The 144179-nt window shown below is 41.3% G+C and overlaps 5 protein-coding genes across 5 annotated transcripts; 3 read left to right on the forward strand and 2 right to left on the reverse strand.

Moving 5' to 3' along the window:
- Window positions 1-5055: 5055 nt before the first annotated feature.
- Window positions 5056-16293, forward strand: LOC306773566 (uncharacterized protein; the record flags this gene model as incomplete). Its single annotated transcript, XM_079263421.1, is given in 9 exon segments — window positions 5056-5211; window positions 5631-5964; window positions 6047-7071; window positions 12563-12616; window positions 12740-13070; window positions 13185-13791; window positions 13793-13853; window positions 14075-14741; window positions 14744-16293. Coding segments are annotated over 8 exon segments (4560 nt in total). The 5' UTR covers window positions 5056-5211; window positions 5631-5699.
- An 18783-nt stretch (window positions 16294-35076) lies between these two features.
- LOC306773089 (uncharacterized protein) lies at window positions 35077-36758 on the forward strand. Its single transcript, XM_079262814.1, has 2 exons — window positions 35077-35209; window positions 35377-36758. The coding sequence occupies exons 1-2, from the start codon at window positions 35098-35100 to the stop codon at window positions 36585-36587; spliced, it is 1323 nt and encodes a 440-aa protein (XP_079118940.1). The 5' UTR covers window positions 35077-35097; the 3' UTR covers window positions 36588-36758.
- Window positions 36759-38921: 2163 nt separating this feature from the next.
- On the reverse strand, window positions 38922-53450 carry LOC306773567 (F-box only protein 15-like; the record flags this gene model as incomplete). Its single annotated transcript, XM_079263422.1, has 9 exons — window positions 38922-39254; window positions 40395-40519; window positions 41489-41634; window positions 43104-43186; window positions 45285-45408; window positions 45785-45982; window positions 48194-48424; window positions 51256-51360; window positions 53293-53450. The coding sequence occupies 9 exons, from the start codon at window positions 53448-53450 to the stop codon at window positions 38922-38924; spliced, it is 1503 nt and encodes a 500-aa protein (XP_079119548.1).
- A 13564-nt stretch (window positions 53451-67014) lies between these two features.
- On the forward strand, window positions 67015-101630 carry dyrk2 (dual-specificity tyrosine-(Y)-phosphorylation regulated kinase 2; the record flags this gene model as incomplete). The annotated part of the gene is given in 8 exon segments (XM_079263048.1): window positions 67015-67045; window positions 67048-67110; window positions 83185-83288; window positions 88554-88896; window positions 88980-89143; window positions 90583-90972; window positions 91054-91144; window positions 93024-101630. Coding segments are annotated over 8 exon segments (1833 nt in total). The 3' UTR covers window positions 93671-101630.
- Window positions 101631-132658: 31028 nt separating this feature from the next.
- Window positions 132659-137007, reverse strand: LOC306773568 (interferon gamma 1-like; the record flags this gene model as incomplete). Its single annotated transcript, XM_079263423.1, has 4 exons — window positions 132659-132799; window positions 133753-134022; window positions 136208-136282; window positions 136972-137007. 4 exons carry the CDS (start codon window positions 137005-137007, stop codon window positions 132659-132661), a joined length of 522 nt encoding a protein of 173 aa, XP_079119549.1.
- Between the last annotated feature and the right edge of the window lie 7172 nt (window positions 137008-144179).

A 144179-nucleotide genomic window follows, 5' to 3' on the forward strand; every position in this document is an offset into this window, starting at 1 on the left:
TGCTGATTTTAGATGCAACTTGAAAGCTTAAAGGTTTATTTCCAAACAGATAAACAACACTGAAACTGGAGGCTAATCAGCGTTACAAGGAACCAATCAGCTTGCAGGAAACACATTCACACATGAAGCTAATCAAGCCAATCAGGACTAATTATCCAGTAACAATTCTCCTTCTTCTCATCAAGATTTAAAAAAAAAAAAAAAAAAATAGATACACATTATTTAATTTAATTAATTATAAGCTTTATAATTGATTCATCCTTAGCTATCACATTTTATCCCCCCCAAAAAAAAAAAATTTTTGTCATTTAGATGGACTTTAGTCCATGACAATCAGCAGCCTAAGCCTTCCAGACTCTGTCTCCACAGCTCATTGTGAGAGGTGGAATCCCTCCAGCGAGTCCTGGCTCTTCCTGGGGTCTCCTACCAGACAACACTTCCCCAGGCAGACGTCCAGGAGGCATCCAAACCAGATGCGTGATCCACCTCATCCTGCTCTACTCTGAGGCCTACCTGGATGACCAGGCTTCTATGGAGAGCGTGGTCACCCTGTGGAGGAAACTCATTTCAGCCGTCTCTATTTGTGATCTTGTTCTTCCAGTCACCGCCTGCAGCTCGTTACAATATGGTGACGCTAGGAATGTAGAATGACCAATAATAGAGAGCTTTGTCTATTGGCTCAGCCCCTTTTTCACCATGACAGACCGATGAAGAGTTTGCATCACTGCAGACTCCGCACCGATCCGCTTAACCCTAACCCACCCTCCCTTCCCTCCTGAACAAGACCCCGAAATACCTGAAGTCCTTCACCTGGAGCAGGGCCTCATTCCCAACCGGAAAGGACACTCCACCCTTTTCTGGTCATTTTTTTTTTCTTAATGCTGTTTTTGTTTATGTGATTCCTGATTTTTTTTATCCAGCTTATCTGTATTTTTACAGGCTATCCACAAAACAGGTGCTATTCTGTTTCCTTACAGAAGTAGCAGCCAGCTGTCTGGTTTCCTGTTTAGATTGATGATGTTGTTGCCTTCTGTCTGGTGTATCCTTCTATCTCTTTACCCTCTTCTGTCCACTCACCGCAATTTATACACATTTAAAAGTAAGAGGATAATACTTAATTATTAAGAGGGGAATTATATCCATTAAGATCCTGTTGGCAAAGAAGACAGCGTCTGAGTGGTCTGGCATCCGGACACAACAATATGTACACTGGAAAGTGAGGAAATAAACACCAATACTCCGCCTAAAGACACCCAGTCTCTCTACAAAGCTAAATTTATTTATAATATTTATAATATTTATTAGCAAATGGTGCAGTATTTTCTTCATTGTCTTCAGTTAAATGCAGTCAATTAAACTTTACACTGTCTCCATCTAGTGGCAGCTGTGTAGAACTACAGGTTGTAAACGCCCCAACAGCTCCCTCCCTTTTTTATTGTCCTTCTTACAAACCAGTAGAACGGATGTCAAACCTAGTCCTGAAGCCAGATGTGACAACTTGAGCTGTGAAAAATATTATATATTACCGGTAAGTCAAAACATTTACACAATCTTGTCTCCATGCTTTCACTAGAATCATCACAGATCCTCAAAAACTAAAATCCAGCTGTTAATAATTACCTGTAAAGCCATTATAATGCTGTGTGGCCAGCCGGTGGTACTGAAACGGAAATCAGGAAGTTATTCATCTAGTAGGTACGTTTGCTCTCAGAAAAAACACTTAATTGTCGGTCTGGTGTGAAATAACAGAAGACAGTAAATGTAAACTACAATGTCTTTACTAAAACAAAAAGCAACATGTTCGATCATCTTCCTTTGTTCAGAAAAGAAGCTTCTTTATGGTTAGTATGCACGCTGTAAAGTGTGTGACATATTGATGCTAGATGGATCTACGAGGCTCAGTGACGCAGGTGGGGACAGCAGGATGCGCACAAGGTCGGTAGTTCAAATCCTACGGCCCCAGCCAGTCTGTTATTGTGTCCCTGTGTGGGACAATTCACCCTCCTTGCCTCCGGTGTTGCATCACTGGTGTATGAATGTTTCAGGCTGCTGGGGTGAACTGGCTGTTGCATTTCCAGAGCTGCTGTGGGCACTCGTGTAGCTTTCCATCACCAGAGATGGATGACGAGGGAACAAATGATTGATTTGATTTAAAGACTTGAAAGGTGTAATTTTAATTTAAACCAATATTATTATGAACTCACCGGCTTTCTGCAGATGTTGCAGCAGATGTTAGTGCAGCAGATGTTTCAGCAGGTTATGCAACAGGTGTTACAGCCGATGTTACTGCAGATGTTGTAGCAGGTGTTGCAGCAGATGTTACAACAGTTGCAGCTGATGTTACATTTGGTGTTGCAGCAGATTCTGTAGCAGATGTTGTAGCAATTGTTTCAGCAGGTGTTGCAGAAGATGTTGCAGTTGTTGTTTCAGCAGGTGTTGCAGAAGATATTGCAGATGTTGCAGCAGATGTTACAGCAGGTCTTGCAGCAGGTCTTGCAGAAGATGTTGCAGCAGGTGTTGCAGAAGATGTTGCAGCAGGTTTTGCAGAAGATGATGCAGCAGGTGTTGCGGAAGACGTTGCAGCAGGTGTTGCAGAAGATGTTGCAGCAGGTGTTGCAGAAGATGATGCAGCAGGTGTTGCGGAAGATGTTACAGCAAGTGTTGCAGAAGATGATGCAGCAGGTGTTGCAGAAGATTATGCAGCAGGTGTTGCGGAAGATGTTGCAGCAGGTGTTGCAGAAGATGTTGCAGCAGGTGTTGCAGAAGATGATGCAGCAGGTGTTGCGGAAGATGTTACAGCAAGTGTTGCAGAAGATGATGCAGCAGGTGTTGCGGAAGATGTTACAGCAAGTGTTGCAGAAGATGTTGCACCAGTTGTTTCAGCAGGTGTTGCAGAAGATGTTACAGCAGGTGTTGCGGAAGATGTTGCAGCAGGTGTTGCAGAAGATGTTGCAGCAGGTGTTGCAGAAGATGATGCAGCAGGTGTTGCGGAAGATGTTACAGCAAGTGTTGCAGAAGATGATGCAGCAGGTGTTGCAGAAGATGTTGCAGCAGGTGTTGCAGAAGATGATGCAGCAGGTGTTGCGGAAGATGTTACAGCAAGTGTTGCAGAAGATGATGCAGCAGGTGTTGCGGAAGATGTTACAGCAAGTGTTGCAGAAGATGTTGCACCAGTTGTTTCAGCAGGTGTTGCAGCAGGTGTTGCAGAAGATGTTGCAGCAGGTGTTGCGGAAGATGTTACAGCAAGTGTTGCAGGAGATGTTGCACCAGTTGTTTCAGCAGGTGTTGCAGCAGGTGTTGCAGAAGATGTTGCAGCAGGTGTTGCGGAAGATGTTACAGCAAGTGTTGCAGAAGATGTTGCACCAGTTGTTTCAGCAGGTGTTGCAGCAGGTGTTGCAGAAGGTTTTGCAGAAGATGTTGCAGCAGGTGTTGCAGAAAATGTTACAGCAGATGTTGCAGCAGGTGTTACATTAGGTGTTGCAAGCAGATGTTGCCGCAGATATTGCAGCAGATGCTTCAGCAGATGTTGCTGCAGATGTCTTTGGCAGCCAGTGATTTAATGAATACATAATTGAAACCTACAATATTTATCAAAAAGAATTGCATGAATGATTATGGGAATTTACTCTGGTTTTACTTATTTTTACCAAAAGAATGTTCTAAAGCCATTTATTTCTCATGTACAACATGTTTCAAATGTGCAAATTACACACTGTCACATGTGAAACAGATGTGTGTGTAAGAGTGGACAAAAAAAGCTTTTTTCAAAGTTCAAAATCCATCATTTGTATCTGGTTTTACAGGAATGAAAAGAAATTGTAAATATTTGCCAGCAGATCGTTGTTTTTGTTTTAGAAGAGAAATTTAAGAGCTCACATTATTCATGTTCTGAAGTTTCCACAGTTGCATTAGTAACTATACACCACAGCAGTTTAGTCTCTTAAAGCTAAAAAGTATTATTCTAATGTGGATTTAAGAACTAAACTCTTGAAACAAACCCTGAAACATCCAAACATAAGTGTGATTCATGCTTCACATGAACAATAAAACCTATAAAAGTTTATTTAAATGTATGAAGCTTCTGTCAAATTAAGAGTCTGAGACTTATTCATGGTTGGCCAACCCAACCTGTATACCTCACCATGCTTGAAGCTTGTTCTTTCCTTCCAAACCTTCCAAACCTTTCCTATCAGCACCTGCAAGCTGAAATATTTTAGTTTTTAACCTCCCACTGTATTTAGAGACCATCTCTTCAAGATCAGAAGCAGGAAGACATGTTCCAGGAAAACTGTTCTTAACTCTTTGTTGCAGCTTTTCTTTTCAATGCAACCGTTTTATCACAACGATCCAACATGCCAGAACAAGCCTCACATTCACGCTGGAGCAGAACTTTTCCAGGCAGTTTGATTGATCCGTAAAGTTTTATTTAGGCCGTTACTGGGTTAAATACGGTTTATGAAAACAGGCTGTGATGTCTGGATTGTTCTGGTTCCTCTGTGGGACAGAAAGCAGGTAATTTAACAGAGTACAAAAGTTCATGTTATATCATGGCAAAGTCGGTGCAACAGCGCCATCTCCTGACGTGGTGCACACAGCCCAGGAATGCACAGAAGAGAAACCATTTTGCTGTGGTAAGACATGCTCTCCTACAGTCCGAGACTAATATTGATTTTTCTGGAGCGTTTCATGTGTTTGTTTAATATTCTGCTGCGTACGGTTTTGTTGTGTTTTATGCCTGCTGGGTTGAGCTTTTACAGCTGTTTTTAGTCTATAACATGTTGTGTGGGGACTTTTCTTAGTTAAGCTAAGCTAGCTTAAATGTGACTTGTCTCAGATGCATATTGTCCGAGACCGGTGGCATCTCATGCTGCTTTGTGTTGCAGGAGCAATAAACCCCCCCTAACAACCCAGCTGGTGGCCATCTGTTACTTATGGAGCCGCTGTAGTGGAGAGCTGCATTCATCATAGACCAGGGGTTCCCAAGTCCGGTCCTGGAGATCTACCATCCTGCTGTTTTTAGGTGCAACCCTTCTCCGACACACCTGAATCAGATAAGTGTCTGGTTAGCAGGCCTCTGCAGAGCTGGATGACATGCAGAAGAGGAATTCAGCTGTGATGGACAGGGGTCGCATCTAAAGGTTGCAGGATGGGAGATCTCCAGGACTGGACTTGGACACCCCCATCATAAACTGACTCGTCACATGAGCATCTGTAAGTTGTTTGCAGTTGGACATAAATTCAGACAGAGCAGAGGGATTACAGTGGTCTAGTTCAGATCTGTCAAGGATAATATTCTGCAGTAACGACGGGTTTCCAGAGAGCAGGAGGCGACTGCTTGCTGCATGTCACTCACCGGATCTCTCAGACTCTCTTTCCTGACTACATAAAGTCAAATAAATGCAACTAGAGCGCATTTAAAAAAGAAAAGCCCTACATTTTCTTGGACAAGGTGTTGACACGGTTAAGTCCAAGTCCAGACCTGAACCTGTTTGAAACGCTCTGGTGGGACCTTCAGAGCTCAGTGAACTGAGGTTGTTTCAGACATGACTTCATCTCACATCTCCACTAGACAGGGTCTGAATGTCTCACATGCTTTTGTGAATCCCCTAATTGTCTTTTTTTCCTTAAAGGTTCGCCTCTGCAGCTGCACGGTGTGAAGACCAGCTTGGTTTGGATCTTTTGGTCACCAGTGATCCACGATGACAGCTCTTAAAGAGGATCTGTGGAAAACCTTGGAGGACTTGAGAGAGGACGAGTTCAAGCGTTTCAAGTGGTTTCTGAAAGACAGTTTCTCCGGAATCTCTGTGGCCCGGCTGGAAGGCGCAGACAGACAAGACACGGTGGACGTGATGGTGCAAACGTACGGCGGTGCTGAAGCTCTGCAGAAGTCCACCAGGATTCTGGAGAAGATCGGCAGGAACGACCTGGTCCAGTATTTGTCAGACGTTGGTTCTAGATGGAGAGGTGAGTCAACAGCATGCGAAACGAAGCGTTTACCAGAATAAACATATTCAAACACTTCTCTTCCCGCTCTGCTTTGCTGTAGACCTGAAGAACCTGGAAAGTGACGAACAGAAGGCGAAAGCCGAGCAGATGAAGGCGGAAATCCGGCTGATGATTCAGGAGCGGCAGATGAAGATCAGTGAAATCAGACGTTCAGCAGAGATCAGCAGGAAGTCTGCAGACCGACAGGCTTCACACAGCTTGCAGGTCTTTGAAGATCTGACAAAGCTGCTCCAGAAAAGTCTGGAAAACCTCCTGGGAGAGATTAAGGAGAAGCAGAAGACGACGCAGAGGCAGGCTGAGGGAATGATCCGAGAGCTGGAGCAGGAAATCTCCCAGCTGAAGCGACAGGCGGCGACAGAAAACCTCGTCCTCGCAGGAGATGAGCTCCACGACATCTCCACCGCGAAGAACCTTCCTTTACCTTCGTACGGAACAAGTGTGATGACCACGGTGGATGAATTAAAGCCAAAGCTCAACAGGGAGCTGGAAAGGTTCCTGGCAAAGGCCACGCTGAACAGGATCCAGCAGTTTGCAGTGGATGTGACTCTGGATCCTCAAACGGCTCATCCCAGCCTCATCGTGTCCGACGACGGGAAACAAGTTTACTGTGGGAAGACCAAGCTAAGTCTTCCAGACAACCCCGAAAGATTCAGCTCTGCAGCCAACGTCCTGGGGAAGCAGAGCTTCTCGGCAGGAAGGTTTTACTTTGAGGTTCATGTGGAAGGGAAGACGGCGTGGGATTTAGGTGTTGTGAAAGAATCGATCAGCAGGAAAGGATCGATCGCAGCGAGTCCTGAAGGAGGTCACTGGACCGTCGGTCTGAGAGGGGGAGATAAGTACAGAGCACATAGGCTTCATCTCAGCGTGACAAGTCCACTACGAAAAGTTGCCGTCTTTGTGGATTACGAGAAGAAGTCAGTCGCGTTTTATAACGTTGATTCAGCAGATCTCATTCACCGTTTCACTGACTGTCCATTTACAGAAAAACTCTACCCGTTCTTCAGTCCCAGTCTTCATCACGATGGTCGGAACTTCAGTCCCCTTATCATCTGTCCCGTCAATTATACCGATTAGATCGGATTAGAAACATTCTAAATAATTACGTGTCTGACTTTAATTACAGCTGACGGTTGGTTTGGGTGTAGAATCAGTTTGTGCCACTAGGTGGTGCTACTTGCTGGATTATATATACAGTTGTGCTCATATGTCTTCATGCCCTTTCATTAAAGAAAAGCTGAATTTACAACAGTCACTTAAATAACTGGAGACTTACAAAAGGAATAATAACTCAAAATTTACAAAAAATATACTTTAGTAATATAAGACACTGTTTTTTCATTTAATTGAGTTGAAGAAAGAAAAACAAACAAACAAATGTGTCCTGGACAAATGAGAGACGTTTCTGTTGAACCGTGGGACAAAATACCTGTCAACAGGTGCAGAAGTCTGACTGAGAGGAACAGAAAACACCTGACTGGAGCGGAAACATTAAAGGATTCTTCAACTAAATATTACTTTATGACTGATGGAATATGTAATAAATTATCTTATTTGTTTGCTTTTTAAATAAAATATTTCTATTGAACCAGAATTAGAAAATAATGTAAAGATTTTCATAAAAGTTTTATTTATTATAACTTCAGTCAATTTCAGCTTATTTTACAGGCAGCTGTTTTTTTCCTTCTTTAATGAATAAATATGAGCACAACTGTACATTCAAGCGTTGCTTCCTCTACTTTCTCCTGTTTTTTTTATTATTTTATTTTATTTATTATTAAACTAAAAGGTGACAAATTCATGTGTCCTATTATCAATTTCTAAATAAAAAAAGCTGCTCAGACCAGTTCAGCAGATGACCCAGATCATTTTAATGAACTGTGGTCCAGAAACAACTGTTCACATCTGGCCTCTTCTTTGCTTGGTGGAGCTTTAACCTGTATTTCTGAACTTCAGGGGGAACATATAGTGGTTTCTGGAAGTCTTCATGGAGTCCATGCAGTGGTTTCCAGTAGAGAATCATGTCTGCTTTCATTCATAAGATCAACAGCATCCATCTTTGTCCCCCAGCATACAGAGATTCCTTCTGATTCCCTGACTCTGAAGATATCATACACTGTAGATCGTGGGATCCACAAAGTTTTCCCTTGTTATGTTTGGCAAATTTTATTTAATTTTTGTTTCTTTTTTTTCTTTTCCATTTTCAAACAGTCCCAGCTGAGGTTTTCGTTGTTCCCTCCCTCAACATAAACACTCCTTGATTTCCTTTTCATAGCTAGATCTGGTCCAGGTTTTTAATTCTGTCCCTTTGTCTGTATGATAAATGACATTTTAACTACTTTTTCATGTGTCTCTTCATTTCACCATTTTATTTTTTTTATTTGCTTGTGTTGTTTTGCTGTTACTGTACAGCACTTTGGTCAGCTGTTTGTGGTTTTTTAAAGGCTTTCGAAACAAAAATGGTTTAGTATGGTATTTTACCTTAAGTTAGTTTAATCTTAAAGTATAAGAACTTGATCAGATTTATAGGAGGAACTAAACAAACAAAGCAGTATCTCCTGCCACCCACCTCCTCACCTACACCCATTCCTACGACCACATCACCCCAGTCATCCCAAACCTTCACTGGCTTCCTATTCCATACCATCCTCATCTCAGTAAAGATTGTTCATAATGTCTTCTCAAAAGGAAAGTTCCTCAAATTAAACTTCCTGACTATGTATTTAGTTGCATGAAAACAAAGGAAATCATTTGGATTTTGATGTGCCAGACCACGAATGTATGTATGTGTATATATATATATATATATATATATATATATATATATATATATATATATATATATATATATATATATATATATATATTGATTGATAGATATATATATATATGTATATATATATATATATATATATATATATATTGATAGATATATATATATATATGTATATATATATATATATATATATATATATATATATATATATTGATAGATATATATATATGTATATACATATATATACATATATATATATATATATATATGTATATACATATATATACATATATATATATATATATATATATATATATGTATATACATATATATACATATATATATATATATATATATATATATATATATATATATAAAAATACATATATTCATTCATTCATTAAATTTGTCCTTAATCTTGCACTATATGATAAAAGGTCAGCTGATGTAAATGACTGACAGAAGCAGTAGAAACTTTGTCAACGTCAGAGGACTTCCATTGTAGCGTTAACTTTTTACAGTGTTTTTAGTTCATGTGCAGACGGAGCAAACATGATGGCTTACTGCATCTGACGGAGTCCAAAGTTCAGATGGTGACAAAGGTCTTCAGCTGGCTGAGGTGAGAAGTTTCCCTTCAGTTAAACCCTTACAGAAACTTTCCCACCACTAACAGTGCATATTAGTCAACATATACCAGACCAGCGGTGAAAATGTATCACTGCCTTCTTCACATTTCCTGATTCACAGCGAGGGAGCAACGCGACTTTCTCTGATCAGACCTGATGATGTGTTGCACACTTCAGTGTGTAAAGCAGGAAGTCAGGGGGACAGAAATGAAACAAAGATGGACAACGAGGAGTTTGTTCTCACCACTTCCAGCAGAAAAGAGAAAAATGTGTTGACATGAAGCAACGTTGGAAGGACTTTTCTGGGTGAGTTGCTTCAGTTTTCTTTGTTTGATGCTTTTCCAGCTGAGATGGTGTTGAAAGAAGCTGCTGACACGTCAGTTTGCAGCATTAAACTTGCTTGATGTCAGAAACCGATTCTGGATACCATCTTTTATTTGAACCCCGTTCCTTTTAGGGACATTTTATTTTAATTTAATATGTGTTATATTCTTATCAGTGATATTAATTCCCATCTTGCGCATCTTCACCTATTTTCAGTCTTAACTGTTTTTATGTATTTCCTCATTTTTGCGCATTTTCCAGTTTCCTCAGAGGTTGTGTTGGTCTTTTGACTGGCGTCCCAGTCGGCGACTGGTGCAGATGCCTCCTGTGATACCGGGCTCCTCTGTGCTCAGACATTAATCTAAGTGTACGTGATGGAAAATGGTAGAAAGGGGAAATTAATGGAGATTATTTTTAATGCTTCTTAAAATCTGTAAAGCTCTTTGTGCTTCATAAATTAAGTTTGATTTAATTTGACAAAACAATTTATCAGCAAACGTAATGAATTTAGAAAGAAAACATTGAGCAACTTTCACTGCAAACTCGTCCACATGTTAACACAAGCAGATGCTTTATTCTGCAAACAGATTTTTGGGAATTGAAAATGAATTGGGAAATAATCTGACTGTGCTGTGTAGGTCTGCACAAAATAACCAGCATTTCTGGCTTGTAGCATCAAGTTGTGTTCCTCCCATCTGACACATTAAAGAGAACAATATAACCTCCACCCTGATAGCCAACGGTGAAACAGAGTTTTAGAAAGAGAAATCCACCATAGCAAGTGGAAAAACCTTTACAAAATGCTCCAATCCTCCTAAAATCTCATCACACGTGGAAGATTTTACAGTAATTAAATGAATAAATAAATTTTGGATTGTGCCCTGCGACGGACTGGCGAGCTGTCCAGGGTGTACCTGGATGGGATACACTCCAGCTTCCCTGCAACCCTGAACTGGATTAAGCAGTTCGGATGATGAATGAATGAATGAATTTTGGATTGTTTATAATGCCTTCTAAAAGGATAGTTCATCAAATTCAACATCTTGATAATGTATTTGGCTGCATACACAACCAGTGGAGACAAGGCCAATATCTTGCATGTTTTAGATGTTTCCCTGCTTCAACACACCTGCTTTAAATGAAACTCTGCCAGACGGCCTGCGCGCTAAGCCGACACTGTCACACTGTGTTGGATATCTGACCTTTTATGTGATCTACGGAGGTTTCCGGCATTTCTATCCCATCCAGGATGATTTACAATCCAGCCACAACATTTAGTGTGTATTTAGATACTCTAAAATCTACAATGATCCATGATCACACCATTATTTATCACATTTTGATAGTTTATTTAGTCAATAATTTGCTCTAAAATCACCTTAAAAAGGCAAAACTGGGGCAAACAACATCATCATCATCAACTGTTTAACCCTTTAAAGCCCGACCCAAGAAATGATTGGCAGTTTTTGCCTGAAATCTTTATTTGGCTCTTTAACCAAATGTAAAATAAGATAAACATATGCACATTATTTTTGGGGTATTGTTTTATACCGCGTGACGAAGGCTGGGCGATATGACCGAAACCTCATATCGCTCATTTTATATCTCCATAGCAACAAACATAACCATATAAAAGTGTTTGTGTAATGTTGTGTCAGTCATCAGTTATGTGTCAGATGTTGCTCGGCAACAGCAGCAGTGATCTCCTTCCATCTGGGGGAACTATGGCCGTATGACGTTTCACGGGTAAATACCTGCTGCTGTTTCTGGAGTTCATTCTGAGCTTTCGCCTCCACTTGACGCTGCTTTTGCTTGTTGACTCTATTCTTTATTGTGTATTCTTCATCCTGATTCCAGGTGATAAAATGAGTTAGTTGTGTCGGAGTCCGTTGCTGGGACTGTGAGCTAGTCTGTTGTCGGTTCCACGTCGGTCTTTTTATATCCAAACATCATCCATGCCACAGGAATTTCCCTCTTTTTTAAGGAACAACCTCATCTGTTTGGGTTGGCTGCTCATCTTTTAGTGAATTATCCTGCTCTGAAATGCTTCTGCTACCGTCTTCCTCCATGTTTTATATTTGCAGCGTGCAAGCCCTAAAGCGCATCTTGATGTAAAATACTGCAGTAAAGCACCTTATCGAGCCTCATATGAAACGATGGACATCTTCTATCGTCCAAACGATATAGCGTCATATCGCCCAGCCCTGTGTGTGACATGTCAAAATAATATAGGAGTGCCAAAATGTATCCACTAGGGGGCTGAGAGTTGTGTTCTGCCCCCTGTTGGACACATTAATGTACAATCATTTTGACGTATCACACAGTAATAAAAGGTAAACATCTGATATTTTAGGGTTTCTTTTACATTTTGTAAAAGGGCCAACTAAAGAATGGAGATTAAAAAACAGACTTTTCTCCTTATTTTTTCTTGGTTTGGGCTTTAAAGGATTAAGAAGAACTCAAAGGAAAGAAATTAAATTCAGTAAAATGTCTCTGTGTGGACTTGAATGACGCGACAGACAAGCACAGACACTACAGAAAGTACATAACTTTACATAACTTTGAATCAGTTGATTTTTTAGTTTTGTTTTGACCATTTTTTGCATTTTAGATCAATACTGAAGATGTAAAAATTTCAAGTTATATAGTGATTTAAAAAAATAATATTCAGGAGAACCAGGTTTGGATGGAGTAATTCTCCCCCTTATCTGGATCCCCACAACCTCAGGGACTGGACATGAAGAGTAACTCTAGACCTGGCACTCCTATAGACCATAGGACTTGTTTCTTTCTGCCAACATTTCTAAATAACTTTCTTTTGTTTTGATGACAGCTTTCCAACCGACGTGATGCAGTGAAAGAAGATCCAGCTTCTATTAAATCTCAGGTGCGTCTCTGAAGGTCATTCCATCCACTAGCTGTACTGGCAATTCAAAATGATTCCTATGGACATCCCAGGTGGAATATTGTCACTTTCTATTTCTTTTAACTTCCAGGAGTTTCCTTGAAGTTGAAAATGGGTCCTCAAAATGCCAAGTTTTCCAGGATGCAGCGAGACAACATGACGAAGCTTTCTCTGGAGCTCTGGGACATTCTGCAGGATCTAACACAAGACGAGTTTAACAAATTCAAGTGGTTGTTGAAGCAGAATGACATGCTGGAAGGCCAGACCGGAATCCCAGTGGCTCAGCTGGAGAAGGCTGAGAGGGAGCAAACCGTTGATCTGATGGTGGGCAAATATAAGGGTCCTGGAGCTCAACAGATAACCATCAATATTTTAGGAAAGATGGGCATAAACGATCTAGTGGAGAGTCTGCAGAAGTCCTGCAAAGAACCAAAAGGTAAGACGGCGTCTCATCTAACTCATGTTGTGGTTTAATAACTGAAGTTCAGCTGCTCCAACCTTCACTGGTGATAAAGTGCTAAATCTGTGTGCATCCTCCGTTTTGCTTTAGACCTCCAAGCCTATCATTTTGGTCACGACGTGGATGAATTTCAAAGAAAGAAGGCTGAGCTGAAGAAAGTCCAACAGTTTGCAGTGGAAGTGACTCTGGATCCTGAAACAGCTCATCCCAACCACGTCCTGTCTGACGACAGGAAACAAGTTTATCACAGTGATGTGAAGAGGAAACTCCCATACAGCCCCAAAAGGTTCAAGAGATATCCGGACGTGTTGGGAAAACAGAGCTTCTCCTCAGGAAAATTTTACTTTGAGGTTCAGGTGAAAGGGAAGACGGCCTGGGACTTAGGTGTCCTCAAAGAGTCAATTGACAGACGGGGAGAGATAACGCTCAGTCCTGATGATGGATTCTGGACTATTTGCTTAGACAATGCAGATGAATATATGGCCAATGATAACCCAGTGTTTCATCTGTCTCTGAAGTCACGTCCTCAGAGGGTGGGGGTGTTTGTAGATTATGAGGAAGGTCTGGTCTCATTCTACGATGTTGGTTCTGCAGAACTTCTCTACTCCTTTACAGACTGCTGCTTCAATGAGAAGCTTTACCCATACTTCAGTCCCTGTGACAATGAGGAGGGCATCAACTCTGCCCCGCTGATTATCTCCTGTCCCAACCAAACACCGATGGGTGACTCTGCAACACCAAACAATGAGGACCATTACGGTAAGAAAGCGGAGCTTGAGAGAGTGCAGCAGTTTGCTGTTGAGGTGACCCTGGATCCTGATACAGCTCATCCGAACCTCATCTTGACTGACGATGGAAAACAAGTGTATCACGGCGATGTAAGGCAGAAACCACCAGACAACCCAAACAGATTCAATAACTGTGTTAATGTTTTAGGAAAGCAGAGATTCTCCTCAGGAAAGTTTTACTTTGAGGTTCAGGTTAAAGGGAAGACGGCCTGGACCGTAGGAGTGGCCAGAGAGTCCATCAACAGGAAGGGAAAGATCTCGCTGTGTCGCGAGGATGGCTTCTTTACGATCTGGTTAAGAAACACAGATGAATACAAGGCTATCGATGACCCTTCAACACTTCTGCATCTTAAGTCGCATCCTCAGAAAGTGGGAGTGTTTGTGGATTACGATGAGGGTCTAGTCTCCTTTTATGACGTAGATACTGCTGATCTAATCTACTCCTTTACTGGTTGCTGCTTCTCTGAGAACCTGGTCCCGTACCTCAGTCCCTGCAACAATGAGGGAGGTAAAAACTCAAACCCCCTGATCATTAAAACAAATGAGCATGAAAAAAAGAAAAACGAGATGCAGAGAGTCCAGCAGTTTGCAGTGGATGTTATTCTAGATCCTGATACAGCTCATCCTGACCTGGTCTTGTCCAAAGATGGAAAACAAGTGTATGACAGCGATGTGACCAAAGATGTCCCAGACAGCTCCAAGAGATTTAACAGATGCGTTGATGTATTAGGAAAGCAGAGTTTCTCTTCTGGAAAGTTTTACTTTGAGGTCCAGGTGAAAGGGAAGATGGCCTGGACCGTTGGAGTAGCCAGAGAGTCCATCAACAGGAAGGGAAAGATCATTCTCCTGAAAACGGCCACTAGACCTTATGGTTAAGAAACAAAGAGTACGAAGCCATCGATAAACCATCTGTGTACCTCTCCCTTAAATCTCGTCTTCAGAAGGTGGGGGTGTTTGTCGACTATGATGAGGGTGTAGTCTCGTTTTATAATGTAGACACTGCAGATCTTCTCTACTCCTTCACTGGCTGCTGCTTCAGAGAGAAACTCTACCCATTCTTTAGTCCTTGCAGTAACGACAATGGGAAAAACTCTGCCCCTCTGATCATTTCTTCACTCAACACCTCAATGAATCCTCAAAATCAAGAGGACGACAGAATGAAAAAGGCCAAACTGAAGAGCATCCAGCAGTTTTCTGAGGAGGTGACTCTGGATCCTGACACTGCTCATCCTGCCCTCATCCTGTCTGATGATGGAAAACAAGTCTACTGTACAAACACGAGGAAGAAGCTTCCATACTCCCGTCAGCGATTTGACCAGTGTGTTAATGTCTTGGGAAAGCAGAGTTTCTCTTCAGGAAGATTCTACTATGAGGTTCAGGTGGAAGGGAAGACTGAGTGGGATCTTGGAGTGGTCAGCGAGTCCATCAACAGGAAGGGAGATATCCAGATGAGCCCAGAGAACGGGCTGTGGGCTATATGTTTGAGAAAAATGAACGAGTACACCGCAAATGATGTTCCATTAGTTCCTCTCTGCCTTAAGTCCCGTCTTCACAAGGTGGGAGTGTTTGTGGATTATGATGAAGGGCTGGTCTCCTTTTATGACGTGGATTCTGCAGATCATCTCTACTCTTTCACTGATTGTTTCTTCACTGAAAAACTCCTTCCATACTTCAGTCCCTGTCCTGATAAAGATGGCAGAAACTCTGCTCCTCTTGTAATTTCCACTGTAAATCTGCAGAACAACCCAGTGGTGCCTGACAGAAGCAACCAGCAGGAGGTTTCTGAGAAAACCGAGGTCGAACTGACCAACATCCAGCAGTTTGCAGTGGAGGTGACTCTTGATCCTGATACAGTGCACCCAGATCTCATCCTGTCCGATGATGGGAAACAAGTTCATCATGGTGATGAGAGGAAAAAGATTCCCTTCAGTCCCAAAAGGTTTAATACCTGTGTTAATGTTTTAGGAACGCAGAGCTTCTGCTCTGAGAAATTTTACTACGAGGTTCAGGTGGAGGGGAAGACTGACTGGGATCTGGGAGTGGTCAGTGAGTCCATCAACAGGAAGGGACAAACCACTATGAGTCCAGAGTACGGTCTCTGGGCTATATGTTTAAGAAACGGAAACAAGTACACAGCTAATGATGTCCCTTTGGTGGTCCTCACACTGAAGTCTTGTCTCCAGAAAGTAGGGGTGTTTGTGGATTACGATGCCGGTCTGGTTTCCTTTTACAACGCTGAATCTGCAGAGCTTCTTTATTGCTTTGATGGCTGCTTCTTTACTGAAAAACTCCTCCCATATTTCAGTCCCTGTCCAAATAAAAATGGCAGCAACTCTGCCCCTCTGATCATTACTCAAGTGCATTACAAAACAGACAAGACACAAGTTCAGTCAACAGAAAAAACACAATGAAAGCATGTGAGGGGCAGGAATATGCCGTGATTTATGCATGTCACTCGCACATGCTCGTAACTACCCAAGGCAGTCGGGTTTCTCCGCGTTGTATTTTCACACGAAGCACTTTGGTCACTTTGTTAAATCCCAGTGAAAAGTCTATCATAGAAACAGATTTGAAGAATTATTAGAGATTATCAAAGGTCATTCCAACCTGCCCAAGAAGCAGGGGGACAGATCCAGCATCAACCGTCTTCAAGTGGATTTCAAAGATCCTTCTTTAGTGTTTCATACAACGAATGAGGACAGTCACCACAAAGTGTCACATTCCTACGAATATACAGCTGTTTCAGTGGGAATGAGCAGGAAACCTGAGGCTTCCAGGCTTTGGATGTAGCTGTCAGGCCTCAGCGGGGACGTCAGAGACCTGCAGCTCTATTGGCTTTTTCTGATATGAACAGGTTGAAATTTGTTCCAATTCCTTTGATCTGGATTGAGGAAAATATTTATCTGCCGTGTTTGGTTCATGGAATTCTGGTACAAAACAGCAGAAGGCAACTTGTACAGAAAGAAAATCGTCCCATTTAAGCTCATATTAAGATGCCGACTGGCCAACTGGCCTAACGGCCATTTTCCTGCTGGTCTGATGCGTTTCAGGAACCAACAGTGTATTGTCTCTCTGGTTCAACCATGGTTGACATGGTTCACATTGTTGTTTTGAGTTTTATAAACCAGTTCCATAGGAAGCTGATAGAAACTTCTTCCCCATGTATGAGACTTCTCTCCTCTTCGACTGGAACAAACACACAACTCATTTTCCTGATAAAGACAACTCTGGAGATTTCCACTTTCTTGGGTTATTTGGAGCAAGTGCGAGTAACGACTGCATAAATTACCAAGATCATCTATTGGATCATTGCTTCCTTTTATCTTGATGTTTCTTCATTTACAACTGAATTAATGAAATAAGTGAAAGAAATGTTTATTTCTAATGTGGGGGATGACGCGTGTTATTTTGATTTTAGCCATTCTGGAACTCTAACTTCTTATAGAGAGTTTTGGTTTTTCTCTTTTTTTCTCAGTAACATTAAGGGCACATTCACACTGGTACAGTTTGTTTCACGATAAATTAAACCTCATTTAATTCAATCCTGGTTCTTCTTCCTGCTCTTTCCCTTCCTGATCAGTGGCTGCTTCAGGCCATATGGCCCCCTCGTGAGCATCTGATTGACTTTGTCGATGTCGTTCAGTCCACTTCCGTAATATTCAGTGTAAAAATAAACCAATAATAAAGGAAGGCACAACATTTTTCTGCATTCCCCGTCCAACTCAACAGGGACTCTCCAGATCTGGTCTGGTGGAGACACTGCTGGTGTTAATTCGCTCTAAATGTATTCAATGAATGTACTTTTCCGATTGTTTTCTGGGACTGGCAAGTCATAGAAATGTTGTATAGCTGAATAATGTGAAATTTTACCTGATGTTTGCCATAAAACTGAATTGATGTCAACATTTATAAACACATGTTAAAGACTAAGAACAAATAAACCTTTAGGTATCTCAAACTGATGTCTTTTAATCAAATATGCTGCTAATCAGTTTTTGGGTTTAAGGCACAGCATTTCAGAGGATGTATGATGATGTTTGTGCCAACTAGATATCCTCTGTATTCTCAGGGTCAAAACTAAACAAATCAAGCACCACAACCAAAGCAACAAGCCCCCTGCACATCTGAGGTATGCAGATGCACAGTCTTGACTGATTTTTGACTTCACAAAAACATAGTTTATAGCCACTTTCCCATCATTTTAACATTTGTTTCATCTGCTTTTCTTATTATTGCTGCTAAAAATACACTCCTTGATCACCTGTTTGCTCATTTCATGTTTTTAATGCATTCTTAAACGGGAAAAGTGTTTTATTGTGCCTTTTTACCTTTGTAAAACACTTTAAATTGCCTTGTAAATTAACTGTGCCATGCAAATATGTCAGCCTCATTTTGGCTGGGGTAAAGATGGCAGCACAGAACAATGGGGCACATGTTTGCATGCTTCATTAAATTACCTTTGTTTTAGAATTTTTACAATATTATTTGTTATTTACTATTAGCAACCAGCAGACCAAGGTCATGTGATCTCAGGGACCTGCTAAGGGCACAGATATAAACCGGTGCATGATAATTTAGACCGCTATATGTTCTCTGTAATACAGGTACATCTCAGAAAATTTGAATATTATGAAAAATATTTTTTGTCACTCATTTCAGAATGTAAAATCTATATATTTTATAGATTCATTACACATAGAGTGAAACATTTCAAATATTCATCCATCCATTCTCTGCCACTTATTCGGTGTTGGGTCGCGGGGGCAGCAGCCTAAACAGGTAAGCCCAGACTTACCTCTCCCCAGCCACATTTGCCAACTCTGTGGGGGGGATCCCAAGGCGTTCCCAGGCCAGCCAGAAGATATAATTCCTCCAGCGTGTCCTGGGTCTTCCCCGGGTTCTTCTCCCACAGGGACGTCCCCGGAACTCATTTCAGTCTCCTGTATGCAAGATCTGACGTCACGACCCACAGCTCATGACCATAGGTGAGGGTAGGAGCACAGATCGACTGGTAAATTGAGAGTTTTGCCTTTTGGCTCAGCTCATTCTTCACCACAATACTATGGCCATAATTACTGCAGACGCCGCACCGATCTGCCATTTTGATCTCTCGCTCCATCCTTCCCCACTCATGAACTAGACCCCGAAATTTTTAAACTCCTCCATTTAAGGCAGGATCTCACTCCTGGCCCGGAGAGGGCAATCCACCCTATCCCAGCTGAGGACCATGGTCTCAGATGTGGAGGTGCTGATTCCCATCCAAGTCGCTTCATACTTGGCAGCGAATTGCTCAAGTGAGAGCTGGAGATCATGGCCAGATGAAGACAACAGGACCACGTCATCCACAAAAAGCAGGGACCCAATCCTGAGGCCACCAAGCCAGATCCCCTCAACACCTGGGCTGCACGTAGAATTTCGGTCCAGATAAATTATGAACAAAATCGGCCATAAAGCAGCCTTGGCGGAGCCTAACCCTCACCGAAAACGAATCTGACTTATTGCTGGCAATGTCTTCTCCAAGTCTACAAAGCACATGTAGACTGGTTGGGCAAACTCCCATGCCCCCTCCAGGACCCCAGAGAGTATATAGCTGGTCCACTGTTCCAGACCCTCCTCTCCAGAACCCCTGAATAGACCTGAGGAGTGTGATCCCCCTGTAGTTGGAGCACACCCTCTGGTCCCCCTTCTTGAAAAGGGGGACCACCGCCCTTGCCTGCCAGTCCACAGGCAATGTCTCCAATGTCCACGTGATGCTGCAGAGACGTGTCAGCCAGGACAGCCCTACAGCATCCAGAGCCTTAATAAACTCTGGGTAGATCTCATTCACCCCTGGGGCCTTGCTACCAAGGAGCCTTTTTACCAACTCAGCAACCTCAGCCCCAGATATAGGAGAGTCCACCACCGAGTCCCCCAGTTCTGCATGCTCATCGGAAGTCGTATTGGTAGGATTGAGGAGGTCTTCGAAGTATTCCCTCCACAGACGCACAACATCCTGACTTGAGGTCAGCAGCTCCCGATCTCCACAGTACACAGAGTTCTGCTTCCTTGGGTCTCCTGGGTCACCGGATGGTGGACCAGAATTGCCTCGAAGCCGTCCGGAAGTCATTCTCCATGGCCTTCCCAAACCCCCCCCCATGCCTTGGCAACAACTTGTCTGAAATAAAGAAATATCTATCCATCTATCTACATATGAACATTCTTACGCTTGAACATGGTGTTCGTTATGGACAATCCATGAAGTCCAACAACAAAACACCATTTGGCTTCGTGCAGGTCTCACTGTCCCACATGAGCCCACATGAGCATTGAAGTCCCCCAGCAGAACAAGGGATTCCCCAGAGGGAGCACCCTCCAAAACTCCCTCCAAGGACTCCAGAAAGGGTGGATACTCTGAACTGCTGTTTGGTGCATAAGCACAGACAACAGTCAGAACCTGTCCCCCCACCCGTAGGCGGAGGGAAGCTACCCTCTCATCCACCGGGGTAAACCCCAACGTACAGGCACCAGGCCGGAGGCCAATGAGAATGCCCCACCCACTCGGCGCCTCCCACCATGAGCAACTCCAGAGGGGAAGAAGGTTCAGCCCCTCTCAAGGGAACTGGTTCCAGAGCCCAAGCCATGCATTGAGGTGAGTCTGACTATATCTAGCTGGAACTGCTCAACCTAACACACAAGCTCAGGCTCCATCTCCACCAGAGAAGTGACGTTCCACGTCCCTTGAGCCAGTTTCTGCAGCCGAGGATGGGACCACCAGGGTCCCTGCCTCTTGCCATTGCCCAGCTCACATTGCACCAGACCCTCACAGCTCCTCCCGCAGATGGTGAGCCCACAGGAGGGGGGTTCCATGTAACCCTTTCGGGCTAAGACTGACCGGGCCCCACGGGGGAAGGCCCGGCCACCAGACGCTCGCTCTCATCCCAGGCCTGGCTCCAGGGGAGACCTCGGTGACCCGCGTCCAGGCAAGGAAACATTTCTGCCAATGGATGTCATTATCATGGGGGTCGCTGAGCCGCACTTAGTCTGGTCCCTCCCCGAGACAGCTGTTTGCCATGGGTGACCCTCCCAATATTGTCAAGAGGAAGATGAGAGACACCAGACCTGCTTTTATGGTTTTCATTGTCTTTAAGCCCCAATCATCAAAATTTCAAGAAATAAATGTTCGAAATGTTTCACTCTATGTGTAATGAATCTCTATATTATATGGGTTTCACATTCTGAAATGAGTGACCAGAAATACTGAACTTTTCATAATATTCTAATTTTCTGAGACGTACCTGTAAATAGGGAGCCAGTGCAACCGAATTCGAATTGGGGCTAACCTGAGAATTCTTGGATGATTATATTTTTAGCCTTGCAGAAGCGATCTGGAAAGCCTGAAGATGTTACAGATTTTTTTAATTAAACGTCTGAAAATAGAATTACAATAGTCAAGTCATCATAAAATGAAGGCATGAATGATCATCCCCAAATCAGATCATGACACGACTGTACTTTGCTTGGAAATGCTTTTCTTTTCTTTTTAAATGATAAAAACAATATTGAATCAGTGATTCAACATGAGCAGCAGAAGATTGTACAGGGTCAAGATCTACCAAAGTTCCTAATCGAGGAAAGTCAGTCAAGACTACATTTTAATTAGAAATCTGTCACAGGCACAAACAAGGACTTTAGTTTTTGCAATGTTCAGTAAAAGAAAGTTGTCATTATGTCCGACACCTATTGGCATCCAAACACCCAAACAAGATCTGTGTCTTAAAAAAATCCTTTTTAAAGAAAATATCATCAGCTGACAACGATAAATATCTATAAAATAGCCTAAAATATGCTGCAGAGGCACCCGATGCAAAATGAACTACGGCCCCAGAACAGACTCTTGTGGAACACCACAGGCAGATGATGGGGGACTTAAATGTGGCAGCTGCCACAGAAAATGGTCTACCACATCGACTTGAGGAAAACCATTTCAAAGCATATGCTGATATCCCAACCCAGTGTTTCAGCTTGCCAAGGTCAAGTCCAGCAACAACACCAAACAATGGCTTGAATCACTGCATGTTTTCCGGTCCTTGAAGCTAACAGGTTGCAGGTACAGACTCGCCATCCAGGAAGTGATGAGATCCTAATCTTGCTCTTGGAGCCCACCACTGGTTTTGGAAAAAGGAGAGAGGGTTCCAGTGAGTATTCTTTTATAACACTTTTATAAAGAAGGCACAGTTCTTTGAGAGAGCAGGTGGAAGAATTATTTTGTTTTTGACATCATATTTTTTACTTAGTTCGACTGATGGTTTGATTTAATGGCTTCTGGTATATAAAGTCTGGAACAGAACTTTATTTCACTGATTAGGATTCAAGCTAGTTCCTCTATAGTTACTAGAAAAGACTTGATTTTGTCCCATTCAACCAAACACTGGAAGAAGATTACTCCTGACTTCATGTGCCCCCCACCCCCCACTAGTCTTCAACATATTGCATATTTGGTATGACATTGGCTGCATTATTAACAAGTTCTATCATGAAGCCGAACATGCCAATTACAGCGCTGTGACCACCATGTTGAAAAATCAAGAGCTGATCTCGTTTTTGTGAATATAAACTGAACCTGAGAGCTTTTATTCACATGAACTCGCATAACAAGACCTGTGAGAAGCCTCGTATTTAACCCTGCGAGAGGGAAGTGAGCACAGTTCTTACAAACCACAGCGACTTCCTCCGTCACGTTGAAGGGCTTTTTCACTGTGAGCTGGCGTGAATCTTTGAGTATTTGTACGGGGGTGCTGTTAAAAAGGAAGCAAGGTGTCCGCAGCATGGCCTTCTGTGAAGTTCATTCAAGTTACTTTTATAGAAGTGCTGAGTTGGTTCTAAATGGTATTTTAAACATGACATACTTTTTGGAAGAAATTTCTGGATTCCCTGTGATGAACTGGTGATCTGTCCAGAGTCTCCCTGCCACATACCTTCACATAGCTGTGACTCCAGTTTCCCTGCAACCCTGAACTATAGAAAGTTAATTCATGAAAGATGGTGTAAACACTCTCAGTTGTGTAAAACAACGCAGAGCAATAAATTGTGCTACTAAAGCTTATGTACTGCAAGCAAAATTCACACTCACACAAGTGCACATAAACACAAGCTAGGTAATCACAAAAGCTCATTATTATAGATCAGTATCAGTAAAATAAAGGTACGTGTCCCGCTTGGAGTACCTGGAGAACCTGCAGAGGAGATGTGGGAAACTAAAATGAGTTTCTATTTGTTGCGGCTTCCTAAAGAATATCCTTTAGCCGCGGAGAGTTTAAGGCTGGGTCCTGTAGATTGTACATTTGTGACGCGCGAGAAGGCTATTGAAACATAACGCTGAGATCCAAAGATGCGTTTTGTGCATTTATTGAACAGTGCGCACAGAGGATAACAACGGGCAGGATGGATTGGCGGATTATTGCAGAATTAAACAAAAATGTAAATGAATGAGTAGTACAAGGCGGTCAACAAAAAATACGGCTCCCAGCCCTGACTCTCTCTCTCCCTCGTGCTGCAGGTGAGTGAGCACCTTAACACTTCCGTGCCATACACACGCCCACACTCACGTGAATCAGTGCCTGCAACACACACACTCTCTAGCGCACCCTATACACCATATGCTTTTGGCACTCTGTCTCCTACACACCAGCCCCAAATTATTAGGTTCCACATAATAATTCACATTTCATTATACATAATAGGAGACAATCAATTTCATCATAAATTTCAAATACATACAATTCATGCAAACCTTTAAAGTTCATAGATAGTCCACACAGGAAGGTCTGTCTTCTGGTCATCCTTATGACCAACTAGTCCATAGTCCAAAAAAAAAAATTAGTCTCGATGTTCAAAAAAAATCCAAGTTCGAAACAGAGTCATTGTGGAGGTCAGCAACGTCCTTATGCTGCCTCCTCTGCCTCGAGCAACAGACAGACTTTAGATATAGGTCTGTCTAAGCAACTGGTTTTAGTCTTAATCCCCACTTGACGAACAAATCCTTTACGATCCGGAAAAGTTTGCAGCACACGTCCCATAATCCAGGAATTGCGAGGCGCTGTACTGTCCATGAGTAGAACCAGATCTCCTGCGACAAGGTTTCTCTGGACTCCAGCCCATCTCTGTCGTTCTTGTAGCAGAGGCAGGTACTCCTTTGTCCAGCGTTTCCAGAAAAGATCAGATATATACTGAACTTGTCTCCATCTTTTCTGTGCATACAGGTCTGCAGTTTGAAACTCTCCAGGTGACAATGAAGGCTGACTTTTAAGCAGTAACAGGTGGTTTGGTGTAAGTGCTTCCAGGTCGTTGGGATCTGTGGAGGCTTTGGTGATGGGCCTGCTGTTGATAATGGCCTCAACTTCACAAAGAACTGTGTGGAGTCCCTCCTCATCCAGGCGTTGCACTTTTAGAGTGGAATTCAGGACTTTCCTCACAGATCGGATTAGCCTCTCCCACACTCCTCCATGATGTGACCCAGCAGGGGGGTTAAATGTCCACTTTATGCCCTTTTGAAGCAACACATCATGCACCTGTGCCTGGTTCCACTGCTCAATTGCTGTTTTCAGCTCACGTTCTGCTCCCACAAAATTTGTCCCGTTATCAGATCGGAGCTCACGGACCTGTCCTCTTCTGGCTATAAAACGCCTCAGAGCATTTATAAAGGAGTCAGTATCCAAAGAGGGAGCCACTTCAATGTGTATGGCTCTCAAAGCAAGACAGGTAAATATGACACCGTATCTTTTCACTGTACTCCTCCTGCTTCTCACTTCGAAGGGTCCAAAATAGTCAACACCTACACAAGTGAATGGAGGTTCATCTGGCTTGAGTCTTTCTGTGGGCAAGTCTGCCATCTGCTGGTAAACTGGGGTAGCGTTATGCCTCCTGCAGATGGTGCATTTAGACAGGACTCTCCTGATGGCAGTGCTTACTCCAGTCATCCAGTATTTCTCCCTGAGCTTGGACAACATATGGTTGCGTCCATTATGTCCAACCTCTTGATGAATTTTTCTCAGCAACAGGGTAGAAATGTGGAGATCCTTTGACAAAATCATCGGATGTTTGGACTCCAAAGGCAGTGCTGCTTTACTGAGCCGACCTCCCACTCGCAAGACTCCATCCTCCAGCCTTGGACACAACTTGTACAGGTGACTGCTTTTCTTTACACTCTGGCTCTTTTCCAGACACAAAAACTCCTCTGAAAACTTTCTTCCCTGACAAAACTGAATTATGGCAAGTTCAGCCTTATCAATGTCCTCCACTGTAAGACCCCTCAGGACAGCTGTGGTTTTAAACATGCACATTTCCTGCTCCATTCTTCTCTTTTGCTCCATACTCGCTTCATTCTGGTTGGCTGTTAATTGTTTCCTTTTCCTGCTACAGGACAACAACAATTCCTTATATTTCATCCACCATGCCACAGCTTTCTTCAGTCTGATCCAGGAAGAATAATGATGGATCAGATGTGTAGTGGGATCCTCTCCAATCTGCACAGCATTTATAACAGCACTTTTCTTCACCTCTGGATCATCCTGGGAGAGAAGGCCCACAGGTTCAGGACTCACAGGCCATTCTGCCTCCGTCTGGCAAAGAAACAGAGGACCTGTTAACCATAGCCTGTTCTTTAGAAATGCCTCCACTTTGACTCCTCTGGATGCCGCATCAGCTGGATTAGAAGCTGTATCCACATATCTCCACTGAGAAGGGTGAGATGATTTTAGTATCTCTGAAACACGATTGGCAACAAACACTTTAAATCTAGTGGTTTGATTTCGGATGTATTTCAGCACAGAAGCACTATCAGTCCAAAACACTGATTCTTGGAGACTCATGTGCAGCTCTTTTTTCCACATGACGTCCATGCGACTGGCCATTGTTGCAGCAATCAGTTCCATTCTTGGGATTGTAATGTTTTTCAGTGGGGCGACACGAGCCTTTCCCATAATGAAAGCACTGTGCATTTGGAGGTTCTCATTCTGTAGGAGCAGATAGGTGACTGTGCCATAGCCATCCTCACAAGCATCACTGAAGTGGTGTAATTGAGCAGTAACAACATTGCCAAACTCCAGAGGTTTAAGACATCTTTGTAGTTCAAAGTTGTCCAGTAGGTGGAGCCCTTGCATCCACTTTAGCCATTCTTTGGAAACAGCCTCTGGTATGGGGACATCCCAACCAACTCCTCTTCTGCACAAATCTCTCAAAATATGCTTTGCAGTCAGGACAAGAGGACTGAGCATTCCTAGAGGATCATAAATAGAGCTGACAATTGAAAGGATACCTCTGCGGGTGAGTGGTCTGTCTTTCAAAGTGATTTTGAATTTAAAAGCATCAGACTTGATACACCACTCTACTCCCAGCACTCTCTCGATGGGCACAAAATCCTTCTCGAGGTACAACTGCCTTATACCCTTAGCTCTGTGGGGCTCTGGAATGGCCTCAAGCACTTCTGACCTGTTACTGAGCCACTTCGTTAAACAGAATCCTCCTTTAGCGCACAGAGACATGAGTTCATGTTGCAGGGCCAGTGCTTCCTCCTCTGTAGCAACTGACACCAAACAGTCATCCACATAGAAGCAGTGCTGCAGTTTATTCACTGTCTCTTCCTGGAACTCATGTCCAAAATCCTCTGCACACTTCCTAAGAGCGAAATTGGCGCAGCTTGGAGAGGATGTGGCTCCAAAGAGATGCACCTGCATCCTGTATTCACATGGGGCTTGGCTCAGGTCTCCTTGTGGCCACCAGAGGAATCGCAGCAGGTCAGCATCTTCAGGGGGCACGCGCACTTGATGAAACATAGATTCTATGTCCGCCATAATGACTACAGGTTCCCTCCTGAACCTGGTCACAACTCCAATTAGCGAGCTGGTTAAATCGGGGCCTTGCAACAGCTGCTCATTCAGCGATTGTCCTTTGTAACTGGCACCACAATCAAACACAACACGGAGTTTTCCTTTTGTCGGGTGGCGGACACCATGGTGCGGTATGTACCAAACCCGGCCATCATTCCGGTCCAGTTCTACCTCAGGAACCTTTTCAGCATAGCCTTTAACAAGGAGGTTATTAATAAAGGTGTTATACTCCATGTGAAACTCTGGATCCTTTTGGAGCCTCCTCTTCAGGTGGTATAAGCGCTGTTCCACCACTTTCCTGTTGTTTGGCATGCTGATGTCAGGATTTCTCAAAGGCAGGGCGACCTGGTAGTGACCATTTATGTGCTTGACTGACTTTGTGGCCATATCCATAAATCTCAAGTCTTCTCTGGACAGACCCACTTGTTCCTCCACAGTAGATTCTGGAAAGTCCATCTTATATTGCTGTTGCCACAGTTCATCCAAATTTACAATGGACACACGGTTCACAGTTACTGGCTGCTCACAGTAATTGGCCTCTCCACCGTTTCCTGTCAGTGGTCCGTTTACCGTCCAGCCCAGCACCGTCCTTATTGCATAGGGTCCATTGTTCTCACTGCGGATGACTTCCAGCGGTTCCATGGCTCGTGGGACATTTGTCCCTATCAGCAACTCAATTCCAGCCTCAATCTGTGGTAGGGTGAGATGTCTTAGATATGACCATCTTGTCAGGTCCTTATTTGTGGGTATGTTTGCTCTGTGTACTGGCATTGCTAGCTGAGTATAAGCCTTTGGCAGGTTGATGAAGGTATCATCTTCGAGTGCTGCCACCTCAAGCTCTGGCACAATATAAGTGCTGACCAACTTTTCCTGGCCCATTGTTCTGAGAAGGATATTTGCTCTTTTCCCCGACACATTGAGCCTCTTCATCAGACCTTCTGTGCAGAACACTGCCGTGCTTCCCTGGTCCAAGAAAGCATAGGTGAAGATGATTTTACTGCCTTTCTTTGCTTTAACTTGGACCGGTACAATAGGGAGCTTGCAGTCCATCTCACCAGCCCCTGTAAGGCCACTGGAAACCAACGTGCCATGCACTGGCACCTGGACACTTCTCTCAGCCTGTTCTGCATTTGCACTGTCCTTATGGAGCACAGTCGGGTGTCTTTGGCCACACTTTGAGCAGGAAATCTTCCTTTGGCAATTTTTGCTGATGTGTCCTATACACAGACAGCGAAAACAAGCACCATTTTCCTTCAGAAAATCAATTTTTTCCTTGTGGGCCATTTTTTTCAACCGCGCACACACATCCAATGTGTGTCCTCCAGTGCAGCAGGGGCAGTTCTTCTGAGCTGGTGGCTGTGAGGGTTTTGGTTTGTCCTTAGACTGGGGCGTCTTCTCCACAGTGGTAGCAAAGCTGGTTCCTTTGATGTTGGAGCGTGGGTGAGGTTTGGACTTATTTGGTCTGATGGATGGAACAGTGTCCTGAATGTTTCCAAACACAGGGTCAGTCAAAATTTTCACCTGTTTTTCCACAAAGTTAGCAATGTCCATAAATCTTGCTCTTCTGTTGTGCTTTTCCTGCAGGTCACATGCATGGTACCTCCAGCGGTCTCGGAGTTTGTAGGGCAGTTTTTTGATGATGTCCAACATATTTGAGGGGGTGTCCAAATCATTCAAATACTGCACATCCTCCATGGCGTTGCAGCATCCACGCAGGAAGAGGCTGTACTCCTGGAGGGCCTTGACATCCTCTGTTTTAATAACTGGCCATGACAGAGCTCTCTCCATGTATGCTGCTGCCACCTTCTGCTCATTGCCATAGTGCTCTCTCAATAGAGCCTTTGCCTTCACATACCCTCTCTCTGAATCAATGTGCTGACAGCTCCTTACCAGCTCTTTGGCGTGCCCTTCGGTGTATTGCTCAAGGAAATAGAGTCTGTCAGAGTTGTTATGTGTATTTCGCTCAACTCCATTTTCAAAGGCTTTAATGAAGGAGTGATATTTGAGTGGGTTACCATCAAAGGTGGGAATGTGCCTTTTGGGAGTGCTGAGAGGCATTGTTGTTGCATTAGAAGTGTTGTGATTTCATTTTGTTTTCTCATTATGTCCAACACACTGTCACTTTGTAAACCTTTGGTGTTATTAGAAAGGTTTTCATGGGTCAAGTTGGGCATAGTGTCTTCAGGAGTTGTTAGAAAACGTTGCAACATGTAAGGAGGACCTGGAGGCTGTTTCAAGTCAGGTAAATTGGTGACTTTAGGTTTCACAGTAGGCTGCGTGGTTTCAGCTGCATTAGGCATTGATTTAATAGGCTGTGATGGCACGAATTCAGTTGCATTGACATTAAGTTGAGGTTTTAAATGTGTCTTTTCATAATAAGAATTCATCCCATCAGAAGACTTTGATTTACTACCAACACTGCTTTGTGATTTTAAAGAATTTAATTTTGCCTTTTCCTCAGCAATTTCATTTTCCAGTAAAAATTGTTCTCTCCTCTTGCGTAGCTTTAACTCCTCTTCCTCCCATTCAAATTGTTCTCTCCTCTTGCGTAGCTTTAATTCCTCTTCTTCCAATGCATGCTTTTCCATTAATGCCTTTTGTTTTGCTGCTAAACGTGCTATATTTGCTTCAGTTTTTGAGCGAGCAGATGAGCGTGAAGCTGAGGATCCTGAATGATGTGAGCGTGATCTCTTGGTTGTATTTGAGATGCTGTCACAGGGCTCAACTTCATCCTGAGGGTCTTGTGCAGTGGGGACAGGTAAATCATTGTTTTTCTCAACAGGAGTTTGTTCCACATCATAATTTTCATTAACTGGTTGGACAGGAATTTGGTTTTCAAGTGATGGTTTATTTGAGATTTCATGCTCATTTTCATTCATCCATTTTTCAACTTGGTCCTTGAATGCATCACAATAATTCATAACGCTAGAAAACCACTCGTTTTGTTTTACATGTTCATCATCAGGAAGTAGTGGCAATAATTCATTGTGCAGGTCAGTGGCTTTGTTACACAATATGTTCACTTCGTCCATCTGCGAGAGGATTTCAGGTGCATTTTCCTTTGATTTCAAGAGCGCTTTTATTTGCGGAATAAGCGCTTTAATTTTACTGACCGCACTTTTGCGCTCGTGCTGAAGCCGCTCAATCTTGTTTTCCAGAGCTTTAGCAGTCAGTTTTATTTCTCTTTTATCAGTTTCCATTTTGAACATTCAAGAACAACATTTATTTGACTCAGTTCCTTTAGATTTTATTTTGTGTGGAGCAACACAATCACAGTTCATCAAAGGCGCATTCAAAATCCATTCGTTGACATTGCGTTTTAAAATTCATCCAAAACTTGCATTTAAAATTCATCCATAGACATTGCATTTGAATTCATTGACGTGCAGATTCAATCCAAACAATTCAACAAGCAATAGGCCTTCAGACAACACCAGTGGCCGCGTATTTATGCCACAAAGTCCCGACATCACAATCAAATAAAGCACGGAGCAAGTGCGCCACCATCGATGCGCTAATACAACCAGCGTAAAGCATCCATTCAATATTTCATCCGTATTAAACACAATATAGTGCAATCAGAGCGGATTCCTTAATCCACAGACAAACAGGTTCAGGCCTACCTGTTTCCAGGTGAATGGGTAGCGTGGTGTAGTATGTGGCACTTAGCTGCAGCTCCGGCTAGGCTTTGCGTAATGACTTGGCGCTTTGGCGCTTGTACACGGCCTGGTGATTTTCATTCAGTGCCTTTTTTTGTTGACAAAATGTTGCGGCTTCCTAAAGAATATCCTTTAGCCGCGGAGAGTTTAAGGCTGGGTCCTGTAGATTGTACGTTTGTGACGCGCGAGAAGGCTATTGAAACATAACGCTGAGATCCAAAGATGCGTTTTGTGCATTTATTGAACAGTGCGCACAGAGGATAACAACGGGCAGGATGGATTGGCGGATTATTGCAGAATTAAACAGAAAAATGTAAATGAATGAGTAGTACAAGGCGGTCAACAAAAAATACGGCTCCCAGCCCTGACTCTCTCTCTCCCTCGTGCTGCAGGTGAGTGAGCACCTTAACACTTCCGTGCCATACACACGCCCACACTCACGTGAATCAGTGCCTGCAACACACACACTCTCTAGCGCACCCTATACACCATATGCTTTTGGCATTCTGTCTCCTACACTATTTTTTCTATCTTCCAGACTGTGAAAGTAAAAAAAAACACATCAAAAGTAAAATATTGACCAAAAGAGACGTTAAAGGAACTAAACCAAAACGCAGGAAACACAGATGATGAAAACCTCTCCTGCAGCATCCAGATATTCCTGTTTATAAGTGGATCAGTTTAGCTCCAGTTGTTAACGTTGACGCGTTGCTGTGTCTAGGTGCTTCAAGAGTGTTTGGTGGTTTTTCAATAGTTACTCTTATTTAAATATACAACTTCCTGTACATGAGAAGTGAGAGCTGAAGGCAAGACCGTAAACAAATGGATTTAATCTTCAGGGTTGCCTTTAAGCCGGGATTTTCAACTGAAGACAAAAACATTTTTCTTTCACTATAAACAAGAACCGTTTGGACTGGGATGGGTGAGTTCTCCAAAACCTATCATTGCTTCAGTGCTAAATAAGCAACTTGTGTAGCTTCCATCGTTCTATCCATCCCAAATATTCTCAGTTTAAATACCTTCCTAAATAAGTTTTTCCAGAAACAGAAAGCTGAACCAGATATCTGCAGAAAAACAGCCTTTTATGTGTTTAGAAAAACTTGAAAAATGACTGGAGCCATTAAACAGTAACGCTGGAAGAGAGAAGAATCTGATGTTAGGAATGCTGTAAATAGTGAAGTCTTGCTGCCAAGTTGATCGATTAACCCTGAAATACTGACCCTCAGACATTACAATATCAGTTCACCTCTTCCAATAAGCTGAAAATTACCCTAAAGAGCAAAAATTCATTGCATAACCAAAGGAAACTGAGTTACTCCATAACTAAAGACAGTAAATGCTTGATTATTTCTTTTGAAAGAGATATCTGCACAAATGTATGAAATAATCTAACAGTAGAGGCACCACCTCCAGGCCAAATGAAGGATTTTCAGCCTTTTTATTATTATTTTTAAATGTTATAATACCTATCTATGCTTTAGGTACGGTGGCCTAGAGGTGCAAAATAATATTACATGTGTTTTCATGTACTGGGTAATTAATGATTCCTGTAATCATGCAGCAACACTCAAAGCATCCTGCCTGTGACCCACCAGAATGCACGGGCTGCAACTGAGAAGTGAGCCGCCACTGGGTACAGCAAACGATGCCCCTCTCTCCACCACATCCAGCATGGTGTGCACATCTCCCAACACTCTAGCAGCCATCAGCACCCCCATTTCCCCAGAGCCCCCACAGGGCAGGACAAGCCAGGACCAGTTGTCCTCATGGCCAGGGCATGCACTGGCAGCCACAAGGCAGACCCAGCCACAGACCCCTCACAGCCCCCGACAGGAAAGCACCATCAGACACCATCCACCAACATCCAACCACCAGAGTAACAAGGTCCCAATCCTTCACAGGGAGACGTAATCAGATGTAATCAGAGATTCCTAAACTGCTGCATGTACAGATTATTTTTGCTTTTCCACTTCACAAAGACGCTTTTCTTTGCAATACATGACAGTGTTAACTATTAGCGTTAATTATATTCAAGTCACCTGGTATGCACAGCGTGGGACTTGCAGGAATAGCACATTTAAGTCATGTTGACTTGTCTTCACATGTTGAATCCAGAAACTCTGCACAGGTCTGCAACTCCACGTGGCATGGAAGTCCTGTAGCAAATATGTGATTGTGATAGACCCAGGTCTGTTGTCCTGTATAATAAGTTCTATGCAGAGTTATGAACTGCATTAGTTGCATATTTGAATTCTTAGTCATTTTAAAAGGTGTTCAATCAAATGAATGGTCACAAATATGGTTAAAGTTACTGGATAAGACAGCTTCCCATGCTGAAGTTGTAAGCAAGATCCAAAACAGTTTTGTATTATGTGTTCTTCTTGCTCATCTTTTTGTTTTGCAGGATGTTAGGGTTGTTCCAGAGGGGTGTCAGCTACATCTGTCATGTGACTGAATTTATTCACAGTTGGTCTCTGCTGTATGAAGACCCATTACAGCTGAACTGCTGTTTTCTCTTCATTGGACAGAAAAACCTCAGCTTGACTCGTAATTTCATGACGGTTTTTACTGCCATTGAGGATAATGATGACTCAACGTGATGCTACTCACAATATAAGATGTAACGAGTAATTACTTTAATGTGTAATGTGTTTTAAGTAAAGACTTCAAAATCAAAACATTTTCAATGTTTTCTTTTCTCTATTTCCTAAATATGTTGTATCAGATCAATAAAAATATGTTCATGGAGGCAAAATGTTAAAAAAAAAAAAAAAAAAGTTTATTTATTTTTAAAACCTTATTTATTTTTCTCCTGAGAGTCAAGGTCACACCAGTCAGTTCAACTGAGTTACTGACAGGGGAGAAACTCCTCTTTTCCTTCAGAAAATAACATCTGGACACCACAAACGGAAAGAAGGAAGGTAAAATAAGAGAAATTAAGTGAGGAAAAGCAGCTTCTTACTTCTTTCTTCTAGCAGAAACTGAGCTGATAGCAGCAGCAGCAGCTGTCCCAGAGTCAGGATGAACAAAGATTCACTAATTCATTACCCACAGTTATTCAAAAAGTCTCTATGAGTTTTAGAAAAGGGAAAGCAAAAGCCCCCCTACACTGTTACATAACCATTCATCAGCAGGTGACGTCATAAGCCGTGACGTATGAGGAAGAGGAGGAGCCCAGCTGTTCCTCCGCTACACAGGAAGCTGAACGGACACAGCGGGACCGTTAACCTCTTCCTCTCATCCTAAGTATTGTAAATCAGCTTGCCAGGTTTAAACGTCTGTTTTTCATGCTGTCTGTATAAACCAGGCTGGTTTGGACTGACCTGGGTGAGTTCTGCTAAACTTATCATTGCTAAAGTGCTAAACAAGCAACACGTGCAGCTTCCATCGCTCTGTCTGTCCTGCATATTCTCAGTGTAAATACTCTCCTTTGTTTCTTCTAGAAACACCCAAAACTGAACCAGATATCTCCAGGAAATCAGTGTTTTATGTGTTTAAAAAACTTAAAAAAGTGACTTGAGCCATTAAAGAGCAACACTGGAGAAAAGAGGGGAAGAATCTGTTGTTTAGAAATGCTGTGGAGAGCTAAATGTTGCTGCCAAGATATTTTCAACTGCAGACATCACAATGTCAGCATAACCTCAAATCAGCTGAAAATGAAACTAAAATCTATAATATCAACAAAGGAAATTGTGAGCTACTCTCTCACTAAATGGAGAAAATTCTTGATTGCGTTTGTTGTGAAAGATATCTGTAAAAATGGGGGGAAATAAAAAAGGAAATGTGCCCATAAACATAAATACATTAATGAAGAAATGTAAAAAGTAATGGTGAAACACAAATTAATAATTATATCACAAGTTTATCAATCTTGGAAAATCCAATTCCTGGAATTCCCAACTGGTTACTGTTTTACTGCAAAGAGAGATATAATCACATCAGTTAATAAGCAAATGTACAACTTCTTATGGTCCCTGAACACGTTTTACCGTCCAGTTATCCAGAGTCTGTCTGTCAGCAACATCATTCAAGAAGTTCTGCACAGATTCTGACCAACTTTTTTCTAAAAATCTCAGGAATGGAATAAAGAGAAAGTGGCTACATTTTTTAGGCAATATGAAACAGCGCCTGTATCCAGGCATGTTTTACGCTGGAGAAAGGGATCATTTTGCCAAGAATCATAAAAATAGAAGGATCTAGAGGAAGCTTGGAGTCTTAGTGCTTCTAGTTTAAAACATTTTCTGATTCTTATCAGTAGAAGATGATAAAGTGAAAATCATTTATGCTCACAGTTCCTGAAATGAAACATTTTAAAAGAAACTGAGCTCCTCCTCATTGTGTTTCAGCAGGTGGGCGGCTGTAGCTCAGGAGGAAGAGCGCTCGTCGGGAGATCGATCGACCCTTTCACTTTGTGCTGAAGTGTACTTCGGTAAGACACTGAACCCCAACTTGCCCCCCTATCAGGGTATGTAAGTCACTTTGGCTAAAAGCATCTGCTAAATCTAAGTATTTCTTTCTAATTCCAGGTGATCTCCAGAACTGAGACAACATGGCTGAACTTTCTGTGGAGCTCTTGAACACCCTACGGTGTCTTGAACAAGATTCCTTTGGACTCTTCAAATGGTTGTTGAAGTTGAATGGCGTCCAGCCAGACGTCCTCGAGACGGCGAACAAGCAGAAGACAGTTGATCTGATGATGGAGACATTTAACGGTCTAGGAGCTCTGAAGATGACCATGAAAATTCTTGAAAATATCGGCAGGAACGATCTGGTTGAGCGTTTACAAAACTACCAGGAACCGAACAGTAAGTTATAGGAAGGCAAAAATAACTTTACACATATTTCCAGCTTGATTTCCTTTGTTGTAGTTTAATATGATGAACTAAGAGGCCAAATGCACACAGATGCATCCACATATGAAAGAACTTTTTCCCAAAGTGACCATGTGTACTCATTCTGTTCTTTGTTCCAGATATAAAGGCACATCATCCGGTTAACGGGACTGTTGACGTTGCAACAAACAGAGACGAGCTGCAGAGAGTCCAGCAGTTTGCAGTGGATGTTACTCTGGATCCTGATACTGCTCATCGGGATCTGGTCCTATCCAAAGATGGAAAACAAGTGTATGACAGCAACGTGACCAAGGATGTCCCAGACAGCTCCAAGAGATTCAATACATGCGTCTGCGTCTTAGGAAAGGAGAAGTTCTCCACGGGAATATCTTACTTTGAGGTTGTGGTGAAAGAAAAAACAGCATGGGGGTTAGGAGTGACCCGAGAGTCCGTCAGCAGGAGAGGAGACATCAACGAGAGCCCTGGGAAAGGTTTCTGGACCATTTGTTTAAAAGACAAAGTGTATGAAGCTCTTGATGACCCTCCAGTGCCCCTCCAACTGAAGTGCTGTCTACAGAAGGTGGGAGTTTGTGTGAATTACACAGACGGTCTGGTCTCTTTTTATAACGTCGACACTGCAGATCTTCTCTATTCCTTCACTGACTGTTGCTTCAACGGGAACCTCCTCCCATACTTCAGTCCCTATCGCAACAAGACCGGCGCCAACGCTGCCCCTCTGATTATATGTCCTTTAATTAACGAGATAAGCATGGCTCAACTGAAGGCCGTCCAGCGGTTTGCAGTCGACGTGACTCTGGATCCTGACACAGCTCATCCTAGTCTCATCCTGTCCGATGATGGGAAACGAGTACACGATGGTGACGTGAAGAAGGATCTCCCAGACAACCCAGGCAGATTTAATCAATGTGTCAGTGTTTTGGGAAAGCAGCGTTTCTCCTCAGGAAGAGTCTACTACGAGGTTCAGGTTGAGGGGAAAACTGCCTGGACTGCAGGAGTCGTCACTGAGTCCATTTTCAGAAAGGGAGAAATCAGAGCCAAACCTGAAAATGGTTTCTGGACTATTTCTTTTATGAATGAAGATAAACACGAGGCCAACGATACACCTGAGGTACGTCTGCGTCCGAGGGCACATCCTCTGAAGGTGGGAGTGTTTCTGGACTATGAGGAGGGTCTGGTCTCCTTCTACAGCGTTGATACTGCAGATCTTCTTTACTCCTTTACTGGCTGCTGCTTCGTTGAGAGACTCCTGCCGTACTTCTGCCCCTTTCCAAATGATGGCGGCTTGAACTCTGCTCCCATGGTCATCACTCGTGTCAACCAGTTGGATTAGATCATTCATGACGTTATGTGAGGAAGACGGCAGATACAAGTGGCTGAAATGGACTTCCCTTTGGAGGTGGACTCGCTCAGCCTGAGAGATTGGACCTCCTACATCTGGAGGGAGTGTGGCGTCGAGTCGGAGCTCCTCCGAATTAAAACCAACCAGCCGAGGTTGGTTCAGACATCCGATTGGGATGTCTCTACTCTTGTCAACCAGTTGGATTAGATCATTCATGACGTCATGTGAGGAAGACGGCAGATACAAGTGGCTGAAATGGACTTCCCTTTGGAGGTGGACTCGCTCAGCCTGAGAGATTGGACCTCCTACATCTGGAGGGAGTGTGGCGTCGAGTCGGAGCTCCTCCGAATTAAAACCAACCAGCCGAGGTTGGTTCAGACATCCGATTGGGATGCCTCTTGCTTGGCTTTATTGCGGACGTTTTCTGGTCGTGTTATAGTGCATGGGCAACTCCTGTCCTGGAGGGCCGGGTTTTAGATGTTTCCCTGCTCCACAACACCGGATTAACATCAAATGGCTCTTCATCAACAGCTTGTTGTCAAGTTCTGCCCAAGCATGTCAACCCATTAATCTAATTCAAATGTGCTGCATTTAGGAAACATGCAAAAGCTCCAAGATTGTGAGAGCTTGCTTTTCTTATCCCTGTCAGAGTGGGAGACCCTCGGGCAGACCAGGACTGGCTGAAAGGATTGCTTATCCCAAATGGGCAGAATATAACTTGGGATTCCCCAAGAGGAGCTGCAGTGTCAGGAGAGGAATGCCTTTGTCTCTCGCCTGAACTTTCTGGCTCAGCTTTGGAAGAAAAAGAACTTATGGACATGTGAAGGCTCTTTCTACCTAAACTACTACTGGAAGCGCTTTGTTTGGTGTAATACCAGTGACTGGTGCTGGGGAGTGGCTCCAAAACATTCCTGGTCACAACACACTTCCAGTTTTAAAAAAAAGTCATCTACAGTTAAATATCAATTCAGTGAATGTTTACCAGAAGTCACAATTTTATCTGCTACAACAATTTGATCTGTGCACTTTTGGTCCTTCTTATGAATGTTAAATACTTCCAAATAAGTATAACGAATATTTCTCCAAGGCTCAAGCTTTTTAACACAGTTTGGTTGCTTATCTATGATTTGTAGCAGAGATGCTTTGTGGTTATCAGAACTTTTTGGTGAGATTACGTTCTGTCGATCAGCTGTCAGCGAACTAGAGAAGCAAAAATGAAATCTTCACAGCAAAAATCTGGTTTTCCTGCTAAACTTTTCATTGTATTTATATATAATACAACATAATATAATATAATGTAGCATAATATAATATCTGCCCTGCGATGGACTGGCGAGCTGTCCAGGGTGTACCCTGCCTTCACCCAAAAACAGCTGGGATAGGCTCCAGCTTCCCCGCCACCCTGAATTGGATCAAGCGGTTTGGAAAATGAATTAATGAATGAATAATATATCCAATGACATTGTAAAATCTCTCAGTTTTTGTTCTTCTGGGAATAAATTTTGTTTCACGTTTTCATCAGTCCTGTTCCAAAGTCATGACATCCATTCTTCAGGTTCCACTGATGTTGACTTGGATTTAAATGTCGATGAAAAGGCAGCATGAAGACGAGGAACGGACAAAAAGATGCCAAAACATCTGCCCAGCGGAGGACAATGGCTACCCACCAAGCAGAAACCTCCGGCGTTTAATGAAAGAAATTAAATGAAAAATACTTTACTAATCCAATTAATTTTTATCATTATTAATTCATATTGATTTTAATTATTAATATTAATTTTAATGAATAGTTTACAAGTGCAGAAGAGACAAAACTGCACTTCCCCTCTCATCCACTAGGGGCTCCAAAAGGGATCAGTCCCCATAGAGTCCCATGTTAAAAAGACCAACTTCTCTGCAGTACCACCGGTTGTAACAGAAAAAAAAAAAGAAAAATAGACGTGGAATTCCATGTGCATATGTGTGTTTTTGTGTGTGTGTGTGTGAATGGGATAATTCGTTAAAAAATATTCAGCTTATTTAAGCAAACCAACCACCTCCCAGTTAATGCAGTAGAGATTTTTTTATTGGTGCCAGAATTTAAAGAAACATCTTGAAGCATTTACAGGTTTTGTGTTTGTGACAGAACCAAACAACGGACTGAATACTCCAAAACAAACAAACCCAAAACAGCATCTTTTATAAACGTATTTTATCTTTTCATGTCTTCTCATGTACGTTTTCCCTTCATTTAAGCAAAACAACTTCATTTCTGTATTATAAACAAAGACTTTTAGCTGCTAAACAGGAACAACTTTCCATCCTCTGTTCACGACGAGCCTGAATTTACTGAACCTGCAGAGATCCTGGTCCTCTGGAAGCAGCAGGACCGCCGAGCGGACCAGTCCGGCTTCCATATTCTCTGCTGAAACGCTTGTTGACCTTCGCAACGGCGACATAGACGGTGAGGCTGACGAGGAAGAACTGCTTCTGCTCCTTCAGCCAGACCAGCATCATCTTCACCTCACCGTCGGGATTCCGGTAATTCATCAGAAAGTGGTCGCCGTTGTAGTCCCAGGACGGCACGTTCCTCCTCGCTGTGATGTAAACCGGCGAGCTGACGCACCAGAAGGGTTTCTGGAACTCGTCCAGCAGAGTCAGAGACATGATGCAGCAGTTCTGGGCGACGCAGAGGAGAAAATTCAGAGCTGAAGGGTTCAACCCCACCGGCCGAGTCAGACCTGAACGCACCTCCTTCATATGTTGACTAGCTCCGGGCGATTAATCGGATTTTAATCTCAGTTACTATGATAAAAATAAAAGGGTGTGATTATTTCTCTCTGCAGTTTCCTCTCCTGCTGTCTTCAGCTGCTAATCGAGCGTCTCTGGCGTTGCAGCGCTGTGCTGTAAACTCCTCCCACAGCCGCTTTGCTTTCATTCAGACACTGTTGCCAACTTGGAGACTTTCTCGCTAAATCTGGAGACTTTTTTTGTTAAAAGCGACAAATCTAGCAGCTTTTACTGGCGTTATTAGAGACTTTTCTGGTGTTGTGGCGACTGACTTGAAGGCACATATTGTTCTGCAGTTACTGTAAGGAAGGAGCAGCGGGAGCCTCTCCCGTCCTAAAGCACTCCCAGGCGGCCAGTCTCAGTCGGCTCCGGCTGCAGGTCAATGTAGAATAACTGCAGTAGGTTGTGGAAGTTCACCTAAACATAGTTTATACCGTTGTCAGTGACAACTGGCTGCATTATTTTCCTATACATAGTTCGGCCAGTTAAACACTGTAATGTCCCTCCGTTACGGGGCGTTACCATAGCAACGCGTTAACCAGCTGGTTCAGATCAGCCGTCTTTTAACAGGTGGATGAGAGAAACGCGCTGCAGCCTGACAGCGGTTGTTTGGTATAAAACGTACATCCAGGCCAACGTAAAATAGTTCCGATATAAACGGTAAAAGCGGATTAAACAACTTGGAACCGTACATTAGACGGTTATAATGCACGACACGGAGTCTAGAACACCACGACGTGCAGCGTTGGTTATAAATACTGGATAGTTGTGTTAAATAATCCAGATCTCAATTTCAGTCAAAATAACCGTGATTATAATTTTTGTCTTAATCGAGCAGACCTAGTGTTAACAGACACGCTCTGACCTGACCAGCAGATTCGTGGAACAGATTCTCACGTCATTAAAATTAAATTATACAAAGTTCTTCTTCTACTACTCTACAAACAACCACAGCACTAAGAAGCAGGAGGAGTTCTGAGCTCGGGACCAGAAACGGCAGAAACGGAGGTTTAGCATTGATAGCCGTACCTCGATGGCGCCTTCCAGCTCCTGGCTCTTCCAGGGCAGCTTGATGCTTCCAGAGAGCGGTCTGTGCTGAGACAAGTTGCTCCGGTTGATGACCCTCAGCTCCACAAGTCCACGCTGGATGTGAACTGATCACATGATGCAGGACCGTAGAGTTTCAGTCAAAAAGACGGCAACGTCAAATTTCTTTAACAGCAAAAGTCCAGATAGCAAAGATCTCAGCGGTCTCTGATCAGGCGTCACAGAGATCCAGCTGATTATAACACTGTTTGATCAAATAATGTATTTAATGTTGACATATATGCACCTTACATCTCACTATGTTATAGCAGGATATCCATGTTTAGTTTTGTCGTATTTTGACATGTTGTGACGCAGCCGCCTGATTTGCAACATGTCCAGTTACAGAAAAAAATTAGTTTCAAATTAAGTCTAAATTAAATAAATCAAATTACACTAAAATAAAATCAAATAAAATATAAACTACACAACATTTAAACACGGCATGAGATTAAAATGAAATAAAAAATTAATAGAGATTAAATTAAATTAATTATATAAATAAAATTTAATTAATTAAAAAAAATGAAATCAAGTTAAAGTTACATAAATATAACTAAGATCTTATCAAATCACATTTAAATTAATGTTTTATTCAACTTTAATTAAAGATTTAATAAAATATAAACTAGATTTATTAATTTTATTAATTAATTTAATTTAAAATAAATTCAAATTTAAATCAAATAAAAAAATATCCTGGAATAAGATTGAATTCAATATAAACTAGAAAAAATTCTATTTAAATATGACAAAATAAACTAAATATTCAAACTAAAATAAACCAAGGATGCATAAAATTATCCAGTTTCCTCTGTTGTCGAATTTAAATAAAGAGGGACTTAAAGAAATTTAAATAAAATCCAAATAACTACACAGGTTTAAGAAAAAGAGACCCAACTCAGTTTAGGTTATTAATATTATTTGATTTTCTTTCAGTTCTTTTGAAAAGTTTTGTTTAAAAAGATTTTTTTTTTTAAATTAAAAATGCACAAATTTTTAAAAGTCCTCTTTTGATTACAGTGTAATCAGATTACCTGTGCTGCAGGACAGCCGATGGAAGTGTGCCGACATGATTTCAGTGGCGGTGTTGTGCAGGACGAAGTGTAAGGAGTAGCCGTGAAGACCCAATGCAGGGTCTGAGTTATCTGGCGGGAGGGGGTCCGCGGGCTCAAAGTACGGGCTGCAGGACACAAAGCATGGAAACAAAACTTAAAAAACAGAAAAATAAAATGTAAATGTAAACAGGCTCTGAACTGTGTATTAGTACATGACTTAACCCTTACTGACACGATTTCATGAATATGTAATCTGATCAGGTCCAGCTGCAGTTACACATTACATCCTGCAGGGGGGGCTCTGAATTCACCAGCTTCACCTCTCCATCTGATCTCCAACTAAATAAACTCCCAGAAACAGTTCAACGAAGACATAGCAACAGTCTCAATTAGGCAGTTTTAGGCCTTGTTTACACCACATTTCCATGCAAAATGCTTTTAATGCATTCACACAACACTGGACAACTATCTCTATGTCTAGTCAACTACATTAGTAGCCCACCATTAAACAGGGTCTGATAATATGGAAGATGTCAGTGTATTATATAATATATTATATCGTATTATATCATATTATATTATATTCTTATATTATTTCATATCAAATATTATATTATATCATATTATTTTATTATATTATATCATATTAGATCATATAATATTATATTATATTATATCATACTATATCATATAATATTATATTATATTATATCATATTATAATATATCATATTATATCATATTATATCATATAATATGATATAATATCATATTATATGATATTATATTATATTATATTATATTATATTATATTATATTATATTATATTATATTATATTATATTATATTATATTATACTTCCTCCCACCATCCAAAGACATGCATGTTAGGTTAATTGGTTACTCTAAATTGCCCCTAGGAATGAGTGTGAGTGGTTGTTCATCTCTCTGTGTGTGACCCTGCGATGGACTGGCGAGCTGTCCAGGGTGTACCCTGCCTGTCGCCCAAAGCCTGCTGGGATAGGCTCCAGCTTCCCCGCGACCCTGAATTGGATTAAGCGGTTCAGAAAATGAATGAATGAATGAATATATTATATTATATTATATTATATTATATTATATTATATTATATTATATTATATTATATTATATTATATTATATTCTTTTATTAATTATATTATATTATGTTACATTACATTATGGGATGAGACTTTGACATCTTAATTATGAAAAATTAACAGAAAAATCTGTTTCAACAATATTAATTCAAATTAATTAATAATTATTATTAATATCTGTGTCCATGATTTATTCTATCAAAATCCATTTCAATGACAAAAATGTTGCTTTTAGGGGCAAATATTGCAATGCCCTTAAAATGAGATTGATATTAATTACAAAGCATTTAATTAATTGGATTAATTTTTTTAATCAAGTACCACCCTTAATTAAAATTATATATATGATATGATATGATATGATATGATATGATATGATATATGATATGATGTTATATTGCAATATAGTACTGATATCTAGTCTTGCAATGATAAGGAAAGAGTTAAAAATGAAAGTAAAACTGTGAGGGAGCTCACCAGGCTGGGGATCCCAGCAGACTTTTCTCCACCAGCTTGTGGAAATGCAGACTGACCATGACGAAGGCCACACAGTTCTGACCCTAAACACACACACACAGTTTTACACTTTAAAGTTCACATTATGAAACACAAACAGAAAGATGTCAGTAAAGGTTCACCTGTTTAACTTCTTGTGAACATAACTAATCAGCAACTTGATGCATTAAGTCATTTAAACATGATGAAGACGACTCGCTGAAGCTCAGCATGAAGAACCACCGCTTCCAACCAACTCTGAACACACAACACATCCAGCTTTGAAGCAGATGGTCTCCAGCAGCAGAAGACATAGACCAGCACCAACATGACCTGGTTTAACCTCCACAGCCTACCTGAGTCCTGCTGCTGACCATGTCCATCCCTTTCTGAGCACAGTGTAGCATCTTCTGATGGAAACTTCCAGCAGGATGATGCACCATGTCACAAAGCTCACATCATCTCCACCATGACGATGAGTTCACTGTCCTCCAACGGCATTTACTATTTATTTATTTATCTAACAGGAACGTTGTATTTGTCACAGACGTCAGAGGCTGCAGTTAATTCTCGACTCCTGTCCCTCGTCCAGCTTTTCCACATTACATTAAAACACAATATTCCACTGCAAAACCTCTCTAGAACTTACCAAACACACAAATCAAACTCTATAAATCCTTCATTCACACATGCATACAGTGCGATCTCCGACGACGGGTTCTGGTTTGCTTTCAGGTAGGAGTCTGGAGGTGAAGCTTTTAAACTCAGAAATGATCCCGAGTTCCACAGCTTTGCACTGTGCAGACAAACCCAGTAAAGTTCTGCAGTGTGGAAGGTGACGGTTCTGGTTGCTTGTCTCTGAACAAATTATGTGGAATTAATGACACGTGAATATTAATTTTAGGAAGAACAGGTTATTAAACTTTTTAAGGCTTAGAAAATTTATCCTCGTGAAGAACTGTTGGTGAAACATGTCTATCCACATGTTCTATGTTTTATGGCTTGACTGTACAATGACCCAATGCACTGATGGAGATACAGGACTGGACTGTTCCCGTCCTGTTTTGCAAAACAATTTAGATCGCTTCATATTGTTGAAAGAGAAACTTTAGCATGTGGTGGAACTCATGGTGATGTTGTGGAACCATAGACTGTATATAAAAGAGATGGGCGGAGCCTCCGTGACGTCACCCGTAGGTTTCTGAAGAGCTGAATTGAAGCTCGGTGGGCGGTTCCTACCATCACCATCTTGGCAGGGGCATGCGTGTCGTCTCGCCCGGAAAATACAAATATGGGCAAAGAGGTGGAGCTGAGAGGGGGGCTGTGAGCGTCATGGTGGATGATTGACATCGAGCGAACTCCGAGCTTTCTGTAGCAAAGAGCTAACCGAGCTAACCTGGAGATAACAGGAGCTAACCAGCTAACAGAGGTAAGCGGGCTAAAGCTAAGTCATGTAACCGGCTAAAATCCGCGGTTGTTCTACGTTCTTCTGACTTGAAGCGGGAGATTGGGTACCTGTCAATCAAAAGGACACGCCACTAAATATGCCGAACTTCGGGATTAAATTGCTTTTAAACGGGCGAGTTAGAAAAAAATTCACTCCCCCCACAGTTTGTCATGAAGATAAACCTGACCTATTAAACCTAAAATGGATTTTTGAACCAGGCTGTAAACCTGTTTATTCCTGCTGTAAACCTGTTTATTCCTGCTGTAAACCTGTTTATTCCTGCTGTAAACATGTTTATTCCTGCTGTAAACATGTTTATTCCTGCTGTAAACATATTTATTTCTGCTGTAAACATGTTTATTTCTGCTGTAAACATGTTTATTCCTGCTGTAAACATGTTTATTTCTGCTGTGAAGTTGGTCTTTTTAACATGGGAGTCTATGGGGATTTGCTCTGTTTTGCAGCCCCTAGTGGATGAAGGTGGAACTGCAGTTTAATGCACTTCTGCGTAGGCTTCACTTTTAACCGCCGGAGGTTGCCGCTTGGGTGGAAAAAGATCTTCTCATGGTGATGTGGTGGAACGGGAGATTCTCATGTCAATATGGAGTAAAATCTCTAAGCAATGGTTCCGACATCTTGTGACACGAAGAATTTGAGCAGTTCTTGAGTAAAAAGGTGTGTGACAAACTGACTGAACGTAAAAAGCAGACCCTCACCCTCCAGATCCCAATGACGATGTCCGGCGGCAGAAGCAACAATTTGATCAGTCCATCATATCCGATGAAGTGATGTGGATGAGTCTTTGTGTCGAGCTTTAACATCAGAGAGCGCCAGCAGGACCTGAAGGAGGAAGAGGATGATAATCAGCAGCCTGGATATCAACAGACACCTTCAGACAGTCTACAGAAGCATTTCTGTTGTGCAGCATCCAACTGCAGCTTGTTCATATGCACAAACACAAAATAGTCACTTTTAGAGTCAAGGCAGCAGACCAGCACAAAGTTTCAGCACTCATTTAAAGCGTGAAAAGGAAGATTTCAGACGTCGTCTGATCAGCTGGTCGATGTCAACCTGAAGAGAAGCAGCCGTGTGCTGCAGACGACTGGAGCGATTGGTTCAAGAGAACTTTGGTCCAATGAAACGCAGATGAGTTTAAAGAAAAGAAGCCTCATGAAGATTCTCCAGGAGGAGCTGTGGAGGAAATGTTTCTTATTGCCTGGCTTCGAAGCTCTTCCATGTCTTCTTCCTGACTGCGTACAGATGGATGCTGCTGATGTGATGGTACTTCAGGGAGTTGACTCCGCTCCAGCGGAAGATCACAGAGGACTCAAAGAAAAAGCCTTGGCTCTTCTCCCACGTCATCCTCTCGCCCAACTTGCTGCAAAGCGTCAGCTCCCAGCTCACGTTCAGATTCCTGGAAGACAAGCGAGGGGTAAAAACCTGAAGGTTGATTCAGGTCGGAGCCAACTCTGCTCGGAGCCTGTTGCAAAGACTCGGCTTAAATAAGGCAAAGCTTTATCTCATTCTAGATTCAACTAACAGAGTAGCAAGAGGGATGATTACAGCTATTCTTCTGTCATTTATGTGCATCTTTTATCTGTTTGACACACTTGCAGGTGTGTACCGTACAGATAACACTCAGTAGCATCATGTGGAGCACAGCTGATGAACAATCGCGTGGAGGAACAAAGAAGAGGAAGCTGCTGCAATGAATGTAATGGGCGCACAGACCACCGCCTTTTGTCATTAGAATGTTACATTTTTATTGTTCTAACATTGTAATATGACCAGGTTCTTCTGGCGATATTTAGGTTTCACGTGGATACACAACTTGACGGCTACAGATTGACTGACCACAGTAATTTCCTCTAAAGGTTGTGCAAAAAAATACTAAGTCATTTGGTCATTCTGGTAGCTAGCTAGATCGATCGATCGATTGCAATCTACAGAGATGGCTAGCTAGATAATTCAAAAGCAATGTTGGACTTTCATTGGTTCATTTTTTGGTAATTTTTTGTATATTTTTATTCATTATGTTAGTTTTTCTCATAGACTGTATATAAAGATGGGCGGAGCCTCCGTGACGTCACCCGTAGGTTTCTGAAGAGCTGAATTGAAGCTTGGTGGGCGGTTCCTACCATCACCATCTTGGCAGGGGCATGCGTGTCGTCTCGCCCAGAAAATACAAATATCGGCAAAGAGGTGGAGCTGAGAGGGGGGCTGTGAGCGTCATGGTGGATGATTGACATCGAGCAAACTCCGAGCTTTCTGTAGCTAAGAGCTAACCGAGCTAACCCGGCCTAACAGGAGCTAACCAGCTAACGGAGGTAAGAAGGCTGTATTTCTGCTGTAAACATGTTTATTCCTGCTGTAAACATGTTTATTCCTGCTGTAAACATGTTTATTCCTGCTGTAAACGTTTTTATTCCTGCTGTAAACATGTTTATTTCTGCTCTAAACGTTTTTATTTCTGCTGTAAACATGTTTATATCTGCTGTAAACATGTTTATTTCTGCTGTAAACATGTTTATTCCTGCTGTAAACGTGTTTATTCCTGCTGTAAACGTGTTTATTCCTGCTGTAAACGTGTTTATTCCTGCTGTAAACATGTTTATTTCTGCTGTAAACATGTTTATTTCTGCTGTAAACATGTTTATTCCTGCTGTAAACGTGTTTATTCCTGCTGTAAACATGTTTATTCCTGCTGTAAACATGTTTATTCCTGCTGTAAACATGTTTATATCTGCTGTAAACATGTTTATTCCTGCTGTAAACCTGTTTATTCCTTCTGAAAACGTGTTTATTCCTGCTGTAAACATGTTTATTCCTGCTGTAAACATGTTTATTTCTGCTGTAAACATGTTTATTCCTGCTGTAAACATGTTTATTCCTGCTGTAAACATGTTTATTTCTGCTGTAAACATGTTTATTTCTGCTGTAAACATGTTTATTCCTGCTGAAAACGTGTTTATTCCTGCTGTAAACATGTTTATTCCTGCTGTAAACATGTTTATTCCTGCTGTAAACATGTTTATTTCTGCTGAAAACGTGTTTATTTCTGCTGTAAACATGTTTATTCCTGCTGTAAACGTGTTTATTCCTGCTGTAAACGTGTTTATTCCTGCTGTAAACATGTTTATTCCTGCTGTAAACATGTTTATTCCTGCTGTAAACATGTTTATTTCTGCTGTAAACATGTTTATTCCTGCTGTAAACATGTTTATTCCTGCTGTAAACATGTTTATATCTGCTGTAAACATGTTTATTCCTGCTGTAAACATGTTTATTTCTGCTGAAAACGTGTTTATTCCTGCTGTAAACATGTTTATTCCTGCTGTAAACATGTTTATTTCTGCTGTAAACACTGCTGTAAACATGTTTATTTCTGCTGTGAAGTTGGTCTTTTTAACATGGGAGTCTATGGGGATTTGCTCTGTTTTGCAGCCCCTAGTGGATGAAGGGGGAACTGCAGTTTTATGAACTTCCACATCGGCTTCACTTTTAACTGGCGGCTCTGTCCATCTTTCATATACAGTATATCTTTTTCTTCATAAGTCTGAAATATAAAGTGAATATAAAAACCAATCAGAATGGATTTTCTGGTAAAGACACGACGAACGGCTACCTGAGGACCAACTCCGTCTGCCGGGGCAGGCCAGTGTGGGGACTGATGTTCCTCAGTTGTTTCCTCCACGTCTTCACCTCACATCCAGCCATGATTCTGAAGTACATCATCTTCCAGCGGCCCGCCGCCGGACCCTCCGCGTCTGGCCGGTTGTCTTTCACCTCTACGTCGCCCACCAGCGTCGGCTTCCACACCCCAAACTCAGACTGGTAAATCTTCTGCCAGATGACGCTGCAGTGGAGCAAAGGCCACATTGACAGATAATTAGCATCATGTCATCTGTTTCTGACTGTAAATATCTGCAATAAATCAGAACAACACTATTTTAAAACACCATGAAGCAGAAAAGCTCGTCCAGAACTTAAAGCTTCTGCAGAAGATGCAAAAAATAAGCTTTTATTTTCTTTTTCTTTTAACAAACTACAAATAAGACTTGACAAGGTAGAACATGGAATAAGTACAGAGTGATGAATGTGTGACTATAACTATCGATTAAATGTACCATCATGGTGACTAAACACATGAGCTTGTATTTGTAATATTATTGATGATAAATATCGAGTTGGACATCAGCGATACGTCCTTTACTCCTCGCTGTCGGAGCCATGTTTTCTTGTATAATAACCCCATCCACTAGGGGGCGGTATCACTTCTTGTCATTTAGTTGCACAGGTGTTGTTCACAGTTTTTCCACTTCATACAGACTCCTTTTACACCATTTAAGGACTTTGTTATGCTTTATGGAACACAAACGAATGGACAACAGAGAGAAAATAAATACAAACTTTAACTTGCAACACAGACAGGAGTGGTCACTGTTTGCAGGAAAAGTACACGTCGTAAACTCAGCACGCCAGTAGCGCACTGTGGATCTGAATCGCTGCACTCTATTTTAATATTTACAGAAGAACAAACAGAAAAAAAGATTCAGACTGAAACTGATTATTTAACAGTAAAATAAAACAACTCACCGACGTTAAAAACAACTCATTACTGACAACTCGGGATGTGACGACATGTTTTCGTCCCGATTCGATTGCAGTTCTCATCAATCCTCAATGTTGCTGAATTTTCTAGAATGAAAACAAATAAAAAATGTACAAAACTTTTGTTGTTCATCATTTTTCTTGATTTTAATGAAGAAAAAACAACCCAGTAGCCAGACCATCATTCTGCTGCTATAACGCCCAAGAAGACAAGTAAAAAGATCAATAAAAACTATAAAAATGGCAAATTTTATAATAGATTATTTTTATGTATTTAAAAAAAAAAAAAAAAAAGATTAAAGAAAGAAATTTATTTTAAAATTGTGAAGCAAAAAATCCCGATATTTGATTTCCCCACCCCTACTACCAACGGACTGAAAGATTATCATCCTGTGAAAGCAATTATTCTGTGAACAATAATAAATTGTAGTTATTGTAATAACACCAGTCTTTCTCTCGAGTAAAAACACAGAAAGATCAAATTAAAAATTAAAGAACTGCCTTCTTCCATTTGCATAATATTGCAAAAATGAGGGACATCTTGTCTGAGAAAGATGCAGAAAAACTAGTCCATGTCTTTGTTACTGCAATTCCTTATTTATCCGTCTCAAACATGCCCTGAAAGTCTCCAGCTGATCCAAAATGCTGCAGCGAGGGTTCTGATGAGAGAGGAGATCATAGTTTTCCAGTTTTAGCCTCTCTACACTGGATCCCTGTAAATCCAGGACAGAGTTTAAAAAGCTCTCCATGACCAAGCTCGCATAGCTCCACGTACCCCAAACGGAGCACTTCGCTCTCAGGCTGCAGGTCTACTGGTGGTTCCAGTCTACGATGAGAGGAAGAACCAGATCCCAGTCTGGGTTCGGGAGGCAGACACGCTCTCTGGCTTGGAGATTAATAACCATCCCGTCGTCACGCTGCTGAGAGACGCTCCATGACACACGGAGCTCTTCCTCTTCATCTCTCTGCTTCTCATCTTCCATGTAGAAACATGTGACAGCAGATTTCTCCTTCTTCTGCAGGTCTTCCTGGAGGTTTTTCCTTTCCACTGTCGCCGTGTGAAGCTTAGGACGGGGGACTGGATCCACGTCTAGATTTGGTGCAACCTGTTGGTCTTCCTGGACTGGGTGGAACGGATGTAAGGTGTCCTGAGACGACACTGTCAAGTGGAGTTCGACCAGTTCATTCCAACACTGCATGCTGGGATTACATCGCTTCCAGTAGCTGGGTCCAGACCTCACATGAGAACCTGTCCAGGTCCACCATCGCAGTCAGAACCAGGAGGAAGTTCAACGCTGGTCTCTGGTTTCCAGCTCTGCAAGCTGGAGTTTTGTCCCAGTCCACCAGCCAGTGGTCTGACTGGTCCAACCTGCTGGTGCGGGAGCCTCTGATGTCCATGTGTGGCTGTGATGGTCTCTGGAAGAGCTGATCCTCATGTCTCATCATCTTCATCGCAAGGCTGCTTTATTTTATTTCTCCTTTTAAAAGCATCTTAATATTAGGGGACGGAAATCTCGTCAAAAATCCATTTTTCAATTTTAAAATTTGCTTCACAATTATAAAATCGATTTTTTTTTTCCCTTAAAAACAAAAAATCTTTTTTTTTCAAATAAATAAAAATAAGCTTTTTTTTTTTTTTTATTGCTCTTTTAACTTGTCTTCTTGGGCATCATAGCAGCAGAATGATGGTCTGGCCACTGGGTTGTTTTTTCATGATTTAAATGAAGAAAAATGACGAGCAATAAAAGGTTTTATACATTTTTCTTGTTTTTAATCAACAAAAATCAGCAATATCAAAGAATTGTGAGATTCGCAATTTAAATTGAATCGGCACCCAAAAAATCGGATTCGAATCGAGACAAAGGCAGATCGTCACAGCCATGATTAATAACCCAGCAGTTTGCAGGAAAATAAACATTTCTGAACGTCTTTTAACAACTTCACAGGGAAAGAAAGTAGAAGGAAACTGGAACTGACAGAAAGTAACAAGGTTTGTTTTTCCAAGATGAGATACAGGAAAGTTCTTGACCTCAAATGAAATATTTCCCTCCCGATTCATCAGCTGTGTTGACTCACTCATCGTTGGCGAGATGGTGGAAGAGTTTGCTGACGTGACTGATGCATAGGAGCGAGGAGGCGTCCAGATACGACAGAATCTTAATCAGAATCTCCGACGGGAGTCTGGAGAGCAAAAGAAGCGATGACGACAGAATTATGGGTCAGTGGTCTGTTCAGATCGGTCCGATTACAGCAGATCCTTTATCTTACGAGTGGAAACTGTCTGTGATCTTTTCAGAAACTTTTGTTTCCAGGTTTAGACGCTGAAACGCAGACAGGAAATGACTTCCACCACCTTAGGTCTGAACCCGAAGACCACAACTTGTTTCACACTAACAAAACATGACAAGTATGAAAATAAATTCAGAATCTGGATATTCTGGAAACCAGCTGACTTAATGTCCGGAGAGCTCAGATTAGAGAAGTTATAAATCAATCCTTTGCCGCTGAAACGGACCGGGAATAACATCCACATAACAGAGAACCAGAAGAAGCGCTTTCAAGTCTGTCTGCAGAAGTCTCAAGTCACACCAGAAAGTAGGGCTGCACAATTCTGGATGAAGTGAGAATCACAATCTTTTTGCTTAGAATTGAGATCACGAATCTCTCACAATTTTTTCCAATATAAATATTTATTGCACGTATTACCGGCACATCAACTTTGCAACAGCTGACACTGAACATAAAAACTATAGAAGTCTCTCTTGTCTTCTCTTACACACACAACCTTTGAATAATTTTAATAGTAACATTTTTGAACAGTATTTTTTATGTGCACAAGGTGATGAGAGGTCAGTATGTTTCTGAAAATATGAACAACCGGAGGGTTGGATATGAAGCTAGAAATTTCACACAACAGTCCTTTGGTTAAATTTTAACATTTTAACATTTAACAATGAAGGACCAAAGTGATTTATGCAATGTGGTTCTAAAGGTTTTCAAAATCTACTTTTTTAAAGTCATTCCAATGGCAAAATAACAAAAAAAAAAAAAAAAAACAATAGAAAAGAGTTTCTTCATAATACTAAACATATTGAGGGTGGTTTTGACTCATCTTTTTTTCTCCAACATTATTCCTCTCTCCCACAAAGTCCATTACATTGCACGCATAAAAAAAAGAAATTATATAAGTAATATATACGAATATACGTTGTCAACCGGCTAAAAACCGCGGTTGTTCTAAGTTCTTCTTACTTGAAGCGGGAGATTGGGTACCTGTCAATCAAAAGGACACGCCCCTAAATATGCCAAATTTAGAGATGAAATTACTACTATATGGGTGAGTCAGAAAAAAATTCACTCCTCCCACAGCTGTCATGAAGGTAAACCTGACCTATTAAACCTAAAATGTTTTTGTACCAGGCTGTAAACGTGTTTATTTCTGCTGTAAACATGTTTATTTCTGCTGTAAACATGTTTATTTCTGCTGTAAACATGTTTATTCCTGCTGTAAACATGTTTATTTCTGCTGTGAAGTTGGTCTTTTTAACATGGGAGTCTATGGAGATTCGCTCTGTTTTGCAGCCCCTAGTGTATGAAGGGGGAACTGCAGTTTTATGCACTTCTGCATAGGCTTCAGTGCAGGAGCCTTTCAGGCGCCCCCTTGTGGCAGGAACCACTCATTAGACAGTGGTCATCGGTCCGGAGCTTAATAATAGTCTTTGTTGCCAACTTAATGATTTTTCTTCACATTTAGCCAGTTTTCAGGGCCTTCTGGAGACTTTTGTCAGAATGTTACATATTAAGCCACTTTTTATGTCATTGGAGGCTGACGTGAACGCAGTATTGTTTACATTACTAATGCAACCTGGTCCAGATCAGATCAGCGTCTCTTGAAAAAACCAATCAGAACGGAGCTGCGCTTCGGCGCATGCGCCTACATCAGCTAAATTAGCTCACCTTTCCATGAAGTTTTCTTTAGAATTCATCCAGGGAAAGTCTGTTGTTGGTTCTGTGGAGCTGGGATATAAACTGGAAAATGACTTGTCATAATTTCATTGAATTTAAGAAGAAGAAAATGTAAACTGTCTTGTAAAATATACTTGAGTTCACCACCTGTGCTGAGTCCCGCTGTCCGCGCTGCGTCCCGGCTTCATCTCCGTCCCTCTTCCCGCATGTCTTCCTCCTCCAGGAGCCGCGAGTCTTCCTCTGGAAACCAGTTTTCCTCGAACAAAGTCATGGAGTCGCGTCGTCGGAGCGGTTTGGGCAGGCATTCTCTCTAAACACCGCATAAAATTTAGGAAAAACTCGCCTCGTCCAACCGCCATCACGGTGCTGACTGGAGCTGTTGCCTTTACTGGACCAACCCGGCTTCCGTCGTAATGCGTCTTCTGCGTTTTTTTTTCTGTTTTTTTTAAAAATTTATTTATTTATTTATTTTATAACTTGAATTCTTTTACAGAATTTACAAAAGTCTTCAAAAAGAAAAAAAAGACAGCAAAAGAGAATTGTCCAAAAAGCAAAACGGGACATAGGACACAAATGAAAAGAGAAAGTTGCGATTAACAAATAAAAAAACTAAAGAAAAAAATAAATAAAAGGGTAAATGCGAGTTACAGAATTATATTATATTCGTTACAAATATCCTTTTTTTTTGTTTGTTTGTTTTTTTTGTTTTTTGCTTCTTTGTTGTTTGAGTCTGATATCGTATCTAGATACATTTTAACTTCCGTTATAAAGAGATGAAAAAGTGGTTTTCTATGCATTACTTTACTTTTGTGAATGTGGAACTTTGCGAGAAAAAGAATCAGGTTGATAAGAAATATGGCAGGGGAATCTTTCTTCTTAAAATCTGTGATACCAAACAAAACATTTTCAAAATGCAGACGGAAACCTGGTTTGATGTTATTGGAGATCAGAGTAACAATGTCCTTCCAGATGTTCTGTGAGCATATACATTTCCAAAAAAGGTGAGTAGAAGTCTCTGGGTGACGTTTACAAAAGGAACTAGAAACATCAACCTCAGTTTTGAATCTCTGAAAATAGTGCTTGGTTGAATAAAATCTGAAGTTTAAGAAGATTTCATTCCTTTTTATTTTTTTTAAAGATGCTATAGTAATAAACTGACAACCATAACCATGAATAATAGCACTTGGAAAAATTTGCAAATCAATAAAACTGAAACCAAACAGACAGAGCTGCCTCAGAAAGGACACAGAATTAATATTAACACATGCAGAAGCATCACAGACACAAAACACATGCGAGGACCCAAATAGACCAGCACAAAGTGTAGAACACAGAGATGATTAAAAGGATGCAAAACCACCCTTTTAACCGTGCTGTACCCAGGCTGGTTCTGCCAGTAACCAGCCAAGATCTGCCTGGAAACATCAATCATTTCATGCATTTCTTTAAATGTTGCCTTTAATTTGAAATAAAATGTGTTAAAATACCAATATGGAGACAAAATACTGCAGCCTCCCTCATTTCTTGACATGTTGACCAAAATATACAACAATAATTTGTAAATGTAAATACTGTAAATTAAAATTAAAACCACCACAAATCACCAAAGGGAAATAACAGATTTATGAAATGAAGAAATCTGGACAAAAATAAAGAAATAAATATGTGAAACATATTCAAGTAAAAATTAATAATAATAAAAAGCAAAACCTAAAGTTTTTAAGCTGTATTTAATTAATCTGAACCTGCTTAAACAAACTTTCTTTAACCTCTAGAAGTAAAGCGGACATGGATGCCAGTAAAGTCTGCTGGTGATGGGAACTGGTGGAAGAAAGGAGGGTTGGACTGGAGGAGACGTGCTGTGGCTGGACCAGCAGGAGCAGACGGGCCGCCGGCTTTGAGAAGATGTAAACATATGGGACCTACAGTTGTGCTCATATGTCTTCATCCCCTTTCATTAAAGAAAAGGCTGAATTTACAACAGTCACTCAAATAACTGGAGAATTAAAACAGGAACAATAACTAAAAAATTGCAAAAATATAAATTATAAATATCAGACACTGTTTTTTCATTTAATTGAGGTGAAGAAAGAAAAAAACAAACAAACAAATGTGTCCTGGACAAATGAGAGACGTTTCTGTTGAACAGTGGGACAAAATACCTGTCAACAGGTGCAGAAGTCTGACTGAGAGGAACAGAAAACACCTGACTGGAGCGGAAACATTAAAGGATTGTTCAACTAAATATTACTTTATGACTGATGGAATATGTAATAAATTATCTTATTTGTTTGCTTTTTAAATAAAATATTTCTATTGAACCAGAATTAGAAAATAACGTAATTATTTTCATAAAATTTTTATTTATTATTACTTTAGTCAGTTTCAGCTTATTTTACAGGCAGCTGTTTTTTTTCCTTCTTTAATGAATAAATATGAGCACAACTGTAGCTGGGATGTTCAGACTGAACCTGATGTTTCCAGAACGACTTGAACAAGATTCATGCATCGTTTATTGAACCGTTTGTTGTTTGGGATGAGAGTCTCAGAGTCTCCGACTGAGACTTGAGGTTGTTTGTGGAAGCAGAGAGGCGGTGGTCATCTCCTGCACCTGCAATCTCCCCCGATGAGCGTACGAGGGCCGGCTTCGGTCACCGAGGGTCTTCTCCTGGATGAGCGGCACCACAAGCAAAATGGCGGCCTTAGCAGTGGGAGGGGAGATGGAAGGAGAGATGGGAGGAGAGATGGGAGGGGAGATGGGAGGAGAGATGGGAGGAGAGATGGGAGGAGAGATGGGTGGAGAGATGGGAGGAGAGATGGGAGGGGAGATGGGAGGGGAGATGGGAGGAGAGATGGGAGGGGAGATGGGAGGAGAGATGGGAGGAGAGATGGGAGGGGAGATGGGAGGAGAGATGGGAGGAGAGATGGGAGGAGAGATGGGAGGGGAGATGGGAGGAGAGATGGGAGGAGAGATGGGAGGGGAGATGGGAGGAGAGATGGGAGGAGAGATGGGAGGGGAGATGGGAGGAGAGATGGGAGGAGAGATGGGAGGAGAGATGGGAGGGGAGATGGGAGGAGAGATGGGAGGAGAGATGGGAGGAGAGATGGGAGGGGAGATGGGAGGAGAGATGGGAGGGGAGATGGGAGGAGAGATGGGTGGAGAGATGGGAGGGGAGATGGGAGGAGAGATGGGAGGAGAGATGGGTGGAGAGATGGGAGGAGAGATGGGTGGAGAGATGGGAGGGGAGATGGGAGGAGAGATGGGAGGAGAGATGGGTGGAGAGATGGGAGGGGAGATGGGAGGAGAGATGGGTGGAGAGATGGGAGGAGAGATGGGAGGAGAGATGGGTGGAGAGATGGGAGGGGAGATGGGAGGGGAGATGGGAGGAGAGATGGGAGGAGAGATGGGAGGGGAGATGGGAGGAGAGATGGGAGGAGAGATGGGAGGGGAGATGGGAGGAGCTGCTGCAGCGACCGCATGTTTATGCATCTTTTTGGGCCCCTATCAAGTCGTGGGGCCCCTAGACTCTTCCTAACTTCCCCCCATATGGCGCCTCTGCCTCCGTTCCTCAGACAGCTTCCGGATATCGTCGTTCAGGTTGGTGATCTGTTCCTTCATCATTTGCAGGCTTTCATCCGAGCGTTGAGGCAACCTGACCAGGTTTTCCCTGGTTTTGTCTTTTAAGAACCCTTTCACAATAAAAGCATGGTTGAAATCGTACCGTTAGGTTGGAAGAAAGAAGCTGCTGGTAGAACAGTGCATTGTGTAAACTGACCTGTTGCTTTGTGTGGCGTCTTCTCCTTTCAGAGGGGCCCCACGCTGGCCTTTGGGCCCCACAGTGAGCCCGTAGGCCACCACACCTGTTGCACCTGATTTTCACTTCTGGCATCATGTGATGTAATTTTAAACTTCCATTTTAGGATCTATAAAACTGTTTATTCAACATTTGTTTTGGCTTTTATTTAAACATGTTTCTAAAGACAAACGTATGGATGATGATTAAGAGATAATTACTTTCATCTCATTATAACGTCTCATCTTGTCACAACTTTGAAGTTTCTAATGATAACCTGGAATCCCACAATTATGACTTTTTTTTTTAAATCCCATAATAACTTTACCTCATAATAATGGCCATTTAGCTCATAACTTTATATTTTCATCTTCTAATTTGGAATCAATATGTCATAATTGTGACTTTTAACCCATAAAATGTATTTAATCTCATAATGAAGAGTTTCTATCCCATAATAATTATTTATTTCTCAACACTGACTTTTAATCTCACAATTATACATTTCACCACATAATAGTGACTTTTTTTTATTATAACTACTTTAAATCCCAGAATAACATTCCACAGTGTCTGAGGCCCCGTCCCAGTTTTAAGCCTCGTTTTGGGGACCATCAGCAGGAGCTGGCCTTCTGACCTCTGACCTGCAGCGGAGTATAAATCTGGATGAGGTCAGAAATGTATTTACGGTCCTGTCCGTTCAAAGCCTTAAAAACAAATAAAGCCTTAAAATCAGCTCTGAAACCAACAGGAAGGCAGTGCAGAGACAAAGAATCAGGGAGATGTGCTCATGTGTTTCTGTTAAGAAGCGTGCAGCGGCATTCTGGACTAACTGCAGCCGATAAAGGGCTCTGTGATTAATTCCAGATTAAAGTGCGTTGCAGCAGTCCAGACGGGAGGAAATAAAAAAGATTTAACTTCAGCTAAAAGGCAAAGATGATTAAAAAACTACATTTTACAACCGCATGAACTTGTCTATCAGGTTTAGGACCTGAGTCCATCACCACGCCCAGGTTGGTGGGTCTGACTGAGAGACCCGGGTCAGACAAAGAGCTGGGACTGACACTGAGCCCAAACGTTGTCACCTCAATCTGTCACGAAAGCAGTGGAGATGTGGTGTGGACCCAATTGCAGAGATGAGGGAAGCCAGTATGCAGAACTCAGATTTATTCTGGGACAAGATCAGGGCAAAACAAACAAAATGAACCAACAAACACAACTGAAACAGAGGGGTATAAATACACTGGAACAAAACGAGACCCAGGTGAAACCAATGAACAGGAAATCAATGAAGCTAAACAAGAACCAAGAGAACTAAACAGGAAAAAACTACAAAATAAAACAGGAAACCAGAAACTAAGGCACTGAACAAAACCACATCATGACACAATCATGCACCTTTTAAAATGCATGAATTGGTCTTTCTAGTTCCATCATGCAAATAAGTTTCCTTTGTATGAAACAGAAGAAGCATGGAATAACCACTTGATAGCCAGAGGGAACTGACTCCACAGGAACGATACGAACCTGCCCGTCAGATGGGATCTGCCTCCTATTAATGATGATAACAGGAGGAGCTGACAGAGAAAGTACACGTTGAAACACATGTAGAACAGAATGATTCAGTAGTCTCTCTTACCAACAACTGGATCTAAATTATGCTGTGCAAACTCTTAATTATGTAGGTTATTTAACAGAGAAGAAGATAAATAAAACCATTATGCAAGGGGCTGAAAGACAACCTGGTCAAAGAGCGTCCTGGCCGAGCTGCAGTCTGTTTGCCCAGATCTGCAGAACCAGACCTGGACTCACAGGTAGTTCACTTCTCACCTGAAACTGCTTCAACTTTCCACAAGTAACTCCCCATGGGCATTCACATTAATAGTAATAATAAGAACAAGATATAAAGAACAGGATCTCAATAATGTGAATGCCCATGGGGGGTTACTTGTGGAAACTTGAAGCAGTTTAAAGCAGATTAATAAATAAATAAAACCTGCTTGATTCTGCATTCCCGCCTGGCATCTCTGCATGTGGGTCCACACCTCCAGTAACCCTCCAACAGGAACATGGAGTTCTGTTGTGCCGATACTAAAAGCCTCTAACGTTGTATCCGATTAAAGCTCTCTTTTCTACCTCTCCTTCCATAAAAGTGACGATCTGCTTTGTTCACATGCTGGTTCAGTTTCTAGACTTTGTTCCTCAGAGCATCTTGAAAAGGATCATCCTTCATCATTGTCAGATAGTGAGGATGAGGATGAGCACATCTGTGTGGAGGAGACTTGCCTGGTGACAGGCTTTCTGAGAGATGGTCAGGTTGTAAATGTTTTCCCAGAAAATCAGATCCGAACAACAAATTGCCTCAAACGATTGCTAATTCTTTGTCGCGTCGACCTGCATGACGATGCTGGAGCTGCCTCTGAAGGGCCAAAGGTACCAGACATTCAAAGAGAACCCTGAAGCATCTGTCTGAAGTGATTTTAGCTTCATAATCATCTGATTAGAACATTTTAAGGAACACTGTCTTTAGGTTTATAGTTCAAAGATGCATTTACTGCTTTGAAATTAATTTCTGATCCTGGTTCTGCAAGTTCAAATTTCCCTCCTTTTCATACTTGTCATTCAAGAAAAAGGCTTTCGGTTGTGGAGCAGGTAGCCACGTTAATGGTTAATGGTTTATGGAGAAATGTATTGAATGTTGAAGTCTGGGTAATAAAGACAAAGTATTTCTGTCCTTTCTGCATTTTCATGCACTTTAAATACAATAGCGTGCACAAGTTTGAGCTATATTGAAGGCTATCACTGTCCGTGAATGGAGCATCAGGACATGGCTGCCTTCAGAGCTGATCCATCCAACCAGATGTGGAGTGAGGTTTATGCTTCTCCTCATCCAGACATGATATATTTCTGACTAAATGGATAAGTCTTCATTAAAAACGGTTCCCACTGAAAAAAGGTGTTATTAAAGAACTTAAACACCAAAATAAACCTTGGAATACAATAAGCATTGCTAACGGGTGTAAGAAAAAAATTACCTCTACAAGTCGTTTCTACAGTCATAGTCCGGAGAAGCAGAACTACACACTCAATAATAGAGGTACCAGCTTGTACCTAAAAAGGTACGAATGCTTGTCGCTGGGGGTGTACTCTTTAAGAGACATTTCTGTACCCTTCAGTTCTGGTCTATTTTTGTACCTTATCAAGTTCAACCTCACCTTATCAAGTTATGTTTTTTATGTTTTCCACAGCATTAGGCCTGGTCCATTCCACTTAGCAATATTATCTTATCTTTAATCTAGAAATAATCTTCAAAACTCAAAATACTGACCAGCCGAACACTTAGTTTGCAGCATCTGACCTTCATTGTCTGGTGTAGTAAATGACTGTTAAGTAGTACTACTGTCATCACTCAGCTCTGCTCTAGTTTGTAACATTACAGCCATTAACATCACATTTTTCAGTGCTGCAGGTTCCCTTATGGTCAAAATGGTACAAATTTGTACTTTATGTCACTTTGAACCCTTTTTCGTACTCTGAAGGTGTGTTTCTGGTCTCTTAAAGACCAGTATTGTACTTTTGAGAGAACATTTCTTTAAAATGTACCTATAGGTACAGAAATGTCCTTATTTTGTACCTCTATTTTTGAGAGTGTAAGACACAAAACCTACTGAAAAAGAATACGACATGAATTGTTAGAAGAACAGAGAAAACATTAAAGCCACATGGAAAGTTTTACATAGCATACTTAAAAACAGAGTTAAAAAGTCAGATTATCCGAAGTACTTAGTTTAAGATGGAAAAATAATACAATCCTACAGAAACAGCAAATGCATTTAACAATTTTTATGTTGATGTTGGGCCTGTTCTTGCCTGAGAAATCGTTACACTACCAGATAATATGAAAAGAGGCATAAGCAACATTCAAAGCAATGCAGAGTCCTTTTTTATAAGAGGAATAAATGAACATGAAATTAATTTGTAAATACATTTAAAAGCAAAAAGTCTACCGATAGCTTTGATTTGGATATGATGCTGGTAAAAGAAATTATTGATTGTGTTGTTGCACCATTCATATACATTTGCAATCAATCTTTTCTTACAGGCACTTTTTCCAATAAATATGAAAACCGTAAAATTAATTCCAATCTTAAAAAGCGGACATGTAGACAAATTCACAAATTATAGACTGATCTCTGTACTTTCTTCATTTTCTAAAATATTAGAAAAACTGTTTGACAAAAGGATGAATGAATTTATAGATAAGCATAATATAATTAATGATCAGCAGTTTGGTTTTAGGGCAAAGAGGTCGACCTCAGTGGCAATCATGGAACTGGTGGAGGAGACAACAGATGCAACAAGAGAGAATATACCATGGGTGTTTTTGTCGATCAAAGCGAAGCCTTTCATACAATAGATCACAACTTACTTTTATCAAAAACGGAACGATGTGATTTCAGAGGAATCGCTTAAAGTTATCTAAGTAGCCGGCAGCAATACGTACAAATAAACAATCTTAAGTCTGAAAAACAGCTTGATTGAGCCATTGTTGAATTTATGACATGCAGATGGACGGTGTGTCTGCCGGCTGTTCAGGTGACTTAGCGGTATGTAAAGATCTATATCGCCTGCAAAGAGCTGACAGCCGGCACCTGAGCAGTGCAGAGGTTTATCATTTATGAATAGACAAAACAGCAGAGGGCCAAGAATTGAGCCTTGTGGAATACCAATTTTTGTGCTGGACAGTGCAGATATGTCTTAAATAACTGGAGATACGAAGTAAACCAGAGCATTGCCTCCAATGAGAAATGAAAATCATCCATTTTAGTTCAATTCAGCAAAGGTTTAAATCCAGAGAGACCTGCTATAATCTAAGAGGAATTCATGTTTATCATAAAGTACATTTAGAAGAGATACTAAAAGCAGATGTATCCCAGTCAGAGGTGTAAATGTATGGAAGACCCTGGACGATACACCGAAAAGCTCCACATCAGTTAAACTATTCAAAACAATGTTTAAATCTAAAAGAATTGTCAAATATACAGTTTTAGAATTTAACAACATATAATCTATTATTTTCATTTGTTTTGTCTCATTATTTAGGTCATTTGAGTGGAGTTAATGGAAGAAATCTGTGTATGACTACTGAGAATTTACTTTGTAGAAAAATCTTCAAACTGTTCTGTTCTTGCTGAAATAGCTAAAAGCTTGCTGCTTTAAGTTGTAACAAAGTTGTAACAGGGTTTAAAAAGTGTTTCACTTCTGCTAAAAGCCTTTTCAGTCATTGTTTTGTTTGTATTTATGTTTAACTTATGATATTGACTGACTGAAATAAACCTAAACTCAACTCAAGTTGGTAAAATTATATTAGTTCCAGTTTTGCAAACAATTCATTTCAAAACATAAGTTGTACAAATTGGACAGTTTTGGGGTTTTTTTCAGTAGGAAACCAGAATTACAGGCTGCGGTAAAATAAAGGTGTTTTATTTATTTCTCAATGCTAAACACTCTGAAGTTTTTATTGGTTGGAAGGCAGATTGAGCTGTTAATTGTGTTTAATATCTGTATTTGTCCACAGGATGCGTTGGACAGGACAGGGAAGAACAGATGCAGGGAATTTTATAAGAGATCCACCACATCCAGTCTACTGCAGCCAGAAATAATTAATAAGATAACATAAAATGTTCGAAGACAAAAGTTAATTTGAGACTCTCTTATAAAGAGGCAAACACAAAAAGAAGTAGAAGTGAAAAGCAGGCACTGAGTGGGTCATTCACACTTTTTGTTGGTGAACCATCATAACCAGGATATGATGGTTATACAAATAAAATAAAACTTTAAATCATAATAAAAATATCTGTATGATAATAACTATATTAAATATAATAATATATAATATAATGACTATATATTATAATACACACACACACACACACACATATATATATACATAAAAAAATAAAACTAGAAGCCCATCATTTGCCATGAGCTCTTGGTAGGCAGGTAGGTCGCGTTGGACACACAAATGGTCATCTAAATATGTAGCCAGGTAAGGCTTGCTAAAAAAAAAAAAAAAAAAAAAGCCCTCCACTGAAGACAGCCGAGCTTTGACTGTAATAGATGCTACACCTCCTCTCTGATTGGCCAGGAGGAGGTGCTGTTTAGTCACTTTTTGTTGAGCTATAGAAATCGATAGGTACTACAGGCTATAATAAATGACCATCTGAAAGATTATATTAAAATAATATTTATAAAAGAAAGTGGAAAAATATATAAACTAATGATTAAAATGCAATGATCTCATTCATTGAATAGGCACTGTTTGCACACCACTGATCATAGCACATCAGCAGTTGACTCACTCCTTAACTGGAATTTTAATTTGTGAGAGCAATCATTTCCAACCTTGGAGTAGCGGCTACAACCACGTAGACTTGTAGCTGTAACATCTCAATAACGAACAAAAACTATGGGCTGGAGACAAACGTACTTCTCTATCCTGTCGATGCACTGGCATGTTTCAGGAAACCTTCTTTCAGCCGATGAGGAACTAAAGATGTTCAGTGACCCCTGCATGTAACTAACTGATTTGTTTTCCTTTTTATTTTATCACATTTATTTTTTAAAGTTGTATTTATTCATTTTACTTAAATTTAAGATTAATGTTTCTGCCGATGTTATATGACACCTGTTCTGATGACTGTGAATGTGTGCCTTTATGTCAAAGTATTTTCAATTGAGTGCATAAAATGCCCTGTATTTGTGTACAAAATGTTCAATAAAGAAGAAAAAAAACTTGCATGGTTTAGAACTTGACTGTAAGACTCTTATTTTGAAATGCACTGCTGAACCGGAAGCGATCGTAGCATGCCTTTAGCTTGATGCATTCTGTGAATCCGGGTGCATTGTGGTTCGTTATTTCTCCTTCAGACAGTCTTGAATATCTGTTTATAGCTATAAATACATATATAACCGTTGTCACCATTCTTCAGTTGGCAAAATGTAGTCATCCTGAAACCGGTGGCGGCCGGTGTGTGATGATAACTCAGACAGCGGCCGTGATCACTGCCAGGGTGGTCGTGTATAATCAAACTGTGGCCACGACCAGACAGTCAGTGATCGCGATTTGAATGATCCAACTTCAATGTGGCTACCAAAACTTTAAACGTTGAAGCATAAGCATCAATTAGAACGCAGCGAAATGTTTATTAGTTTTCAAGACTAGAGGCTCGTATACAGGCGGCTGAAATGGGTTTCCTCTGCAGGGTGGCCGGGCTCTCCCTTAGAGATAGGGTGAGGAGCTCGGTCATCCGGGAGGGGCTCAGAGTAGAGCTGCTGCTCCTTCGCATCGAGAGGAACCAGTTGAGGTGGCTCGGGCATCTGGTCAGGATGCCTCCTGGACCTCCCTGGTGAGGTGTTCCAGGCACGTCCCTCTGGGAGGAGACCCCGGGGAAGACCCAGGACACGCCGGAGGGATTATATCTCTCGGCTGGCCTGGGAACGCCTCGGGATCCCCCCACAGAGTTGGTAAATGTGGCTGGGGAGAGGGAAGTCTGGGCTTCCCTGCTTAGGCTGCTGCCCCCGCGACCCGACCCCGGATAAGCGGCAGAAGATGGACGGATGGACTGGAGGCTGTCGAAGAAGAATGGTTTCTGACGTCACTTTCCTGCGCCGCTTAGGAATGTGAATTTAAATTTTTTATTTTATTTTTTTCCCCTTTATTCAAACGTGGGCTTCGTACATAACTAATTCAAAGACATTTTGATATTAAAAAAAATCTAGCTCAATAGACATCCAAAAAAAAGGGCTCAGGTTTTAAAATAATGCATAAATTGAATCAATTGACATCATAAGGCCAAAAAACTGTGTAGAAAAAATTAAATAAAATACATAAAATCAAATGAACAAAGAACAACGAGGTCTAATAAAATAAGCGATTATAAATGTACACAGCATGTTTTGAATCAATACATTTCACAGCTTTTTTTTTAAAAAAAGATACAATAACTCATTCCTAAACGTAACATTGGTTTCACATTTAAAAAGCAGCATTTGTGTATAAAATGTTTAGCTAACAAAATTAAATTATACAAGAATTCAGTTTTGTCCTCTAATACAAGTCCAAAATGAAATGATTTAAAATTTAAAGAATATAACTCTCATTTTTTAAAATAATATTCTGAAAAGAACTCCAAAAATTTCTTTACAAAAACACATTTTTAAAAAGAAACATGTGCATCAGGGTTTCATCTTCCGTTTCACAGAAAAAGCAACTGTTCTTGTTTATATTGAATCTTTGTCTCAAAAGTTCATTACAAGGATAGATGTCATTAATACACTTAAATTGAATTTTTGATTTTAAATTGAATTTTGCTGTTCGTGCAGAGCAAAAAAGCTCATTCCTTTTCTTTTTAGTTGTGTCACAAAATGAGCAGTCTTGAAGAAAAAAATAAAAATATGGTTTAGATGGTTTATTTATCATTTTATATAGGAGTCTAAAAATGCAGGCATGTTCTTAACATGAAAAACATTTCTGGTATTGCATTTTCATTTGAATAATGATTCAGAATCGCTTCGACAGAAGATGATCTGAGAGGTAAAATAGTCATTTAAAAGGTTTTCCAGTTTTTGGTGGTTTTTTTTTTTTTTTTAATTGGAATTTCAATTGGGTTTAAATAGAGGAGAAAAAATACATTATACAACTTGGTATTGTGATAGAAAATAAAACAATGCTGTTTCTAATTAACAATATTATGATTTTTGCCAAATTTTACATCCATAAATGCCAGTTCACAAATCCTCCCCAACATGGAATGCCTTGAAACATGAACTCAATCGATTTTACAAAGGCTTAAAATTGATTAAAAATAAAATAAAAAGATTTTTTTTTTAAAAAAAGAATAAAATAATAATATAAAATATAATATATATAATATAAAATATGTAACACAAAATATAGTTAATATATAAAACATATAAATATAAAATAACAATATAAAATAAAAAAAATAAATAAAAAAATGCCCAAGCAACCAAACTTTATTCTCTTATTGATAAATATGATCTAAATTAAGTCCCTACCACTTACAAATTATCATTTTATTATTTATCTTCCTTTTAACTTTTTGATCATTCACACATTAAACTTTTTTTGTTCCTTTTTTTAACAAGACTTGTTAACTTGTTATCTAGATCTTCTCTCAGCTATGTTCACACAGAATTTCAGAAAAGGTTCAGTTGTGAATGGACTTGTTTGTTTCCACATCAGTTATTTTCATTGGTTCTGAAGAAAATATCTCAAAAGACAAGTAAGAAGATTTACAAAGATTTGATATCATATTTTATTGAATGTGAATTAGTTATTTACTTTGTGTTCTTTATTTGTACAGTTGTGTTCGTATTCACCCCCTTTCATTAAAGAAAAGCTGAATTTACAACAGTCACTCAAATAACTGGAGACTTAAAAAAGGAATAATAACTAAAAATGTGCAAAAATATAGTTTAGTCATCTAAGACACTGTTTTTTCATTGAATTGAGTTGAAGAAAGAAAAAACAAACAAACAAATGTGTCCTGGACAAATGAGAGACGTTTCTGTTGAACAGTGGGACAAAATACCTGTCAACAGGTGCAGAAGTCTGACTGAGAGGAACAGAAAACACCTGACTGGAGCGGAAACATTAAAGGATTGTTCAACTAAATATTACTTTATGACTGATGGAATATGTAATAAATTATCTTATTTGTTTGATTTTTAAAAAATATTTCCATTGAACCAGAATTAGAAAATAATGGAATGATTTTCATAAAAAAAAACAACAAAAAAAAACAAAAAAACATATATATATATATATATATTATTATTATTATTATTGTAGTAAATTTCAGCTTATTTTATAGGCAGCTGTTTTTTTCCTTCTTTAATGAAATGGTATGAATAAATATGAGCACAACTGTATACATGTATTGTCACAATAAAATCTAATTTTTAAAAAAAAAAAAAAAAAAATTTTTTTAAAAAAGAGAGAGAGAGAGAGAAATGGGAGGAGAAGGAGGAGGAAGAGGAGGAGCTGAAGATGGAGGAAGAGGAGGTGTTGTGCTCGTCTACGACCAGAGGAGAGGAGCGGCCGCCATGTTAACCAAGAAGCCCGGAGCCTCGGTCCTCCCTACGGGTGAGCACAGCTTCTATAACCGGCTTAGGGGCGTCTAAACACGGCCGATGCGGCGGAGACACACCGCCCCAGCTGGGTGCGCAGGGAGTGGGTCAGAACCGGGGGAAACACCGCTAGGAAGGCTGGAGGCTCTGCCAGCTTACCTGGCAGCAGCACACTGAGTCTTTCTGCTCATTAAATGAGCTGTAATCTCATAAAGGGAGACATATAAGACGCAGTTTCTGTGTTTCTGCTCATTAAATGAAATATAATCTCAGAAAGAGGAGACGCAGCACTCTGCTCGTCCAAACTAAACCGATAGAAAAGCAGCTAAACGGGAAGCAGCTCCGGACGTCTTCCTCGCTGTCTCTCAGGTTTATTTTTAGCCTTCAGATGAGAAGTGACAGCAGCAGAAGCAGCTTTCCTGGTGTGTTTACTGCCTGTTTATGTCTGATTATGTCGGCTTGTGAGCAGACTTCCAGCGGTCCTCGGACTGTTGCGTCTAAAACGGTCCTCGGTGTGTTTCCTGGCTGTAGGTGTTGCGTTGGGTTTGGTTCCCCGTGGCATTCTGTGTGTGTTTCGGTTGCCTGGTGAACGTTGGCCTCCGGGTTTGTTGGTAGTCAGGAAAACCACTTGGTTTCTGTTCAGGTTAAGGTCAGTTTCCTTTGTTTTGGCCCATAAAATGTCTTGATCCTTCTTTTTCTCTCAAATTAACCAACTTAATGGTGTTATGAAGGGTTACAGCTGGGTTTATAATCATACAAAAGTGGCTGTGTTAGTCTAAAACATCTGAAGAAACCATCCAAACAAAATGTACCGGTTTTTATTTCAGGCAGAGTTTTGTGTTTTCACCTTCTCCTCTATATATAGTGTTTAATCTTTCACATAATTTGATTTAGACTATTTTATTCATTAGAAACAGTTGACTCTTAACATGTAAAACTCAAATAAGTTGGGGGTGTTTGTAATTAACAGTTATATAAACTGTTATAGTAAAGTTACCACTGAAACTGAATGAATTTTAATACATTTAACTGTAATTTTATTGACCAACCGCGATGAAGTTTTGTATTAACTCAGGCAAGAAAAAAAAAAATGAAACCAGACACTGACAGAAATGGGAATGTGATGTCAGACATCTTATCTGGCTTCCTCCTTGGTTAAGTTGCCGCTTGGTTCACGGTCAAATGACGGCAGTAGTTCTGGGTATTTATTGGCATCAATAGGAAGGTGACAGCCAGGTGTGCTTGCTGGGTTTCACGGAAGGTGCTGCAGGAGAGAGAGCTCGGTTTAACGGCAAGAACAGACCTTTTTTTTCAGTTTCTCAAGCTGGAAAGAGCAGAATAAAGTTTGTGTTGGCTACGGAATTTCGTCCTTCATGAGAAACCTCTTCCCAGTGGAGGCTTGCATGGGGTGATGATCATGTTTATCTGCTTCCCCTCCGCCTCTGCCAGCTGTTCAGGCCTCAGATGGAAGCTCTGAAACTGACTTTAACAAGTCATTAACAAACAAAAGAGAGATGATTTTAACCCTTTTTTGTTTGTTTTCTCCTTCTGCAATATCCTAAACAAAGCTCATATCCGCTTCCTTACTTGCCAGATGTGGACGTTTGTTTCAGACGTCCATACGTCGCCGTTCTCATACGTTCATGAATCTTTTGTGTTGCCATGGTAGTTGTCAGCTCGTCCACGGCTGGACGATGCTGAGTTTGTGTCCGTGTTTTGACACCAGTTGGTTGTGGCGCTACACAGCTACAACTGTCTTAAAACACCAGAAGAAGAAAGATGAAACCATGAAGTTTTATTTTTGCTGTTTTCTTCTTCAGGTGATTTTTATGTGCCGTTTTGTGCGTTGTCTTCCTCCTGTTCTTCTTTTTCCCTGGTTTGTTCCCTTCGCTGGTTCAGGTGTGCGACTTAACATTTCCACTGTGGTATTGCTCCGTTTTCTGTGTCAAGCGACTGATAGCTCCTTGAAAATGGACTGAGTACCTGTGTAACCTGTTTCCTGTACACCTGACTGCGTGTCCATCTTCGTATATTATTCTGTAATGTTAGCCTCAAAGGACAGAGATTTTTTTTTTCACATTTATGATGGTGGGAAATTAAAAAACCTTTGATTACTGTAAAATCTTTTTTTTAAAATAAAAAATAAATAGATGAAAATAAAAAGGAAAAAGAAATTTAAATTTGAAAAATTTAAAAAAGAAAACAGATAATTGTAAAATCTATCATCGTGACATGTTTACCTGTTGTAAAATTAATCATAATGAACTTTTAGCTAATCTTTTATTTTTTCAGATAATAATAAATAAAAATAAAAAGTTTAAATAAATAAATAAATAAATAAATAAAAATAAAAAAGTTAAAATAAATAAATAATAAATAAAAATGATAAAAATCAAACAAAAAAAATGGATAATTGTAAAATCTATCATCGTGACATGTTTACCTGTTGTAAAATTAATCATAATGAACTTTTAGCAAATCTTTTATTTTTTCAGATAATAAATAGAAATAAAAAAATTAAAATAAATAAATAATAAATACAAACAAAAAAGTTAAAATAAATAAATAATAAATAAAAATGATAAAAATCAAACAAAAAAAATGGATAATTGTAAAATCTATCATCGTGACATGTTTACCTGTTGTAAAATTAATCATAATGAACTTTTAAATGATGATTCTTTTTAGCAAACCCCAAATCTGACTAGAAATGTTTGGTTTTTTTCTGTTGTCCTTCACGTCAAAACTGAAATATACCAACCCTGTGATGATGAGCTAATCAGATGAACCTTTACGAGCTCAGAATACTTTGTTCCAGTTGTGTGAAGATTCCTGGAAACAGTTCTGTGAAAATGATCCCGATTACCTCCAAATATTGTGGTCAGAATGTTATGTAATAGTGGTGACGGACGTGGCTGTAACCGATGCAGCTGCCGCGATGCCAGAAGAGTGTATAAAAAGACCAACTCTCCATCCTGGAGGGGAAAACTTCCTCACACTGGTGTGTGATGATGCAGCGAGATGGACAGTCAGCTGTGATTGGTGGTTCAGTGTGAGGACATGTTGGGTCACATCCTCAACACCGACCATAAACCGTTCGGCCTCAGGAAACCTCTCGTACGGAGGTCAACCATCTTAAAAGCTGCAGCAGAAGTTGGTTTGTCGTCTTTAGGTTTAGGGATTACCCTGACCTGGAAAACGGCGTGTTGAGTCATACGGCCGAGCCGATCTGATCCAGCCCCGACCGACTTACCCCCCCGAATGCCGGGCCTTCATGGCTGAAGGCCACAGTGACGTGCGGTTGATAAGAACCTGAAGCGTTCTCTCTCTGAACCCTGTGCAGAACGAGCCCATCGGGCCGGTTGGGAATGTTTCGCTGAAGTAAAACGTGACACGCCGACGCATCTAGTCGAGTCGAGCTCGCTGCTCCTTTACACCGTGATTTGTCGCTGTTTGCCTCATTAGAGCGCCGCGTTTTGTTTTGTTCACGCCAGTTTCCGTCTGGTGGTGCCGCATGCTGTCCAACCGCTTCATGTTAACGTACAGTGTGTGTTTGCTGCTGCAGGCGGGGTGGTGACAGTTTGTGCTGCCTCCAGCTCTGTTCCAGTTCAGTTCCATTGTGTCCCAGCAGCATGTCATGCTCTGACACAGTGGTTCTCAGACTGGAGGTGGGGACCCCCATGGGGGGCCGCCAGATAATTGTAAAAGCAAAAACATAGAGTACATTTATCAGATAATTTAGTTTTTCAACCAGAACTTTCATAATTTCACCATTCATGCAGATAAATCTGTGACATTTGTCTACAAATATATAGAATTTGATTTATATTAAGTCATCGGCTTAATATTGATCCCAAATTCTTTCGATGTTTTTATTTGCATCAACATCTGAGCTTTAAGAATAGTTAGAGCGACAGAATGAAGCTGATTCCTCTGAACACTTAGAGAGTTCAACGTGTCAGTTCTGATTGTTTCTCAGCATTTCTGCATCTACAGTTGTGCTCATATTTATTCCTGCCCTTTTATTAAAGAAGGAAAAAACAGCTGCCTGTAAAATAAGCTGAAACTGACTAAAGTCATAATAAATAAAAAAATTATGAAAATCATCACATTATTTTCTAATTCTGGTTCAATGGAAATATTTTATTTAAAAAGCAAACAAATAATATAATTTATTACATATTCCATCAGTCATAAAGTAATATTTAGTTGAACAATGCTTTAATGTTTCCGCTCCAGTCAGGTGTTTTCTGTTCCTCTCAGTCAGACTTCTGCACCTGTTGACAGGTATTTTGTCCCACTGTTCAACAGAAACGTCTCTTAATTTGTCCAGGACACATTTGTTTGTTTGTTTGTTTTTTTTCTGTCTTAAATTCAATTAAATGAAAAAACAGTGTCTTATATTACTAAATGATATTTTTGCACATTTTTAGTTATTCCTTTTTTAAGTCTCCAGATATTTGAGTGACTGTTGTAAATTCAGTTTTTCTTTAATAAAAAGGGGATGAAGACATATGAGCACAGCTGTAAATCTGGGAAAATGCTGTTTTATAAAGTATTCCAGAAATGCGTTTAAATGTGTCGTTTCAGAATATTACATTTATCTTATTACTCCCAGAAGTCTGATTTTAATTAACTAATAATGTTATTATGATGTAATATTGAAGAAAAATATGTGTTGTTAGAGATTTAGATGTAAATGAGTCGACGTCGAATCAGATCGGATTGAATGAAACTGATTCAGGAAATCGTTGCTGATTGGCTGCTTCGTCGCTACAGGTCGTTTGGCACGATGACACCAGTTCCACTGTCGACCTCGAGGCGCTCCGGTTGCCAGATAGCTCTGAGGAGTGACAACCAGCATATTTGATGTTTTTTCTTTCAAACATGCTTTGGGTGTTTTGGAAGCGCCGTCATCGCCTGGTTGTTCAGGAAGAGCAGCTTCCTTTAGAAACAACCAGAAGAGACGCGGCGTCTTTACTGGAATTTTCCAAACACCTAAAATACTTTCACATTTTCACGGAGCAAAGCGGCGTTCGCAGCTGCAGAGGGACGGGAAAATCCACCAGTAGTTTGTTTTAGGAGCTGAAACTCAAGAACTGTTCTTAAGATCCTAAACAAGAGAAAAGGAATGGTTTCTCTGAACGTTCCTCTTGCTCAACAACCAGAGCGCTTGTGTTGTATTCATCCGTCTGAAATAAATCCAACCTGTCCGGATGTTTACATAGGCCGTTCACATGTTGCAGAACATGTTTTCTTTCTTCTTCTTGGCTTCCTTTCTGCTCCCAGTCGGTTTTCCTTCCAGGTTGTTGTGTTCTGGATTTGCCATCAGCGGTTTGGACCCCGCAGCGCTTTAATTTGGACCCCGCAGCGCTTTAATTTGGACCCCATAGCGCTTGAAGCCGCTCATCGCTGCCCACCTTCAGTCGCATCGATTATTTCAGACACCTGGAGGCTCAACGAGATTTACAGATTTAGACCCTCAGATTTTGAGCCGGAACAGAGGATTGTTGTTGGGGTGTTTGGACATGAAGACGAAGCGGAGCTTTAATAAAAGGTTTTAAACGATCAGAATTAGCTGTGAATGTGTGTGTGTGTGTGACACGCGTATACACCCCGGTGGCTGTGATTATTTTCCATCTGTCTGATGAGACGGTGTGGAAGTTTCATCTACAGAGGCCTGTAAGGGCCAGAAATAAAACCTCAGCACGTTGCAGGGATGTCGTTTCTACGTCACTTTCTGACCCGTGTCTGCTGCTTTTTAACCCTCTGCTGCTTGATGTGTGCCGTCACGTTGCTGCAGACCCCCCCTCGCCCTGTCCAGCACCATGTCGGGCGTGCTCGCCTGCGCGCTGGCATTTCCAGCTCGGTGTCGACTTCACATTCAGCATGCTGCTGTTCCACTCTGGTAGCACAGGATACAGTATGTGCTTTCCAGTATAGATCCCAGTTACATTACCAGCATGTGCTGCGGGGTGAGGGTGTGTGTTCTGGTGCGCTGCGGAGCCGACGAAGCTCCTACAGGGAAACTCATTTAGACCAAGAGGCTGAGGGCTGTTTTATATGTCTGGATGAGTTTAATCAGTTCTTGGCTCTCATTTCTTTAACTTTAAACTAGAAAAGCAGAAGTCCAGCGCTGGACTGGAGTGTTAATCCAGCCTCCGTTTCCAAAGCAGTCGGACTCTGTAGGTATCTTTTCAAGTGGTCCCGATCAATTGATCAACTCAACAAAGAACGAGTTTTAAACTGGATTAGAGCTGGGCGATATGATGATATATCCTTTGAACGACAGAAAATGTTTCTTGTTTCATATGAGGCTCTATCGTTTACGCCACGATAAGCTGCTTTACTGCAGTTTTTTACGTCTAGATGCGCTTTACGGCACGCTGACATATAAAAACAAACATGGAGGAAGACGGTAGCAGACGTGTGATCCATCAGCTGCAGACCGAAGCTTCATCAGAAATGGTCTCCGTGGAAACGTGGCTGAAGAGAAGCCATTGTTAAGGACGGGAAATGGGGGGAAAGTCAAGAACTGGACTGAAGATCAGTGGTAGCAGGCCAGAACCTGGACCTGGACAGGTCTGATGGACCTGTTACCCTAGAACCTGGACCTGGACAAGTCTGATGGACCTGTTACCCTAGAACCTGGACCTTGACAGGTCTGATGGACCTGTTACCCTAGAACCTGGACCTGGACAGGTCTGATGGACCTGTTACCCTAGAACCTGGACCTGGACAGGTCTGATGGACCTGTTACCCTAGAACCTGGACCTTGACAGGTCTGATGGACCTGTTACCCTAGAACCTGGACCTGGACAGGTCTGATGGACCTGTTACCCTAGAACCTGGACCTTGACAGGTCTGATGGACCTGTTACCCTAGAACCTGGACCTGGACAGGTCTGATGGACCTGTTACCCTAGAACCTGGACCTTGACAGGTCTGATGGACCTGTTACCCTAGAACCTGGACCTGGACAGGTCTGATGGACCTGTTACCCTAGAACCTGGACCTTGACAGGTCTGATGGACCTGTTACCCTAGAACCTGGACCTGGACAGGTCTGATGGACCTGTTACCCTAGAACCTGGACCTGGACAGGTCTGATGGACCTGTTACCCTAGAACCTGGACCTGGACAGGTCTGATGGACCTGTTACCCTAGAACCTGGACCTTGACAGGTCTGATGGACCTGTTACCCTAGAACCTGGACCTGGACAGGTCTGATGGACCTGTTACCCTAGAACCTGGACCTGGACAGGTCTGATGGACCTGTTACCCTAGAACCTGGACCTTGACAGGTCTGATGGACCTGTTACCCTAGAACCTGGACCTTGACAGGTCTGATGGACCTGTTACCCTAGAACCTGGACCTTGACAGGTCTGATGGACCTGTTACCCTAGAACCTGGACCTTGACAGGTCTGATGGACCTGTTACCCTAGAACCTGGACCTTGACAGGTCTGATGGACCTGTTACCCTAGAACCTGGACCTTGACAGGTCTGATGGACCTGTTACCCTAGAACCTGGACCTGGACAGGTCTGATGGACCTGTTACCCTAGAACCTGGACCTTGACAGGTCTGATGGACCTGTTACCCTAGAACCTGGACCTTGACAGGTCTGATGGACCTGTTACCCTAGAACCTGGACCTTGACAGGTCTGATGGACCTGTTACCCTAGAACCTGGACCTGGACAGGTCTGATGGACCTGTTTCCCTAGAACCTGGACCTTGACAGGTCTGATGGACCTGTTACCCTAGAACCTGGACCTGGACAGGTCTGATGACTGCATCTACTTCCTGTTTCCTTATAAGGAGGTAATGAACAGTGCTAGTTTTATTCATCCCATTTTTACGTGATAAATCTTCCCATGAGCCGTTATTTCAGGGCATTTCGTGACGAATGAGCCAAAAACTGGAAATGCTCCAACGGTGATCCCTGCAGGTTGTGTGTTTCCTGCTTCTTTTGTTGTTTCCAGGCTCTTTGTGTGCAGTCGGTGACTTTTCCTTCTGCAACCCACATAAATCCCAGCATAAAGTCTGTTTTATTGCAGTTGGTTTTATGACTCTGCAGTAAACCGAGCTGAGATGGAGGTGCAGCATGTGATCGCCACGTCTTTTTGTTTGCTTCTCAACAAGGTTACACAAAAACTATCCAGCTTGATTCGATTGAAGCAGGACAGTCGGAGGAGGGTGAAGAGGAGGAAGAGCTCGTTACGTTCTGCTGCAGATCCTGGTTGAGTTTCAGATCCTTAAAGATGGAGTTACACCAGTTTGGAGACGGAGTCTCTCTAAGTTCATTAGTCTGGTCAAAGGAAAGGTTCCTGCTTCTCCTGTTGGGTTTCGTCACGCCAACCACGTCCATGTGTGTGTTACGCAACCGCCGCACGAGGAGCCGACATGAAGACCTGATGATGATGATGATGATGATGAAGATGTCTGCAGAACTAACCAGAGGAAACCTTCATCATCAGAACATAAATGATAAATATTCCATCAGCATTTCAGAGTGACATAAAGCAGTTTATTGATCCCTGTTTATTTGGTTCCAGATTGTGATCAGCCTGTCAGGCGGCTTCATGAAGAAGCCTCTGACTGAACACGCCGCGTCGTCTCCATGACATCCAGCAGCGTTTGTAGCGTTGTTATCTGGAGAACCATCTCCTCTGTTCGGTGTCCTCTGATCTGGCTCGTCTCCGAGTCGTCTCATTAGCAGGATTAAAGCCAGCGAGGAGATTAGGAGCAGAAAGCAGCAGCAGAGACCATCTGTCTGCCGGACGGTGGCCTGCGAGGATCATGACCACCGCTTTCCTCATCAAAAAACACCTTAATGATCTGGGAACCATCATTCCTCCATCGTTAGGATGATGTTTTAGTTGTAAGGCGCACACGGGGAAGTGATCACCTACCTTTAACCTTCTGTCATTTTATTACCGCTTTGCAGCTTCTGAATAATAAAAGCAGAACTCTTTTTTTTCCAGGCAGAGTAATCAAAGAACTAATCAGCTGCTGGTAATTGATTAATTTCTTCGGGTCATTTTATCAGTGTTGTTGATGCTGGAACAGAGCATGCCACTTTGAACCCTTTGTAGCTTTAGATCCAGGAAATAATCAGCAGAATAATCAATAATAAAGGAGATGATTAAAGGAGACTTTGTTCCAGGAAGAAGCTGCAGCCTCTCAGTACTGATCAATCAAACTGATTGGTGCAGATTTACTGGTGATGCTTCAGAATTGAAGTAATAAAAGTGGTTTGCTGTAAATATTTGGTGGTTTTGGATTCTTAAATGTTGTTTTAAAGCCGGTTAGCGGTCGACGTCCGCTGGCCGCTCCGTCCGCTCGCCGCTCCATCTGCTGGCTAGGGCTGCTCGATTACGGCAAAAATTCTAATCACGATTTCTTTGACTGAAATTGAGATCTCGATTATTTAACACAATTATCCTTTTATCTTTAACAACATGAATTTTTTTTTTAACATTAAACCGTGACTTTTAAAAAAAAAAAAACGTCTTTATGATTCCACAGATTTTAGAAAACGACATGAAACTTTGTCTTGACAAAGTGCAAATACTGATGGAAACTGAATAGATATAAGTAAGGATTAAACAACGCTGTGCGTCGTGGTGTTCTAGACTCCGTGTCGTGCATTATAACCGTCTAATGGACGGTTCCGAGTTGTTTAATCTGCTTTTACCGTTTATATCGGAACTGTTTTACGTTGGCCTGGATGTACGTTTTATACCAAACAACCGCTGTCAGGCTGCAGCGCGTTTCTCTCATTCACCTGTTAAAAGACGGCTGATCTGAACCAGCTGGTTAACGCGTTGCTATGGTAACGCCCTGTAACGGAGGGATATTACCGTGTTTAACTGGCCGAACTATGTATAGGAAAATAATGCAGCCAGTTGTCACTGACAATGGTATAAACTATGTTTAGGTGAACTTCCACAACCTACTGCAGTTATTCTACATTGACCTGCAGCCGGAGCCGACTGAGACTGGCCGCCTGGGAGTGCTTTAGGACGGGAGAGGCTCCCGCTGCTCCTTCCTTACAGTAACTGCAGAACAATATGTGCCTTCAAGTCAGTCGCCAAAACACCAGAAAAGTCTCTAATAACTCCAGTAAAAGCTGCTAGATTTGTCGCTTTTAACAACAAAAGTCTCCAGATTTAGTGAGAAAGTCTCCAAGTTGACAACAGTGTCTGAATGAAAGCAAAGCGGCTGTGGGAGGAGTTTACAGCACAGCGCTGCAACGCCAGAGATGCTCGATTAGCAGCTGAAGACAGCAGGAGAGGAAACTGCAGAGAGAAATAATCACACCCTTTTATTTTTATGATTGTTAAAAAACCCAGATCGTACTGAGATTAAAATCTGATTAATCGCCCAGCCCTTCTGCTCGCCGCTCCTCCTGCAGCCTTGTGGAGGCGGAAACGCCTCTCTAACTTTCTGAGTTGGATTTCTAGCTGCGTGTCACATAGTTGGAACGGCTGCACACCTTTCTCAGGTGTCTGCAGCTTCCTGGTCGCCGTGTGGCGCTGAAAGGAGCTCAGTTTCCACTTCAAGCCGGAGTAAATGAGTAAAAATAAAGATTTCCAGCCGGTCGGCGTTTGCTGAGCTCCGCTGGCTTCAGATTTCCGGCTTCCAGTCGGCCTGAAGCGACGCGGGACAGTCGGGGCGGATTAGAACGTCGGAGGGAAAGTTGGTCGAAGTCCATCGTTAGCAGCTGCTGCTGGACTCTCAGTTCAGTCTGATTCATCCACCGTGACCTTTGACCCCTGCTTGTGGGACCACTGTGTGAGACAAGCGAGAGGTTGTGGTGGTATTGGGGATTATCGGGCTATATTTAACCCTTTATCCTCCTCAGATTGTCAATCTGCCGGACTGGACCAGATCTGTCCCAACTGGTCGGCTGATCCCGGTTTATTTGTTTACGAGGAGCTGAAACGCGTCCCGGCTGGATGTGCAGCATCTCTCCTCTGTGTCGTAGTGAGCAGCCTGTCGGTGTCTCCAGCAGCTGCTGGACACAGATATGCTGAAACGGCGCCAGGAGACGAGAGGCTGCATCATCAGAAAACCAGTTCGCTGCTAAACGTTCATCGACTGACGGATCAGTGATGAATCGCTCAGTTATAGATTATAAATCATTATTCAGATTGTTTTCAGGAAACCTTTAGAAAATAAAATAGAAATAAAACTTTTTTTATGTGAATCAAATGACCAAGAAAAAAACAGTGAAACTTTTATTTACATTCAGGATTAATCAATATATTTTTATTTTATTTTGACATTTTTTCTGTTTATTTTTAGCTGACAAGCGACAGAAAGGAACCACCGTGGCCCTTCAGCATCAAAATCATGTCAATCAATCGGAAAATTTAAACAAATGATAAAACATGAGATGATTAAGTTATTTTTTAAAGCAATGTATGTTGAATGCCATGATTTATTCTTATTACGACTGTATGCGGTTTAAGTTTCATTATACCAGAATTTAATGTGTATTACTGTATTTTTCATGCTGTAATAATTTTACAGTGTCATTGATAAGGTGGTTTAGGACTAGATAAGGACCCGACTTCTTCCAAAACCAACTTATTTGTTGTAACCAACATTTTTTCTTTTAGAAGTCCTTTTTTTTTAGTTTTGAGGGAAAAAAAAGTAAAAAACAGTGGAATTAAATGTTAGTATTCTCATTTTAGCTTACATACATCACATATTTTTAAAATATAAATGATTTACCTGGTCTAAAATAGCAAATTTCTTCAAACTACGTCATAACTAAAAATCTTCATGGCTGATTCCTCGTCTCTGAGGACGGCGTGTGAGCGGGGACGAGGACGGCGTGTGAGCGGGGACGAGGACGGCGTGTGAGCGGGGACGAGGACGGGGTGTGAGCGGGGACGAGGACGGCGTGTGAGCGGGGACGAGGACGGCGTGTGAGAGGGGACGAGGACGGTCGTCACGTGTTCGCCGATAGCTCAGGGAAAAGGTGGAAGCGGCCGACGGGCTTGTCCTGCTAGCTGCAGGTGTTGCTGCTTGTACTGAAAGCTTTTAGATTCGGCACAACAAGAGGAAAGTTGGCGGCCACGCCGACGTCATGTTTCTGTGATTTTGGTCTGAACCGTGACAGACAAGTACTAAATGAATTAAAATGACAACATGTTTGTTTACTAACAGGAAGGATTCCAAATCGAATAATCAAATTTTTAGCTTGACAATTTAAAAAAATTGTTCAAAAAATTTTTTTTCAATGAAATAAAAATAATCCATGATGAAATTCTTGTCATTTTTATTGTTTTTCTTGATCTTTTTACGTGTCTTATAGCAGCAGAATGATGGTCTGGATACTGGGCTGTTTATTTCCTGATTCAACTTCAGAAAATTGACGAGCAAAACAAACTTTTCTACATTTCTTTTGTTTTGAATCTTGAAAAATCAGCAATAATCAAAGAATCGTGAGAATCGCAATTTAAATCAAATCGGCACCCAAAATAAATCGGAATCGAATCAAGTTGGGACAAAAGCGTATCGTCGCAGCTCCACACTCCTCATATCTGTGTATTTTCTCCCCATGTCATCATAATAATAATAATAATAATAATAATAGATTTTATTTGTTGGGCGCCTTTCTTTTCACTCAAGGTCGCCTTACATCACACACGATGAAATTACATAAAAACAAGTCGAACACAACAAACATTAAAACAAGTCGAACACAATAAACATTAAAACAAGTTGAACACAATAAACATTAAAACAAGTTGAACACAATAAACATTAAAACAAGTCGAACACAATAAACATTAAAACAAGTTGAACACAATAAACATTAAAACAAGTTGAACACAATAAACATTAAAACAAGTCGAACACAATAAACGTTAAAACAAGGTGAACACAATAAACATTAAAACAAGTCGAACACAATAAACGTTAAAACAAGTTGAACACAATAAACATTAAAACAAGTCGAACACAATAAACATTAAAACAAGTTGAACACAATAAACATTAAAACAAGTTGAACACAACAAACGTGAAAACAAGTTGAACACAACAAACGTGAAAACAAGTTGAACACAACAAACGTGAAAACAAGTTGAACACAACAAACGTGAAAACAAGTTGAACACAACAAACGTGAAAACAAGTTGAACACAACAAACATTAAAACAAGTCGAACACAATAAACATTAAAACAAGTCGAACACAATAAACATTAAAACAAGTTGAACACAATAAACATTAAAACAAGTCGAACACAATAAACATTAAAACAAGTTGAACACAATAAACATTAAAACAAGTTGAACACAACAAACATTAAAACAAGTTGAACACAACGAACGTTAAAACAAGTCGAACACAACGAACGTTAAAACAAGTCGAACACAACGAACGTTAAAACAAGTCGAACACAACGAACGTTAAAACAAGTCGAACACAACGAACGTTAAAACAAGTCGAACACAACGAACGTGAAAACAAGTCGAACACAACGAACGTGAAAACAAGTCGAACACAACGAACGTGAAAACAAGTCGAACACAACGAACGTGAAAACAAGTCGAACACAACGAACGTGAAAACAAGTCGAACACAACGAACGTGAAAACAAGTCGAACACAACGAACGTGAAAACAAGTCGAACACAACGAACGTGAAAACAAGTCGAACACAACGAACGTGAAAACAAGTCGAACACAACGAACGTGAAAACAAGTCGAACACAACGAACGTGAAAACAAGTCGAACACAACGAACGTGAAAACAAGTCGAACACAACGAACGTGAAAACAAGTCGAACACAACGAACGTGAAAACAAGTCGAACACAACGAACATTAAAACAAACATTAAAAGGGTGAAGTTGGTGTAATCCGGGAGATTTAGGGGAAAATAACCAGAAGGAAAGACGTTTCCCGGTGAAGACAGGACACTTGACAGGTGTGCTACCCTGTAAATCCCATTCCTCCTCGCTTACATACATAAATGAGGTCTTCTGTTTCAAACGTCATAATTCACCGTCCGATCTGATTCTATTTCCATATTTTTTGGGTGCCGATTCGATTTAAATTGCAACTCTCCTGATTCTTCGATTATTGCTGATTTTTGTCGACTAAAAACAAGAAAAATGTACATTTTGCTCATGATTTTTCTTCATTTCAATCAGAAAAAAGCAGCCCAGTATTCAGACCATTGTTATGTTGCTTTAATGTCCAAGAAGACAAGATAAAAGATCAATAAAAACAATAAAAATGTATAACAGATTATTTGTATTTATTTGAAAAATCTATTTTAAAATTATGAAGAACAAAATCCTGATATTCGATTTTTGTGGATTCGACATCCCGACCTTGTCCTTGACGGTCAGCGTTGTGTTCCGTGTTTTAACAGCGGCTGGTCGCGGTAACGCACTGCTATGAAGATGTTTTCTACTGTCCAAAAACACCAGAAGAAGAAGAATAAAGCCTGTTTTCCTCAGGAGCTTTTTATTTGGTGTTTTCTGCATCATTTTCTTCTTCTTCTTCTCAGGTTTATTCCCTTCCAATCACACATTTAGATTCATTTTGATTAATTGCTGTTTAAAAATGAACTAACCTTCATCTTTCCCTGATTCTCGCCACCTAAAAGCCGCCTTTCTGTTTGGGTCTTACTTCAACAAACTCATCTACGGCTGAATTATTTGTTAGATCCATGTGGGAAACATTTATTTTTATTCAGCTAAACCTGATTATCATCCCAATTCTTCCGAACATGTCTGAAAGTATAAAAAGTACACCAGAATGAAATTTCCTTTGACCATTTTAGTCATTACTGCTGTAAATTTCGCTGTTTGAATGTCATGAGATGATTCTGTTACGCCGCCGTCTGCATGCGAACATGTGGAAGTCGTCTCATCTGCAACCGACAGACCTCCTCTCACTGAAGCCTCAGTATTCTCCTCTCTGATCGCTTTCAGGATATTTTAGGAGACATTATTCGTTTATTGAGTTTATTTTGCCGCAGAGCTTCTGAGTGGTTTACATAATAAAAGTAAAAGGACAGAATAAAACATTCAATCTTGGGAGATTGATGCGTTATGTAAGACGTGACGTTCTGGGAGAACCACCATGTGATGTTTGGATGGATGAGTGGAGTTGTCAGTAAATGCTGCGTCGTTTTCTCATACCGGAGAGTTAAAGACCTCAAACTTAAACTTAGATAAGATTTGAGTCGGTTTTTAGTGATGATGGACGTGAACTGGAAAGATAAGTTACATGTTACGGTAACATGTATGAGATGAGATGTATGAGATCAGATGTTTCCATACAGACACCTGGTTTTAATGTATTTAAATTTACTGGATCAAAAAGAAATTAAACAATATAAGTAATAACTTTTCCAAATATCGTCTTACAGGTGGAGAAGAAATAAAAGCCATGTAGAAAATAAAATGATTAAATCAGCAGGTTTATTATTGACAGGTAAGGGTGCCAGCGATGGGTATAAAAGCAGCGTCCACCAAATTATTCTTCTACATTCACACTGCAAGGCTTAATGCCAACCTTTTCTTCTTCTGCGTCTTCTCCAGTTGCTTTTTATTTGGTGGTTTTCTTCCTGTTCCTCCTCTTTTTCTCTGGTTTGTTCGCTTCATTGGATCCGTGTCACATTTTGTAACATTTTTATCTTTAACTATTTGAAAGAAAGGGTTTTGTCTCCTTCTGTGTCTACTCACCGCTCCATCTTTACCTGAATGACCTGGTCATGTTGCATCCGGTGATGTTTAAATGGAAAAGGTACTTCTACATCCATGCAGCTGAAAAATCACCTGATGAGAGCATGATAACTTTTTAGCAATATTTAAAAGATGTTTTTATTGCAGTATTGAGGTTTTGTGCAGTTCTAATGGTGGCGGTCCGTGCAGCTTCTTCTTCTTTGTTTAATTCCTCAGGATGTACGTCTGCTGGACCACACGCCGTACATAACGATGCTAAAGATGTCGGTTTTTAAAGTAGAGCAGAAATTAGCCTTTAAGCTGATAAATTAATGTGTCGTTTCAGAGAAACTCAAGCATGAAAAGAGCTAACTGAGATTTCTGTTGCAGGCAAATCGGGCGAGCCGGTCTACTCTCTGGGTCACAGCGGCTCTCAGACGACGTCGCCCGTCACCCTCCCGCCTCTCCGCAACAACAACCACAATCCTCTGACGGTACGAACACCTCCTGCTAGCTAACAGGGTTTCTGTTCGCCGCTAGCTAACAGGGTTTCTGTTCGCCGCTAGCTAACAGGGTTTCTGTTCACCGCTAGCTCACAGGGTTTCTGTTCGCCGCTAGCTAACAGGGTTTCTGTTCGCCGCTAGCTAACAGGGTTTCTGTTCGCCGCTAGCTAACAGGGTTTCTGTTCGCCGCGAGTGCCTCCGTTCTCGCTCTCTGAACTTTCCTCGAACATCTGACATCTAAGCGCTAAGCGAGGCAACCAGACACTTTGCTTTCCTGAAGATGTCTGGGCGCAACATGTGAGAAGCTTCTTTAGCTTCGACCGACTGCTGTGAGTTCCAGGCATTTAACCTCTTGTGGTGTCTGGAAGGGGGGGGGTGGTAAATGCCTGAGACTCCGCGCCAGTCAGCCAGAACTGAAGGCTTTCATAACGTCTGAAGGAAACCTAATTACTTTGTTTATCAGCAGGAATAACAGCAGCTGGACGACAGAGAAGCAGGACACTTCTCCAGCTTGTTTTGGGGGGAATTTCTTCCAAAAATTTCCTTTTTTTTATGTTTTAGAAGCTTTAAAAGTGGTTTGTTAAATATGAGACGAGGATTTTCTGCAGGTTTTATTAAAATTAGAAGCGAAGAAAACCTTTTTCCTGTTTTGTCAGCAGGCAAAGCCCTGATTGGATTCATGAGAATCAGTAAACAGATTATCAGAGTTCGTCCTGATCAGATCTGCATGGACGGCAGCTGTTAGCCTCGTGCACGTCTCTTTGTTTCCTCATCTTGGCGCCTGTTTTCCATCATATTCACCATCCAGCTTCGCCGGTCCTCGTCTTCATCGATCAGCGTGAAGCAATCAGGCTGTGGTTAGCATGTTAGCCTGCTGCTAACGCAGTGGAGCCGGCAGCTGTAGCCGCGAGGCTAATAATAACCTCCTGCTCTGAGATGCTTTAAACAGCTGATTGGTTTATAGGCTGACATGAAGGATACACACACACACACACACACACACACACACACACACACACACACACACACACACTCACTCAGGAGGACTGCTGCAGCTTGGATTTGCTCCGTTACACTGACTGCTTTGCTAGTTGCTGGTTCCTAAAAATGGGAAGATTTCTTCAAATGTATTTTTTTATGCTAAACAGAAGAAGTAACTCAGATTTAGGAACTCTGGGCTTGATTTGACCAACAAACTGGACAACTCCCAGTATACATTACCAGGAAAGGGAATTGCTTTATCGACCGCTTTTCTTCCTGTTGGCTGATGAACAATTAAAGTATGGAGGAAATGGACTTTATAGCCTGCACATTTCCTACGAGGTAGAAATAAGAAGCACTCCACCGGGCTCGGCTGTCTGAAGGAGGACCATTCAGAAACTGGTTTTTATTTTAGCTGGGAGATGTGGAAAACCTTCTGCTGCATGCAGAATAAATATATTCCTCCACTAATAGGAAGGCGACAGGACATTTATCATGTCGTTTCTGTCTGGAAACTACATTTTGTTTTGCTTTTTAACTTGTGTAAAGAATTTAGAAACCTGGGAAAACATCTGGCTTTGACTTCCAGCTGCTGTTATAAATAAAACTGGAACAGTGGGAATAAAGTTAACTCCGTTTTCTCCTTCAGACACTGACCATTGAAAAGCGCCGACTCACTTGTGTCCGAACAGTAAAAACATCTGTTAAAGACGTTCTTTTCTATTGATCATTCATGTCCCAGTTGTACTGAAACACAGAGCTCCAAATGAGAGGAAAACATCTCACTTCCGTGTCACGTTGGCTGAACTTCGACAGCGTTTATAACCAAACTACAGAGCTTTTATCTTTAGCATGAAAAGCAGCAGGTTATCCTGCAGGACACTTTTTATATAAATCATCTCACCTTCACACAGTTTTACAGGCTGGTGAGTCAGATTTCAGAATAAAAGCAGGTTTGTTTTTTTTCTATAACCAGATAAAATCCAACACAGATGACTTCATTCTGCAATGTTTATTTTTATCTTTTTAACTGTTTTTAGGCTTTTTTTTTTTTTTTAATCCAGTGTTTTCCTCTTGACCATTACAATATTGACGGATATTTATGATTAGTCGATCATATTGACTGATTTATTGCAGTTAAAATGTGAAAGTAAGTCAACATAACATCAGTAGTTTAAGCTTTATTTTCTATGAAGGTGTAGATATTTACACTCATTTAACACATGAAGTGTTGGGAACAACGCCGGCGACCCCTTCTGTCTGCTTCAGCACCGTGGACGGCGAGATGCTTTCAGCTGGAAGCTGATGACGGTCGTGTCTCCTACTTCAGGTTCAGGAACTTAGTTCAGTTTTGATCGCTTTAACTGTGACTCCTGATCAGTGATTGATTAAGAGATGGTATTATTGGACCTAAACCGCTTTTTTACCCTCAAAATATCTAAATTATTTGCAGGATTATTCCAGATTACATGAAGAAATGTAGAATATGATAAATATAGAAGATTGTTGACAGATCGTCTAACTGATCATCTCCAGGTGTTTTCAGGTGTGGGAGGAGATGCTTCATTACAAACACACACTGATCTAACCATGGAAGGTGTGTGTGTGTGTGTGTGTGTGTGTGTGTGTGTGTGTGTGTGTGTGTGTGTGTGTGTGTGTGTGTGTGTGTGTGTGTGTGTGTGTGTATTGTATCGTCCAGTTCATGCCAGCGTGTGAAACCACACTAGGCATCACGTTGTTAGGGGCAACAGCAGCTCTTGGAACCGAGCCAAACTGAAACCAAATGCACCTCCATGAAAGGACCCAGGTGTGCTGGTCGCCACGGCAACGGGGAGTGACTCACTGAGCGAGCGTTAGAAGAGAGAGGTGTTCATTCATAAGAATCTGGTCATTTTTTTGTGAATTAATCACAGATTTTCATCTCAGTGATGAAACACAAGCAGAGCGTCCTAACATACTGAACATGGACATATCAGCGCCGTCGCTCTTTCTTTTTACACACATGCCCGCTCTTCATTCCAATCTGTAATTGTTATATTTGTTGACAATTTTTAGTGGCACGATACGCCGTTCTGATCTGTAAAGTGTGTGTTTCTGACAGTGTTTGTGTGCACATTCCTGGAGCTGCAGCATTCCAGAGCGGACTAAACGGGCCGTCAGGGCTTTTGTTTCTGTTCCAGAGCGTCGTTTTACAGCACAGTTTCACTTTCCAGCAGCTGGATGTCAACGGGCAGCACACCTTGCTCCATTCATTTCAGAAACATGAAGACTAGGGACGCTCCGATCCACTTTTTGGGGCGTTCCGATCCGATACCGATATCTGAAATGTGAATATCTGCAGATACCAGATGTGTTTATGTGAACATTATTGTGACTATGGTTATTATTGCTGTTATAACTGTGTAATATTTCATTAGGTTGTAATAAATTATCCTTTCTAAAGTTACCTCACCAATACAAATATAATAACATTACAGATCTAACAATTTCAACACGTTTTATTCTGATTTTACACATTTTCCCTGAATACAACTATAAATGTGTGGTTTTAAAACAAAGATCCAGCTTTTCGTGCCGTGTTTCTCATCGCATGCGGCTCTCTGACTCTTGCCTTGCGGCTCGTGAAGCAGCCTCTGGCTGTCTGAAAATGCATCTAAACAAGTCATAATGATCCTCAACGCTGCAGTTCTCTCCACAAACAAGAGCTGCAGGCTGCTTGCAGAAACTCTGCTGTCCTAACGGCCCTAACTGACCCGTCAGAGTTGCCAGATTTGGCTGATTTCAGCTGCACTGAACTCCACCAAAGAGCTGCTCCGTCGGTAGCTCCGTATATATAATGAAAATTCTGGAGGCATTATTGTATTTTCACCATATACTGTTGCATAAGAAGCCATTACTCCATGTAGTATTTAGGATAACCATTCCTTGCTAAAAAGCTGAATGTTACTGATTTGGCAACGTAGCAGGATACGTAGAAACGCTTTGTTTGTGGGTGGGGGGTGGCGACTCTCCTCTTGTCTTAGTAAACTGAGTTCGGCTCTTGTCGAATTAACAGTGAGGATCACTATTTTAGTGGAACAAAAAATGTCCGACTCATGTCATCAAACACATCTGCGCTGGCTTGACTAGTGTGGTATCAGTTGTGGTCCACTGTGGGTGGAAGCACCGAGTGCTGTCTTACTGAACCTAAAGAATTTCCTTTAAGTACACTTTTATTAATACCAAGTAGAGTACACACGCTTGGTATTGAGCCGATACCAGTATCGGTATCAGTGCACCATCAGAGATTGAAATGAGGTATTTGACTGACGTTTACTGGCTGCTGAGGATGCAAGATTATTGCAGCACATAATTAAGTCCAGGAAACCATTCAAGCTTATGTTGAGAATCAAGATTTTTTTAAACTGCGCTCATTTTCTGGCAATTTTTGAGTAGTTATTTATGAAGGGTGGAAATTGCCACAAAAACACATAAATAAAGCTTTGAGCAATTAATTAAATACAATTATTTAATAAATGTCATAGATTTACGAAAATGAGAAATACATGGTTAAAATAGTTATAAATAATGATTAAAGTTAGATCAAATTAATTTGATGAAAAACATTTTTTTAATCATTCATTCACTCACTCATCCTCACCGCTTAGTCCAACTAAGGGTCGCGGGAGATTTTTTAATGTTCACAATATATTTAAATTATATTTAATTTTTTATTTTCACAATAAAATACAGTTGAAATAATATATCTTTTAAAATTAATTTAGTTAATTTAAAACTTGGGTAAATGAATATTTAATATTTTAAGGAATTATTTAATCCTTTATTTTAATTACATTTTTAATCATATCCGTATTTGATTGTTAATCAAATATTTATTTTGCATTAATTTCCTGTTTTACATATTAAATGACACACTTCTGAAACTTTTTATTTATTTGTTATCTATTTATTTATTTATTCCAATTTTTAAAAACAATATTGCACACAGTTGTGTGTAATAGCATGTTGTATGCACTAGTTTTTGGGAAAGTTTTACTGTTTCAATAATTTATTGACACATTTAATTAAACATTAATTGCTGTTTTTATGGATTTTATTGTGGCACTTTTTTTCTTCCATATTTCCCTTCAGATCTTGTTATAAAACTTTATTGACACTGGTCATGAGAGATGATGCTAATCGATGTGTGACTCTCCGTTAGCACCACTCCGTAAATTTTGTCATGTTTGTCGATCCATGAGTACTAATCACTCATTTGTTCCTGTTTTCCCACAGGGAGGCTCTAAAGCCGCCATGTCGGACGCCGTCCAGCTGTCGTCGCAGTCGCAGGTTCATGTCACCCAGCTGTACGAGGACAACACCAACAAGCGTCCAGTCCTGACCTCCCAACCCAACGGACTGGCTCCGATCGGCTCCACCCGGCCAGGCCTGCCGCTGCCGGACCGACAGACCTCGGCGTCGGAGCCAGCCCACCACTGCCGCCAGAGCAGCGCCACCTCCAACAAGTTAACGGACGGCAAGCCAAAGCACAACCCGCTGACCCCCGAACAGGCCATGAAGCAGTACATGTCCAAAATGTCTTCGTTTGAACACCACGAGGTGTTCAGCTATCCAGAAGGTGAGTTTTCCCCATCAGCGACTACCCCGTGATTGACAGCTATTCATCCGTTTTCATCTTTTATGGTTGTTGCAACTCCTCAGTGTATTTCATCGGTCCGAACGCAAAGAAGAGGTCAGGGGTTCTGGGCGGAGCCAACAACGGTGGCTACGATGACGATCAGGGGTCCTACATTCACGTCCCACATGACCACATTGCATACCGCTACGAAGTTCTCAAAGTCATCGGCAAGGGCAGCTTTGGACAGGTACGACAACCTTCTTATGTGTGAAAAGAGCTTTATAAATAGAATTTGATTTGATTTTGGTCGAGTTTTCAGCTGTTTGTGTTCTTATAGACCTGGTTTTTTATATTCATTTTGTGGTAAATTTCAGTTCCTGTGTCACCTCTTGTGGTTATTTTTGGTCTCTTTTAGTTGTTTTCTTTGTCTTATTTGGTTATTTTTAGTCTACATAATGGTATTTGGTGCCTTTTTTTTTCTTGCTTTGTATTTGTTTGTTCGCATACAGGCGGCTGAAATGAGTTTCCTTCGCAGGGTGGCCGGGCTCTCCCTTAGAGATAGGGTGAGGAGCTCGGTCATCCGGGAGGAGAACAGAGTAGAGCCACTGCTCCTCCGCATCGAGAGGAGCCAGTTGAGGTGGCTCAGGCATCTGGTTAGGATGCCTCCTGGACCTCCCTGGTGAGGTGTTCCGGTCACGTCCCTGCTGGAGATAATATTTTTAAGATTTGTGGTCATTTTTTAGTCTGAAAGAATTTTGTGGTAAATTTGTGCACGTTTTTATAGTTGTATTTAGTCTTTTGTATGTTTTTTTATTTGCTCTTTACAGTGGCTGTTTTTAGTATATTTGATGGGGTGTTTGGTCTCTTGAAGACTGCTTTTAGGTTTGTTTGGGTTATTTTATGGTGGTTGTTTTGTTTTTTATTTTATTTGTTTTTTTGTCTTTTTTTTGGTTTTTCTAAGGTATAAGCAAGTTTTATTTAATAACTCTTTTTCATTTTGTGGTAAATGTTTAATTTTGTGGTTAATATGCGTTATTTGCGATAACTTTAATGCCTTTAAGTTTCTGTCTTTATAATTTTTCTTTTACACATTGACGTCCAGTATTGTTTTTTTTCTAATTGTTTTTACGTTTTTGTTTTTGTTTTTGTTTTTTTTTTGTTTTTGTTTTTTTGTGTCTTTATTTATAGTTTTTAGTCTCTTTGGGATTCCATGAAGTTCACGGACATTTTTAGTTAATTTGTGGTAGATTTGAGTGTTTTTGTTGTCATTATATGTCTCTTTAAGTTGTCTGTCTCTTTGTTATATTTTTTCTTGTTAGTCCTCGTGATTCTTTTAGGGATTCTTTTTTAAGTTTTATTTTTACATTTTTCAATCTATTTTGGGCCGTTTCAAGGTTTATGATCATTTTTGGGGTGAATTATTTTTGTTCATTCTTATTAAGCGTTGTGTTGTCTCATGAAAATTAATGCCTGTTATTGTTTTTTATGTGTACAAAAAGCCACAGAAATTTTTACTTTGCTTTCGTCGACCTGCTGCTCTGTTTCATGTCATCTAGCCCCAAAACAAGCGTGAAAGTGAAAAACTTTCCTGCAGGTTTCTGAAACATTCATCGCGTCAGTGTGAATACCATCTGGTTGAACAGGTTAAAGATTCATGAGAGCGTCACATTTCTACCTCTTCTGCAGGTGGTGAAGGCCTTCGACCACAAAACTCAGGCCCACGTGGCCCTGAAGATGGTGCGCAACGAGAAGCGCTTCCACCGGCAGGCGGCTGAAGAGATCCGGATCCTAGAGCACCTGAGGAAGCAGGACAAGGACTCGAGCATGAACGTCATCCACATGTTGGAGAACTTCACCTTCCGAAACCACATCTGCATGACCTTCGAGCTGCTCAGCATGAACCTTTATGAGCTCATCAAAAAGAATAAGTTCCAGGGCTTCAGCCTCCCGCTGGTCAGGAAGTTTGCCCACTCCATCCTGCAGTGTCTGGACTCGCTGCACAAAAACCGCATCATCCACTGCGACCTCAAACCCGAGAATATTTTACTCAAGCAACAGGGACGTAGCGGCATCAAGGTTAGACCGTTGATCCATGTAGCAGGAGGTACTTTCCAGTCCTTCACAGACCAGTAAAACTTCTTCCTGCTTCTCCTCCAGGTTATAGATTTTGGTTCCAGCTGTTACGAACATCAGCGGGTTTACACCTACATCCAGTCCCGGTTCTACCGAGCACCAGAGGTTATTCTAGGTAAGAAGGAAAAATTTTATATGTGGTAATAATTAAGTGTGGAGCTGCTGCTTTAAAACATCTAAAACCTGCACGACACCCATTAGGTGTATATAGAGACAGTGACCTTGGCTCTGAATAATGGGTGCCCAGCTCTGGTCCTCAAAGGCCAAAGTCCTGCAGGTTTTCCTTGTATCCTGACGCAACATGTCTGACTCAAATCAGTCACTGTGTAGAACATCACAGGCTTCTGGATCAGAGATGCATCAAAAACCTGCAGGACAGCAGCCCTCCAGGACTGAATTCGGAGTCCCCTCCTCTAAAGGTTCAGCAGTGGATAAGAAACCACAGAAACGCTCAAGAAATTTAATGTTTAAGCTGCACCTGGAGGCTGTCCTAAAGAACATCCCTGGAAAAAAAACCAGTTGTGGTCAACAAAACTGATTTTTTTTTTTGTTTGTTTTGTTTTATGTCTGTTTATGGCCATAAATGTGCCGCATGATGAGGCCGAAGAGGAGCTGCCTTTCACAAAGTCCCAAGTCCAAGTAGATGAATATAAGACCTGAAAGCAGCACAGCCTCATGATCCATTTTAGTTTGTTTTTAATGGTTAGTGTTGGTGAACTTTAGAATATATTCTTCCCACCTTAACATCCATGCTTCAAGTCAGAGAAGTTTTGATAAACGTTTTGAGACACAACCCCCAACATAACTTACTTTGGTGCTTGTGATCCCCACCTCTACTTAAATGCTGGGTGGTTAATGCGTGACCTTTTCTATGTGAATGTGGACTTTCGGTTCAAACGTTGCCACACTTCCTTATGTCTTTTATGTTGCCATGGTTGTTCAGTCAGTTCAACCACTAGTGGGCAGTGCTGAGTAGAGTTCACTTCTACGTTTGACACAGGTTGGTAGCGGTAACGCACCATTATAAAGTTATTTACAACCGTCTGAAAACACCAGAAGAAGAAAAATAAAACCACAATGTTTTTCAGTGTTTACTTCAATGTCCTTGGTGTTTTTTATTTGGCAGTTTCTGCGTCCTCTTCTTCTCGTTTATTTTTCTGGTTTGTTCCTTTTTACTGGTTGTGTATCTGCTGTACAGCCCAACAAGGCCCTGTGATTATCAGTGGTGTTCCTCCGCTTTGTGCATCAAGTGATTGATAGTTAAGCCAAATATAAACTAACCAAATATTACCTGTAACCAACGGACGAAACAGTCCATCCATCTGCTTATGTCTTCTGCGTCATGCATAAATGGCTCTGAATGTGAGGCTGGAAAACTGTCAGAATCTTTATAAATAAGGAGGATAAAGTGATATTTGGTGGAGTTTGTTAATGCTTTAACTAGGCACCTAAATGCACAAAATCTGCGTCTCTCATAGACATGATGCCAAATTCAGATTTTTGTATGGATTAATGTGTTCCTGTTGGTGGTTCAGAGGTTCACATTTTCATCTCTTCACTAGACTGAGAACCACTGATTTAAATACCACCAGAATCTAAAAGAAATGAAATAAAACAAGGTGCAATGCTGTGAACATCGAGGTGTACCGAAATTAAAAAGACACACCAATGCCAGAATGCAGACAAGCATCTTCTAGCTCTGGTTTATCTGACTTTTATATAATTTATGAACCTCTAAGAGCCCACGGGTCTTTTATTTATTCCTAAAATTGAACTTCACTCAATTATGCTTTTCCATACATTTATTATATTTCTCTTTTATGGATCAGCCTTCCTTCGAAAGCCTAGACTTAAGATTGGGTTTGGATGGGTAAAGTTGGATGGCTGTGATGAACGTAAACCACTTTGTGTTGCAGATCTTTATGAAACATCTTTTAGATCACAGAATTATATGAATGTTGGTGGTTGGCTAAAGTTGTGTATTTGTCCTCCAGGTTCCAGGTATGGGATGCCTATTGACATGTGGTCTCTGGGCTGCATCCTGGCTGAGCTGCTGACTGGTTACCCCCTGTTGCCAGGTGAAGATGAAGCCGACCAGTTGGCCTGCATCATTGAACTACTGGGTATGCCCAGTCAGAAGCTCCTCGATTCCTCCAAGCGGGCAAAAAACTTTGTGTCATCCAAAGGGTACCCACGGTACTGCACCGTGACCACGCTTCCCGATGGCTCCACTGTGCTAAATGGCGGACGATCGCGACGGGGTAAGCTACGCGGCCCTCCGGGCAGCAAGGACTGGAGCTCAGCTCTGAAGGGCTGCGACGACCCGCTCTTCCTGGACTTCCTCAAGCAGTGTTTGGAGTGGGACCCGTCGCTCAGGATGACACCGAGCCAGGCGCTTCGCCACCTGTGGCTCAGGCGACGACTCCCCAAGCCGCCAACAGGAACCACAACAGGGGAGAAGACCTCTTCGTCCAAACGGGGCACCACCACCACAGATGGTGCTATCACCTCCATTTCCAAGCTCGCCACCACCTCCTCAACCACCACCTCCGCATCCAAAACCAGGACTAACTTGGCAGCAATTACTGATGCCAACGGAAACATCCAGCCTAGGACGGTTCTGCCCAAACTGGTCAGCTGAGAGTGAATGCACCCTGCTCACTGTGGTGGGAGATGAAAGCTGAGCTGTTAAGTAGCCGGCAAGACCTGAATAAAACTGGTTTGTCCAGTTTTGAAGATTTTTTTTTTTTTTTTCTCTTTTCCCAGAGCTGGGGTGCATCCTGGACAGATATTGTCATGGAAACATGGCTTTAGTGTTAAAACGTGCAAAGTGGCCAGACCGGGAATGCAAGTCAAGCGGAAACCGGGGTGCTTTCATGCACCTCAAATTCTCAGTCCCACGTGAAAAAAAAAAACACAAATTGTTTTACATTTTGATCAGTGAGACATGGAGCGAGGACTCGTTTGAAATGAGTGCGGGGCAGCTCAGACAATCAGGAAATATCACACTACTCCATAGCTTCAAACTCACAAACACATCAAAAACATGGTGCTCATGGAGGGAACAAGGCTTTTTTAATGTCTTTAAGCACAAATTCTATTTAGCTGAGCTGATTGATCAATTTAACACTAAAAATATCCAAAAATATTTAGACTTTAGTCTTAAGGATATATCTTCAGACTGCCAAGTTGTGGTATACCCTTTTAATATTTTTGCGACAGCTGAGCTGAGCAGCTGAGCAGCATACTGGTTTTAGTTACATATCACTAAAAAAACAGTAAATGTATTTAATTTTAGTTTGGGGCTGGTGATTTTTGTTTGTTTTTTTTGTACCTACATCATTCACAGTCAGACATCCCTCAACACCTATATAACCATCTACCTGTTAGCTAGCTACTGTGATAGCTAGCTTTGTTTTATGTTGAGTAGCTAGCCGGTGTTACCGTGCTAGCATAGTGCCTGTCAGCTGGCTAACTGTTAACTAGCACTGGTTAGTTATTAAACAGCTAATTGTTTGTGATTAGCGGTCTTATTGCTACCTATGTACAATTCAACTGGCTAGCAGTTAGCCCAGCAAAGTTAAAAAAGTCAGTTAAAAGAAGCTGGCTTGCTGTTCGCCTTTTTAGCAGTCCTGTGGCTAGCCTTAGCCGTTTTGAGCCATAGTGTGATAGCTCTCCACTGCCCAGCCTTAAAAAAGGAGACAGAAAAAGACAGTTTTGGGTTTTTTACATGTTGTTTACTAGCATTACATGATTTTTAAAGGGTTAGCTAGCACGACAAATATTGGATCTTTGTGTATCAGTTTATTTGTTTGTAAAAGTTTCCTTTTATGAACTAAATTTAACTATAAGGGCACAAAATGGACGTCAAAGGAGGAGTGAACTTAAGAAAGTAGGCTAGAGATGGTTTTGCAAATGTTATGAATACTGTGTAAACAAGGCTAAAATGTAGAAAGAAAATGTTTTTAATGTTTGAAAAGGAAAAAATGAAATAATGTTTTAGGTTATTAATTTTGAATTATGTTTAGGTACCAAGCCCACAAAAAAGTAATTTGAGAATTTAAAAATTTTAAAAAACAGACTTGAAAAACCAAAATAAATTCAAATGAGACCAGTTTGTCTGAAATATCACTTAAAAACTACCCTGAATATTAGCTTTATAATTAGCTTTTATACTTTATGATAACTTTAGCAGTCATTTCCGCTACATGCTTACAAAGAAGAAGCTGACCAATGAGAGCAAAAATGGCATTTTGGGAGGGATTCTAAAAGAATGAGCTGCTTTAAGAATGTGTTTTTTAAATTCTTCTTAATTATCCCGCCAAGACTTTCATTTAGTGCAGTCTCAGGATTAAAACTTAATTTTACAATAATTGAATATTTGATCCCCTTTGAATGGGCAAAAGCAAGAAGCAGCAGAGAGGATTGGATGCATGTTTTATTTGGGAAACATAGTAACTCCAGGAAGATTTTAAATTGTTGATAATAGTCTAAAGAATGGAAAAGCATGTTGCAAGTAAAGATGTTTTCATGGAAATTGAGGTTAGCTACGCAAACCATGAGGTAACGAGTTGATGGTAGTGGTTTAGGATAACAGATAAGGTTGTGTGTAGTTATTATGAGGAGGTCAGTTATGATCAGAAGTGGCAATTCCTGGTCCAGAAAGTGAAATTCCTTCCATGTTTTTGGATCTACCTGTACATTTAAAACAGGTGTTTTCACAAACAGGCTCGTTTACTTGGCAAATAGACTCTGCTCATTAAATTCAGCTCGTTTGGTGACTGGTACGAAAAGCTGCCGGACAGGACTTTTACTTTCTGGACCAGGAACTGCCACCTCTGGTTATGATCTATTTAATTTATCATGTTCCATGAGGCATTGTGAATTTTCACCAGTTTGTGTAGCCGTAATGTCCACAGTTCTTGCATTCAATGAACAGACCACTAGATTCTCAGTCTTCTCACTTAGCACCTGCCTTTGCCTCAACAGGATGCTGAATCCTGACATCTGCTTTGTAGACACACAAGTACAAACTGCTATAAGTCTGATTTAGTGCTTTAAAATAACTAAACTCTCTTCGAGAAGATCAACAATGTTGAATTACATTGGCTCAGTCTCAGTACATTTTAATTCAGTCCTGCGCTATTTAGCTGCTTGTTCTGGTGTTCAGGTTTGTTCCTTTTAGGACCCAACCAATGAAAAAATGGAAAGAAAACATGATGTGGCAAAATTATTATAATGTAATATTCTCAATCCTGGTAACACTCAGAGGGCAAAAAAACAATTATTAGATTGTGTTCAGCAGGATTTTGAGTTTTTGTTTTGTTTTGTTTTTTTGTTTTTTTTTTTACCATAAAGTGAAATAAAGTTATTTTTAGGTAACATATACATATAGGAGCCAATATAATGTCCAGAGTAGTTTTAAAACTACAGAGTTGTGACTTCACAGTGGTTAATAAAACAGAATAGTACTCATCATCAATAATTAATGATATTTAATCAATATAGACAAACTAAAACATGATTAGCAGCTTTGTGGACTAAAGAAACAAACTGTTCGCCATTAGTTTGGAAACTGTGTCCTGATAGGTTGATGTTTCTACAACCTACAGAAACTTTTGATCATTCTTTATCATCATTATTAGGTGTGTGTCATCTTTGGTACCTCACAATTTCATTAATTTACGATTCATAGTGATACAAAACGATTATTAAACAGTTATCAGGATTTTATGCATCTTTTTTCTACATTGAGGGTTTTTTTTCTCGCTCTGTGGCAACATTTTTAATACTTTGTATTCCATTCAGTATCCATAAATTCAAGTAACCAAAAACATTTATCTCCAATTTTTTTATTTATGTGGAACCATAAATAAATCTAACACATTGTCTTTAAAATTTTCCATGTAATCTAGAGGAAAAATGTGTTGGTAATAGTTAGGAATGAGAACCTCCTCTAACCTGGGCTAGACTGGGCTACGATTTATTTAGTCTTTAAACAACTTCCACTTCCAGTAAGGCTTGTTGAAGTCTTGTCTGTTCTTATGTCCATTAAAACCAAAATGTTTGTAAATGCTAGCCTTTAAACCTGATGAGTAAATCTCACACTCAGTAACAGCAGCAGCAAGGCTAGCTGCTAGCCTGCTGTCTCTGTTGTTAACTGTTTGCCAACCAGACACCTAAAGAGGACGGACTTTCGGTCTGTCTCCCTGAAATCTTCTGGGTGGCGGGCACAATTTTTATGTTCCCGCCTTATTTTACAGCTCTGTTTCTGTCATTTAATTATGAAATTTAATTATGAAAAAGAAAAGTTTTATTTAACATTTACAAGTCACATGTTGCATCCAAATAAATCGATTGAATAGTGAATTGGGCCACCCATGATAATTACATATAGATATGTAATAAAATTACAATTTAAAAATATGAGAACCTAAAACTGAAACAGAAATTGCTGCATTTTGAAAACAAAAGTTAAATGTTATGAGTTTAAATGACGTAGTAAATTCATGGTAAGATTAAAACCGTATTTGCATGCAAGTATTGAGAAAGACATCTATGGAGCTAATGAAACCAAGTAAAATACTTAGATCTTTAGCCTAGAATTCAGTTTTAAAGTTTATATAAAGTAAAACTCGAGAAAACACAAATCAGTACTAAATTTGTCTGAAATTAGTAGATAAAAATGAAGCAACTATACTATTTTAAAACCTTTAATCATATGAACTCATCAATGTTTCATGATTTATTATTTTATTGGCCATATCTACCATTTTATATGGATATTTATATAATTATTTACTATTTAATATTGACCATAATGGTATTCCGTACCTTACTTGCCTTTGCTGCGATACATTAGAACTATGAGACGTAAACACACAACTGTTCAGGAAAATTTCCAGCAATCCTTTGAAGAAATATTAAGCAGTAACTTCTTGTAAGTTGATTTGTCCAACGTAGTTTCATATTTGTTTTGTTGTTTGATCAATTCTCTGATAGTTCAGGTCTTAGTTCATACTGCATGAGATCTCTTTGTACGAAATATTATCAATTATTGATTGATGACAAAGCACAAATCTTCTCTTTATTAGCTTGATTTTTTGTTTTTGCACCGATCTCAGAATCTCACCAGCACATGAAGGAAATCTGATCCCTCCCTTTTGAGTTGTTTATTAACCCACTAGTATCACACTACAGTAGAAGATAAAATTGATACGCTAGTTCCCTTTCTCTTTATACAAGCAGCATTTCTATTATCAAACCAGAATCTGTATTGTTAAATGGATCTATCAGTGTGCTTGGGAGGGAATGAGCGCAAAAAGTTTGTAAGATTTTATTTATTTGCAACCTTTTAATATTTATAAATCTAATCTATGTATTTGCGATGGCGTGCAGTTCATACTGTATACTTGAATGTGTGTGTGTTGTATGTAGCAGTACGTGTGTGTGCAATATCAAAAGCCTGTTCCCTCACACAAACACATAATTATATAAGCTCGCACACAACTGTATCTGAGCGCACTCTTAAAAACTAAGTGATGCCAGGTGGTGGACGATGAAGACGAGGAGAAGGATGAGATTCCCTGGATCGGCCGTGAGCCGCAAGTTGGCCTGTTGATGTAATGTAGCACACAGGAGGTGGACTTTGGCACAATGCACAAGAGGAGCTGACCTTGTAGAACTGCTCCACCCATCTCAGGGGAAGCTCCGCCCCCTCCAGATGGAGGAGAAGGAAGCGGGGGGGAGGGGGTCCTCTTTTTTTTTTTTTTTTTTTTTTTTTTTAAAGATATGATTGGTTATTTGGTTGTGTGGTTTTTATTTTCTGTTTCTTTGTGAGATGGAGAGCTGAGAGTCCTAACTTTGTGCCTTCAGTATCTCATTGCCATGACACGCCCACCTAACACACACACACATATTAACAGCCACCATTTTATGAGCAAAATTTGCTTATATATTTATCATAAACTCCTTTCAGGAAATCATAAAGTATTCTTTGGTGTAACTTCCAACTTCAAGTTTTGTTGGCCAGAATCTGCTCAGCGATTGGCTCCTTGTTTGTAAAAGCCCAAATACTCCATATAAACCCATCTGATTTCAGACTGCTAAGAAGACTATCTTAGTTGATCTGAAGTGGACACATAAAAAACCACCAAACTAGATGTGATATTATTGTAAAATAGCTGGGAAATAGTGGGCCATTCATATTCACCAGTATAGAGTTTATGTTTTCTGAAACTAAACCTTCCACACTCTTTGTCCTAAAATATTTCTAACTTCTTGTGGAGAGCCACAACTACAAAAACACAACCAGTTGGTGCTATTTAGCAGGTTTAAAGTGGAAAAATGTTCTTGTAAAAGAATTGCTTTAAATACAAGTCCTCATGCTTTAAATTTGGATGATTTTATCTAATAAGTAGTTTAATACTGCTGCTACGCAGTTTTACAGAAAACTGAGATGCTTATTGACATCCCACCTGTACTCAGTACTGACTCTGATTTTTACAGAAAAGCTGCCATTTGCAGACCCCAAACTTGTGTTGGTTAAATAAAAACCTTGTCGTCCAACTAAGACTCAATACCTTAATTCCTTGGTCCTACCATTGTCCCCGCCCTTCTGTTCTGCCACCTTCTTGTTCCTCAACCATGTTGGGTTAACTGGGATTGGCCAAGGGGGTAAATTGGGATGGGGCCAAAATTACCACTTAGCTCCCGACTTTCTATTATCCAGAGACTTTTTAAAGGAATACTAGGAGTTGTCTGGATCTCTAAATGACCCCCAGGACCCTGTTGAAGGGCTAAATGATTGATTCTCTTTGGTCCTTGAAAGGAAAATGTCATCTCACCTGAGGATTCTAGAGGTTGTATAGTTGAATTGCGCTTATCCTGCTTATAAATTGGGTTTGCCAAGACACACACCATAAGAAAACTGTGACCATTAAACTGTAAATCTTCCTGGGAGTAAAACCAGCCAAGTTGTGTTCAGAGTACAGGAAAGCTCATTGTATATAATTATTATTACATTTTTACCAGGGTTAAGAAAATCCTGACAGACGAGTGTTTAGAAATTAAAACAGTCCAACTTAAGAAATTTAGTATATAAAGCTACTATGTTCTACTTCTAAAGCTAAAATGTTCAACAGCAGCAGTGAGTTACGTTTTTATGGACGTTAAGATGGTTTTAGTGAAATAAATAAACTGGCTGATATAATTGAATTTTCCACAATTGGTTGTGTAATAAAACCTTTATTATCCTTTTAAGATTTTAAAACTGCATAAATGAGCACACCAAGTATTTTACTAAAGATCATAAAGAAAAAGATAAACACTTATTTTATATCAAATAAAGATGGACAGTGATTTTAGTTTCACAAAACTAAATAGGAGCTGCTAATTAGCATTTTATGGTCAGTTTTTCTTGTATTTTAACCAATGAAATCCATTTTCTCGCATATTGGGGCCATCAAAGGATTTATCCAGCCATGTTTATCTTGTGATGTTGACTTGTTTTAGTATTTTTCCTTTAGTTTTTGTCTACAGACCTCCATAATGTTTACAGAGCCAGCAGAGCGAGCCAACACACCAACCGCAAACTGTAGCTTTAAACTGATCAGCACTGATACCCACGTGTGTGTGTGTGTGTGTGTGTGTGTGTGTGTTGGGATAAGGCAGTTTATATAACATGGCTGCACAATGTACAGACACATATCAGCCAACTGTCGCAACTTGTCGCCTCAGGACTGATGAGCGACGCCTGCTCACAACAGGGCTAAGTTAACATTAGCCGATTGACTGCTAGCATGGAGCCGCTAGCTGCTGCACTGACAGTGGGTTGTTTTTCTCAACAGTAAAGCTAACACTAGCCTACTGCTAACTGAATGCTAGTAGCAAATAGCAAGTTTATGCCTGCTATTAACAGCTAAGTTGAGCTCTTTAAGCAACTGTTAGCATTAAAGTGGGTTTTTAGCATTGTTTTTTATTTTCATGTTGGTACCTCAGATTGCATAACTGTTGTCATTGTTACTAACACCCAGGGCATTTGGTTTAATTTACCAAAGTGCATTCCTTTACTAAGCTAGCCAAATGCTAGCTGCTCAAGCAGACACAGGTAGGCAGTCCGAAAGTACGACAGAGAGCAAACAAAAAAAGAAGGTGGCAATCAGTGGAGAAACAGACAAAAGAAGGAAAATTTTATATTAAAAAAAGAAAGAAAATAGAAATTGTCTGTTTTTATTTACCTCTTGGTAGTATTCAGATTTTTTTTAAATAATGTGTGAACGTGGCTGCAGTCTGTTAGCCTACTTGCTCGTTAGCCATTTAGCTTCTCTCTGAGGTCTCTGCAGCCAGAGGTTAGTGTGAGGCTGGGCTGTATTTCTGTAACGTTTGCCAGCTGAGTTTTTATTGTTTTACCTGTAAATAATGTGCAAAGTGTTTGGATAATACATTTTTTCGGGGGTGATAAATGTGTTGCGGTGCCACGCCGCAGCCAGTTTTACAACGTACTGTATCTACTGTACAGAACACAAAAGTTGACACTTTTCTAGTGAGCCTTTGTTAAATTTTATTGTGGTGGAAGAAATTATTAATAAAAGCAGTTCTATTGTTCATCTATTGGTCTTTCATTAAGTGTCTCAAAATTGATCTTAAATACATATCTTGAATTTATAAACATAGATTATATTAATGTCGATATTTACATTTTAATTGGGATTGGTGTGACAGACTTTTTGGATGATCATTTTACAAAGGAAAGTACCAGAGTAAGCCTTCTTTTTCAAATCTTTGATAATGCACACTAGGTGGATTAATTTAAGACTTATTGAAAGAAAAACAAATGTAGCTAGACCCTAAACATGCGTTTTATGGAAAATAAATTTATTTTTTTACATAAATTTGGCAACATTGTGGAATAAAACTGGCATTCAAACAGCTACAACGATCAAATAGAAATAGAAAGATTTGAGAAAAATTTTTAAAAATACATTAAATACATTAAGACTTTTTTCTTCTTTAATGACTTGAAATGGTAGTAAACAGTAGTTTGTTTGTTTTTTCCATTTTTACCAGATGTTTGATGGTAAAAAAAGAAAAAAAAAAAACCCCATAAACATCTGCATGTCAAAGGACTAGCTGTAGAGGACTCAGGGGATGCTGATAGAGTTATCATGGCAACTCAATCAGCATCCCCTGTCTTAATTAATGCAGAGTTATCAGAAAAGAGGATGTGGCATCACAAACCATGACAAGTAGCCAGGAAGCTGTGAGGCTGGTTGTCACGACAACCGGTGAACTCACTGTTATCTCTGTTTAGATTAGCACTTTTAACAGAAGGTGCTGGAAGCGACACACAGGATTTCAAGGTGTTATAGCAAAAATAACCCTTATTTGTCAGGAATCATATTCATTTAGACATTAAAGACAAATACGTCAACATGTTGACTCATCAGTGACTGTCAGTTATCAACCAGGCAACAGCCCAGACCCGGAGATAAAATGTTTTACCAAAAGTTCTTCCACATGGGCTGAGACCTTGTGCTTCTTCCCCTGATGCCTGCATCGCTCTGTTTCCATCATCACGTCAGGAAACACCCATCTTTTCAGACACAAATCATGCATGATGTCAAGTTGCCATGATGTTGTAAAGACAAGCTGCATCTCTGTAGGAAACATAGTTGAGCAGTTGATCCTTCAACATGAAATCCCAACTCCAATCCCAGTCCCTCTAATCTTGACCCTGACTTAAGCCAAGAACTCAGACAACAGACAGGTTCCCTCACTGAACTGATCCAGAAGCTCACTTTGCTAATGGACACTATTGGCTCATCGACACCAGTGGTTTTCAAACTTTTCTTCTCCCCCTCCACATACTAATATATATGTACATACATATATTATGGCAATGCTGAATAGGTGATGTTTTGATGATTGTTTTTTCGTTGATCCCACAAATATCAAAACGAGAATGAAAAACATGTTCTCTGCCGATTGTCTCCTTCTTGTGACGAACTGCAGCCATGTGCATAGTTACGCACGTCCTTTTGCAACGTTTTAAATATAAACGCTTTTTCCATCGATAACATTGCTTTCAGGTTTAATAGATCACTTTGCAGGGGCTCAACTAATATAACTAATGCCTCTTTTCAAATAATATCAGCTTGTCTCAACTCGCCTCAGCTTGGTTCTGTTTCTTTTCCATTATAATTTAGTACCAGGTCTAAAATGGGCGGGGTTTGTGTGAAATCCCTGTGACGTCAGTGTTATGCACGACAAGCTCTATAACAACACAGGACCTAGGGGCAATCTGCTACTTGGTCTGCGGCTCGCCGGTCGCTGACCAGAAATCGTTTCCATTTGTTGGAACTAATTCCAGTCTCATCTGTTTGATCCACTCAGACCATTGTGGTCCTTGACCTGCCGATAGTCACTTTGGAACTTTTTCAGCTTCTCTCGATGCTGCTGAAAACTCCTTCGCTACCTGTAGACATAAAGTCGGAAAGCTCTTGATAGATTTTTTCATTTCGTGTTGCTAGTTCCCTCTGTGTCCTTTCCTCAGCAACACAGCAAAGAAATGTCTCCACCTCGGTGTTGGACCACGGAACAGACTTTTGTTGCGCCATTGCTTGTCACGTCATATAAACAACTTGCGAGTTGGAGTTGCTCTTCCAGTGATGTCACTCCCTGACCTCTGATTGGCCGCGACCTGACCAATAGCAGCATGCAGTCTGGCGACGTCAAACACAACCCGACTCAGCTTGTTTAGAACCTGGAGTTACAAAAAAAGTACCGGTAAACGGGTCCAAAAGCCGAGTGGAAAACCCTACAAACGGAGTCAAGGCGCGTTGAGTCCATAGACTGTATATAAAAAGATGGGCGGAGCCTCCGTGACATCACCCGTAGGTTTCTGAAGAGCTGAATTGAAGCTCGGTGGGCGGTTCCTACCATCACCATCTTGGCAGGGGCATGCGCGTCGTCTCACCTGGAAAATACAAATATGGGCAAAGAGGTGGAGCTGAGAGGGGGGCTGTGAGCGTCATGGTGGATGATTGACATCGAGCGAACACCGAGCTTTCTGTAGCTAATAGCTAACCGAGCTAACCTGGAGATAACAGGAGCTAACCAGCTAACGGAGGTAAGCGAGCTAAAGCTAAGTCATGTTGTTAACCAAACAAGTTGATACTGATGGAAAAGGGCCAAAAGTTCCACATTTTGCAGTTTCATTGCGACAGACGTGTCATTCTGCACATTTAACAAAGTTGCACAGCGCAGTTTGTATTTTTTTGTGTGTCCAGTCAGTCTACATACTTTTCTGTAAATTCAAACCTTTAATTGGCCCTAACTATGTGCAGGAATTCCCTGCAGTATGAAAGCTGAGTTTGAAGAAATCATTTATATTATGTGCAAATAACCCAATCCTGCAGTGAACTTCAGGCCCTGGCATCCCTTCAGCGCTCCGTGCGGATTACACTGAAGGGTGATGGAGCTCACATTGGAATGAAAAAACCAGAAAAAGTGGTTTAGTGTATTTATTGAACAAATTGCAAAGTAATGTTTTCATGTCCAACTTTAGGACGCTGTCAGAGTGAATTTTCACCCCGAAACGTTCGGATCTACTTCCTGGAAGCTTTGTCAGGTCCCAGATTAAAACTGGAACCTGACACGACAACACGACAACACACACCTTTTGTCACCCATTTCCACCTTTCACACGCACACACATTTCCTCACCATCCCACTCTTCTTCGCCCGTCATGGACAGGCTAATTAGCCCGCCATGGTAACGAGGAGCAGCCATAAGATTGGAGCAGCTGCTCTCCACGTTAAGCAGTCCAGGATATTAACAGGAAGGACACGGCTGCTAATTATAGAGGATAGCTAGCAGGCTAGCAGCTCTGAGCCAGGCTGCAGGAGCAGTTGCTGCCTGGCTCAAGGGCAGCTTGCTCTGAGAAGGGCTCTACCCAGTCAGGAAGAAGTCAACCTTCATGTTTAAATATTTCTTTTAAACCTTACATGTACATAAATGTTTACTCCACAAACACTAAAGTCATAAAAAGTAGTGAATTTTTATTTTATTATTAAAGTTGAAGGATTTGAATTTGGACTTTTTTTCAAACAACAGATTTAGATCATTTTCCTTTAATTGATTTACATTAATGTTTGTGGACCAGACGAGCTTCTGCATGATTCCACATGTGTTTGAGAGGATCAGGAGGAAGAGGAGTGGAGGAAGTGACTCAGATCTCACTTTAATCTCCGACATTGTTTCACCTGATGAGGCTTCTGGCTTCGCTCAGCCAATCACAGGAGAGCAAGGAAGAGCGCTTCAGCTGACTTAACGGGGGTGATGGCGCCATTTAATACAAGAAAATCCTAAATATTACATCCTTGTACGTCATTTACCACATTAATAAGTCATCACTTTCATTATTAAATATTTCATACATGTTATTTTACCCACAAAACAATGTATTGATGAAGCAATACCATTAATAATTGGACAAAAATAAAACATTTGAAGGGTATTTAAAGATTATTTTTAAGTCTATGCATGGCTGAAGATGGTTTATTTGCCAAAAAGAAAGCAGTTTGGTGGACAACAGTGACTCATCCAACAGACTGCCACTCACTGTAGAGTTAAATAAATATATTATATGTATGCATACATTATAATCCCCAGGTCTGCCCTGAGTGATAAATTGGACAAGAACACAATCCAACTTTACAGAATCCATCTGTTTTCTTGTCCTTATTCAGAGTCAGACCTGCAGACTTTCCTCTCTTCAACCACCAGCCCGTCCGGAGATCCTCAGGTGTTTCCCGGCCAGGTAATCCCTCCAGCGAGTCCCATGTCTTCCCCGGTGTCTCCGTTCAGAAAACGCCTCCCCAGGCAGGCATTCCAGGGGGAATCCTGACCAGACGCCTCATCTGCTTCGTCTGGATGTGGAGGAGCAGCGGTTCTGCTCTGAGAAAGCATTTCATCTCATTTCAGTCCTTCTTTTGGTCACCAGAGCTTGTGACCATAGATGGGGGTAGGAATGTAGACCAACCAGCCTTTTTGATCAGCTCCTTCTTCACTATGAGAGACTGATGGCAGCCCAATGAAGCCAGCAGAAAGAACGGAGTCCACCAAACTGGATTCCATCTATGGCTCAGCTGTGTCTAAAAATATGACCAGTTTCAGCTCAAGACCTTCCTTTTTGATGAATATTCTAGCTGGGGTTCCACCCATCCTTTAGTTCAGACTTAGACTGCTGAGGGACGTCCTACGATGCGTTGAGCTCCTCCTTTTTATCTCCATTTTAGCATCATTCACGTATTTCTCCTCCTTCTGCAGGTCTTCCTGGATAAAGGTTGCGCTGTACCCCAACTGGTCCAGGCAGACCTCCCAGTCCTCGGCTCTACTGGACTTCCTGTTAAAAGGGAGTTTTTTTTCCTTCATGCACCTCAGCGTGGCAGATTGGATCCAAGTTAGGACTCAATTCAATTCAACTTTATTTATATAGCGTCAAATCACGGCAATGCCATCTCAAGACGCTTTACAGACAGAGGGGAAAACATAATGAAGGCCAATTCATAACAGCCTATATAAGGAAACCAACAGATTGAGTTGAGTCCAACTCAATCTCCCATCCTGAGCAAGCACACTGGCGACAGTGGGAAGGAAAAAACTCCCTTTTAACAGGAAGGAAACCTCCGGCAGAACCCGGCTCAGGACAGGCAGCCATCTGCCTCTGCTGTGTGGGGGGAAGCTCACCACAAAGGCTCAATGCAGTCTGATGGTTTTCCTGAACTATTGGCTCGATTGAAGTGTCTGTAAAGTCCAACCCTCACTGGAAGCTGATCCCACTTGCTGCCGACCAGCTCTGAGACGAGTCTTACAGGCTCTGAAAGTGGGTCCAGTGCAACACATTCCCACCCCCACTAGAGTCCCCAGGTGTCAAATGCCTTGTCCAAGCCCACAAACCACATGTAGACTGGTTGGGTTAACCCCCATGCCCCCTCCAGGACCCTACATAAACAGAGAATTTTGATGCTTGACTGTAAACCTTCTGGATTGGGTGGGGGGGTGATTTATGACCTCTACTCCCATCCAGCTGGTGTCTCTTCAGGGAAAGTCTTGCAGATTTCAGCAAGACAATGCTAAACCACTACTACTGTGAAATGACATGACAGAAAGGACAGAAATCCTCGTCTGTTCTCCGGTATGAAGCCGTGTCAGGTGGAGTGTGAAGCAGAAACCTTCGTCACACAGCCTACATGCCACTCCCAGTCGCTGCTGAGTCAGTGGAGCTGCTGAGCTGTGACGCGCTGATGTAGGTTAATCTGGACTCTCATGTTTGAACCGTTTCCACGGCGCTGCAGCTCTGATGACAGCCGACAAATGAGATTCACCTCCAACACGCAGAAACAAACCTGTGAGAGCGTCTATTTTAAACTGTATGTGGTTCAGAGCTCAGCGGGAGGTCACACACACACACACACACACACAGGTAACCCGATCGAGTGTGGCTTGCTGTGGAGATTATGGGTCCAAATTAATATCCACTTACAGTACAAATGTCAAACCACACTCTGTAATGCAGCAGCTGGTCTGACATTTACTCTTCACCGTAAATTCCTCGTTAATTCTTCGTCACTTTCTTACTTTTATCCTCAGAGGCGGAGAATCGTCAGGAGAATGTTTACATCCTTTTGTTTTTATGACATATTTCCAGTTTGTGGATCAAATCTTTGGGGTATGGAAAGAGGGGTGAAAGGATAGCCTGGTTCCCAGGCTGCTTTACTGGGGGAGGGTGCTGGGCGTACGAGGAGGGCCTGGTCCTCCTGGCCATTGGGCAGGACTTCTTTGGCTTGTGAGGCCCTGGTGGCTTCTGTTGCTGTCCTCCATGTCTGCAAGGTGCTCTACCTTGAGTCTTCCTCTATGTGGTCATCTGCCAAGGATTAATCATGGCTCTGATCTTCCCAGTCACATTCGAAGTATTGCTGATAATCTACAAACCTGTCAACCTGTGGGTTTGATCACCAAGTTGATGTTGTTTGTGTGGTTCGTGATGATTGTCTGCTTTGTTTCTTTGTTTCCTGCAGATGGTTTTTCTGGTTTTCCTGCTTAAAATAAGGGGTTAAAAAATTTTTTTGAATAATTTTCAAAAAGTTTAAAAATAAACTAGAAAACACCTGATTCTGGAAATCATCTTGACCCCCTAACCTTTCACCAGTCAATCTGGTTGGAGAATTATCTAGAACCATGTTACTGGGTGTTCTAGAAACTGATGAACCAACCTTGAAGTAGGACAGTATGATGCATGAATTAACTTCTTTTTTTAACAAAAAGACTTATTTTTCATGTGGGTTTTGGCTCTATGAAACAAGTTAATAATAATTGTCAGCAGGTGAGGTGGATGGGAGCGGTCGTCTCTGACCGACAGACTTATAGTGAATGACAGAGAGAGAGAGAGAGAAGGAGTGGTCGGGCAAGGCAGAGTACACTGTGATGAATTAGTAACGTGTGTTAAGCTCATCACTGAACGCCACATTCATATGGTCCCTCTGTGAGGCTGTCACCATGGTAACCAGGAGCTGGTGTCATGTTTGTATTGCTGTGGTAGCATATTGATTACATGTTGTCTCTGTGGCTCCTCCAATCGTACATACAAGGTGTCTAACCTTTCTGACATGTCGAATTACGCTTTCCTCCAATGAGATATAAGGATGAAAATTTTAGTATCTAATTCTTAAATGTGTTGAAATGGAAAGAATCTGGTGGAGAGATGTTTTCTGAAACACTTACATCATCATGCAGCAGCTTGTAGCTTCAGTTTCAGAGACTGTAGATTTTTTTGCTTTTCTTTTGGATGCAGTTGGAAATTTCACCACTAGGAGGCGAGACATTTTACTTCATTTCTTTAAGCTCCATCCGTCCGTCTTCTGCCGCTTATCCGGGGTCGGGTCGCGGGTGCAGCAGCCTAAGCAGGGAAGCCCAGACTTCCCTTTTCCCCGGCCACATTTGCCAACTCTGCGGGGGGGATCCCGAGGCGTTCCCAGGCCAGCCGAGAGATATAATCCCTCCAGCGTGTCCTGGGTCTTCCCCGGGGTCTCCTACCAGAGGAACGTGCCTGGAACACCTCACCAGGGAGGTCCAGGAGGCATCCTGACCAGATGCCCGAGCCACCTCAACTGGTTCCTCTCGATGCGGAGGAGCAGCGGCTCTACTCTGATCTCCTCCCGGATGACCGAGCTCCTCACCCTATCTCTAAGGGAGAGCCCGGCCACCCTGCGGAGGAAACTCATTTCGGCCGCCTGTATACGAGATCTGGTTCTTTCGGTCACGACCCACAGCTCATGACCACAGGTGAGGGTAGGAACGTAGATCGACTGGTAAATCGAGAGCTTCGCCTTCTGGCTCAGCTCCTTCTTCACCACGACAGACCGGCGCAGAGTCCGCATTACTGCAGACGCCGCACCGATCCGTCTGTCGATCTCACGCTCCATCCTTCCCTCACTCGTGAACAAGACCCCGAGATATTTAAACTCCTCCACTTGAGGCAGGACCTGACTCCCGACCCGGAGAGGGCAATCCACCCTATTCCGGCTGAGGACCATGGTCTCAGATTTGGAGGTGCTGATTCTCATCCCAGCTGCTTCACACTCGGCCGCAAATCGCTCAAGTGAGAGCTGGAGATCACGACCAGATGAAGCCAACAGGACCACGTCATCTGCAAAAAGCAGGGACCCAATCCTGAGGCCTCCAAGCCGGATCCCCTCAACACCTCGGCTGCGCCTAGAAATTCTGTCCATATAAGTTATGAACAGAATCGGCGATAAAGGGCAGCCTTGGCGGAGTCCAACCCTCACCGGAAACGAATCCGACTTACTACCGGCAAGCTCATTTTTTAAAAATTGAGAGCGCAAATTAATAAATATATGTAAATATGAAAGACTAGAGAAAGTCTGAGTGAAACCTGCATTTGGGGTCCACAATCCATGGCAGAACTGTGCGACGCCTAAAAGCACGGATTAGAATGAAGTGAGAGGCGAGTCCAGGTGGGTTCGCTGCTGTTCCTGGCTGCTGACGTTCATCACCTCCTCGGCCAGAACAAGAACCTCGGTCTACCTCAGGTCTGCACAGGTCCTGTCTTCCAGGTCAACTCTTGTCAAAGCTCAAATGCATGTCTCGTTCCAGGCCTCTGCAGAGCTGAATGTCATCTAAAGAGGGAACTCAGACATTTGAATCAGGTATGTTGGAGGAGAAATGCATCTAAAAGTTGCTAAAAACCACTCTCTCTGGTGGCAACTCCTGGTCCAGGAAGTAAAAGTCCTGGATCTACCTGTACATTTAGAACAGGTGTTTTCACTAACAGGCTTGTTTACCTGGCAAATAAACTCTGCTCATTAAATTCAGCTGGTTTGGTGAGTGGTGGGAACAGCTGCCGGACTGGACTTTTACTTTCTGGACCAGGAATTCCCACCTCCGCTAATTAGCCAAGTTGTTTCTTCTGACAAACAGAAATGTCTCACAGTGGACAACGTGCATGTCCGCCTGGAAATCCAGGTGCTGTGACAGAAAGGTGCTCAAGCAGCTGGAAAAATGTTCAAGGCTGCCAGAAGCAATGATTTCCCTCTGCAACAATACTAAAACATATCCCAATATAACCTCACAACCTCTACAAATCAACTAAATGTGCACACTGAAACAGAGTGCAGTGCGAAGATTTATATCCCACCCTTAAATTCTTACCACCTCCATCACAAACCAGCCTTGAAAGCATTAAATACTTTAAATTAAAATCTGTCTAACCTCTTTACTCAAACCGTTCCCACCAACCAATATCAGGTTTTCCACAAACCTGCAGCCTTAATGGAAGACTTTTAATCCAATTATCCTCCTTCCATAACTGGATTATTATTGTTCTGAACCAAACTTTGAACCCGAATGTTATGCAAGGCTGGATAACCAAGTCACATCCCATTCATTCCAGCCTTTGTCTCAGTTTAAACCCTTTGAGAATCCGCCCGTATGAACTTTAACCTCGTTTGAAGAGCAGTGGAACCCAACCCAAAGCTCCTGCAGCTGTGCTTCCACGCTGCACACAGCTGCAACTTTTTGTTGTGAAACCATGAAAAATCATCTTCAATTGTCACCTGAAAGCCATGCTGGCCTCCTCTCAATGCGCTTCAATGCAAATCAACTGCTTGTGATGTCAGGGTGGTAAACATTCCACCTTCCTCCATCCTAAATATAAAAGCAGTCATGGAAACTGTCTCTACCTGCCTGCATGTCCGTCTGTCTGGATAATTGAATATAGACACCCCCCCCCCAACCAGCAGGCACACACTGATCTGCTGCGAGGGTCTCTGAGTTCAGGACAAATGGAAAACTGTGCGTGTGTGTGTGTGTGTGTGTTTGCACAGGGTGTCAGATTTGCAAGGCCAGAGGTCAGTTTATTTCCAGCATCTGTCTTCATCGCACGCGTTCAGACCCCCCCTCCTGTTATTCCCTGCAGAAGTCGCAGGTGTTCCCACCATTCCGACCCCTCCTCGGTTTTCCAGCATCCAATCAAAGCTGCAGCAGCAGAAAGTCTCAGGTTTGAAGTGAAAGTTGAGAAGTCATCAAATCCAAGGTTTGCGCGCCGCTGCCCCCTAGTGGTCAGAAGCTCTTACTGCGCCTTGATCTGCACAGTCCATGGTGGCCTCTATTTACACTCCAGTTTATTTATTTATACAGATTTTAAGGAATAAAACAATAAAATAAAGGACTACTTCACGTTTTAATCAACGGTGAGATTGTAGACACTTATAAACCGTATTTATTTGAATATAAAAGTACACATTTACAGGACTCAATGGTGCAGAATGGCTGCAGAAACTCAAACCAAGCAGGAAATTAAAGGAGACATAATCAGCTAGACATGTCTTTTTAATCTTGCTTGCTTTTTTGCTCCACCTTTCTCTTCCCTACATCTCTCCAACTCCTGCTAAGGACCGTGCCATCTATCTATCTATCTATCTATCTATCTATCTATCTATCTATCTATCTATCTATCTATCTATCTATCTATCTATCTATCTATCTATCTATCTATCTATCTATCTATCTATCTATCTATCTATCTATCTATGTCTGTTGGAGGAGCTTGTTGAGTTCTGCATCTCCCTCCAGATTCTTGTTCTCCTCCTCTTTGTTTCAGTCCAGCACCATCTTGTCCCATGTCGAGGTGTACTGGGATGACGTAGTGTACTGGTTTGGATGTAATGTGTGTAGGTGTACTGGGGAACATTTTTCATCATAACTGTGACAATGACGCAGCTGGATTTTGTCTGATCCTCCATCATCTCTTTGCACCTCCAGATGACTTGTCAGAGACGTCCAGTTCAGCCCCTGAGTGAGACTTCCGGTGCCGACTCATCATGTTTCAGGTGGAACTCTGTCTGCTTGAATCAACCAGATTTACCACTTTATATTCACTACTTCATGTTTTAAAGACCTTTTTATTTGGTCTGACGCAGGTGTAGTTGTAGAATTTATCCACTAGATTTCAGCAGAGACTTCAGATTTACACGTTGACGTCACGCAGGTGAAACAGCAGCGACGCTTCAGGTCATTTTCACCTTCAGTCTCGGGTTTCTGCCTGCAGATTAGACTCAGAACATCCACTTTATCACATCTGGCTTTCATTTCTCGGCAGAAAAATTATTTTCATTCAGGACTTTATGTTTTTATTGTTTATATAACAAATCATTTACAGTGATGGTTTCTGTTTAACAGGTGAGGTCAACATTTTATACCCTTCAGTTCAGCAGAAGTTTGTTAAAAGTTCTAATATGGTCCAAATCCGTTCAATAAACTATAATCCTGTTCAATGAAACTGATTATAAATCACATTTATAACCTTTATCAGAACCAGAACCAGGAAGGAAAACCTTTATCTGAACCAGAACCAGGAAGGAAAACCTTTATCTGAACCAGAACCAGGAAGGAAAACCTCTATCAGAACCAGAACCAGGAAGGAAAACCTTTATCTGAACCAGAACCAGGAAGGAAAACCTTTATCTGAACCAGAACCAGGAAGGAAAACCTTTATCTGAACCAGAACCAGGAAGGAAAACCTTTATCTGAACACGAACCAGGAAGGAAAACCTTTATCTGAACCAGAACCAGGAAGGAAAACCTTTATCTGAACCAGAACCAGGAAGGAAAACCTCTATCAGAACCAGAACCAGGAAGGAAAACCTTTATCTGAACCAGAACCTGGAAGGAAAACCTTTATCTGAACCGGAACCAGGAAGGAAAACCTCTATCAGAACCAGAACCAGGAAGGAAAACCTTTATCTGAACCGGAACCAGGAAGGAAAACCTTTATCTGAACCAGAACCAGGAAGGAAAACCTCTATCAGAACCAGAACCAGGAAGGAAAACCTTTATCTGAACCAGAACCAGGAAGGAAAACCTTTATCTGAACCGGAACCAGGAAGGAAAACCTTTATCTGAACCGGAACCAGGAAGGAAAACCTCTATCAGAGCCAGAACCTGGAAGGAAAACCTTTATCTGAACCGGAACCAGGAAGGAAAACCTTTATCTGAACCAGAACCAGGAAGGAAAACCTTTATCTGAACCAGAACCAGGAAGGAAAACCTCTATCAGAACCAGAACCAGGAAGGAAAACCTCTATCAGAACCAGAACCAGGAAGGAAAACCTTTATCTGAACCAGAACCAGGAAGGAAAACCTTTATCTGAACCAGAACCAGGAAGGAAAACCTCTATCAGAACCAGAACCAGGAAGGAAAACCTTTATCTGAACCAGAACCAGGAAGGAAAACCTTTATCTGAACCAGAACCAGGAAGGAAAACCTTTATCTGAACCAGAACCAGGAAGGAAAACCTCTATCAGAACCAGAACCAGGAAGGAAAACCTTTATCTGAACCGGAACCAGGAAGGAAAACCTTTATCTGAACCAGAACCAGGAAGGAAAACCTTTATCTGAACCAGAACCAGGAAGGAAAACCTTTATCTGAACCGGAACCAGGAAGGAAAACCTTTATCTGAACCAGAACCAGGAAGGAAAACCTCTATCAGAACCGGAACCAGGAAGGAAAACCTTTATCTGAACCAGAACCAGGAAGGAAAACCTTTATCTGAACCAGAACCAGGAAGGAAAACCTCTATCAGAACCGGAACCAGGAAGGAAAACCTTTATCTGAACCAGAACCAGGAAGGAAAACCTTTATCTGAACCGGAACCAGGAAGGAAAACCTCTATCAGAACCAGAACCTGGAAGGAAAACCTTTATCAGAACCGGAACCAGGAAGGAAAACCTTTATCTGAACCGGAACCAGGAAGGAAAACCTCTATCAGAACCAGAACCTGGAAGGAAAACCTTTATCAGAACCGGAACCAGGAAGGAAAACCTCTATCAGAACCAGAACCAGGAAGGAAAACCTCTATCAGAACCAGAACCAGGAAGGAAAACCTTTATCTGAACCAGAACCAGGAAGGAAAACCTCTATCAGAACCAGAACCAGGAAGGAAAACCTTCATCAGAACCAGAACCTGGAAGGAAAACCTTTATCAGAACCGGAACCAGGAAGGAAAACCTCCATCAGGACCAGAACCAGGAAGGAAAACCTTCATCAGAACCAGAACCAGGAAGGAAAACCTTTATCAGAACCAGAACCAGGAAGGAAAACCTTTATCTGAACCAGAACCAGGAAGGAAAACCTCTATCAGAACCGGAACCAGGAAGGAAAACCTCTATCAGAGCCAGAACCTGGAAGGAAAACCTTTATCTGAACCAGAACCAGGAAGGAAAACCTTTATCTGAACCGGAACCAGGAAGGAAAACCTTTATCTGAACCAGAACCTGGAAGGAAAACCTCTATCAGAACCAGAACCAGGAAGGAAAACCTTTATCTGAACCGGAACCAGGAAGGAAAACCTCTATCAGAACCAGAACCAGGAAGGAAAACCTTTATCTGAACCAGAACCAGGAAGGAAAACCTCTATCAGAACCAGAACCTGGAAGGAAAACCTTTATCTGAACCAGAACCAGGAAGGAAAACCTCTATCAGAACCAGAACCAGGAAGGAAAACCTTTATCTGAACCAGAACCAGGAAGGAAAACCTCTATCAGAACCAGAACCAGGAAGGAAAACCTTTATCTGAACCAGAACCAGGAAGGAAAACCTCTATCAGAACCGGAACCAGGAAGGAAAACCTCTATCAGAACCAGAACCAGGAAGGGAAACCTTTATCAGAACCGGAACCAGATAAAACCTTTATCTGAACCGGAACCAGGAAGGAAAACCTCTATCAGAACCGGAACCAGGAAGGAAAACCTCTATCAGAACCAGAACCTGGAAGGAAAACCTTTATCAGAACCAGAACCAGGAAGGAAAACCTTTATCTGAACCGGAACCAGGAAGGAAAACCTTTATCTGAACCGGAACCAGGAAGGAAAACCTCTATCAGAACCGGAACCAGGAAGGAAAACCTCTATCAGAACCAGAACCTGGAAGGAAAACCTTTATCTGAACCGGAACCAGATAAAACCTTTATCAGAACCAGAACCTGGAAGGAAAACCTCTATCAGAACCAGAACCAGGAAGGAAAACCTTTATCTGAACCAGAACCAGGAAGGAAAACCTTTATCTGAACCGGAACCAGGAAGGAAAACCTTTATCTGAACCGGAACCAGGAAGGAAAACCTTTATCTGAACCAGAACCAGGAAGGAAAACCTCTATCAGAACCAGAACCAGGAAGGAAAACCTTTATCTGAACCAGAACCAGGAAGGAAAACCTCTATCAGAACCAGAACCAGGAAGGAAAACCTTTATCTGAACCAGAACCAGGAAGGAAAACCTCTATCAGAACCAGAACCAGGAAGGAAAACCTTTATCTGAACCAGAACCAGGAAGGAAAACCTCTATCAGAACCGGAACCAGGAAGGAAAACCTCTATCAGAACCAGAACCAGGAAGGGAAACCTTTATCAGAACCGGAACCAGATAAAACCTTTATCTGAACCGGAACCAGGAAGGAAAACCTCTATCAGAACCGGAACCAGGAAGGAAAACCTCTATCAGAACCAGAACCTGGAAGGAAAACCTTTATCTGAACCAGAACCAGGAAGGAAAACCTCCATCAGAACCAGAACCAGGAAGGAAAACCTTTATCTGAACCGGAACCAGGAAGGAAAACCTCTATCAGAACCGGAACCAGGAAGGAAAACCTCTATCAGAACCAGAACCAGGAAGGAAAACCTTTATCTGAACCGGAACCAGGAAGGAAAACCTCTATCAGAACCGGAACCAGGAAGGAAAACCTCTATCAGAACCAGAACCTGGAAGGAAAACCTTTATCTGAACCAGAACCAGATAAAACCTTTATCAGAACCAGAACCTGGAAGGAAAACCTCTATCAGAACCAGAACCAGAACCTGGAAGGAAAACCTTTATCTGAACCGGAACCAGATAAAACCTTTATCAGAACTAGAACCTGGAAGGAAAACCTCTATCAGAACCAGAACCAGAACCTGGAAGGAAAACCTCTATCAGAACCAGAACCTGGAAGGAAAACCTCTATCAGAACCAGAACCTGGAAGGAAAACCTCTATCAGAACCAGAACCTGGAAGGAAAACCTCTATCAGAACCAGAACCAGAACTGGGCATATTTTAAAATACACTATTTAGTTTGTGTTTTTTAGAAATCTGGAATTAACTTCTGAAGGTGTTAAAAGTGATCCAAACTGAAACTTCTGAGCAGAATTGGACCTTTTCCAGGTAAATACCGCGTACAGGTGACCCCAACAGGAACTTATGAGCGATTATTAACAGTAAATATTGATATGAGTATTGATCATCACAACCACGGGTTAAACTGCAGAGTAAAACATCATTTTTACATTTACTTCAGTCTTTTCATCGTTTGTTTCACACTTCAAAGTTTCTGGTTTCATCTGGATACGTGTGATATGAAACATAAGTGTGTGTGTGTGTGTGTGTGTGTGTGTGGCTGCTGTTAACCCACTCGGAGCTTCCTGTGCAGCAGGAAACAACACACGGCTTCATGGAAATGCCACATGAAGTTTCAGTCGGATATGCTAATGAGCTGTGTGTGTTGAGGAGCAGCAAGGTGTTGCCATCAGTCAGCATTTCTTACTTTGTGAAAATCATTTGTTAAAAGCGCCTTGAAGAAACCGCTGACTCATCGTTTTGTCTGCACAGAAAAACAAATCGCAGCGCTTCACGTAAGCTCGGGTTGCTTTAACGGACATCATCACCACCATGAGGATTTTGTTTTAATATGATAAAAAGTTCTTGTTTCTCTGGAATATGTCATTTATGTTGTTTGACATGCACCTCCTTTCAGGGGTCAAAGCTGCACATTTTTAGTTTATAACACACTTCTGGGAGATAAATGTCTTTCAGCGGTGGCATGAGCCCCTTCCACAGACCTCTGCAGCAGAAAACGCATGCTGCTACCATGCAGTCCTGGTTTAGGACTGAAATCTGCACCCCGATGCTGAACGGGTCAGGTTTCGCAGATTGCTGCATTTTAAGGCGGTTTCATGCTTTATCATGTGACCTTCTAGTGCATGCTCGTAACAATCCAGGACGGTCAGAAAGCTTGGCCTGAAAGCTCCATGTCGAGTTGTCTTTACTGGGGAAACTGGAACAAAGAGAGTTGTTTGACTTTCTGGTAGGTCCAGGTGAAGGGACACATCTACAGCTCTGTTCACGCTGCCGTTCAAAGTCGCCTGAATCCCATGTGACCCATATCTGATTCAGTTCTGACGGGTCTGACAGATTCAGGACACTTTCTGAGTCGGATAAAAATCCAGGTCTAAATCATAGACTGTATATAAAGATGGGCGGAGCCTCCGTGACGTCACCCGTAGGTTTCTGAAGAGCTGGATTGAAGCTCGGTGGGCGGTTCCTACCATCACCATCTTGGCAGGGGCATGCGTGTCGTCGCTCCCAGAAAATACAAATATGGGCAAAGAGGTGGAGCTGAGAGGGGGGCTGTGAGCGTCATGGTGGATGATTGACGTCGAGTGAACTCCGAGCTTTCTGTAGCTAAGAGCTAACCGAGCTAACCCGGAGATAACAGGAGCTAACCAGCTAACGGAGGTAAGCAGGCTAAAGCTAAGTCACGTTGTTAACCAGCTAAAAACCACGGTTGTTCTACGTTCTTCTGACTTGAAGCGGGAGATCGGGTACCTGTCAATCAAAAGGACACGCCCCTAAATATGCCGAACTTCGAGATTAAATTACTTTTAAACGGGCGAGTTAGAAAAAAATTCACTCCCCCCACAGTTGTCATGAAGGTAAACCTGACCTATTAAACCTAAAATGGATTTTTTAACCAGGCTGTAAACATGTTTATTTCTGCTGTAAACATGTTTATTTCTGCTGTAAACATGTTTATTTATGCTGTAAACATGTTTATTCCTGCTGTAAACATGTTTATATCTGCTGTAAACATGTTTATTTCTGCTGTAAACATGTTTATTCCTGCTGTAAACATGTTTATTTATGCTGTAAACATGTTTATTCCTGTTGTAAACATGTTTATATCTGCTGTAAACATGTTTATTTCTGCTGTAAACATGTTTATTTCTGCTGTAAACATGTTTATTTATGCTGTAAACATGTTTATTCCTGCTGTAAACATGTTTATATCTGCTGTAAACATGTTTATTCCTGCTGTAAACATGTTTATATCTGCTGTAAACATGTTTATTTATGCTGTAAACATGTTTATTCCTGCTGTAAACATGTTTATATCTGCTGTAAACATGTTTATTTCTGCTGTAAACATGTTTATTTCTGCTGTAAACATGTTTATTTATGCTGTAAACATGTTTATTCCTGCTGTAAACATGTTTATATCTGCTGTAAACATGTTTATATCTGCTGTAAACATGTTTATTTCTGCCGTAAACATGTTTATTCCTGCTGTAAACATGTTTATTTCTGTCGTAAACATGTTTATTCCTGCTGTAAACATGTTTATTTCTGCCGTAAACATGTTTATTCCTGCTGTAAACATGTTTATTTCTTTATTCCTGCTGTAAACATGTTTATTTCTGCCGTAAACGTGTTTATTTCTGCCGTAAACATGTTTATTCCTGCTGTAAACATGTTTATATCTGCTGTAAACATGTTTATTCCTGCTGTAAACATGTTTATTTCTGCCGTAAACGTGTTTATTTCTGCCGTAAACATGTTTATTCCTGCTGTAAACATGTTTATTTCTGCCGTAAACATGTTTATTCCTGCTGTAAACATGTTTATTTCTGCTGTAAACATGTTTATTTGTGCTGTGAAGTTGGGACATGGGAGTCTATGGGGATTTGCCTTGTTTTGGAGCCCCTAGTGGATGAAGGGGGAACTGCAGGTTTTGGCATTTCCACAGGATCCCCCCCAGCTGCAGCCTGGATAATGGGCGGGTTTGGATGTCAAATGGGTGTGGGGTTCGGGTTAGAGTTAAGGTTGGGGTTAATCCAATCAAAATGTTGAGGGGGCAGGGTTGGACGTCCAACGTCCAATATCCTTCCACATAGGCTTCACTTTTTATCGCTGGAGGTTGGTTTGGTCTGAACGCAGCCTAAAAATTGAAGGAAAGTAGATCTCTGGTACCAGACTTAGACATCCCTGATGTCTCATCAAGCCCTTTTCCACCTCCTGAGCCCAGCCAGACTCTGCTGCTCCTGGTTTGTTTCCATCCGGATCTTCCAGGCAGAGTTATATATATATATATATATATATATATATATATATATATATATATATATATATATATATATATATATATATATATATATATATATATATATATATATGTATATATATATATATATATATGTATATATATATATATATATGTATGTATATATATATATATATATATATATATATACATATATATATATATATATATATATATATATATATATATATATATATATATATATATATATATATATATATGTATATATATATATATATAAAAATATATATATACATATATATATATATAAATATAAAGTTATAAGGGGAAAAAACACTTGAGATTTTTCTTTTTTTTAAAAAAGGAAATTTTCTCCCCTTTATTTGACTTGGGTCGGGCTTTAAAGGGTTAAGTATGTCTGGGGTCCCGTGGAGTGGATGTTTTGTCATCAGTGACTGTGTTAAAAGCAGCTGATGTGAGTCTTATCGGTCCATGAAATGGCTGCAGGATTTTTACCCTCTTTGATGCAGTGACACACATTTTAGACTCTGAAGTCTGAAGGATGCAACATCGTGTGAACGCGTTGTCACTTCGTCACGTCTATTTTTAGTGCAAAAACACATAAAGTAATGTTGTCCAACAGGGGGCTCCCCAGACTGTTCCACCCTCAGAGAGGTTGCAAACAGCCAACTTGATGCCTCACTGTCATCTCAGGAACGATCAGCTGACAGAAGAAGAAAAAATCCTTTTGATCAAGATGCATTAAACTTATCAGACTCTGACGGCTCATCATGACTGGCAGTGAAGTGGAGTTTAGAGAAGTTCATATTTCAAGATGTTTGTCTCCACTGCCACACATACAGACTTTTTCCTCTGGACCACAGGTTTTCAGTGTGTCCCTGCTCCAACATACCTGACTTAAATCAACCAGTCATTGTGCAAAATGGATCCACTTGAAAGAAGGAAGGTGTGTTGGAACAGGGATAGAAGGAAACCCTGCAGGACCGGCTTTGGACGTCCTCCCTCTGGACTTTCACCGGCTGCTTTTGTCTTCCGATGAGGACAGCAGCAACATTATCTGCTTCAAAACGTTCCGTATCTCCAACTTGCCCATAGTGGCATCTCGTGGGATTTTGCAGAACTACTACAACAGCGGAAACACCTCAGTTTTACTGTGAGGAAATTTTAGAAATATAGTTTTTATTTTGCTGTAACTGTAGCTTGTTTTTACCTGCAGTCGACAGCAGGTAGAGCTCTCCCAGTTTGGAAAATCTGTGAAAATGGGAGGCAAAGTTTCCTCAGAAGAAGGATGGAGAGTCCCAGGCGAGCAGCTCAAATCCATCAAGTTTAATCGTAGTTCAAACCAAACCAAGCATGTTGTGATTTACACCCAACATAACTTCAAACTGATCCAGAATCCAGGATCTCTTCCAGATCTCCACCAACATTTCATCATTTGTTCCTTGTGAGACCCCCAACATCTCCTGAAAATTTCATCAAAATCCATCCATAACTTTTTGAGGAATGTTGCTAACAGACAACCAAACAAACAAACAACCTCCTCGTCGGAGGTATAAACACATAAAGTTATATTTACTCTGCATCGTTGTCAGAATTCCTCCCAGTTTGTCATAAACAGCTCATATGGTCCTTTGTAAAGAAACACAAAGGAAAAAATTGCCTGAATGATGCAGAATCTGCAGTAAAGACGTACGACACGAACCAGCCTGCAGACTGAAAGGGCAGAGGTAAACAGAGAAAAGCTTTTTTTTTTCACCTTTACATGTCATGTATCTGTGTTTTTCGGTTCTTCCTCCTCATAAGCTTATCTGTTCTCAGCGGTTAGATCGTAACCTGTCTGTCTGTGATTGCATGAGACTTCTTTTGAACAGTGAAAAGGAAACAGGTGGTTGGTTTGCTGTTTTTTCAGTAAAAACTGTGTTTTAGGGTTAAGCCTTATTTGTTTACAGACTACATGGAAACTTTATTATTTCCTGCATTAAACTTTTGTTTGGATAGACTGCAGTCCTTTAAATCATCCTGTCAAATTCCTGAAAAAACGACATTCCAGCTGGAAATGTCTGGATTTGTTTTCTGCTCAATGTGTTTGGTTGACATAGGAGGTGGAAAGTGAGACATTATTTAATAGAAAATGGTCTTAAATTTGGGAGCAGCAGTACATCCCATAAAGCTGTTCCACGTCCATCCCAGATGAACATGATCGGGCTGAATCCAGGCTGAATTTGGCCCTCATGGCTCAGTTACGGCACCAGCCAATCCTGTGTGGGCCAGAACTGGACCACATGCCAGTTGCGGGCTTGGATGTGGAGTCTGGAAAGTATTTTGTGAACCAGAAGTGGTTCTAGTACAGGAACTCTTTCCTTCTGGGCCACATGTGCTGGTCTGGTTTTGACAGCCTCACTCACATTTAGTCAGCGCTGTGAGTCAAGGCCGACCTTGGACCCAGGAAAATGCATATTTGGGCCAAACATTTCTTGCTATCTGGAATGTTTAGCCTCGTGTAGCATCCCCTCGTCTGTTGGCATCTGTGTGTAAACCTGTGGGAAGTGAGGAGACCAGTAACTGGAGTTGTGGGAGAGGAACGGTATCCGTTCTGGTCTGATGCAGGATTCTAGCAGCTCTACAGTTCTGGATCTTGTTGCTGGATTTTTGCCTTCATGATCTTTGTTCTTAATCTGAGTGCTGCTTTGAGACCCGTACACCCCTCAGCAGAGTGAAATCACATCTCTCTGGCTGCAGACAGCTTCTTCAGCTAAAATCCTTCACCTCCTACCTGTTACCCTGGGTTCAGTCCTGGGGCCTCTGCTATTCATCATTTACATACTTCCACTCAGTCATACTTTCCAGCAGCAGCATATTAACTTCCACTGCTACGCAGATGACACCCTGCTCTATCTCTCTCCCACTTTCATCCCTTCTCAACTATCTCAATGAGAATAAGTCCTGCTTCCCTTTCCGCTTCCTTCAGTTAAACAGTGGAAGGCACCAGATCTCAGTTTCACAGCTGTCGTTGATCACACGTTTCTCCGTTCCCTCAGGCCAACAGTCTGAGTATCATCCTCAGCAGTACAGTTTCCCTCTCAGCCACCAAACTGTGACGTTCTCAGAGGTCTGGACTGCAGGCAGGCCACTTCAGCAGCCAGACTCCTCTCCTGTGAAGCCATGCAGTTGGGATGAAAGCAGCATGTCTTGCTGAAATCTGCAAGTACTTCCTGAAAGACGTTGTCTGCATGCCAACCCTGACCAGCGGCATCAGAGATGCTGGATAGCTGCAGGTTTCTAAATCTTTGTCCTTCTTAACTTCTCAGAGACTCTCCCTCTCTAAGGTACTCTTTTAATGTCCGACCATATTCATGACTTATTATTGGTTAATGTAATTAGCTGCAACCTGTTTTTATTATAAGACGCTGGTATTACTATTTAGAGGGTTTATGATTACTTAGTTGTCAGAATCACAGCAACGGCGATCAGGTTAAGTTTAAGAATCATAACAACTATGATGACATTTAGGAATCTTAACTCTATAATTTGGTTTCAGAACAACATTAATTTAATTGGTGTATGAATCACAACTACTTAGCTTGGTTTAGGAAGATTGGAGCAGTTTTAGTGAATGCTGGGACTGGTAATCACCATCACATGTGACATGCAGAAGTTTGCTGATTTGATGCATTAAAACGGTTTCATTCTGTACAACGACATGCAGAAATAGTGCTGACAAAACGTTTTATTAGACTATTAATAAAAGAACCAACGACACACCGTCACTGATGTAGCGGACGAGATAAATGCCCACACTGGTGAGTCATGAAAACTCCCTCAGCTGTATGTTTTGTACATAAACTCTTATTTATATTCAATAATACAGAGCTGTTAAAAAAAATTAATTTTTCCAAAATTTTTTGTATCAACTACTTTGTATGTTTTAAGCAAAGTTGCAGCCATGTAATGCAGGATGAACGGGTCATTTTATGCACTTGTAAAAAGTCTCATTTTCAAGATTTAATGCAAATAAAACATAACTTTCTGAGATTTACAAATCCTTGTCTTCTGTCTTCATTTTTTACGCAGCAATCCAGCATTTTGGGGGAAATTAGGTCAAATAGTTGTGACTGTTTCTATCAAAGCTTTTTTCATCCCATGAGAGGAAATTGTAAAGTTCTGCTTTTGAAGTTATTCACACCATTGTCACTCTTTTTCCTCAGTTCTTCCAATCAAGCACCATCTAAGTTGTGGTTTTCGGTCCTCTATTAACAGCTGGTGAGAGAAAATAAGTGGGATGATGCAAAGCGGTTCAGCTTGGGAAGCTTTGCACAGCTGTGAACTGGTCCAGGCTGAAAGTTACCTGCTACTAGTTGCAGACATGCAGAAACATCTTTCCTCGCTCCTGCAGAAGCATCTGCAACAAGCTGACTCACACTAAACCCACACAGATGCAAACTGTCAGTGCAACCGCAGAAACAGAGATGAGGCTAAAGGTTGATTCGAAGTGCTTTTCTCAGTGTCGTCATGGTTTCCACTGCAGTCTTGCAGGAGATATGGCGTCCTGCACCTCGCCCCCCACCCCTACCTGAAACATAAAGTCCACGGAGAGTATCTGTCATGAGGCATGTATCTTGAGTTATTCATCAGTCCACGTCCCTCCACTCACCGCCTTCAGCTTCTATTTATATGAATCTATGAGCTGCTTTGACCTCGTAGGGTGTCACATGTGAAGGAAATTCCATCCCATACCTGTCTGCTTTTCATCAACCTTTCTTTACTCAAAACATTGCAAATCAAAGCTGCAGGTTGGACTTTGTGACATAGGTTATTTCTGTAGCATGCATGGTTCTTTTTTTAATGCAAAAGCAGATTCATGTTGAATTTAAGCGGCTCCAGAATTGAGCCTTGTGGAGCTCCGTGCATTACTCTGCATGGAAACAAACAATCCACTTAAACAAAGCAGGGTTTTGTTCATCCAGACCCGTTGTGCAGTGCATCTGAGGCTATTCGTTGACCAGACCAAGCTGCAAGCTGCAGTTCTTCAGCTTCTGTGGGGAAACACAGCTGTGCTTCTTAGAAGTCGCAGCATAACACACCAAGCACTCAGGATGCATTGTGGGGAAGGGCAACAGTTACTGTAATAAACGGCTACTCATTTACCCGAAGTGTTGTCACAGGAAGTGACATCAGAGGGCTGGGGTCTGATTTGATTTCTGCAGAAAGTCAACGACCTCCGTGTCTGCCTGCAAAGGATCATGGCCGCAGTTTGTTGTTGTTTGCAGCATCTTAGCTGTGTGCAGAACAATCCGATCATCTGAACAATGAAATACTTCAGCATGCAGATCCTTCATGCATTTGTTTACCTGTTAATGCCACAGTTTATAGATCTTTTATGAAAAAAAAAAGACATTAAAGATCATGGGAAATAAAACATAAAGACTGAATGAGTGGAGCTAAACCGTTTTCACTTGTGATCTCATGACTTTTGTGGTTTGGCAGAACAGTTGGCAGGTTCACCAAAGAGCCCTTACAGCTCAGAATTTCTCACATGGTTTCATCTATAACTACACAAGTATGTTTGTATGTGTTAAAACAATAATAAACAGCAAAGCTTAGTGTAGAACCACAAGACTTAACCATATCTGCTTCCCTTTACAGATGACATGTCCACATATAAGCATGAAAAAGTTCGCACAGCCTCATTCAGCTCAGAGGCTGAGGGTTCAAAAACATTTAGTTTTAATGAAGTCTAAAATGAAGGAAATACAACTAAAGTAATAATGACTAAAGTAATAATGCAACAATGTTAATAGTTTCATCGTGCAGATTTGATGCATTAATTCCTGGTGGTTTCTTTCTGCACCATATGAAAAATAAAAATAATATTTAAAAAATGCTAAACTAGCTATTAGAGAACAAGTTTGCACTGATATAACAGGCCCATACTGGTAACTCATAAGGCTGCAGGTTATTGTATCCTTAAGCTCTTACATCATTTAATGGACGACACGTTGCCATGATTTCTAAACAACCTAACGTTGTGGTTCAACGAGTTTATTATAAGACGCTGGTATTAATATGTAGAAGGTTTATGATTACTTAGTTAATTTCAGAATCACAGCAACGGCGATCAGGTTAAGTTTAAGAATCAAAAGATCTATGATGAAATTTAGGAATCTTAACTGTAATTTTGGTTTCAGAACAACATTAATTTAATTAATTAATTAATTGTGTATGAATCACAACTACTTAGGAAGATTGGAGCGGTTTTAGTGCATTCTCGGGCTGGTAATCACCATCACATGTGACATGCAGAAGTTTGCTGATTTGATGCATTAAAACGGTTTCATTCTGTACAACGACATGCAGAAATAGAAACGATACACCGACACTGATGTAGCGGACGAGATAAATGCCCACACTGGTGAGTCATGAAAAATCCTTCAGCTGTATGTTTTTGTCTTAAACTCTTATTTATTTTCAATAATATAGAGCTGTTAAAAAGAGGATTACAAGCTTCTTTTTAAAATTTGATTTATATACGTACATTAATGCAGAATTTGCACATGCCAGACAGCAATGAATACTAATTCTATCAGTAGTTCCACACAAGTAATAAGATAAAAACAACACACGACACAAAAAGAGACAATAAAATACAAGTTTAAACCAGTCATAGTGAATATGGCCACCAGATAAATGTGCAAATCATGCATATTGCTTGCAGAATCATTGATTGCTGATGACAATACTGCCTAAAATCCTTTTGCAAAACTGTATGAAGCAAAGTAGCTGCATTTATTTATTTTCCATGTCCATTGAGCATCACCAAAGCACCCCCCACCCCCACACACCTCACTTAAAATAACACCTTTTCTCTGAAGTACTGGTTGAATTTCCTCTTATGTTTGTTACATTAGTAACAACTAGCAACCGGGTTTTTTCACCCTATCACATTTTCAGCGTTCCTGCAGAGAAATTCTAGGAAATTAGTCGCTGTATGTCCACAAATAAAGGTGTGACCTTAACAAAAAATCTGCTTTTTGTTTGCTTTGTTAAAAGAAAGTTAAGGCCTTTTTACTTTTATTTTGAACCACCTGGAGATCCATAAAATCTCACATCATAAAATGACACACTAAACAAAAACTAAGCCAAAGTGTAGAAATTAGGAGCATAAACTAGAGAAACAAAGAAAAGCGACATCTCAGACTCTGCAGACCTCAGCGCATTAAATATTAAACTTTATGACTATCCAGTTAGAAAAAAAGACCCAACAAGTATGGCTTTGTTGGAAAGGTTGCACAATCACAACATAGCTGTAAAGCACGGTGGTGGAGGGCTGATGATTGGGGCTTGGCAGCTACAGGACCTGGACATTTGCAGATAGATAAATTAGCTAAATACCAGCTGAAGCTTGGCTGAAAATGGTTCATGTAGCAGGACAATAATCTCAAATGGGACATGACCCAGTCAAAGTCCAGATCTTAAGCTGGTAGAGATGGTGCGCTGGGACCTTCAGAAAGCTGCAAACCTCAATGAACCGAAAGAAAAGTGGACCAAAATTCATCTACCGGGATGTGGGAAAACTGTCTTCCTACAGATGCTAAAGTTACTGCTGAACATGTAAAGGTTTTCTTTATCCTGTTTTAACAAGGTTTGGGACTTTAACACATTAATTACATTTAAATGATTACAAAAAAATATTAACATAAAACAATGCAGTCAATCTGTTTGGTTCCAAACAATACACAACCTCTGTCGCCGCATGATTTACTGGTAAACCGTTTAGACTGGTGCACATGTCAGAGCTTGACTGACAACTTGGCTACTTTGGAGCTATTTTTGGCCAGTTTTCAGCCTCCTCAAGCCTTTCCTTGTTGTGGTGTAGGACAAACAAGGACCCAAGTGCAGATTGGATGTGGATACTCGGAAGGGTTTATTGTTTTCCTGGGCAGAATGGTAGATGGCCAGGCAGGCAGGTTGACGGGCGGGCAGGCAGGCAGGTTGACGGGCGGGCAGGCAGGCAGGTTGACGGGCAGGCAGGCAGGTTGACGGGCAGGCAGGCAGGTTGACGGGCGGGCAGGCAGGCAGGCAGGCAGGTTGACGGGCGGGCAGGCAGGTTGACGGGCAGGCAGGCCGGTTGACGGGCAGGCAGGCAGGTTGACGGGCGGGCAGGGAGGCAGGTTGACGGGCGGGCAGGGAGGCAGGTTGACGGGCAGGCAGGCAGGCAGGTTGACGGGCGGGCAGGGAGGCAGGTTGACGGGCAGGCAGGCAGGCAGGTTGACGGGCAGGCAGGCAAGAAACACGCTCTGGTGACAGAACATACAATTGTCAGGCAAGCTGTTTAAATCCATATGCAGAAATGCTGCAATGGCCAAGAGCTGTTACCACTTGATGAAACAACATTCAGGCGATGACTGGTGGACTGAGCTGGCCTTTTATCTTGCTGCTGCTGATTTCCTGATGAGAACCTGGTGTGGACTTGGTTGCCAGGGAAACAGGCACACCCACTGCAGCACAGGTCAGAGCAGGAACCACAACATTCCTGGCATTATTGGAGACTTTTTGGGAGATTAGTAGAACTTGAGTTGACAGTATTTAATGTATGTGTCTTATTATTTGATTTAGTTGCCACAAAAAGTCATTTAAATTAAACAAACGCATCCATCCATCCATCCATCTTCTGCTGCTTATCCGGGGCCGGGTCGCGGGGGCAGCAGCCTAAGCAGGGAAGCCCAGACTTCCCACTCCCCAGCCACATTTGCCAGCTCTGCGGCGGGGCGGGGGGGGTTCCTGAGGCGTTTCCAGGCCAGCCGAGATGTATATTCCTCCAGCGTGTCCTAGGTCTTCCCTGGGGTCTCCTCCCGGAGGGACGTGCCCGGAATATCTCACCAGGGAGGTCCAGGAGGCATCCTGACAGATGCCCGAGCCACCTCAACTGGTTCCTCTCGATGCGGAGGAGCAGCGGCTCTACTCTGATCTCCTCCCGGATGACCGAGCTCCTCACCCTATCTCTAAGGGAGAGCCCGGCCACCCTGCGGAGGAAACTCATTTCAGCCGCCTGTATACGAGATCTCGTTCTTTCAGTCACGACCCACAGCTCATGACCATAGGTGAGGGTAGGAATGTAGATCGACTGGTAAATGGAGAGCTTTGCCTTCTGGCTCAGCTCCTTCTTCACCACAATAGACCGGCACAGAGTCCGCATTACTGCAGACGCCGCACCGATCCGTCTGTCGATCTCACGCTCCATCCTTCTCTCACTCGTGAACAAGACCCAGAGATATTTAAACTCCTCCACTTGAGGCAGGACCTGACTCCCGACCCGGAGAGGGCAATCCACCCTATTCCGGCTGAGGACCATGGTCTCAGATTTGGAGGTGCTGATTCTCATCCCAGCCGCTTCACACTGACTCGAATCGCTCAAGTGAGAGCTGGAGATCACGACCAGATGATGCCAACAGGACCACGTCATCTACAAAAATCAGGGACCCAATCCTGAGGCCACCAAGTCGGATCCCCTCAACACCTCGACTGCGCCTAGAAATTCTGTCCATATAAGTTATGAACAGAATCGGTGATAAAGGGCAGCCTTGGCGGAGTCCAACCCTTACCGGAAACAAATCCGACTTACTACCGGCAATGCGCACCAAGCTCTGACACCTGTCGTACAGGGACCGGACAGCTCGCACAAGGGGGTCCGGTACCCCATACTCCTGGAGTACCCCCCACAGGAGCCCCCAGGGGACACGGTCGAATGCCTTCTCCAGGTCCACAAAGCACATGTAGACTGGTTGAACTCTCATGTCCCCTCCAGGACCCCAAAGAGGGTATAGAGCTGGTCCACTGCTCCGCGACCGGGACGAAAACCACACTGCTCCTCCTCAATCCGAGATTTGACTATCCGACGGACCCTCCTCTCCAGGACCCCTGAATAGACCTTACCAGTGAGGCTGAGGAGTGTGATTCCCCTGTAATTGGAACACACCCTCTGGTCCCCCTTCTTACAAAGGGGGACATCCACCCCACTCTGCCAGTACATAGGCATTGTCCCCGATGTCCATGCGATGCTGCAGAGGCGTGTCAGCCAGGACAGCCTCACAGCATCCAGAGCCTTAAGGAACTCTGGCCAGATCTCATCCACCCCTGGGGCCTTGCCGCCAAGGAGCTTTTTGACCATCTCAGCCAGAGATAGGAGAGTCCACCCCTGAGTCCCCCAGCTCTGCTTCCTCATCGGAAGACGTGTTGGTAGGATTGAGGAGGTCTTCGAAGCCTTCCCTCCACCGACCAACAACGTCCTGGATTGAGGTCAGCAGCTCCCCACCTCCACTGTACACAGTGTTGATGGAGCACTGCTTCCCCCTCCTGAGCCGCCGGATGGTGGACCAGAAGTCTTTCTCCATGGCCTCACTGAACTCCTCTCACGCCTGAGTTTTTGCCTAAGCGACAGCCGAAGCCGCATCCTGCTTAGCCCATCGGTACCCATCAGCGGCCTCCAAAGTCCCACAGGCCAAGAAGGCCCAATAGGACTCCTTCTTAAGCTTAACGGCATCCCTTACTGCTGGTGTCTACCAACGAGTCCTGGGATTACCGCCACGACAGGCACCAACAACCTTACAGCCACAGCTCCGGCTGACCGTTTCAACAATAGACACACGGAAAACAGCCCATTCGAACTCAATGTCCCCCGCCTCACTCGGGACATGTTTGAAGCTCTGCTGAAGGTGAGGGTTGAAGCTCGTTCTGACAGGGGACTCAGCCAGATGTTCCCTGCAGACCCTCACAACACGTTTGGGCCTGCCAGATCTGACTGGCTTCCTCCCCCACCATCTGAGCCAACTCACCACCAGGTGGTGATCAGTTGACAGCTCCGCCCCCCTCTTCACCCGAGTGTCCAAGGGATGTGGCAGCACGTCCGACAAAACGACTACAAAATTGATCATCGAACTGCGGCCCAGGGAATCCTGATGCCAGGTGTACATATGGACACTCTTATGCTGGAACATGGTGTTCGTTATAGACAATACATGATGAGAACAGAAGTCCAATTACAAAACACCATTTGGGTTCAGAGGGGGGGGGACCATGCCTCCCAATCACTCCCCTCCAGGTCTCACTGTCGTTGCCCACGTGAGCATTGAAGTCCCCCAGCAGAACAATGGAGTCCCCAGAAGGAGCACCCTCCAGCACTCCCTCCAAGGACTCCAGAAGGGGTGGGTACTCTGAACTGCTGTTCGGTGCATAAGCACAGACAACAGTCAGGACCCGTCCCCCCACCCGGAGGCGGAGGGAAACTACCCTTTCATCCACTGGGTAAACCCCAACGTGCAGGCACCAAGCTGGGGGCTGATGAGAATGCCCACACCTGCTCGGCGCCTCCCACCATGAGCAACTCCAGAGTGGAAGAAGGTCCAGCCCCTCTCGAGGATACTGGTTCCAGAGCCCAATTATGCGTTGAGGTGAGTCCAACTATATCTAGTCGGAACCGCTCAACCTCATGCACAAGCTCAGGCTCCTTCCCCACCAGAGAGGTGACGTTCCACGTCCCTAGAGCCAGCTTCTGCAGCCGGGGATCGGACCGCCAGCTCACATTGCACCCGACTTCTACGACTCCTGTCACAGATGGTGAGCCCACGGGAGGTGGGGCCCATGAAACCCTTTCGGGCTGAGCCCGACTGGGACCACGTCAGGGCAAAGGAACATTTATGCCCAGATTTGTGGTCATCATAGGGGTTGATGAGCCGTGCTTGGTCTGGTCCCTCCCCTAGACACCTGTTTGCCATGGGTGACCCTACCAGAGGCATAAAGCCCCAGACAACATAGCTGCTAGGATCTTCGGGACAAACAAACCCCTCCACCACCATAAGGTGACGGCCCAGGGAGGGGATGAAACAAATGTTGTCGGGAAAATACAAGTTCGCAATAAAATGAGACTAAACAAGATGAATTTGTCACAAAGCTTGTAATTAATTACATTTATATTATAATCGAGTCTCACTGGTCGTTTATACATGGCATCAGATTGTCTAATTTGTTGTTTTTTGCCCATTTCAGTCACCCTAACCCTTAAAGCCCAAGCTGTCTTGGTTCACCAAGTGTTTGTAATCTTATTACTGGTTCAAATTAACACCATCTCACAACTGTTTGTAAAAAACAAAATAACTCATTTATTTTTCTACTTCTTATAATTATAATTAGTATTTTTTAGAAAATGCAAAAAAGACAACATATTTCTCTTGCCTTTTCTTAAATGAGAACTTTAAAGGGTTAAATGACATCGTTTCCCGAGCATCATTGAACAAAACCACAAATCAATCAGCAACATCTTAAAGATCATGAGATATTTTACAGACTTGAGCTGAAATCTTTCTAAAGAAAATAATGAAGAAAGAAAGGAAAAATGAAGTTTATTCTGTTTTATTTAGTTTTATTTGTCAGCCAATAATTAAATATCAATAAATTATCAACATCAGTCATAACAGCATAAGTGAATCTTAAATAAACTTAAATTACTAATAAATATATATAAACTCAACATGTCAGTCAAACGAAAGCTAAATTCTTCTGAAAAGTGTAGTCCAGCAGCGGCGCTGCGGAGAAGAACTTCAGAGGACAGAAAGTACTTTAGTTAGTACAGATCATGACCTCAGGTGCATGTTGTACTGTAAACATTGTCAACAATTTTCCATTTCAAGCATCAGTTGAGTGTTGGTGATTTAAACAACTTGTTGATCATCATCATCATTAAAAATGTGCTCATCTTCACATAATACAAAAAGTCTATAAATCCCCTCCAGTTAGAAAAAAGCTACAAAACAGGCACATCGATCATAGTTAAACTCCATATTCCTTGTCAGTTGTGTTGCCGTCACTCTTCTTGTGCTTTTACTGGAGTTTCAGCCTCTCAGGTGAGTTTTCGTCTTCGTCTGTCGCCTCCTCCTCCTCCTCCTCATCACGTCGTTGGGTAGAGAGCTGGCCTCCTCATACAGGACTAGTAGCTCCACCAAAGCTTTGCTCTGGACCTTGATGTTGTTCACCTGAAGGAGGAAAACAGGAGGACATGCTTTTAATTCATACTGATCAGCAGCTCTGTATGAAACAGGACAATGGTTGGATGATAGCAGAGCAAACATTCCTCCAGCGTGAAACATCTCTTTTAGGGTGGAGGCAGAAGACAGACAGATGGGCAGTTTTGTCCGTCTCCTGCATTGGTTACATGCATAATTTGGTCATTTAGTTTAGCTATTAGCAGTGTTGACTTGTATAGCTGAGATGCAACCAACACAATGAACAAACTACACAAGAAGAGGAACGGGAAGAAGGCGACACAGAAACTGTAAAATAAAAAGCGCCTGAAGAAGAAGAAGTTGAGAACAGCAAGAAAAACTTGGCAGTTTTATTCTTTTACTTCTTGCCTTCAAGGTCCATTTCGTGTGGTGTGGGGACGTTCGTGTGGTGTGTCCATTTCGCTGGTGTGTGTCAGTGATACAACTCAACACACCCCTGTAATTTCTGCTGGTACTGTTCTGTTTTCTGCATCTAGTAACAGATAGCAAAACCCCTTGAAAACAGGATAAATTACGTGCGTAACTGTTGCTGGAAATGGACCATTCATTAGATCTGTCTCCTTCGGCCAGATAAATGGACCTCAAGTCCGTAGAAACCTAGACCTCGGGACATTTTCACAAGATAACTCTCTATTTTAAGCCCCCTTTAAGATCTACATGTATTATGACCGTAAACAAATCTTTTTTTTCAGACTGTTAAGCGTCCTACAGAAGCGGAACAGTTTAGATTAACAGTTTTCTTACAGCTGCCAGAAAATCCTTCACATTGTGGAAAGTCTCCCCCCCCTTAAAGGTTGCCACCATGTCTGGTTTTCACCAAATGATCAGTGCGGGCAGAAACATCCACAGTATGAGGGCTTTTGTTTTCCATTATCATGACAATTGATCTATACTCTGACAAAAGGTGAGGATGTGTGAAATACCTCGATGTTTTTGAGCTCCCCCAGTCCATGCAGAAGCTTTGCCTGCTCCTGATAATGTTTCCTCTTCAGGATCTGGACTCTCTCCAGAATGTCTTTCAGCTTCTGCCTTATATTCGATGCAGCGTCTGAGCCTGAGCTGCCCGCTGAGCCCGAGGTGAGATTCTGTTTGCTTCCCGCTGTGGGGGGGCTCGGAGTGGGCAACTGGTTCAACATTTGTCTGATCAGCTCCTCGTACGTCTCCAAAACACCAACCATGTACATCATCTTTCTCTGAGAAAGAAAAGAAAACCTTTGTAAGTCAAATGTTTAGTTCCTTTACCTTCAAATCTAACTATTGGTGCTTGATTTTTTGATAATTCATCTTTAAAGGGTTAAAACTCAGAGCTAATAGAACCATATAAAATCAGAGGTATATTCTTTTTAACAAAAAACTACTTCTGGTTTGACTTGAGAAATTTATGCCAGCCTCGAGGTGCTAAGAACCTGTCACACAGTGGAAAAACTTTGTGATTTCCCCACACAAGAGTTAAACTAAGTGTAGTGTGGGCTACAAAGGGGAATACCACTCAGTGAATGTTAAACATAAATGTCAATTTCCTTTGTCACTAACACGTTTGAAGCTCACTTACATAGAAGATCTCAATGCATTTCATATACATATATATATTTTTATATTTATTCCCAAAGAAAGGGTTAATACAGTTAAATTAAAAATTGTATTGAGGGAACAAATAAGAGGATTGCAGATGGTCTTTGAGCCCTTGTTACACAGTAATATCTAACATTTAGCCCGATTAAGCTCGCATCTGGGCCAGCGTTGCATCCTAACACCGGTGCTAACATTAGCATGCAGCGCAGCAAACATCAACAAAGTTATCTTATGTTTAGTATCAGTTACAACTCCACCACTACAGTTTTTCAGGGTTTGTTATGAAAAGTTTCATGAAAAGTTGGGGAAATCCTTACATCCTATTTCAAACCCTAAAACAGCTAAGTGTTGATGAGTGTAGCTGGATTGACATTGATTAACCTCGCCTCTGTTGTTTGCTGTCTGCTCAGATCTAAAATCGAAACTGATCATATCTTATCAAGAAAACCACAACACTTCACAAGAAAGTGGCAGACACCAGACTGGAGCGTACAGAGACACTCAGTGTTAAGTGGTTCATATCTAATGATAGTGCTTAGCGCTCGAAACTTGCCATCTTCATTGTTGGTGAAGAGTGAAAGTTTGATTTGGAGTTGCAGAAGTGCTACACAATGCAGAGCCAGCAGGAAAAAAAACCCACAAAAACCTCAACACAAACTCTAATATGTATAGAGTTAAAACTGTTCAAAGCATCTAGCAGGATTAGGAGAGACTGTAACCGGAGGAAAACACCAGCTAGCGGCTAAGTTAGCTTAACAGGATAGCATGGATCTAGTGCAACTGGTTTCAACCAAAAAACACTGATGTTGTGTTAACTTTTAACCAAGATCTCACATTTATTCAACCATTTTCTAATCCACTTAGTCCAATTCAGTTTTACTGAAAGCTGGAGCCCCCATTCCAACATGTTTGAAATGTTTATTCAAATTCATTGTCAGATGGTCAGACAGTTAGCTAGCTTAGTACGAAGGCTAAAAAGAGAGTTTAGTTTGGCTCTGCATGGCACCCAGAAATAGACCGGCCAACATATTAAAAATAAACCTATTTTAGTCATGTCTCTTAAGTTTTAAATATTTCCTGAATGAAGGCTGTCTGAAACTTTTGTGAATAGTTGCTAGCATTGATCAAAACTTCCATCTTTACATTCATATTTTGACTTGGGATCATTTAGACATGCACTGCACAGATAATGTGTGCTGTTTTGAAACAGAAAGTGTTTTTCCTAAACCTTCATAGGTACATTTAAAACCTGATACTGAGCTTAACTATGTCAAGGCAGGAATGTAGTTTTGATCCTAAAGGGCTACCGTTTCCCTACTTAAACGTGTTTAATGCAAATTAATGGGGCATTATCAGGGCCATGGAAAAATTATGATTTAATGGATGTGTTGGAGAAAAAAAACATCTAAAAATCTGCAGGATCAGAAATGGACATCCCTGTCTTTATAGTACAGAACATGGTTTCAAGGTCAAATTAGCAAAAGCGTTCTCACAGTACAATCACTGTCCAGCTATACTACAGAAGGAGCTAATGACAATGTGTTAAAAGCGTAAATCATGAACTTCAATAAATGAGTTAACTCTCTGTTCTGCAAAGGCTATGTACCTGTTTTTTTTTTGGGGATCAAGAAATAAGGGCCATGATGCCATTTAAATGGCCCCCGAAGCCCTACCTGGAGGGTTAGCAAGTAGCCTACCCTGATCGCCAAAGAATGGCAACTTAAAAGTGCGAAATTTACTTTTTGAATATATATCTATATATATATATATAGATATATATAGATATAAAAACTGCGTTTCATTTACCTCATTGTTGCTGGTCTTGAGTGCTTCTCTGGAGATGATGGGCTGGTTATTAAATAAATCTCTGTCTGACAGTTTCTGCAGAAAAGACAAAAGCACAAATATTTTCAGTTCATCATTGAAACTTTTGCAGAGTCAGCTACCAGTACCTCAGCTGGTTGATGCAGGGAATACATGCTACTAGCCCAGGTTTGTGTCCCAACATGGGGCTTTTTGCTGCACATCATCAACCCTCTGTTTGTCTGTCTGCCCATTTTTCTGTCAAATCACTTTCAAATCAAGGTAGCTAAAACCTGAAATAACTTAAAAACACATACAATGTAAAAGGAAAAAACAAAGCAAAAAAACTAAATGTTAAAACAGCATTTAAAAATGCTAAAACCTTGCGGTTTCTTCTTGTGGTTTAGAAACAAAATGTATTTGTGGTGCATTCAAGGACTCCGTGATGTGCATGGTTGCTTTTTGCATGAATAAGACAACTTTTAAAAGCTTGAACAGGCATTGACTGCATCTTTAGGTGCAATGTGACTGGATTAAACATGATAGTATGATATATATAAAGTGTTTTTACCACACAAAGCTGTTTAAAACACAGAATGGCCCTTTAACCACACAGCCCATAATAGGAAAGAGGTGTTTGCGCATGTGTGCATTTGTCATGAGAACATCAGGAAATGTAAAACTAACGCAAGCAGATGACGACTGGAACTACACAAGTGTAAGCACAAACAGAAGTAGTAAAAAAAACTTGTCATACATACACTTACATAGTACTGCTTGATGGTCTGGATGTTACTCCTCATCTCTTGAGATACGTATTTTCCGCTGGTCTGATGCGCAAACATCCATAACAGGCAGACCACCATAACCTTCGAACCAACACATGTAGTTCCCCTGCAGTCTTTTTGACTCATCCTTTGCGTTTCCACTTCAGTCCAGGTCTCAAATGAGGTCTGGTTCTTGATCCCTGTTGGAAGAACCCTCAGAAAGGAGACAGGCCGAGCAAACTTGAGTGGCAGCTCTGGTCCTTAAGTTGACTCAAACTGCTTAAACTTGTCACAATCTCATGCTTATATCTAGCTGTGAGAGAGAGAGTGTGTGATGTAAGCCGGTAGCGATGATCTAGGTGTGAAAATGTGGTTGTGCTGTTTCCTTTAAATCAACAAACTTCATATAAGTGGGAGAGGGGTGTCCAAAATCTGCATGTTGACCTCAAAATCATTAGTCTCTGCTGAATTTGATTCCACCCAGCTGTTTCATTAGAACGAATTAATTTACTTGTCATGCAGGGCTTCAAATAATTCATTTGCATGCAGTCTAATGGAGGTTGTTGATGCTGGAAAACCTTTACCTTGAGACGGTTAGGCTGCAGCTTGCGTCAGAAATCACTGAATCCAGTGGAAATGCAACGGAAATCATGACGAAGCCTGACAGAAAATGTCACTGGAAGGAGGAGGGTTTCGGATGGATGCAATGAAACACATGTAAAAGCCACCGCAGATAAACTCTATAACTATAAAGATGGTTCTTGGACATAGTTTAGGTTTTTAGAATCCCGCTCGGGCGTGTTCGCTGCAGTCGACAGGCTGACAAACCCTCCTGCGTCAGTCGCGCCTGAACTTTATTCCACCAACTGCAATGAGTTGGCCAAATTCTTCCCAGACAACATCCAGAATATCAGACAAGCAGGTTCAGGAAATATACTGCGTCCACTGAAAACCAGTTTAGACACATTTTTATCCCGTTAACACAGGATATGTCAGCTGAGCTCCTCGTCTTGCTATTTGGACGTCCTGCCCACAAGTTTTACCAAAAACAGTCCATGGATCCTGGTGAAAGCATTGAGGAGATGAATGTCTGGATGCATCTAAACTTTCTTCAGTCCAACAAAAACAAACAAACAAAAAAGGATGGGATCTTTTCTAAACACCTGAAAACCATCAACCAGGCCAGAAGTCTGGGTGTAGGGATGGACTGAGACCCAGAGGCGCCATATGTCGGGGGGGGGGGTAGGAAGATTCTCAGGGCCCCATGACTTGGTAGGGGCCCAAAAAGATGTACAAACTATATAAGAAAATAATTAAACCTTCATTAAAAATAATAAATACTTTTTGAAAGGTTGTAATAAAATATAGTGGTAATTTAAACTGATAAACCCATAAAGGGTTAAACACAGCCCTAGGTCTTTATTGTTTCCATGAAAAGCATTTTTTTTTTCAGCTTGCAGCAACTTAAGCAAAAACAAAAATCTAAAATTTGCAATCAAGTGGTGGGATTTATGCCAGTGTCTTTCATAGGGCCCAAAATTCCTGGTGGCGCCCCTGCTTAGACCTGAGGGCCAGTGACCGTCAGGTGTTTGTTGTTTCGCTGCACCAACACACCTGATTCAAACCAAATGGATCCAACAGCTTCTTGTCAATCTAGTCATTCATTCGTGTTCATTCCTTCGGATGTGTTGAAGCATGGAGACAAGAGAAACCTACTGACCCTGGAGGACGGGAGTTGACACCTATAAATGGTGGTTTTCTGTATCTGAGGGGAATTTTTGCTTCTTTCCAACGTTTGATTCATTGAGGTTTGCAGCTTTCTGAAAGTCCCACCTCAGACCAGACCATCAGCCCTCCACCACCGTGCTTTACAGATGATTTACCGTGTTTGTGCAACATTTCAAACCACTTGTTGGGTCTTTTTCTAACTGTACTATCAAGTTTAATGTTTACCATGCTAACTGGGGCCTGGATAATCTGAGATGTAGCTTTTGTGTTTTTGTTTATTTAGTTTTTGCCCCAAAATTCTTTAATTTGGCTTAATTTTCATTCAGGATGTGACTCAAATAGTTATCCGATGGACTGGTGACAGGGCCAGGCTTTGTGAATTCCCTCATCCACATGTCATTTAGCTCTGCAGAAGCCTGGTAACAAGACATTCATTTGATTCAGGTGTGATGAAGAAGGGATGATGCATCTAAAAACTGCAGGATAGTTGATCTCGATGGCTAAACCAAGCAGCTGCTTTCAAAGCAAGATGTTTGTCAAGATGCACATGACATCTTCTTTGCTGCAAAGCATTTGAAGTTGGATATAAAACTGTACTATGGTGAATAAGAGTGCTGCAGTGACCGGGAGATAGGACAATGATACAGTTTGACTGGGTGGGGTTGCTGACTATTTGACTAGTTTTCCTAGAATTCCTGCTCTGCAAGAACTCTGAACATTTTAGTGAGGTATGTGAAGGTGCGAAAAAAAAAACTGTTGTTGGTTGTAACTAATGCAACAAACATCAGAGGAAATTTAACCACAATGGGTCTGTGCTTCAGAGAAAATGGGTTATTGTAAGTGGAGTGGGGGTGGAGGGTGTTCCTTTTGTAATGCTAGTGGAACATGGAAAAATGCAGCTGTTTATGCAGCTGTTTGTGTCATGTATCATGATTCTATCTATCTATCTATCTATCTATCTATCTATATATATATATATATAAATATATATATATATATATATATATGATATATATATATATATATATATATATATATATATATATATATATATATATATATATATATATATATATATATATATATATATATATATATTGCACATTTATCCAATTATGTTGCACCAAAAGATTGTCAGCAGGTAACTTTAATTTATTTTATTTTGATATCCAAGAAGCTGGAAAATTTGTCTTATTCGACCAAGTTTTTCTTTTTCCATTTAAAACAAACGTATCAGATGAATTGAATTGAACTAAAATAAAATTTGAAAAAAATAAAAAAAATAAAAAAATTAGAAGACGACTCAGTTCCTAATTGTAATTGGTTATTAGCCATATCAATCATCTTCATAGCCACGAGCAAGTGGGAAAGAGGGCGGGTCTCTGCGTTATACGTGAACTCTGATTGGCTAATGGTTAACGACTTCTATTTAGCGATGCTAACAGCAGGCTAATTGAAATGTTTGAAGCTAAAATAGAAAATTAAAACGATTTTGTTCATCTTAACGATGTAGCAGTAGTCTGTGGAAACTCAACATTTACCTTATGTTGATTATTAGGACCTATGCTGGTAGAAAAACATATATATGTCGATGACTTTGACGTTTTAAAGGTGAGTTGTCTGAATTTGTTCTTATTGAAATACAGCTGGTGAAGTATTTAGTTTAACCTGGGGGGAACCTTCTGAAGGCAAATGGTTATTATTATTATTATTATTAATAATAATAATAATATATTGTTATTAATTGCGTAAAAAAGGAATATATATATATATATTTATTTAATTTAAAACAGAAAAACTATAAGTACTTCTAGATTAAAACATCGTGTTTTTACTTCTGTACTTCACCACTTAAAAACATTGCTGACGACAGTAGGTAAATAGTATCATAAATAATTTTATTTTTTTTACAAACTTTATTTACACACTCGAGGTCCAAGGCAACAACATAAAACAAACAATAAAAACGTCTATTGAAATAAATTTTGTGGTATTTCTCCAAAGTACTGGGGTCCGAACCATTTAACTATCAGGTGACCCTACAGCGAGACGGGCGGGCGGAGTTATCCCTCCATTTAAAACGGGGATCAGCTGGATCCTCTTAACCACATGGTTGGAACAAACTAAATGTGTTCAAACTTGATCAGTAATGTTGAAGATCATTAGATCACATGATTTTATTATTTACAGCTGCTCTAAGCAGTGAAGCTCTGTTTCCATCCAGCTAATTGTCCATCAATGTCCTGTTGCAAATGATAACCTAAAAGAAATATTAACTTTTTAATATTTTTCTCATCAGTTTCAGTCTTTCCCTCCCTTTGAGCAAGAAACTCCTCCTCTGCCGCTTGTCACCACTTCTCCCCGGGTCATCGCTCGGCTGATGGTAAAGGAGCGAACCCATTGTTAATAATAATTTGATTAGTGATGTTATGACTCTTTTTCTTCCTGTTCTGATGCAACTTATCTGTTTTACATCAGCAGATTTTGGCCCTCTGTATCCATCTCCTCCTCAGTCTGCAGATTTCCTTTTGCACCCCTGCAATTAAGCTTTCCAGGTATCCATTTAATTTGTTATCTGTCCTGGTTTTCACATGTTCACCATCTTCTTTAGGCTTTAAATGAAAGGAGAGGCATCAAGATTAACAAACTGGAACACATATGCACATTAAGTTTGCAAATATAAGTGTGTGTGGTGTAGTTAGCTGAAAGAACTGAGGAAGAATGACATATGGAAGTATCAGCTTTTGAGTCCACGTGGGCTTAGAGGTGTTTACAGTGTTTACAGTAGACGATGCTTTCAAACCCAACACGGTGCAAGTAAAGTGTGCTGTTTACATGTGGACTTGTGGTTTGCAGCATTGTGCAGATGCAAATGTTTGCATGCAGGGTTGGGAACAAACAGAAACATCTTCCAGCATCTCAAGCAGACTGAGTTTTTTTTTTGTCTTTTAGGTGCACATGATGCTGCATGTGAACAGCAACATGTTTATTACTGATTTTGACTCAGATGGGAGCTTCGTGCTTATCTGTTGCATCGCATTTTGGTTTAAATGGAGGCCTCAACACGCGGCGTAAGCCTCAGATGCTCCGCGGTGGCGAGGAACCCGACGCATGGCTGCTGGCGTCGAGGCCAAGTTCAGCAGGAAGACAAACAGGAAGTCTGACAGGTATGCTCTGTCAGGTGTTACCGTTGTGGGTATCCCCTTCTCACACAGTGTCACAAAACACCGCGAGGGGTTTCACAGGTGCAAGTTTGACTCTGTTTTAGGAATCCGAAGCAGTTTCTTTTCAGTTCAGAGTTTCTGGTGAAATCTTCATGACGGGACGTTTTTCTCTTACCACCACTGATGCTGCCTGCTGGAAATAAGCAGCAGCTATTATTCCTTTCATGTCTGAAAGCTGTTTTATTTTATAGTCATGAGTGCAGGTTGTGTGTTTGTTACTGGTCAGGCAGTCAGAATACACTGACTGAAGTATAAAAATAATCCAATTCAGCTTTATTTGCATAGCACCACTTCACAACAAAGTTGTCCCAAGACACTTTACATCCACATCATTTCAAGCCAGTTCATAAATATCCTATAATAGAAACCAACTGACTGCATCGAGTCATGACTTGGATCCAATCCTCCATCCTGAGCTGCACGCGGCGACAGTGGGAAGGAAAAAACTCCCCTTTAACAGGAGGAAAACCTCCGGCAGAAGCAGCTCAGGGAGGGCAGCCATCTGCCTCGACTGGTTGGGGTGGAGAGGACAGGAAAGACAGATCAACATGTACAATTGCACTTATTCAGGAAGACCTGCGGAAAAAAGGAGAAATAAGTTAGAGACGGCAATATTGTCATATATTTATACATTCATATATTAGAGAAATAGAGCGAGGTACTTCTCAGTGCATCAGGTAACATCCCCATTGCTACATAAGTAATGGATGGCTAGACTACCCATAACTATAAGAGCAATGAGCAGAACCTGGACAGTTGGGTCCCGTACATGCAGACTCCAACTCAGGAGATGCTCATATCCTAACTATAAGAATCATGGAAAAGGAAGGTTTTCAGCTCCATCTTAAAGGTGTGGAGGGAGTCTGCCTCCCGGACCCACGGTGGGAGCTGGTTCCATAAGAGAGGAGCCTGATAGCTAAAGGCCCTTCCTCCCATAGTACTCTTAGAGACTCTGGGAACCACCAGTAAACCTGCAGTCTGAGAGCAAAGTGCTCTATTTGGAATATATGGAACTATAAGATCTTTTATGTACAATGGAGCTTGGTCATGGAGAGCTTTATATGTGAGGGGAAGAATTTTAAACTTTATCCTGGATTTAACAGGGAGCCAGTGTAGAGAGGCTAAAACTGGTGAAATATGATCTCTCCTGCTAGTCCTCATCAGAACCCTCGCTGCAGCATTTTGGATCAGCTGGAGACTTTTCAGGGCATATTTGGGACAACCCATAAATAAGGAATTGCAGTAATACAGTCTGGAAGTAATAAAGGCATGGACTCATTTTTCTGCATCTTTCTGAGACAAGATGCTCCTAATTTTTGCAATATTACGCAGGTGGAAGAAGGTGGTTCTAGAAACCTGTTTTAAATGTGAGCTAAAAGACAAATAAATGATTTAAAATCTATACACTACTCAAAACAGTTAAGACGAGACATAAACACCATGTCTTACATTCTGGATAAAATATTCCTGCTGAAAGTCTTAATTCATTACAAATAAATGTGTTGAAATAAAAACATGCATGAAGGGTTAAATCTGCTTTAATGCAACTCCACTTAAGTAAAATTTTAGTTATATTAACAAATTAAAATGAAAAACATGGAATATTTCAAACAATAGGATATATCATTTTAAAAATGTCCTGAAATCTCATATAATTTTATCATTTTCAATGTTTTCAGTTTCAGAAAATAATTTAAAAGATGTTAAATTTATGTCAAATTTAATTTTATGTGTAATTTTTTTATTTTAAATTATTTAAATTTAAAATCAAATACATATAATTTTGATACAAGAAATCTTATTTGACCTTAAATGAAATTAACTGCAGTGATGAAGATTTCACCTCCATTTCTGCAAACTTTGCCTCAACGTGTCGGATGGAGTTCATGGACTGAAGATCTTTTTTCACATTGCAGCTGCATGTCTGGATGTTATTACGAGGCTTTCTGCTGCCTGATTTAGTACATTTATCTGCAGATGCTTCATGATGACGTGTTGCAGAGACAGTTTGCATCCTGCTGTGTTTTAAATGTATTTTCTGCAGACTGATTTCACCTGTAGATGTTCAGGTGTTGGTGTTGTCATAACTTTGGGCCTGCAGGTTGCTGCTGCAGTGGCTGCAGTTGTCAGAAAGCATCTCTTATGAATGAACTAGTGAGTGTTGATATCTGGGAGGTTTCTTGGTCCAGCCTGTAGTAATAAAAGCATATTAAGAACACATAACAGGCTGGTTAAGGAAAAGGAAAACCAACAGAA

Source organism: Telmatherina bonti (assembly GCF_933228915.1).
Source record: "Telmatherina bonti genome assembly, chromosome: 23".
Taxonomy (NCBI): domain Eukaryota; kingdom Metazoa; phylum Chordata; class Actinopteri; order Atheriniformes; family Telmatherinidae; genus Telmatherina; species Telmatherina bonti.

Excerpts from the sequence above, each read along its gene's own strand:
- LOC306773089 (XM_079262814.1), top strand. The coding sequence starts at position 35,098 with ATGATGGAGACATTTAACGGTCTAGGAGCTCTGAAGATGACCATGAAA. Across the intron at positions 35,210-35,376 it reads AAACTACCAGGAACCGAACA|ATATAAAGGCACATCATCCG; the intron begins GTAAGTTATAGG and ends TCTTTGTTCCAG.